This window comes from Pelobates fuscus, chromosome 2, assembly GCF_036172605.1.
Source record: "Pelobates fuscus isolate aPelFus1 chromosome 2, aPelFus1.pri, whole genome shotgun sequence".
Lineage (NCBI taxonomy): Eukaryota > Metazoa > Chordata > Amphibia > Anura > Pelobatidae > Pelobates > Pelobates fuscus.
This window is the reverse complement of record NC_086318.1, coordinates 445855923-445994270: the sequence shown is the minus strand read 5'-3', so window position 1 is coordinate 445994270 and position 138348 is coordinate 445855923. Positions and strand designations below refer to the sequence as shown.

Below are 138348 nucleotides of genomic sequence, written 5' to 3'. Positions count from 1 at the left end.
GGTCTGCTCTGTATTGGAGGGGGTCTGCTCTGTATTGGAGGGGGTCTGCTCTGTATTGGAGGGGGATCGCTCTGTATTGGAGGGGGATCGCTCTGTATTGGAGGGGATCAGCTCTGTATTGGAGGGGTCTGTTCTGTATTGGAGGGGTCTGCTCAGTATTGGACGGGGTCTGCTCAGTATTGGACGGGGTCTGCTCAGTATTGGACGGGGTCTGCTCAGTATTGGACGGGGTCTGCTCAGTATTGGACGGGGTCTGCTCAGTATTGGACGGGGTCTGCTCTGTATTGGACGGGGTCTGCTCTGTATTGGACGGGGTCTGCTCTGTATTGGACGGGGTCTGCTCTGTATTGGACGGGGTCTGCTCTGTATTGGACGGGGTCTGCTCTGTATTGGACGGGGTCTGCTCTGTATTGGACGGGGTCTGCTCTGTATTGGACGGGGTCTGCTCTGTATTGGACGGGGTCTGCTCTGTATTGGACGGGGTCTGCTCTGTATTGCTCTGGTCTGCTCAGTATTGGACGGGGTCTGCTCTGTATTGGACGGGGTCTGCTCTGTATTGGACGGGGTCTGCTCTGTATTGGACGGGGTCTGCTCTGTATTGCTCTGGTCTGCTCAGTATTGGAGGGGGTCTGTTCTGTATTGGAGGGGGTCTGCTCTGTATTGCTCTGGTCTGCTCAGTATTGGAGCGGGTCTGTTCTGTATTGGAGCGGGTCTGTTCTGTATTGGAGGGGGTCTGTTCTGTATTGGAGGGGGTCTGTTCTGTATTGGAGGGGGTCTGTTCTGTATTGGAGGGGGTCTGCTCTGTATTGGAGGGGGTCTGCTCTGTATTGGAGGGGGTCTGCTCTGTATTGGAGGGGGTCTGCTCTGTATTGGAGGGGGTCTGCTCTGTATTGGAGGGGGGTCTGCTCTGTATTGGAGGGGGGTCTGCTCTGTATTGGAGGGGGGTCTGCTCTGTATTGGAGGGGGGTCTGCTCTGTATTGGAGGGGGGTCTGCTCTGTATTGGAGGGGGGTCTGCTCTGTATTGGAGGGGGGTCTGCTCTGTATTGGAGGGGGGTCTGCTCTGTATTGGAGGGGGGTCTGCTCTGTATTGGAGGGGGGTCTGCTCTGTATTGGAGGGGGGTCTGCTCTGTATTGGAGGGGGGTCTGCTCTGTATTGGAGGGGGTCTGCTCTGTATTGGAGGGGGTCTGCTCTGTATTGGAGGGGGGTCTGCTCTGTATTGGAGGGGGTCTGCTCTGTATTGGATGGGGGTCTGCTCTGTATTGGATGGGGGTCTGCTCTGTATTGGATGGGGGTCTGCTCTGTATTGGATGGGGGTCTGCTCTGTATTGGAGGGGGTCTGCTCTGTATTGGAGGGGGTCTGCTCTGTATTGGAGGGGGTCTGCTCTGTATTGGAGGGGGTCTGCTCTGTATTGGAGGGGGTCTGCTCTGTATTGGAGGGGGTCTGCTCTGTATTGGAGGGGGTCTGCTCTGTATTGGAGGGGGTCTGCTCTGTATTGGAGGGGGTCTGCTCTGTATTGGAGGGGGTCTGCTCTGTATTGGAGGGGGTCTGCTCTGTATTGGAGGGGGTCTGCTCTGTATTGGAGGGGATCTGCTCTGTATTGGAGGGGTCTGCTCTGTATTGGAGGGGATCGCTCTGTATTGGAGGGGTCTGCTCTGTATTGGAGGGGGTCTGCTCTGTATTGGAGGGGATCTGCTCTGTATTGGAGGGGGTCTGCTCTGTATTGGAGGGGGTCTGCTCTGTATTGGAGGGGGTCTGCTCAGTATTGGAGGGGGTCTGCTCAGTATTGGAGGGGGTCTGCTCAGTATTGGAGGGGGTCTGCTCAGTATTGGAGGGGGTCTGCTCAGTATTGGAGGGGGTCTGCTCTGTATTGGAGGGGGTCTGCTCAGTATTGGAGGGGGTCTGCTCTGTATTGGAGGGGGTCTGCTCAGTATTGGAGGGGGTCTGCTCAGTATTGGAGGGGGTCTGCTCAGTATTGGAGGGGAATAGCTCTGTTCTGGAGGGGAATAGCTCTGTTCTGGAGGGGTCTGCTCAGTATTGGAGGGGATCGCTCTGTATTGGAGGGGGTCTGCTCTGTATTGGAGGGGGTCTGCTCTGTATTGGAGGGGGTCTGCTCTGTATTGGAGGGGGTCTGCTCAGTATTGGAGGGGGTCTGCTCAGTATTGGAGGGGGTCTACTCAGTATTGGAGGGGTCTGCTCAGTATGGGAGGGGTCTGCTCTGTATTGGAGGGGGATAGCTCTGTTCTGGAGGGGTCTGCTCAGTATTGGAGGGGGTCTGCTCAGTATTGGAGGGGTCTGCTCTGTATTGGAGGGGGTCTGCTCTGTATTGGAGGGGGTCTGCTCTGTATTGGAGGGGGTCTGCTCTGTATTGGAGGGGGTCTGCTTTGTATTGGAGGGGGTCTGCTCAGTATTGGAGGGGTCTGCTCAGTATTGGAGGGGTCTGCTCAGTATTGGAGGAGGTCTGTTCTGTATTGCTCTGGTCTGCTCAGTATTGGAGGGGTCTGCTCTGTATTGGAGGGGTCTGCTCAGTATTGGAGGGGATCGCTCTGTATTGGAGGAGGTCTGCTCTGTATTGGAGGAGGTCTGCTCTGTATTGGAGGGGTCTGCACAGTATTGGAGGGGTCTGCACAGTATTGGAGGGGATTGCTCTGTATTGGAGGGGATTGCTCTGTATTGGAGGGGTCTGCTCTGTATTGGAGGGGTCTGCTCTGTATTGGAGGGGTCTGCTCTGTATTGGAGGGGGACTGCTCTGTATTGGAGGGGTATGCTCTGTATTGGAGGGGTATGCTCTGTATTGGAGGGGGTCTGCTCTGTATTGGAGGGGGTCTGCTCTGTATTGGAGGGGGTCTGCTCAGTATTGGAGGGGGTCTGCTCAGTATTGGAGGGGGTCTGCTCAGTATTGGAGGGGGTCTGCTCAGTATTGGAGGGGGTGTGCTCAGTATTGGAGGGGGTGTGCTCAGTATTGGAGGGGGTCTGCTCAGTATTGGAGGGGGTCTGCTCAGTATTGGAGGGGGTCTGCTCAGTATTGGAGGGGGTCTGCTCAGTATTGGAGGGGGTCTGCTCAGTATTGGAGGGGGTCTGCTCAGTATTGGAGGGGAATAGCTCTGTTCTGGAGGGGTCTGCTCAGTATTGGAGGGGATCGCTCTGTATTGGAGGGGGGTCTGCTCTGTATTGGAGGGGGTCGGATCTGTATTGGAGGGGGTCTGCTCTGTATTGGAGGGGGTCTGCTCTGTATTGGAGGGGGTCTGCTCTGTATTGGAGGGGGTCTGCTCTGTATTGGAGGGGGTCTGCTCTGTATTGGAGGGGGTCTGCTCAGTATTGGAGGGGGTCTGCTCAGTATTGGAGGGGGTCTGCTCAGTATTGGAGGGGGTCTGCTCAGTATTGGAGGGGGTCTGCTCAGTATTGGAGGGGGTCTGCTCAGTATTGGAGGGGGTCTGCTCAGTATTGGAGGGGTCTGCTCAGTATTGGAGGGGTCTGCTCAGTATTGGAGGGGTCTGCTCTGTATTGGAGGGGTCTGCTCTGTATTGGAGGGGTCTGCTCTGTATTGGAGGGGTCTGCTCAGTATTGGAGGGGTCTGATTAGTATTGGAGGGGATCGCTCTGTATTGGAGGTGTCTGCTCTGTATTGGAGGGGATCGCTCTGTATTGGAGGGGTCTGCTCTGTATTGGAGGAGGTCTGCTCTGTATTGGAGGGGTCTGCTCAGTATTGGAGGGGTCTGCTCAGTATTGGAGGGGTCTGCTCAGTATTGGAGGGGTCTGCTCAGTATTGGAGGGGTCTGCTCTGTATTGGAGGGGTCTGCTCTGTATTGGAGGGGTCTGCTCTGTATTGCTCTGGTCTGCTCAGTATTGGAGGGGTCTGATTAGTATTGGAGGGGATCGCTCTGTATTGGAGGTGTCTGCTCTGTATTGGAGGGGATCGCTCTGTATTGGAGGGGTCTGCTCTGTATTGGAGGAGGTCTGCTCTGTATTGGAGGGGTCTGCACAGTATTGGAGGGGATCGCTCTGTATTGGAGGGGGTCTGCTCAGTATTGGAGGGGGTCTGCTCAGTATTGGCGGGGGTCTGCTCAGTATTGGAGGGGATCGCTCTGTATTGGAGGGGATCGCTCTGTATTGGAGGGGGTCTGCTCAGTATTGGAGGGGGTCTGCTCAGTATTGGAGGGGGTCTGCTCAGTATTGGAGGGGAATAGCTCTGTTCTGGAGGGGTCTGCTCAGTATTGGAGGAGATCGCTCTGTATTGGAGGGGGGTCTGCTCTGTATTGGAGGGGGGTCTGCTCTGTATTGGAGGGGGTCTGCTCTGTATTGGAGGGGGTCTGCTCTGTATTGGAGGGGGGTCGTTCTGTATTGGAGGGGGTCTGCTCTGTATTGGAGGGGGGTCGTTCTGTATTGGAGGGGGTCTGCTCTGTATTGGAGGGGTCTGCTCTGTATTGGAGGGGGTCTGCTCTGTATTGGAGGGGGTCTGCTCTGTATTGGAGGGGGTCTGCTCAGTATTGGAGGGGATCGCTCTGTATTGGAGGGTGTCTGCTCTGTATTGGAGGGGTCTGCTCTGTATTGGAGGGGTCTGCTCTGTATTGGAGGGGTCTGCTCAGTATTGGAGGGGTCTGCTCAGTATTGGAGGGGATCGCTCTGTATTGAGGGGGTCTGCTCTGTATTGGAGGGGGTCTGCTCTGTATTGGAGGGGGTCTGCTCAGTATTGGAGGGGGTCTGCTCTGTATTGGAGGGGGTCTGCTCTGTATTGGAGGGGGTCTGCTCTGTATTGGAGGGGGTCTGCTCAGTATTGGAGGGGGTCTGCTCAGTATTGGAGGGGAATAGCTCTGTTCTGGAGGGGTCTGCTCAGTATTGGAGGGGGTCTGCTCAGTATTGGAGGGGAATAGCTCTGTTCTGGAGGGGTCTGCTCAGTATTGGAGGAGATCGCTCTGTATTGGAGGGGGGTCTGCTCTGTATTGGAGGGGGGTCTGCTCTGTATTGGAGGGGGTCTGCTCTGTATTGGAGGCGGTCTGCTCTGTATTGGAGGGGGTCTGCTCAGTATTGGAGGGGGTCTGCTCTGTATTGGAGGGGGTCTGCTCTGTATTGGAGGGGGTCTGCTCTGTATTGGAGGGGTCTGCTCTGTATTGGAGGGGTCTGCTCTGTATTGGAGGGGTCTGCTCTGTATTGGAGGGGTCTGCTCTGTATTGGAGGGGTCTGCTCTGTATTGGAGGGGTCTGCTCTGTATTGGAGGGGATCGCTCTGTATTGGAGGGGATCGCTCTGTATTGGAGGGGTCTGCACAGTATTGGAGGGGATCGCTCTGTATTGGAGGGGTCTGCTCTGTATTGGAGGGGTATGCTCTGTATTGGAGGGGGTCTGCTCAGTATTGGCGGGGGTCTGCTCTGTATTGGAGGGGGTCTGCTCTGTATTGGAGGGGGTCTGCTCTGTATTGGAGGGGGTCTGCTCTGTATTGGAGGGGGGTCTGCTCTGTATTGGATGGGGGTCTGCTCTGTATTGGAGGGGGGGGTCTGCTCTGTATTGGAGGGGGGGGTCTGCTCTGTATTGGAGGGGGGGGTCTGCTCTGTATTGGAGGGGGGGGTCTGCTCTGTATTGGAGGGGGGGGGTCTGCTCTGTATTGGAGGGGGGGGTCTGCTCTGTATTGGAGGGGGGGGTCTGCTCTGTATTGGAGGGGGGGGTCTGCTCTGTATTGGAGGGGGGGGTCTGCTCTGTATTGGAGGGGGGGGGTCTGCTCTGTATTGGAGGGGGGGGTCTGCTCTGTATTGGAGGGGGGGGGTCTGCTCTGTATTGGAGGGGGGGGGTCTGCTCTGTATTGGAGGGGGGGGGTCTGCTCTGTATTGGAGGGGGGGGGTCTGCTCTGTATTGGAGGGGGGGGGTCTGCTCTGTATTGGAGGGGGGGTCTGCTCTGTATTGGAGGGGGGGGTCTGCTCAGTATTGGAGGGGGGGGTCTGCTCAGTATTGGAGGGGATCGCTCTGTATTGGAGGGGTTCTGTGTGGCAGAAGCAGCTGCATTCATTCATGCATGTTCATGTAATCGGTTCCCGAATCAGCAACTCTTAGCCGGTTCGGGAACCGATATAAGTACCGAATGAAAGACCACCCTGTTGGGGTCGTGTGCCTCACCTTAATGGAAGGCAACAATGTTGCAAATGTCCGTAATTGGGTTCGCGGGTGGCCGCCGTTCGCATAACGCCACGTGGCGGCGGCCATCTTAACTCCCGAACAGCGGTGTTTGGTCGTCGAGCGTCTGGAACTAAAATCGGACGCTCGACTACCCAGACACTGCTCAGACCTCCAGGACCACGGAATCGTACGATTCAAACTACCGAATGGCCCGCCGTTCGGTAGGATGAATCCCCCAGACTAGGGGATTCATCCAAACGTAAGATTAGAGACGGATGGCTAAAATGTTCGGTACTTTTTGTTCATTGAAATAGACCGACCACAGGGCCAGAATCCATGGAGCTGTTTTCGGCTACCGAATCCCTGCGGTCGGTCAAATCTTTAACTGTCTTTAACTCCCGAACCCCTGGTCTGATCTGGGTGAATTTTGAGTATGTTGCTCACCCAGAACAGACCTACCAGGGGACCCCTCATTTGTCACCGTACCCCCTGTATTTAGGGGACATCCAGAAACTGGGGAAAACTCTGTTCCCACTAATGAGTTTAATTGCTAATCTAAGGGGAGGAGAGGGAGAGGAGGTGACCACGATGGGATTGGATATTTTAAGTTACCTCCCTTGCATGGGAAAAAGACATAAAAGCAAATGTGTGAATAAAGCTGACAGTTGACCTCCAAGCTATGTGTCGTCTAGTTCTTGGAGGGAAGGGATTGTAACTACGCTACCTGTTTTATACCTGTCTTGGATTGCTGTTCCTGTCTACCAGCGGAGCTACCTTGGATCATACCTCTACTCCGCTACAGTCTGCTCTGTATTGGAGGGGGTCTGCTCAGTATTGGAGGGGTCTGCTCAGTATTGGAGGGGATCGCTCTGTATTGGAGGGGGGTCTGCTCTGTATTGGAGGGGGGTCGTTCTGTATTGGAGGGGATCGCTCTGTATTGGAGGGGGGTCTGCTCTGTATTGGAGGGGGGTCTGCTCTGTATTGGAGGGGGGTCTGCTCTGTATTGGAGGGGGGTCTGCTCTGTATTGGAGGGGGGTCTGTTCTGTATTGGAGGGGGTCTGTTCTGTAGAATGAACTGACCCCAGCGAGGGCTGACTTACTAAAATGTGGATTACTGGGAATTCCATGAATTTCCAACTCGGGGCTAACATCGCAAACTGAAAACACGTCTGACAGAGAGTTTTCTCATTAGGCCGTATTGACCTAAACATTCAGAGTTGCTACAAACTCTGAGTTATAGCAAATTAAGATAGAAATGGTAACATGCTGGCTGCAGTAGCTGATCTGGGACTAGCAATGGAGAATTGTTACACTCAGACATTTCAGTTCGTTACTTTTTCACGCTTGATCTATGAACCAAATGGTGGCAAATGTTATATTATACATAGATATAACTTTTTTACAGGACCACGACCAGCCTGTTTGCGCCCCTCTATTTGTTCCTTGAATTGCGTTTTCCAAATTCTGCCCAGCTGAACGGCCGGAGAGCCTGAATTTGCGGGTCCCAAAAATTGTTTTATATTCAGAAAAAATGTTTGTGCTGTTTGAAATGTTCCTGCTGTCACATTATCCCTTCCTCCACACTGACCCTGTATTACTCTGGGTTATTATTTACCCCATTCCCTGGTATTCGACACATCACAGTGGAATTAAATTAATCACCGCCGTGAGTTTTATATCACCAGAATGTGAGCCTTTTGGAGGGATCACCCGACTGTGAGCCTATTGGAGGGATCTCCCATCATATCACCAGACTGTGAGCCCATTGGAGGTATTTCCCATCATATCACCAGACTGAGCCCATTGGAGGTATCTCCCATCATATCACCAGACTGTGAGCCCATTGGAGGTATCTCCCATCATATCACCAGACTGTGAGCCCATTGGACGGATCTCCCGTCATATCACCAGAATGTGAGCCTATTGGAGGTATCTCCCATCATATCACCAGACTGTGAGCCCATTGGATGGATCTCCCGTCATCTCACCAGACTGTGAGCCCATTGGACGGATCTCCCGTCATCTCACCAGAATGTGAGCCTATTGGAGGGATCTCCCATCATCAGCAGAAGTGGTCTGGGTGCCTGGAGTGTCCCTTTAAATTCCCTGGACTTTCGGCCTGGGTTGTCAGGCAGGTCCCTCAAATTGTAATCAATAAAATTAATTATGTAAAAATATTACATAAATACGCACGTAGACTTCAAATATATGTATACATATTTAGATATTTAAAGTCTACGTGCGTATTTATGTAAATATGTATATGGACATATGTATAGTTCGTATATACAGTATATATAATTTCATGCTAAGTGTATTTTGAGATATATAAATATCAAAATAGTTACAATAAAATTACATATTAAATGTTTTATATCATCTAAAAAAAATAAATGATAGTGTGTAATTTTACTTTGTGTATTTTTAAATTAATAAATAAATACTATGACGTTATGTGTGTGTATATATATATTTCACTTTTTTCTCCAGCAGAAGGACTGCCTGTCCGTTCAAGCAGTCCCCCTGCTGGCAGCAGTATGGACACCTATTGCGGCCATGAGACTGCTCTTTTGGAGCGGTCCTAATTTGCAGAGGGTGGGGGGACTCTCTGGGCTGTCAGACCGTCCCCCCAGTGAAGAAGACCAATCACCGGCAGGAGAACTGTGGCGATCTATTTAATATGTTTATAAATGATCTTGAAATGGGCATTGAAAGCCAAGTTTCAGTGTTTGCAGATGACACAAAACTTTGTAAAGTAATAAAATGTGAGCAGGATATTGCTTTGCTGCAGAGGGATTTGGATAGATTGGGGGACTGGGCACTAAAATGGCAGATGGAATTTAACGTAGAAAAATGCAAAGTTATGCACTTCGGGGTCAAGAATGCACAAGCAACTTACACCCTAAATGGAAGTGAATTAGGGATAACCACACACGAGAAGGATTTGGGAATTGTTATAGACAACAAATAGGCAGCAATATGCAATGTCAATCTGCCATTGCTAAGGCCAGTAAGGTTTTGTCATGTATAAATAGGGGCATGAATTCTCGGGAATTAAATTTTGCCTCTTTATAAATCGCTGGTAAGACCACACCTTGAATATGCTGGGCAACTTTGGGCACCTGTTCTAAAGAAAGATATCACGGCACTAGAAAAAGTGCAGAGACGAGCTACAAAATTTATAAAAGGAATGGAGCATTTTAGTTATGAAGAAAGGTTAAAAAATTTAAATCTCTTTAGTTTGGAAAAACGGCGCCTGAGAGGGGATATGATAACATTATACAAATATATTCGGGGCCAGTACAAACCTTTATCTGTAAATCTATCCATAAACAGGGCTATACATAGGACACGAGGTCACACATTTAGGCTGGAAGAAAGGAGATTTCATCTAAGGCAAAGAACAGGTTATTTTACAGTAAGAGCAATAAGGATATGGAATTCTCTGCCTGAAGAGGTGGTTTTATCAGAGTCCATACAGATGTTTAAACAGCAATTGGATAAATACTTGTAAAAATAACACACAGGGATACAGTTGTTTTTTTTTATTCTTTATTTTTGCATTGACAGACTGCAGTATATCAGCAATATAAGACGTGTGGACAAGCTGCTGCATCAAACATAGCGTTACATGTATGATTTGTAAAGGAAGGCAAACATCTTTAACAACATGTAATACATCAAACATTGGTGACTGGCTTGCTCAGTCTGTCAAAGTTTTTCAATGGCATTATATTTAACGAGGCAAAACGTCCAGTATACTGGGTACCTATTATCGTATCATTATAACTGACTTCTCGGATCGAGATAAGTGATCTTGTTTTCATTGATACCCGCTAGTCTGGACCATATGGTCTCCAAAGTCGGAGGAGTCTCGGTTGATTCTAATACTGGGGTGAACCACTTGTAAAGGCTGCATCCGAAGCGCGTGGATTATTGTTCGTGAATGCTTCGCCTGTGTATTAGGTACTAGTCCCTTACTTGGGTCAGTGTTGCCCGTTAACTGCCTATGTATGCGAAAGTCGCTGGTGTTTGGCTAATAGGTAAGCTGTGAGGAATAGTTTTTAATTAGTGGGGTTATAGCATCTTGATTCAAGGAGATATCAGATTGCCATTATGGGATCAAGAAATGTTTTATTTTCTAGTTTGTTGCAAAATTGGATACTGCTTCAAACTGGATTTTTTGCCTTTGTTCGGATGAACAGCAAAAGCGTATGTAAGAAAGGCTGGACACGATGGATGCATACGAGATCTCCTATTATATCACCAGCCTGTGAGGCTATTGGACGAGATCTCAGATTACTTATTAAGCAGACCCATGGTCTGTTTTCCATTACACATATAGATTGTAAACTCTATCATTTCAGTAGATAGTAAGCTTCTTGGGGTTCATTTCCACTATACCGCAAGCATATTTTAGAGGTCACCAGCTAAACGAAATAGGACAAGATCTAACTTTGTAGGAAATACAGTTTAATCCAAATAGTGTGCTGTCAGTTTGCTGACACGTCTATAACTCGCATAGTGTGGAATTACTTTTTTTAGCATGAATTGTGCAGTTTGGTGCAAAAGTGAATAAATCCCAGAATGAACAATTCTTAGATTTAATATAAGGCAAAGAAAAGGTTATTTTACAGTAACAGCAATAAGGATATGGAATTCTCTGCCTGAAGAGGTGGTTTTATCAGAGTCCATACAGATGTTAATAAATAAAAGATGTTGATAAACTGAAATTGGATACATACTTGCAAAAACAACATACAGGGATATAATTTCTAATTAGTGGGGTAATAGCTGCTTGATCCAAGGAGACATCTGACTGCCATTCTGGGGTCAAGAAGGATTTTTTTCCTAGTTTGTTGCAAAATTGGAAGCGCTTCAGACTGGGTTTTTTGCCTTCTTTTGGATCAACAGCAAAAAACATATGTGAGGAAGGCTGAACTTGATGGACGCAAGTCTCTTTTCAGCTATGTAACTATACCATTGTGTTATATTATTACTAAAACGCAATGCACATAAACCATAAGAAATTATTTACAAATCATTGTCCCGATGCTTCCCATGTGAATTAAACTTGGTGCAATGGTTTACCTGGGACATATTGGCATGTATAGAGAGATCTGATCCATTCGGGATGGGATCCAAGTTATCACGGAGACGCTTGCATTGAGCCAATTCTTACCTCAACAACAAAGCTTCCATCCAAGTCCACATACTCACATAAAACCTCACAAACTCAATGCAGCAAAATCCCTCGTCGCTGCAACTCCAAGAATCCTACACCTTTTTACATTGGTACCAATGGTTGGAGATTTAAAATCATGGAAGAAGTGGTTGCATAGGCAGAAGACATGGACACCAACAAGGGGTTTGGTTGACTTGTTGGAACTTTCACCGGCACGTTCCAGGTTGAATCCCACCCTTCGATTTGGTAATGCTGTTTGTGGTGATCTGGTTCTCTCAATACACAATATTGATCAATTTTAGGTCACCGTCAGTCATGGTTTTTACGGTTTGTATTAATGATAAATTGGATTTCACCTTTTCTAATTCTCTGTTTCCACCCTCTCATTCTTTAAGTTTATTTGTGCTTATTACTGTTGTGAACAGATCCTCAGGTTGCACTTGGAGAACCCCAAAATATTACTTTGTTCCTCCAATTCAGTAACACTCCTTTAGGCGTGTCCAGTTAATGCGAAGTACATATTTATTGCCTATCGATGTAAAGACCTATTTTACCAGGAAATCCAATGTATGTGCACCAGATTGAGACTGCAATGTCCTGCGCCTACGGTCTTACTTTTACCGCATCCTTGAAAATAGTAAGTAGGCCACGTTTTAATGCTGTTGGATAAACTTTCCAAATTATTTTATAGTTCTAGATAAACCTTTAACATGATTCAATATTATAAAAATATTGTAATTTTGTAAGATTTTAAAATCGGATAGTTTTTTTTTTTTATATATACAGGGAGTGCAGAATTATTAGGCAAATGAGTATTTTGACCACATCATCCTCTTTATGCATGTTGTCTTACTCCAAGCTGTATAGGCTCGAAAGCCTACTACCAATTAAGCATATTAGGTGATGTGCATCTCTGTAATGAGAAGGGGTGTGGTCTAATGACATCAACACCCTATATCAGGTGTGCATAATTATTAGGCAACTTCCTTTCCTTTGGCAAAATGGGTCAAAAGAAGGACTTGACAGGCTCAGAAAAGTCAAAAATAGTGAGATATCTTGCAAAGGGATGCAGCACTCTTAAAATTGCAAAGCTTCTGAAGCGTGATCATCGAACAATCAAGTGTTTCATTCAAAATAGTCAACAGGGTCGCAAGAAGCGTGTGGAGAAACCAAGGCGCAAAATAACTGCCCATGAACTGAGAAAAGTCAAGCGTGCAGCTGCCAAGATGCCACTTGCCACCAGTTTGGCCATATTTCAGAGCTGCAACATCACTGGAGTGCCCAAAAGCACAAGGTGTGCAATACTCAGAGACATGGCCAAGGTAAGAAAGGCTGAAAGACGACCACCACTGAACAAGACACACAAGCTGAAACGTCAAGACTGGGCCAAGAAATATCTCAAGACTGATTTTTCTAAGGTTTTATGGACTGATGAAATGAGAGTGAGTCTTGATGGGCCAGATGGATGGGCCCGTGGCTGGATTGGTAAAGGGCAGAGAGCTCCAGTCCGACTCAGACACCAGCAAGGTGGAGGTGGAGTACTGGTTTGGGCTGGTATCATCAAAGATGAGCTTGTGGGGCCTTTTCGGGTTGAGGATGGAGTCAAGCTCAACTCCCAGTCCTACTGCCAGTTTCTGGAAGACACCTTCTTCAAGCAGTGGTACAGGAAGAAGTCTGCATCCTTCAAGAAAAACATGATTTTCATGCAGGACAATGCTCCATCACACGCGTCCAAGTACTCCACAGCGTGCCTGGCAAGAAAGGGTATAAAAGAAGAAAATCTAATGACATGGCCTCCTTGTTCACCTGATCTGAACCCCATTGAGAACCTGTGGTCCATCATCAAATGTGAGATTTACAAGGAGGGAAAACAGTACACCTCTCTGAACAGTGTCTGGGAGGCTGTGGTTGCTGCTGCACGCAATGTTGATGGTGAACAGATCAAAACACTGACAGAATCCATGGATGGCAGGCTTTTGAGTGTCCTTGCAAAGAAAGGTGGCTATATTGGTCACTGATTTGTTTTTGTTTTGTTTTTGAATGTCAGAAATGTATATTTGTGAATGTTGAGATGTTATATTGGTTTCACTGGTAAAAATAAATAATTGAAATGGGTATATATTTGTTTTTTGTTAAGTTGCCTAATAATTATGCACAGTAATAGTCACCTGCACACACAGATATCCCCCTAAAATAGCTATAACTAAAAACAAACTAAAAACTACTTCCAAAAATATTCAGCTTTGATATTAATGAGTTTTTTTAGATTCATTGAGAACATGGTTGTTGTTCAATAATAAAATTAATCCTCAAAAATACAACTTGCCTAATAATTCTGCACTCCCTGTATATATATTTTGATAATTCTGAAAATGTTTATTAAAAGGTTTTCCAAAAATATTGAATCATTTGGAAAGCGTATCCACCAAAATTAAATGAAGGCCTTAGTTTGCAAGATAAGAGAATCGTCACATAACCCTCTGAGGGTTATCACCAGAAGTCATTTCCCCCCACGTTTCCTTTAGTTCATCGTTCCCTTCTATTAACTACAGTGGGAACAATGGGAGGGAGTTCCTTGTATTTGGACTGAATCCATTCAACTGGCCTTTAAAGTGACGGGGAGACAAATACAAACATTTACTTTGACAACTTTAATTAAAGAGGCACTAAATGTTAATTGTATTTACACAAGTAGTGTGATGTGAGAAGTGACCCACAGCAGGAAAAACAATGTGTGTATGTATATATTATAGAGATTGTTACTGCTTGTCCTCTTTATGCCTCCATTGGTTACATCTAACTTGATCTGTGAGGAGGGAGAGTATGGTAAGGAGGATCGAGAGCGTGGTAGGGAGAGCATAGTAAGGCAGAGGGAGAGTATGGTAAGGAGGATCGAGAGTGTGGTAGTGAGAGCGTAGTAAAGTAGAGTATGGTAAGGAGGATCGAGAGCGTGGTAGGGAGAGCATAGTAAGGCAGAGGGAGAGTATGGTAAGGAGGATCGAGAGTGTGGTAGGGAGAGCATAGTAAGGCAGAGGGAGAGTATGGTAAGGAGGATCGAGAGTGTGGTAGGGAGAGCGTAGTAAGGTAGAGGGAGAGTATGGTAAGGAGGATCGAGAGTGTGGTAGGGAGAGCGTGGTAGGGAGAGCGTAGTAAGGTAGAGGGAGAGTATGGTGAGGAGGATCGAGAGTGTGGTAGGGAGAGCATAGTAAGGCAGAGGGAGAGTATGGTAAGGAGGATCGAGAGCGTGGTAGGGAGAGCGTAGTAAGGTAGAGGGAGAGTATGGTAAGGAGGATCGAGAGTGTGGTAGTGAGAGCGTAGTAAAGTAGAGTATGGTAAGGAGGATCGAGAGTGTGGTAGGGAGAGCGTAGTAAGGTAGAGGGAGAGTATGGTAAGGAGGATCGAGAGTGTGGTAGGGAGAGCGTAGTAAGGTAGAGGGAGAGTATGGTAAGGAGGATCGAGAGTGTGGTAGTGAGAGCGTAGTAAGGTAGAGGGAGAGTATGGTGAGGAGGATCGAGAGTGTGGTTGGGAGGGGATGAGGACCACAGATTGCGATCCTGAAGGCATTGCTAGTTATAAACTGGAGAAGTAAGTATAAACTGGATTTGGTCTTGAACGATCTAAGAATTCTTTGTAATAACCTTAAAAAGAAAAAAGATCGAGTTTGCAGTAATTTGGATAAAGCTGAACTAGCAGCTATCACCAGTTTGAAAACTAATAATAACCTCATTATTAAAGGGGCGGACAAGGGAGGGGGGATTGTTTTGTTGGATAGAACTGCTTATCTGAAGGAATCAGAGCGAATACTCGAAAATAGGGATTACTATGAGGTCCTGGGAAGTGATCCCACTTTGCGTTTCAAGGGCGAACTGAGAGACCTCATAGAAGCAGCCTCACTGTGTGGGGCTATCGATAAAAAAGAAAGGAGCTTTTTTCTGTCAGCACAAGGAGAGGTTCCCATTTTTTACCATCTGCCTAAAGTGCACAAGTCCCTTACCAGCCCCCCTGGCCGCCCCATTATATCGGGTATAAATTCATTGATCTCTCCTATCTCCAAATGGGTGGATTTCCATCTGCAAAGATACGTTCCCCATCTGCCATCCTTTGTGAAAGACACAGGACATGTGTTGTCCCTAGTTAAGGAGATTGAATGGTCTGAGCACTATTGTTGGCTGACGATAGACGTAGCAGCCCTCTATTCAAACATTGACCACACTTTGGGCCTAAAAGCCCTCTCCCTTTATCTAGGAGCAGATCCACTCCTCCCAGAGAAACAATCACAATTCATTATTAGTTTTACGGAATTTATGTTGAAACACAATTATTTTTAATTTAATGGAAAGTTCTTTATACAAAAGAAGGGAACTGCGATGGGGGCGAGTTTCGCTCCCTCCTACGCGAACTTGTTTATGGGCCATTGGGAACAAGAAATGATCTTTGCGGAACCATACTGGATGGAGCGGCTCGCCCTATATCGAAGATTTATCGATGATATCTTAATTGTCTGGAGGGGTGATTGGAAAGATATAGACAACTTCATGACCTACATTAACAACAACAGATGGGGTCTTTCCTTCACGCACAAGAAACACAGGTCCACAATTGATTTTTTAGACCTAACTCTTACAGGGCTTGGGAGTAGAATCATCACCAAAACTTTCCAAAAGAGTGTGGATGTAAACGGTTACTTACACGCTAACAGCTGTCATCATCCCACATGGATTCATAACATCCCTCTGGGACAATTCATCAGAATCAAACGGAACTGTTCGTTTCTGTCTGATTATGAAAGAGAATCCTTTGTTCTATGTCAACGTTTCGTTGAAAAGTCCTATCCACCGTATAAGATTTTGAATGCTTATCTGAAGGGGCTTAACTATGGTGATACCCCCACCCTTGGGAATCAAGTTTTGGATCTTCCCAGCTCAAGGCAATCCCCCGCAAGTACATATCACGAGCAGAAACTACACACAGAGGAGCACTATATGATTCTCCAACTTTTGGACAATGTTCAAGTCCCGAAATACAAGACAGCTAAGTTTAACATCAGCACCAAGGAAGTTGGTAAGGGTACTACACCTATCTTTACAACTTCTTTTAGTAAAGCGTACGATGACATCATTGAGATCCTTCATAAGTACTGGCCCATTTTGAGGAAAGATCCTTGGCTATCCTTTTGCATCTCGGATTCACCAAGAGTTACATTCAGGAAAGCACCTAGCTTGAAGAACATTCTAGCACCCTCCAAATTGCCGTGCCACAAAGAGAGGAAAACGACACTGACAAATAAGGGCCTCACAAGTAAACGTTGTGGTCACACCAAATGTTTGACATGTGGCTATATTTGGCATTCTATCTCAAGTTTTAGCCCATTTAATAGCTCTGAATATTTTTTCGTTCAATCAGATATCAGTTGTAACACCTCCTTTGTGGTATATTTGTTAATTTGTCCCTGTGATCGGCAGTATGTGGGCCAAACAATAAGACCCTTGAAATGTAGGTTCCGTGAACACAGAACAGCTATAATTCGTAACAACTGCAAATCTTCAGTAGCTCGACACTTTTCTACTTTTCACGATAATAATCCTTCTGGCATCAGGTTATTGGGCCTAACGCATATTCCCCCATTCCAAGATTTGGCCAAGAGGAAGAGGGAACTTATCAAATGCGAATCCATGTGGATCTTTAGGTTGAATACCATGACACCCAATGGCCTGAATGAGGAGTTAGATTTATTCTAAGGGCTTTATTATTATTGGTTTTTCTCTTTGTATTTCACATTTATTCACATTCATATACCTTTATGCTGGTTCTGTGGTTTTCTTTTGTGGGCCCTGATCAGATGGTTTTGTGCAAATATTAGGGGGTATTTACCATAAGCACCCGCGATTACAGATCGCGCTCCAAACCCATCTGGTTTGTTTGTCTGCTTATATTTGTATTTTTTCTATGTTGGTTTTTGGTTTGGTACAGATATCTTTCTGTGTAAATATCATGAGATATATTACATATTATTAATATTGATGATTCTAGACCACTCTTGAAGCTGACTGTCATTTATGTACACGATCAGCATCTGTCCCCTTAAGTTACAGGGGTTCTATATTATAGATGTTTATTGGTACATTTTGGTCTTTCATGTTTTTAAAATTTATGTATGTACATGGATGTCTCAGGGATTCACCCTTTTCCTCTGTGTGCTTTATGGGTAGCTTTGTTTATTATTTTAGTTGCTATTTCTATTCATCTTTATTCAATTTTTGTTCATTTATTCTGTATTTAATGGCTAATTGGTGGGTGTATTTAAAGTTCGAACTGTGGCTGTTCCTGCATCTTGAGAAAGTCCCGTGGGCGGGACGAAACGCGTCGATGAGCCACAGCTGTTAAACTCGACACCTTGATCAGCCGTTGCAGGAAGAGGTCGGGTGCAGGAATCTCCGTGAGTATTTACTTGAAGCGTGTTCTGCTGCCGGCCGGTCTTCGTACACCGCGGTCTTTTTTGAAGGCACCGACCGTGGTGCAACACGTTCCCTGCTGGAGTGCCCTCTCTACTTACCGCGGTCTTTTTAGAAGATTCCGACCGCGGTTCAGCATTATTCTCCTTACACGTCGGATTTCGTCCTGCTCCCGAGTATTCCTCCGGTTTACACCTCGGTGGGGGCCCCCACCGAGGTTAGGTACTTCTATTGAGCTGTTTTATTTTTATGTTTATAAATTTTTTCATGTCTATATTACTGTATGATTTTTTATATTTCTAGATAGCTATATTCTACTATATACCATATATTATATCAATTTTACTAATTGTAGAGTTATCTGGCTATCTTTTTACTAATCATCTAATAATAAATACATTTATATTGGTATAAACATTTTTGTTTATTTTTTCAATTTATTTAGGTGCGCACATGCATTTTATATCGTGAGCTTACACTCAGATCTAGTCGCTTGTATATGTGTGTTGCAGCCCGTTTTATTTATTTTTTTGATATTTATTACACTGTGTTTTTTGAGTTGTTATTTTCTATAAACTGGAGAAGCAACCGCATCTTCCCCATCTGGAGACAGATTCCAGCCACGAGTACCAATTGATTTCATGTTTTAACTAATCTGCCCGTGTTTTACGGTGGGGGTAATTTGCCGCCTCCAGAAGGCAGGAATGGTGCCTTCATGGTGGGTGAATGAAGGAGCGTCACAGCCATTTGAAACGGTAATCTCGGACCAGTGATTGATCCCATAGTGTAACGTTACTGTCACACTGTGAATCGCACATGGTTTTGCTTTAATCTACTCATTCTAAACGGCAGTCAATATGTATGGTATCGCCTACTTTCCATGAGGTGATGCTGGTGTTTCTATGTTTGATTCTTTAGATTGTAAGCTCTTCTGAACCCTCTTCATCTTCATCTGTCTTGTTAACCTATTGTACAGCGCTGCAGAATACGTTGGTGCTACATTATAATGTTTTTTTTTCCTTTAAGAGAAAGAATGGTAAATCTAGTGACTGGCAGGGTTTCACCATATTACAGATCCTGTGAAACTGTGGAAGAAGCTTACAGATGTTGCCTGCAAAGCTAGGGTCCGGCAAGGTTTAATTAATGTCACCGGGCGGCTGTGTGGGCTCTTTATTCAAATTCTACTACTCTGAGCCAAATCAAACTGGAACAGAAAGCACTCACAAAATCAGAATAACTCAAACAGAAATAAACACACAGATTCAATACTTTTAGGTTAATATTTTATCATTTTTTTTTTTTTTACAAATGTACAGAGTTTTGGGTTTGTGCAGGAGACGCACACAAGTACACAAAACACATTGCTAAGGACAAAGTCTCCAAAATTCGAAGACACAAAGAAGCTTGGGTTCAATGAAAAGGTTAACAGTAGCTCACAGTTTGCAAAAATGGATCATTAACACCTTAAATTGCTCCCAGATTCCCTTTAAAAATATATTTAGAATAGTCAGCAGGCATTATAGTGTTAAATGGGACCAAAAGCCAAATGGTGATGTCCCTTTGTACAAACTACATTTCCCAGCAGTCCTTATTGAATGATCAACAAAAATTCTGCTTGAAATTAGTTTCTACTATAACCACCATGACTTGGTTTTGGCTCCGAAGGTAGAAAGTGGATCAGCCCCTGCCTATTACACCCAGAACTCTAGCCATCCAAGCCCACTGTACGAGGTCTATATTTAATAAAGTGACAAAAATGCAGATGTGGTTCAGATAGCTATATACAAACGAGATCATTTATCAGATGCAATGATTGATTGAGATATATACACACACCGGTGTGTACTATTAAAAGCCAGTTCTATTCAGGATTCAAGCGCACAATTGCCATGGAGATCCTCAACTCACTGGGTTTATTTGATAAACTACGAATTGTTATCTAATTTCATGGTTCAATTCTTTCACAATTTTGCTGATTTTAAAAGGATTTGGCCATAGCCCGGCGGTACCGTCTGTACCTGGCCACCTTCTCCATCCATAATGAAAACAAGATTCTTCGATTTCAGAAGAACTTCATCAAATTCGGCAGAAAGCCTGTTAGTGGTAATCTGCAATGATCCTTGAAATATAAATAGGGGAATCAGAAATGAGTTCTGTTAGGTCTAGCGGTACAGAGACTATATCTTTAAAACTTCCATTACGGCCTCCATTCTATAAGCAGTTTTAGGAACACTCTACTGCCCAGATATAAAAAAAACTAAAACAAACAAAATACGTAAAACATTACTGTTTGTACATAGAACTCCAATGTGTTTACTTATACATTTTTTCATTAGGGGTATAAAATCAGCTTGCAAAAGTCCTCCCCTTCAAATCCCGCCCAGACTTTCTGTGTCTGTCCAATCACAGAGTTCCCAATGCAGCTCAATGAGAAGTCTTTGCAAGGCAGGTGCTCTGGGCAATTGCTGCCTCTTGGGTTTAGTTCTACTGAGCTAACCAAACCAGGAAGTAACAAGAGCGGTTATCTGATTGACAGCCAGGGGGGTGTAACAAGGTTTACAAAAGTGACTATTTCCATTAAAACCTGCACTTATTGTAAAATGAAATTAAATAAATAAAATAAAAAAAAGATGAGGACACACTTCACACAAATAACTTCAGCAAGTTAAAGTGCTTTAGTGGTCTGGAGTGTGATTTTAAATCTATAGGATAGTGTGGGCAAGGAGTGAGGATTAGTTTTACCTAGAATTTAGGAAATGTAAAAAATTCTAAAGAGAAGTGTTGCATGTTTTTATCACACGGAATGGCTTTCTTGTGTAAACAATATAAGTTTAAGGCAGTAAAAATTAGATTTAAAAACAGTTAATCATCACTTTAGTGATACCTGGGATCTCAGATTACTGTGTCCAGGATTTGCTGCAATTACAAGAGATCTTGCAAAGATGCACCGTTTGATCTTTAGGATGGCCAGAAACATACTGATTGACAAAGTGCAGCCAATAAACTACCTCCCAAACACCTCTGATGGACTGCTTAGCCATGCAGCCACCACCTGTCAATTGTCCAGCACAGACGCAACCTTCCAACAACTGCAAAGCACGCACATGACTCAGCACAGGCTGTGTGTTTGTGCATCTTTCTGGGCAATATAATTGGCTCGAGTTCACTAAACCGGCTTTAATCATACATACATGTAGTACTGAAAGCAACCAGGCAGGCGGTGCCCAAAAAACATTCATCTGTCAATAAACACTGTGCCAAATCTGACTTTCATTATAACAAGGAGGCTGTGGGCAGCATCGAGAAAGCTCTACCCTTCATGTGAAGGTTTGTGTGCTCCCTGTATAGATCCGCTATGCCCAGATTGAATGCTTGAAAGTCTGATGGAGTTCATTGCAGACTAGATTAAAGGAAGTGAACATTGAATTTGTAGATTGTTCTCCCGTTACACGGATATCTTCCTAAGACTTCAGAAACATTTTGGGATTAAGGAGTAAATGGTTGTAGGCCATGCCTCTAACCAACCAATGACGGCTGTGATGTGCTCTCCTAGTATTCACAGCTCGTTTTTTTTATTTCTAAATCTATATATATTGTTTTATTTGTGAAGAGTGTTTATCTTCAAAAAGTGCAGATTCGAATAGAAATTGGCAGATTTATGAATGAATCGTGTTACACCCACCAGCTTTCATTTAATTTATGCTTGGTTCCCCCCCCCCCCCCCCCCGTAGCTCGGCCAATTAGTCACACATGGCCAATATGGCTGAACCGGTTGCAATTTGGGCAGTGAATTGTCAGGAATGGTGTACTTGTGTCGGGAGCATCGCATATTGTCACCTGCACGCTGCAGTGTCAGACTATATAAAATCTTATCAGAGGACATTATAAAAATCTTACAGACAAAAAATGGGAAAATCAGCTACAAGTTACCATGAAATGCTCTGATAATTCCACTTGTTTCAACAATGATTGCCTTACTAATAAACGTCTGAGACTTCCAGCCTGCCTCATGTCATCAGGACCTGGTCAGGAGCCAGGACTATTAAATGTATTATCAACTACCCTGCTTTCACACAATCTACATTGCAGGTAATTATAAAGCATAGGTGGAGGGGCACAATTTGCACTCTTTATAAAAAAAAAACAACCACAGTCTTCTAAACTGGTAGTATAAACCTTTTTTAAATGTTTTCCACCCTCCCTCCTTTGATTGTTTGATCAACAATCAAAATGGATCCATAAATGTTTTGCTTGCATGATTGGCCATGCAGGATTTAGTAGCCCATGTAATAGCCTCTCCAGTAACTAACTGCAAACACGTGTGTGTTCCTTTAAGGCTGAACATGCCAGACAGCCGACAGACATTAGTGTAAATCTTGGCACTCCACATTAGTGAGGTTAGTGAAACAGAGGAGAAAGCCAGTTATAAAGACGTCACTTGGCATTACATGGAAACAGCCAATGTATGAGCCCAGACAGTGTAATTCACTCAGTTTCTAACAGCAGCCAAGCGAAATCTGAATTACAAAATAGAGTGAAAATTGTCCAGTACAGAATCGGAGAGAACTGAAAAATGAACTGCAAGATTGGGGATAAAATAGCCAGTAGTGTGACTAAAGTGGAGTGAGACCAAGTTTCCAGGTATTTTAGCTGGAATTTAGTTGTTCGGATTTCAATTCACTACAATTGTGAATTTAGTGTAGTGCAAGCAGACAGCCGGCTGATTTACTGAGCAGGGATAATTATATCACCACTTAGTAAATCTAACCGCAACACATCACGCTGTACTTTCTTCCCATCCCCCACAAGGAGGATCACAATCTCTTAACAAGTCATGAGAACAATTCTAATCTTCAAACCACCGGCCCAGGACTGCGCCTTCCAGGGGAGGTGGTATTAGCCCATCCAATGCTGTTCCAAAGTGTGAAGATTCTCTTTTGCTAAATGTTAATACAAAGTGCTGGCAAGTGAGCCACGGGAAACAAGTCTTCAAATATCCATCCAAGTGCAAATCAGTGGCCGCGGCAATAATCAGTCAATCTGTATGAACGCAAGGAGTTCATAGAACGTTAGAAGTTGGTCTGTATCTTTCTGGAATATCCCTGGCTGTGTTTCCAGCGGCTGCAGTCCCACTTCGTATTCATAGCACAGCCAGGCGGGAGACTTGCACAGAGGAATACAGGCAGGGTTTGTCATGATGCCACTTGCAGTGTCCATTCTGGGGGTGTTTAGCAGGAAAGCGGGAACGAACAAGAAGTATAAGGAGGGAGACTAATGCTATTCTAACATCCACAGCCAAACGTTATAACTACATATCAGAAAGCTACAGCAGAGGCAGTGACACACGTACACACCGACACGGACAGAGGCAGTGCCAGCCTCCCCCTTATACAGCATCAAGCAGCTCTGCTAAGCGGTGTCGTGTACACTTCACAGACAGTGCATACCCTGCCTAAACCATTTAAAGCAAACATGAAGGGCCAGCCTCCCTATCACATACACCCTGCCCCATTTAACGCTAAAGTGCAGCCAGTGAAAGTAGTCAACTACACAGACACAAAACAGCTTATATTTTTAAACACAGCAAAACAAAAAAGCAGTGCTCGTCATGCACTCCCCGCCCGCTCGCCACTCACTCACTCACTCCCCGCTCCTTATGCTCGGCCTACCACCAGGTCACAATCTCACTCACAGCATGGCATTCTATTCCACTCCACTCCACTTTACCATCCAAGTGGCAATGCCGGTCTCACCCACACCACTCTCTCAACACTACATAAATTCTCCCAGTTATCACACGAATACCAGTTTCTTCCTAATTTTAAGACAGCACTGTGGGTCTCTCCATGGGCAGACGTTACAGTGCCAAGCTTCACTCATACATGTCATTTTATCATGAGGGAAAAGGGGCACAGGATTCCACTGTCAGCATAATCACATAACTAGTACAATACAGAAAGCAGGTGTGCAAGGAAGCCTACAACACTGAACATGGGATCTGTATACAATGTGTACGGTGTACACAGAGCAGGCAGAGTCCTGTACATGTCTCTCACACAGTCTGTACAGTGTACACAGAGCAGGCAGCTTCCTGTACATGGCTCTCACACAGTCTGTAGTGTACACAGAGCAGGCAGAGTCCTGTACATGGCTCTCACACAGTCTGTACACTGTACACAGAGCAGGCAGTTTCCTGTACATGGCTCTCACACAGTTTGTACAGTGTACACAGAGCAGGCAGCTTCCTGTACATGGCTCTCACACAGTCAGTATAGTGTACACAGAGCAGGCAGAGTCCTGTACATGGCTCTCACACAGTCTGTATAGTGTACACAGAGCAGGCAGAGTCCTGTACATGGCTCTCACACAGTTTGTACAGTGTACACAGAGCAGGCAGCTTCCTGTACATGGCTCTCACACAGTCTGTAGTGTACACAGAGCAGGCAGAGTCCTGTACATGGCTCTCACACAGTCTGTACACTGTACACAGAGCAGGCAGTTTCCTGTACATGGCTCTCACACAGTTTGTACAGTGTACACAGAGCAGGCAGCTTCCTGTACATGGCTCTCACACAGTCAGTATAGTGTACACAGTGCACTTAGTTTCCTGTACATAGCTCACACACAGTCTGTATAGTGTACACAGAGCAGGCAGAGTCCTGTACATGGCTCTCACACAGTCTGTATAGCGTAGGCAGAACAGGGCGGAGGGGACATCTTCAGAAAATGGCGCACAGCACCCCCAGTGCAGTCTGGTGCTCCCCTTAGCCCATCTGGTTTGTGTCAGTGATGGATCTCATTTTCAATTAGACTATCCTCGCAAGACTGGAACTCTGCATCCTGTGTGCTGTCTGCATTTATCATCTCTTCATCCTGCGAGCCTTGCTCCTCGGTATCCTCGCTGTCTGCAGCAGGCTCGGTATCCGCAGAGGAGTCCTGCAGGACCTGTGCAATGTATTTCTGTAAAAGGAAAGAATCACAATGAAAAAAAACACGCCAAAACTTTACTAATGTCTACAAAACACTGCAAGCGCGCCCCGTGCAGGAGCAGAGAGTGGGCTGTGCAACAGCGAATAGAGAAAGTGCCTCATGCTTCAGCGAACGTGTCCCATCAAGGAATAGAGTTCGCCCTGCCTAACAGCGAATAGAACATTTGTCTCACCTACCATTAGAGTGTGCACCATCGTCTTACTGATAATACACAGTGCGTCTGCCTCGCAGCTAATCGACAGCGCCTTCTGAAATCTGAGTAATGTTTAACACCATGTCTCCCTGCACACATTACTGTCACACTGTACACAGAGCTATGGTAAGGCTTAACACACCTTGTCTCCCTGCACACATTACTGTCACAGTGTACACAGAGCTACGGTCAGGGTTAACACATTGTGTCTCCCTGCACACATCACTATTACAGTGTACACAGAGTTATTGTCAGGGTTAACACACCATGTCTCCCTGTACATATTACTGACACAGTGTACACAGAGCTATGGTAAGGCTTAACACACTGTGTCTCCCTGCAAACATTACTCTCTCAGTGTACGCAGAGCTATTAACACACCGCGTCTCCCTGCACACATTACTGTTACAGTGTACAGAGCTATGGTCAGGGTTAACACACCGTGTCTCCCTGCACACATTACTGTCACACTGTACACAGAGCTATGGTAAGGCTTAACACACCGTGTATCCCTGCACACATTACTGTCACAGTGTAAACAGAGCTATGGTCAGGGTTAACACACCGTGTCACAATGTACACAGAGCTATGGTCAGGGTTAACACACTGTGTCTCCATGCACACATTACTGTCACAGTGTACACAGAGCTATGGTCAGGGTTAACACACCGTGTCACAATGTACACAGAGCTATGGTCAGGGTTAACACACTGTGTCTCCATGCACACATTACTGTCACAGTGTACACAGAGCTATGGTCAGGGTTAACACACCGTGTCACAATGTACACAGAGCTATGGTGAGGGTTAACACACTGTGTCGCCATGCACACATTACTGTCACAGTTTACACAGAGCTATGGTCAGGGTTAACACACCGTGTCACAATGTACACAGAGCTATGGTGAGGGTTAACACACCGGGTCTCCCTGCACACATTACTGTCACAGTGTAAACAGAGCTATGGTCAGGGTTAACACACTGTGTCTCCATGCACACATTACTGTCACACTGTACACAGAGCTATGGTCAGGGTTAACACACTGTGTCTCCATGCACACATTACTGTCACACTGTACACAGAGCTATGGTCAGGGTTAACACACTGTGTCTCCATGCACACATTACTGTCACACTGTACACAGAGCTATGGTCAGGGTTAACACACCGTGTCACAATGTACACAGAGCTATGGTCAGGGTTAACACACCGGGTCTCCCTGCACACATTACTGTTACAGTGTACAGAGCAGTACATGAAATGTGCTGGCTTGCAGGATGTAGAACATATACTGCAGGAAGAAATACATATAGGGTTCTCTGGCCTCCCTGCTGGATATGAATATACTGACAATAAGGATAGCAATGTGGTGGATCTGGTGAGTTTAATACTGAGCTCTGACGATATAAACCAGTTCCATCCTGGCTCACAATCCTAGAATACACATCCTGACTTCTGGTTTCCTCTGAATGTGTATCCCTGGAACCGACACTGAATCCAGAGATTGTAGAGACAAGTATTCCCATCAGCCAAGCTAAACTACATATGTTATTCTAGTTCATGCCATCTCTATTATTCTTACAGCTTGGGCAAATGTACCACCCACATTCCTGCATGATGGCGACTAGGTGACAGTATAACAGCCCATGTGTACCACCCACATTCCTGCATGATGGCGACTAGGTGACAGTATAACAGCCCATGTGTACCACCCACATTCCTGCATGATGGCGACTAGGTGACAGTATAACAGCCCATGTGTACCACCCACATTCCTGCATGATGGCGACTAGGTGACAGTATAACAGCCCATGTGTACCACCCACATTCTTGCATGATGGCGACTAGGTGACAGTATAACAGCCCATGTGTACCACCCACATTCCTGTAGAACACAACAATAAAAAATAGGCAGTTATGACAACTCACTGTGGTTTTGTGAGAGGAGGCATTAGATGATGGTCGGCCATTCTGTGTCCCATCCACAGCATTTACCTCTGTGTGGTCAATCTAACGAGGGCAGGGAATGAAACAAAGTCAAAATTAAAACTGTGATGGACAAAATATTACCAAAAGTGAGAACTAAGGAGACGAGAGCAAAGCATGTGGACAGGAGGATTAAACGATAAAGAAAATTAGTGGGTGGGAAGGTTCTGATAGGAGGAAGGGAGCACTGTGTATAAACAGGAGGATTAAACGATAGAGAGAATGAGAGGGTGGGAAGGTTCTGATAGGAGGAAGGGAGCACTGTGTATAAACAGGAGGATTAAACGATAGAGAGAATGAGAGGGTGGGAAGGTTCTGATAGGAGGAAGGGAGCACGGTGTATAAACAGGAGGATTAAACGATAGAGAGAATGAGAGGGTGGGAAGGTTCTGATAGGAGGAAGGGAGCACTGTGTATAAACAGGAGGATTAAACGATAGAGAGAATGAGAGGGTGGGAAGGTTCTGATAGGACGAAGGGAGCACGGTGTATAAACAGGAGGATTAAACGATAGAGAGAATGAGAGGGTGGGTGGGAAGGTTCTGATAGGAGGAAGGGAGCACTGTGTATAAACAGGAGGATTAAACGATAGAGAGAATGAGAGGGTGGGTGGGAAGGTTCTGATAGGACGAAGGGAGCACTGTGTATAAACACAAGCTCATTAAAATTTCCCAATGAGATGAAGTGTTCTGGGTTACTATAGCCTACCTGTATTTGAGAGGGCTTTAATCGAAGGATAGATTTTATGGCCCCTCTCATGTATATGGACGTAAGCCCCATCCCAAGACCCCATCCTAGAGTCACTGCTAAACCCAAACATGTTCTGTGAATCACATTACGACACCAAAACATTGAATTAATTTAGAGTAATGAAAAATAAAATTGTGGTGAGAGCACTCAAAACATGCAAAAGCAGTATTTTACCAGACTTGGTTCTGATGGGAGTATCTAAAACAGTAAAACATGAAACACAAAAACATAGAGTAATATTGTTATAGAAAGTGTAAAATTATTGCATGTGACTGGTAAAACTCACATATTTCTGAGTCACTTTAACAAGCTGACTCAGACTTAAGGCTTGTATGGAGATGAAAAATCTTCAGCTTTGGACGTCCTGTATCGATAATATTGGGTCTGCACTAGGAAATACTTCTTCCAATTACTCCAGAAGGCAAGATCCAAAATAAAATTTTCTTTATTATAAAATAACTTGGTTAAAATAATTCTTAATCCAATACAGGTAAAAAGTCCTTAAAAGCAGTGTACCACGACGCGTTTCGGCACTCACAGCCTTTCTCAAGTGGATATGTGAGTTTTACCAGTCACATGCAATAATTTTACACTTTCTATAACAATATTACTCTATGTTTTTGTGTTTCATGTTTTACTGTTTTAGATACTCCCATCAGAACCAAGTCTGGTAAAATACTGCTTTTGCATGTTTTGAGTGCTCTCACCACAATTTTATTTTTCACTACATTGATTTCTTGTGTGTTGGAGTGGTTCACACTTGGTGATAGCAGCACCAAATTATATTTTGTATCCCAAATAACTTCTGACTTGTATTTTGTAATTTAGAGTAATATTTATATACTGAAGAAGTGCTGCATTAACCCCTCACCCACTGCGCCGTATAATTATATATTCAGATTTTTTATAAAAGAAATAGATCTCCAAGTGATGATTTGGTTTTACTTGACTTACAATATTGCCAATAATCAGACCCAGGGCTTTTTAGGATCTACCCCCATAGCCATTCTCCTGACGGTAGGCTAGAGAGTTAGGGAGAGAGCAGAAGGGTTACGATGGAGAAAGAAAAGAGCTGTAATGGGAGCCATAAAGGAAAGAGAGAGAGGTTCGGGTTACCATAGAGAGCTTGGTATATCGGGATGGTCGAACATACCCTGTAGTTGTGGGCACTGAGGTATTTAAAGTGCCCAAAGCACACATGGCACAAGCAAATCACAATGGTGATAACCAGGACCACAAACGTGAACATTGACGTTGGAGCCAGGAATCCTGTGAGTTAGAGAAAGCAGTTATCCTGTTATTCTATGAAATCCTCTTTTCCCAGCGTGTAAGGATTGTGGGTAACTGGCGGCACTGGGATAATGCAGTATGTCAGCTTTACAGACAGACTAGAAAACAGCAGACATATAGTCTGAATATAAGCAAGAATTCTACAGACAGTTTAAATGTGTTTCCTCTAAAACACACACTCTAAATGAAAAAAGAAATATACTTACATTTTATGTCAGATGCAGGGCTCGACAAACCCCATGCCGCCATGGCGACTAGAAATTTTGGGATTTGAAGCTCTTTAACTAAAGCTGCAGAATGGGGGAACAACGGAGCCGGACGGCCGTCCTGAGGAGCGTGGAGGCGGCCAGCCCTGGGTGTGGTGGAGGCGGCCAGCCCTGGGTGTGGTGGAGGCGGCCGCCCTGGGTGTGGTGGAGGCCGCCAGCCCTGGGTGTGGTGGAGGCGGCCGCCCTGGGTGTGGTGGAGGCGGCCGCCCTGGGTGTGGTGGAGGCCGCCAGCCCTGGGTGTGGTGGAGGCGGCCGCCCTGGGTGTGGTGGAGGCGGCCGCCCTGGGTGTGGTGGAGGCCGCCAGCCCTGGGTGTGGTGGAGGCGGCCGCCCTGGGTGTGGTGGAGGCGGCCGCCCTGGGTGTGGTGGAGGCGGCCGCCCTGGGTGTGGTGGAGGCCGCCAGCCCTGGGTGTGGTGGAGGCCGCCAGCCCTGGGTGTGGTGGAGGCGGCCGCCCTGGGTGTGGTGGAGGCCGCCAGCCCTGGGTGTGGTGGAGGCCGCCAGCCCTGGGTGTGGTGGAGGCGGCCGCCCTGGGTGTGGTGGAGGCGGCCGCCCTGGGTGTGGTGGAGGCTTCCGCCCTGGGTGTGGTGGAGGCGGCCGCCCTGGGTGTGGTGGAGGCGGCCGCCCTGGGTGTGGTGGAGGGGGCCGCCCTGGGTGTGGTGGAGGCGGCCGCCCTGGGTGTGGTGGAGGCTTCCGCCCTGGGTGTGGTGGAGGCTTCCGCCCTGGGTGTGGTGGAGGCGGCCGCCCTGGGTGTGGTGGAGGCGGCCGCCCTGGGTGTGGTGGAGGGGGCCGCCCTGGGTGTGATGGAGTTGGCCGCCCTGGGTGTGGTGGAGGCGGCCGCCCTGGGTGTGGTGGAGGCCGCCAGCCCTGGGTGTGGTGGAGGCGGCCGCCCTGGGTGTGGTGGAGGCGGCCGCCCTGGGTGTGGTGGAGGGGGCCGCCCTGGGTGTGGTGGAGGCGGCCGCCCTGGGTGTGGTGGAGGCCGCCAGCCCTGGGTGTGGTGGAGGCCGCCAGCCCTGGGTGTGGTGGAGGCCGCCAGCCCTGGGTGTGGTGGAGGCGGCCGCCCTGGGTGTGGTGGAGGCGGCCGCCCTGGGTGTGGTGGAGGCCGCCAGCCCTGGGTGTGGTGGAGGCGGCCGCCCTGGGTGTCTTTCTGTGTCTGGTACCTGCACCCCTCAGATCACGAGAGAGGTGTTTTTACTCACATTCTTTCCCACACCATGCTGGTTTTGCTGTGGCTTGTCCTGCATTCATGGCTGAGATAGGAAAGCATTGGGAGGATACTACGCATGTTCTCTATGGGGAACATTCAGTACCTCCAGAACCACTACAGTTTAATGTATAATGTACAGTTTAATGTATAATGTACAGTTTAATGTATAATGTACAGTTTAATGTATAATGTACAGTTTAATGTATAATGTACAGTTTAATGTATAATGTACAGTTTAATGTATAATGTAGTTGTTCTGGTGCCTAGAGCCTGTCACTGTAGACCATGGGTCCTCAAACTCCGGCCCCCCAGATGTTGCTGAACTACAACTCCCATGATTCTCTGGCTATCTATGTAATTCAAAGAATCATGGGAGTTGTAGTTCAGCAACATCTGGGGGGCCGGAGTTTGAGGACCCATGGTCTACAGTGACAGGCTCTAGGCACCAGAACAACTACATTAAACTGTACATTATACATTAAACTGTACATTATACATTAAACTGTAGTGGTTCTGGTGACTATAGTGTCCCTTTACAAATTGCATATTTCTTGTAAATTAAACTTCTCTAGTTTTTAGCTGGCACCTAGATTCCAAACAAATTTGTCAAGCCGTGGTCAGATGTGTTCATTTTTTTAATAATTAGATCCTGCCTCCTCCCTCCCCAGGAAGCCAGTAAGCTGTATTTCTGCTGCGAGACATACTTCTAGCTGTAGCCCGACCCACCAAGTGAGACCATCAGTCCAGATGACCAGTGGTTCAATCCAATCTTCTCATTACAAACATTAACTGCTCTATTACAGAAATGACAACGTTTAGCTCTGACCGAGAAAAGGAAAAATGGATTTGCACAAAACCATGTCACTGAGATGAAGTGGTTTTGGTGCTTAGGCTGGGGGGATGAGTTGAAGGGACACTGTGTGTATATGTGGGGCTTGTTTCATTTTGCAGTTACTTAAACCTTCAGCTGGTCCCCATCAAGGCTCTGAACAGACCCTCTGCCCTGTACTGGAGCCTATAAGACTCACTGATTACAGTGCCACACTCTAGCAATAGGCAGAAGGAAGGGGAGAAGGAATATTTGGACAAATTGCAAGTCTGAATGGCTGCCTGCTATGTCCTATGTAGTATAGGTGAATGGTTTTAACCTGGCATTTAGCGAAGTGGCTTTCTCAAATATTTCAGAAAACAAATAGCCTGAAACAAGGTATTTACCATTGGTATTTCTATCCCATCTTTGTTAAACACTGTATGTAACATTTCTAGATTTTGCAGAAAACTTTTTTTTTTTTTTTTTTAAATCAAAGGTTTTGTATCTGTCAGCAATCTTACTCGGCCACACATTAATGTATTACACAGGAGAGAAATGAGCGGCTCCAATATTTATAATAAACATGCACACACATCCAATAAGGCGCTCCGATTCTAATGTAAACAAAAGGCTTCCAGTAAACGGATACATACGATACGAAGACCAAGTTACTATTACAAACCATAACATGCTTTTTAATCAAGGTGAACAGGTATAGAAGGTTGGTACAGAACGTATGTTGTAACCCGCTAACTCCAGCTCTTACCAGTTCTCACTGTAGAGAAGAACAGCAGCCAGAACAGGCAGAGAATAGGGGCTGCCACCACCTGGCTGACCGCACCAGAGTGGATTTTCTTGTCCAGCTTGGCCGGCAGGTAGGCGTAGTACAGGTTGTATCTGTCCACCAGGTGTTTCAGCAGCATATACATCAAGCCTGCCGGGAGAGAGGCCAACGAATCACACATGAACCTCATAAAGAAACACCTGCACACATTGCACCCACAGCGGCTCAGGACTAACATGTACTAATGAAAGCGATGTATTTAAAGTCCCAGTGTACTAAAACAGGGGGCTTGTTTAGTGCTGTGGTCTGACAGAATGAGGAGCATGGCTAAGGGTGTGAGGTTATGGTGTACAATTCTGCATTCAAAATATATAAATGAGTTCTAAAAAATAAATACAAATGTATACAAGGCCAAAAGCGATAATACGCAATTGCTGTGTGAGTGTCACTTTAAGCAGAGGTAGGTAGCACACTAGACAGGTCACATTATTTTGCAGGATGATCACTCACCAAATGGCACAATAATCGGACACGTGATACTGTAGGTCATGACAACGGTAAAAATGCACATCATCCAGGCATATGCTGCACCAAACTGGAACTCATAGGCTTGGTGCTTAAATAAACAGAGAGAGATGGGGATTAGCACACACACTGTGTGACAGAGAGAGATTAGCACACACACCGTGTGACAGAGAGAGATTAGCCCACACACACACCGTGTGACAGAGAGATATTAGCCCACACACCGTGTGACAGAGAGATTAGCCCACACACCGTGTGACAGAGAGATTAGCCCACACACCGTGTGACAGAGAGAGATTAGCCCACACACCGTGTGACAGAGAGAGATTAGCACACACACCGTGTGACAGAGAGATTAGCACACACACCGTGTGACAGAGAGATTAGCACACACACCGTGTGACAGAGAGAGATTAGCACACACACCGTGTGACAGAGAGAGATTAGCCCACACACCGTGTGACAGAGAGAGATTAGCACACACACACCGTGTGACAGAGAGAGATTAGCACACACACACACCGTGTGACAGAGAGATTAGCACACACACCGTGTGACAGAGAGAGATTAGCACACACACCGTGTGACAGAGAGAGATTAGCACACACACTGTGTGACAGAGAGAGATTAGCACACACACACCGTGTGACAGAGAGAGATTAGCACACACACCGTGTGACAGAGAGAGATTAGCACACACACCGTGTGACAGAGAGAGATTAGCCCACACACCGTGTGACAGAGAGAGATTAGCACACACACCGTGTGACAGAGAGATTAGCACACACACCGTGTGACAGAGAGAGATTAGCACACACACCGTGTGACAGAGAGAGATTAGCACACACACTGTGTGACAGAGAGAGATTAGCACACACACACACCGTGTGACAGAGAGAGATTAGCACACACACCGTGTGACAGAGAGAGATTAGCACACACACCGTGTGACAGAGAGAGATTAGCCCACACACCGTGTGACAGAGAGAGATTAGCACACACACCGTGTGACAGAGAGAGATTAGCACACACACACCATGTGACAGAGAGAGATTAGCACACACACCGTGTGACAGAGAGAGATTAGCACACACACACCATGTGACAGAGAGAGATTAGCACACACACACCGTGTGACAGAGAGAGATAAATTATATCTTGATATAGTCAGTAAAAGGAATTCTTGACATACTCGTTTTACATTTTTGCGTTCTGCGGCGGAACGCGCCAGACATAGTCGGATCATGTACATCAGCAGACCTGGGATCCGCAGCAGGTCCATGGCATTTCCAATAAAAGCAGAGGCAATTACATAATTAACAAAGAATGCTCCATTATCCGGAAGGAACACGCACCTTTAGAGGAAACAAAACATCTTAGAAAAACATATTCCTCTGCATCACGGCTACGGATACATCATTAACAACGAAACACATGACAGCAACCCCCAGATTTGGAAACTAGAATCTCCTATAAATCAGAATTCTCATAAAAAAGATGTGGATTAAACTTTGAATAAAGACTGGAGGCCGTTTTTAATACACACTGACAGCCAAGAATCAGTGCTATAAATAACCAAATGTTATTAGGCTATTAACGTAATACTCGGAATAACACTATGTCACAAGTCATTTGAGAAAGCGTGGCTGTAGACATCTAAATCTAACCCTTTCCTGACGCTAGAAGGAAATGTCCAGCCATTGCAGTCCTCCCCTTAAGGACGCATGTTGGAAAATGTCCATTATTTACTAAAATGAATCCCAGATTGCAGCAATCGTGAGGTTAATGTTGCTGCAGTCCTTGTTCCTTGGTGTCTGAGGCAGACGGGCAGCAGCAAATCATGCTGTTCCAGCCCCTGTGATCGCTCTGACAGCCAGCGTGCCTCCCTACACCTCCACGTTCAGAGACGGATCAGCGCTTTCTGCTACTTCATGTTGAAAAAAAAAACCAACATAGCAGGTTAATGATGAATAGGAAGAGTAATCTGTCCCTGTACTATAATAGAAGAAGGGTCAATAAAATCCTTTATTAATAAAACTACACAAATGCTTGTACACTTGTCACAACCGCCACTACTGCGGTTTATTATGGCAGTGTGCAAGACAGTGGCTGTTCAGTGCGCGCAGCACAGTATCAATTGGCAGGCTAGATCACTAGACCGGAACATATTCACAAGAGGTGTAGCCAATATTGTTATAAGCAGAGTGTCTAAGCACAAAGGTGCTGTATGAGGGTATATAGAAATGGTACTACGTGCTCTATCAGGAATATATAGAGATTACTAGTAAAATAGCAAAGATATGATAATTGCCAATAGGTAGGAACAGCTATCTTGGTTACTGTCCCAGTAAGATACCACAAAGCGATAAAGCCAATAGAGACTGAGATGCATATAAATCTCCAACGATAGCCACGTCTATAGGCGTATTGTGAAGATTTGCTGACACATCTCGGGAGATAGAAACGGGTAACACGCAATCTCTGCTCCCAATACCTAAAAGACCAAGCTATAGTAACGTGGCAGTGTAAAATCCCTGGTCTGTGTCTTCAAGGGCACCTGTCTCTGGTTAATATATAAAGTTAACTGGCTAGCTGATCTATGGTATAGCTCGATAGACTGACCGTAACAATATAGTCACAGTAATTAGAATCACAACTGCACGAATCTGTGCCTTCACGGGCACCTATCTATGACTGATCAATAGAGCTAAACTGGTTGACTAATCTAATAGAACGGTCCGTGGAGAGGTCCTGTGGTGTCGCAATTGGATAAGGCGTATAGATGCAAGGTAGCAAAAAATATCAGCAATTACACCAGACAGGACCAAGTGTCAGGAGCCCCGACGCGCGTTTCGCTGAACTAAGGCTCAACAGGGGGAACTGTCTCCCCAGAAAAGGTAAGTTTAAATAACCCGCCCATGGTCCTCATTGGACCAGCCGCAAGAGTGATGACATCACATTTCATTGAGGACTACTTAGCAGGATCAACAATATGAAGTAATCATATCATTAGAGTTGACTGTTCTCATACACTCCGTTGCAAAGAGATCATTATAGCCTTCATGATAATGGTAATCTAGTAAATATAAACTAGTAAGGCACATATAAAGCTGTCCCATGAAATGTTGATACGTTAAACAATATTGTATCCCTGCAACATGATTATGCGCAAATGTTTGGGTTACTCGTTCAAAATAGTGACAGGGATAAAACCCAGAGGTCAAAATGAAATATAGAATAAGTATTCATTGTATATAAGTTTCTGACCAACAATCAGCCGTCCAATATTAATATAAATGCAAGGAGTGTAGTTAATTGACAAAATAATATCGTGGCGGTTAATATCTATCCCCTGGGCGGAGAAAAAATGATTAAAGTGAGTTAGTGATTTTATTAATAATTATGTAAAATAATAGAATCATAATATCGCTACAGTGCTGATAAAATGAAAGGGTAAACTGTAATCAAATAAAGGGCCTAAATATTAATGAATAAATGCAGTATAATTAAATTCTTCATTAAGTCCTAATTGGACCAATGTCTTAAAGGAATAGATCCATTTAGATTCCTTTTGCAACAAATTTTATAGAAATAGTCTTCCTATTGCCTGGAATCTTAAATTTTCCAATTTGCCTTCATGAAAATTGTTGGGTTAAAATCACAACCCCCTTTCAAATAAAATTTAACCTCTTCCTTGCTATTTGATCACTGCCTGCAGTGACAAAAATAGAGATCACAGTATTTTTCAATGATCTATGTTTTTTTTTGTTTTTGTTTTTTAAACCCTTGAGGGGATACATTTATTAAACTAGCTATTTAAATATTTTGAAATTATTTATTTATTTAGCTAGGGTGGGTGGAAGCTAGTGGGGAAATTTAGGTATTTACTGTTAGGCTAGTTTGGGGTTAAAAGTAAAAAAAAAAATAAAAAAATACCACCACTACACTTGGTACAACTTAGCAAAAAAAAAAAAAAAAAACATGATCTCACACCAAGTTTCGAAATATACCTTATAAAATACCCTGGGGCGTCTTCTTTAAGAAATGGGATGCCTTTCTGTGGTAGTTGGGATAAGCAACCTTGCTAAAATGCTCCAAAATGGGACATGGACCCAGCATCAATATCCAAGTTTGGGGAAAAAACAAACAAAAAAAACCCTGAAATGGCCGTGTATCAAATGTGCCCCTTCAACCTCCACATATACCTGGCAAAGGGACATATGGGGGTATTGCTGTACTAAGACGACTTAGCTGAGAAACATGCGCAACAAAAAATACTGCCGTTGCAAACATAAGATTTAAACAAAAATATACAATAAACGCTCAGTGTGTGTGTGTCAAAGGCAGAAAAAAATGCTTATTACCACTACACTTAGTACAAGCTAGCAAAAAAATGATCCCATACCAAAGTTCAAAATATGCCTTTTGAAATACCCTGGGGTGTCATCTTTAAGAAATGGTATACCGTTATTGGGTCGTTTGAATAAGCAACCTGCTAAAATGCTACAAAATGGAACACAGAGCCATCAATACCATCTATGAAAATTCACACTTAAAAACCTGAACTTGTCACGTCTCTTTTACAGCAGTGTTATTTCACAGAATGGTATCTAGGTCGACAAATGTAAATCTCTTTAGTTTAGAAAAATGAATATGATAACATTATACAAATATATTCGGGGCCAATACAAACCATTGTGTGGAAATCTAGTCACATAGGACACAAGGTCCTGCGTTTAGACTGGAAGAAGGAAGATTTAGTCTAAGGAAAAGGAAAGGTTTATTTACCGTAAGAACAATAAGGATATGGAATACTGTGCCTGAAGAAGTGGTTTTATCAGAGTCTGAAATGATGTTTAAACAGCAACTAGATGCATACTTTCAAAAACAGAATATTCCAGGATATAATTTTTCAATGTAGGGTAATAACTGCTTGATCCAAGGATTAATCTGACTGCCATTAATCAAGAGGGGTCAAGAGGGAAGTTTTTTCCCGTGGTTTGTTGCAAAACTGGAAGTGCTTCAAACTGGGTTTGTTGTCTTCTTTTGGATCAACAGCAAAAACAAATGTGAGGAAGGCTAAACTTGATGAACGCAAGTCTCTTTTTAGCCTATGTTACTATGTAATACATTGGGCATATTGTTTTACGCAGAAGATGTAACTGAGCATAATTTGGGTGATTTTATGACCATATCAAGTCTAAGAAATACCCAGCAAAAATACATGTATGTCAAGAACGCAATTTTTTCTTTTTCACCACAAAGCTTGACATAAATTGGTGAAAAAATTGCGGCATGTTAAGGCAACATATACACCATATAAAATACTCTGGAATGTCTGCTTTTTCAAATGGAAGCCCTTTGTAGGTTTATTGTAACATTTAAACGGCTATAATACCCCAAAATGAGATACAGGCCCATCAAATCTCTTATATGGCATCGTTGCGTCACAGAATAGTGCCAAAGGCATACAATGGGGGTATCGTCGTACGCAGCAGATGTAGCTTTACGAAATACACGTTAAAATAACTTTGTAATGTTTATGTATGTCAAAAAGACTGAAAAAAGCACAATTTTACTACAATATTTAGAGATTGGCATTGAAATTGCTGCATAAATTTTTTTCGAAATAACCTTAGTTAAATAGCCTGTGATGTCTGCTAAACGTACGAGACAAACAGAACAACTTCCAAAATTGTCTCACATTGAATTTTATTTTAGTCCTTGTAGTTTGTGACCTGTAACTTTTAAAATTAGCTGGAATTCTACACATATTATGTACTCTGTAAATCAAGACACATAAAAAAAAACCCAACATATTTTGAATTACTTTTCCTAAGCTGGACATATAATGCACACATTATTATTGGCAACACTGGCCTTTTTAGGGCCTGTTGAGCAGCACCCTTTCTCCAAGTACCATGCGGGTGATTCCCTGGGTGTGGGGTGTATCTGGGGCTAGAAAACATTTTACAGAGCTCTTTGTTCTGAGTTAGAAGAGTATCTAACCTTTCTACTGAAAATGTGAAAAACCAATGTGTCTGAAAAATGATAAGGAAGAAGATGTGCGACTGTTTCAGTAGATTTCAATTAAAGCTAGGCTGTAATATTATAGTCAGTGCCACTTACTATCATTATAAAGCTATCTGGGTAGTTCTTCACTTCACTAAAATCCAGTTTCATGCCATGGTAGGACTTTATAGGTGTATTTATTTGGGAAGAAAAAAATATATTTCTTAATTTGTTAGATTGTGAGCCCTTGGATTGGCCTGAAACAACAGCCAATCACATGGTATCAGGATAGAATCCTAAAGCAGAAATGTAAAACTGTATTCAGATACGTTCCAGCCTTTTAAGAGGAGAGAGACGTATTAACACATAATGCTGCACACAGAGCTCAGCAAACTGAATGGACTTACTCAAACCGGATGGCGGCTTCTGCCAGAAACTTTTGGTCAAAAAGCCATCTGAAAAACAGATCCAAGCTGCAAGAGACAAAGAAGTGGTCAGTGACATCACATTTTGTGTCCAGTAACATATTGTGTTATTGTGAGGTCAGAGTACACACATTCACAAAGAGCAATGAGGAAAGCAGCACAACTGGTATCTGCAGCCAAAAACATCCCATCACACGCAGACAGTGATGGTTTAAGAATTGTAGAAAGCCAAAGAGCGCCATCCTATATATAATCTTTGTGCGAGGGAGTGTTTATAGCAGACATGGCACAGTTTGTAGAGAGAGATCACCTGCTCAGCCCCAGCGATGGCAGAAGCAGCACCATGAAGATCAGGAAGGTGTAACACTTGTGCATTGTAGTTCGATTCTCTCCAGACCTGCAACCAGAGAGAGAAAGTTATCCAGTTACTAAAAGCAAAGACAGCAAACATTGATACAGTCAATGCACATCGCACAGACAGCAAACACTGACACAGTCAATGCACGTCGCACAGACAGCAAACACTGACACAGCCAATGCACATCGCACAGACAGCAAACACTGACACAGCCAATGCACGTCGCACAGACAGCAAACACTGACACAGTCAATGCACGTCGCACAGACAGCAAACACTGACACAGCCAATGCACATCGCACAGACAGCAAACACTGACACAGCCAATGCACGTCGCACAGACAGCAAACACTGACATAACCACTGCATGACGCATGGACAGCAAACACTGACACAGTCAATGCACGTCGCACAGACAGCAAACACTGACACAGTCAATGCACGTCGCACAGACAGCAAACACTGACATAACCACTGCATGACGCATGGACAGCAAACACTGACACAGTCAATGCACGTCGCACAGACAGCAAACACTGACACAGCCAATGCACATCGCACAGACAGCAAACACTGACACAGCCAATGCACGTCGCACAGACAGCAAACACTGACACAGTCAATGCACGTCGCACAGACAGCAAACACTGACACAGTCAATGCACGTCGCACAGACAGCAAACACTGACACAGTCAATGCACGTCGCACAGACAGCAAACACTGACACAGTCAATGCACGTCGCACAGACAGCAAACACTGACACAGTCAATGCAAGTCGCACAGACAGCAAACACTGACACAGTCACTACACGTCACACAGACATAATCACTGCATAGCGCACAAACAGCAAACGCTTACAGTGACTGAATGACACATTCACAGCAAACACTGACCGTCACTGCATGACGCATTAACAGCAAACACTGACACTGTCACAGCACTGCGCAGAGACAGCAAATGCTGATACAGTCACTGCACGTCACACAGACATCAAACACTGGCATAATCAATACATAGCACACACAGACCACAAACGGTGATACAGCTGGAAACACTCATTCTGACACAGACCCACACATCCGCATAGCTTTACACTTTGCAGACACCTAAATACTTGCAGTGCATGTGTATTGCAGGTTTTGTGATCAGTACCTGGTCCAGTGAGCTTCAAAGAAGGCAGAATAATAGACGATGGTTGGGAGCAGAGCAGAGAAAGCCCACAGCAACAGAGTGGGGAAGAACTGGGTTATAATAGGATTCTGCAGGGAGAAAATATCACAAATTCTATAACCAGCAAGACAAGTGCCACAAGCCACAGAAAAATGCAACACAGTCTAGGTCCCAGTGCTATATATTACATGGTATAGGGCCACTGACCCCTCCTGTCCAAGTCACTGTGCTATATATTACATGGTATAGGGCCACTGACCCCTCCTGTCCAAGTCACTGTGCTATATATTACATGGTATAGGGTCACTGACCCCTCCTGTCCAAGTCACTGTGCTATATATTACAAGGTACAGGGCCACTGACCCCTCCTGTCCAAGTCACAGTGCTATATATTACATGGTACAGGGCCACTGACCCCTCCTGCCCAAGTCACTGTGCTATATATTACATGGTACAGGGCCACTGACCCCTCCTGTCCAAGTCACTGTGCTATATATTACATGGTATAGGGTCACTGACCCCTCCTTTCCAAGTCACTGTGCTATATATTACATGGTACAGGGTCACTGACCCCTCCTGTCCAAGTCACTGTGCTATATATTACATGGTACAGGGCCACTGACCCCTCCTGTCCAAGTCACTGTGCTATATATTACATGGTATAGGGTCACTGACCCCTCCTGTCCAAGTCACTGTGCTATATATTACATGGTATAGGGTCACTGACCCCTCCTGTCCAAGTCACTGTGCTATATATTACATGGTACAGGGTCACTGACCCCTCCTGTCCAAGTCACTGTGCTATATATTACATGGTACAGGGTCACTGACCCCTCCTGTCCAAGTCACTGTGCTATATATTACATGGTATAGGGTCACTGACCCCTCCTGTCCAAGTCACTGTGCTATATATTACATGGTACAGGGCCACTGACCCCTCCTGTCCATGTCACTGTGCTATATATTACATGGTATAGGGTCACTGACCCCTCCTGTCCATGTCACTGTGCTATATATTACATGGTATAGGGCCACTGACCCCTCCTGTCCAAGTCACTGTGCTATATATTACATGGTACAGGGCCACTGACCCCTCCTGTCCAAGTCACTGTGCTATATATTACATGGTACAGGGCCACTGACCCCTCCTGTCCATGTCACTGTGCTATATATTACATGGTACAGGGCCACTGACCCCTCCTGTCCATGTCACTGTGCTATATATTACATGGTATAGGGCCACTGACCCCTCCTGTCCAAGTCACTGTGCTATATATTACATGGTACAGGGCCACTGACCCCTCCTGTCCAAGTCACTGTGCTATATATTACATGGTATAGGGCCACTGACCCCTCCTGTCCAAGTCACTGTGCTATATATTACATGGTATAGGGTCACTGACCCCTCCTGTCCAAGTCACTGTGCTATATATTACATGGTACAGGGCCACTGACCCCTCCTGTCCGAGTCACTGTGCTATATATTACATGGTATAGGGTCACTGACCCCTCCTGTCCAAGTCACTGTGCTATATATTACATGGTACAGGGCCACTGACCCCTCCTGTCCATGTCACTGTGCTATATATTACATGGTACAGGGCCACTGACCCCTCCTGTCCAAGTCACTGTGCAATATATTACATGGTACAGGGCCACTGACCCCTCCTGTCCAAGTCACTGTGCTATATATTACAAGGTACAGGGCCACTGACCCCTCCTGTCCAAGTCACTGTGCTATATATTACATGGTATAGGGTCACTGACCCCTCCTGTCCAAGTCACTGTGCTATATATTACAAGGTACAGGGCCACTGACCCCTCCTGTCCAAGTCACTGTGCTATATATTACATGGTATAGGGTCACTGACCCCTCCTGTCCAAGTCACTGTGCTATATATTACATGGTATAGGGTCACTGACCCCTCCTGTCCAAGTCACTGTGCTATATATTACATGGTACAGGGCCACTGACCCCTCCTGTCCAAGTCACTGTGCTATATATTACATGGTATAGGGCCACTGACCCCTCCTGTCCAAGTCACTGTGCTATATATTACATGGTATAGGGTCACTGACCCCTCCTGTCCAAGTCACTGTGCTATATATTACATGGTATAGGGTCACTGACCCCTCCTGTCCAAGTCACAGTGCTATATATTACATGGTATAGGGTCACTGACCCCTCCTGTCCAAGTCACTGTGCTATATATTACATGGTATAGGGTCACTGACCCCTCCTGTCCAAGTCACAGTGCTATATATTACATGGTATAGGGTCACTGACCCCTCCTGTCCAAGTCACTGTGCTATATATTACATGGTATAGGGTCACTGACCCCTCCTGTCCAAGTCACTGTGCTATATATTACATGGTATAGGGCCACTGACCCCTCCTGTCCAAATCACTGTGCTATATATTACATGGTACAGGGCCACTGACCCCTCCTGTCCATGTCACTGTGCTATATATTACATGGTACAGGGCCACTGACCCCTCCTGTCCAAGTCACTATGCCATATTATTACGTTACAGGGCCACTGACCCCTCCTGTCCAAGTCACTGTGATATATATTACATGGTACAGGGTCACTGACCCCTCCTGTCCAAGTCACTGTGCTATATATTACATGGTACAGGGCCACTGACCCCTCCTGTCCATGTCACTGTGCTATATATTACATGGTACAGGGCCACTGACCCCTCCTGTCCATGTCACTGTGCTATATATTACATGGTACAGGGCCACTGACCCCTCCTGTCCAAGTCACTATGCCATATTATTACATGTTACAGGGCCACTGACCCCTCCTGTCCAAGTCACTGTGCTATATATTACATGGTACAGGGTCACTGACCCCTCCTATCCATGTTCCAGTGCTATATATTACATGGTACAGGGCCACTGACCCCTCCTATCCATGTTCCAGTGATATATATTACATGGTTCCTCCTGTTAATGTGATTGTGCTATATATTAGGCGATACTACAGGGCCATTGATGAGTGCTGTCCTGTGTAACCATGTGGAATTGTGTAGAGCTGGGTCAGTAAGTAACTCACGTTCAGATACTCCACTGGTTTTGTCACGTTGAATTTGTCCATTGTGGTTATGATTATCGCTGGCGTAGTGAGGAAGAATAGAAGGAGGAAGAGTATGACATTTATGATCAGACAACGGATCCACCAGATGAAGCCACGTGTGGAGAGGTGCTCCCTATGGAAGAGGAGAACACACCAATATAAAAAGCAGACACAAATCACATATCTAATTAAACAAAGGATGAATGACAATAAGGTACCAACGTGGCACGACTGTAAATCTAGCCACATGCAAGCAATATCCACATCTCCGAGCTCACAGAAACCTCAAAGTTCATGTATGTCAGGTTAAAAATATCTATTTGTGATGCACAGTGAGCCCAGCAAAAGACAGATCTGTGTGCGTGATGACCATCGACGAGCTAGAGATAGGCGTGAATGATCACTGGTGATTTGGGCAGGTGCTGGGATATGTGTAATTTGGAAGTTAACAATAAAACTGAACATAACTACAGGAACAGATAGCAATGATGTCAAGATCCACTGAGAATGGGGCTATTCTCTAAGCTCTCCAAGACAAAACTGAAGCAAAACAGCAGATTTGGGAATTTAGATATAGGCACAGTTTGGTAAATTTAGTTAAATGTTGCAGTCTGGATACCAATCACTACATTGCAGAGCTCAATGCCCTCTAGACATTCCTCTGGGTTTTGCTGGCACAATATATATTTACGGTTTATGAAATAATCCTGTTAGTGGCGCCAACACCTTTCAATAATGCTCTGTGTTCTCAGGAAATGTCTTTAAACATGTGCACCCGGGCATCCTTCCAATTATGCCATGGGCACGCATGTTAGTACATATACCCTGCATGGCATCATGAAATACCACTGATTTAATCACATGCCAGGTTATGCCTTGGGCACGCATGGCATCATGAAATACCACTGATTTAATCACATGCACAGGGTTATTTAGTAAAGTGAGAATTCAGAGTGAATTTAAAATTCGTTTAGCTGTGTGGAGATAAACTCAAGAGGCAGCACTTGACCAGAACACCTGCCTTCTCACTGAGCTGCATTGGGAAGTATGTGATTGGACAGTCACAGAAAGTGTGGGCGGGGTTAGAAGGGGAGGGCTTGTAAAGGCTGCACACAAGATGTTTTTACATATACACACAAGGAGGATATGCATAATTAAATTAATGTTTTCATTGGAGGTATATCTACTAAATGTTATTTTTCTTTAGGGGGCTTGGGCAGTAGAGTCTTATTACTCCAGTTCACTTTAAATTCTCACTTTAATAAATAACCATATTACTATTTTGCTCTTAACTTTTTTGATTTTTTTTTTTTCATTTTCCATTTAGCTTTGACGCCTCCAAGATTCGATAAATCTCCAACTAAGTATCCACCTCTTTAGCAACTGTATTACAAACAACACTAAACAAACCATGACTGCTCTCACCAGTAGATGTTCTGTGGGTCGGGGGCGTAGCTCACGGTCCAGTTATGGACATGCAGTGACTCACTGCACGAGGACGACTTGGGTTCCCCACGGCAGCTGCAGCCGTGGCACTTACACACATTAAAATCCTTCAGAATCCTGCAGAGCAAAATGATATCTTTAGTGAGCAAAAACGATACAAATCACATGAATAATAAATAACTGAGGTAGGAGAAGATGGCAGAAAGGGCAGAGCAATGGGTGGAGAAAGGAGACATGGTGCACCTCTGGGGAAATAAAAATATCAAGGATTGGGAGTCGTATAAATCATGGCTTCACTAAGTTAGGACTGTGTGTGGACCAAGGGAAGGAAATACCTCGTAAACTTAAATCGTGCAAGTTTTAGGTATAGTAGTCTCAAGATGGAGCTTATTTTATTCATTGTGGGAGAAATGGTGGCTCGTCGTGGCTCACTGAAGTCAGTTGGTGTCTCCGGCTTGTGATGCTGTGACTGAGTCTTGGACAGAGTGTCAGCAAGGGCTTGGCAAGGAAAGAGTTAAACTGACAGCACTCAGCTCAGCATTCTGACAGCTGTCTGTCTACTCATAGCTCAGCCAAGCCGGGCGCTCACCTGAAGGATAATTCACTAAGATGCTATGCGAGTATGTATTTTGAGGTCTTGTATGTTTTATTAGCACCTGACATGCTGACCTTCGTCAGAATGAAGTAAATCCTTCAATCTGCCAGGTACTCTCCTGCCCCAGGGGCCATGTTGTGACAGGTACTCTTCCCCCCAGGGGCCACGTTGTGACAGGTACTCTTCCCCCCAGGGGCCACATTGTGACAGGTACTCTTCCTGTCACATGCCACAGGGGCCATGTTGTGTTGTGTCAAAAAGTGTTACAGTTCGCCCTCTAGTCAGGCAGACACGTCTCTGACCCCCCCCCCCACCACTCCAGCCCAACAGACACGTCTCTCCCCCCCCCCACTCCAGCCCAACAGACACGTCTCCCCCCCCCACTCCAGCCCGACAGACACGTCTCTCCCCCCCCACTCCAGCCCGACAGACATGTCTCCCCCCCCACTCCAGCCCGACAGACACGTCTCCCCCCCCACTCCAGCCTGACAGACACGTCTCCCCCCCCACTCCAGCCTGACAGACACGTCTCTCCCCCCCCACTCCAGCCCGACAGACACGTCTCTCCCCCCCCACTCCAGCCAGCCAGACACGTCTCCCCCCCCCACTCCAGCCCGACAGACGCGTCTCTCCCCCCCCCACTCCAGCCCTACAGACACATCTCTCCCCCCCCCCCACCCGGCAGACACGTCTCTCCCCCTCCCCCCCCCCCCCCCCCCACAATCCAGCCCGGCAGACATGTCTCTCTCTCTCTCCCCCACCTCTCTCCAGCCCAGCAGACCTGTCTCTCCCTCCCCACTCCAGTCCGGCAGATCTATCTCTACTCCTATCATTTCCTGATGTGGAACTCACATGGCTGTGATCGCCTCATTGTGAAATGTGACAAATGCCATTCCTAAGGGTTTCTCATTTACTTTCTCCTTCTCCTTCTTATAATCCTCCTTGAGATTCTGCTCCAGCCGAGTGTAATATTCTATGGCCTCCACCTGCCAAAATAACCATGTTTAATTAATATTATTGGACTAATAGCAATTCTGGCACAGCACCTTCTACCTTCAAATAGCCCACCACCCCACATTCACCCAGTATACCACTTATCTCCCCAGTTTGTGTAGTTACGGAGCCAGATCTCCACCATACTGCATACCTGCTCACACCCTTTGATTACACAGCAGCACAGATGGCCGCAAGGTTTAGGATTGATCAGACTTGTTTGGTCCTCTTTGTTCTTTAGATGGGTAAAGTAAGATTTGCCTCGTTCAGCTTTTTTTCTGAATAGGAGAGAAGACATGGGAAGTAGAGAGTGATGGCATGTAATCCCTGGAGCGGCGCCTTTCAATATAATGTTATAGTGACATGTTAAGCTACATTTAATATAAAAACAAACAAAAAAATGACATGCACTTAGCAGTCTGAAATAAACACAAACAAAATATGAAAACTAGAGGCCTAGGTTGTAGCAGCCATATAATGCAATCATGTTTGTGATACAGTGTTCCAGTTACACAATGCTTGGAGACACTGGATTGGAATGTACAGCAGGGCAGATTTTGAACGCTGTATGAAGCTATTTTTGATCCTTTTTTGAACTTGGGGTGTAATTGGGTTTTATAGTTTTAGGATATCAATTAGTACATTCGATACATGGAAATGTCCACCAGGGGCGCTGCTAAAGTTCCCCCTCTTTTCACCATCACCTGACCTCACCTTTCAGCATCCAAAAACATCAGTCTGGCCACATCATAGCACGGCCTTGCTTCCAGCACCGTACAATTGGTATAGGCCTCTCTGAAACAGAAAAATAAACGTATATATTTATTTTAATCCTGAGCTCGAGCTGGAACTCATAAACAAGCACAATCAAGCACACAGGAAGGGAATCATTGTGTCAATTGAAGTCATATTTATTAGTCCATTGCCAAGCAATGCGTATGGTGCAAAGAACAAGCAATAAAGTAAAAGTGCCGGACTCACTCAAAGTGTTTCTTGATCTTTTCGGGTTCTGCGTATTTAGATATGCCGTTGATAAACAGTGTGCGTTTCACCTGTATATAAGAGAATACATTTATATCCATTATCACTAAAGCAGAGTTACAGGAGAGTAAGGACAATGACCGTGTGAGATCGGAGTGTGTAACGTAGCGGAGGGAGCTGCGCCTGCACGAATAAAGCACTACCCAGATCTCAATGTCATTTTATGGATGATTAAACTGAATGGAGATTACTTGCTGTCTGTAACCACTAACCAGTGCGTGTTCACTAATCTGTGTATAATAGGTATTGATAAACAAGTACAATAAATACCAAATCGTCCTCCTTGTAGCGCATCTTGGATGTGTGTCGGCGCATGCTGTACACCGTGAGCAGCAGGTACAGAAAAGCAAAAGTGGTGTGCAACCACAGCAGGTTATTCCTAAAGGAGAGAGGTTTAAAGAACAAGTGGATGACATAGGAAAAGCCAAAACACTTACTATAACCCTCCAGGAGCCCTGCGTTCTCCCAGACGGTGCCAGCGGCCCCACGCTCCACTAGACGGTGCCAGCTACCCTAATCCCCCAATATTAATCTCTAGTAACAATCCCCCCCCCCCCCCCCCCACGGTACACATCCCTAGTAACAATCCCCCCCGTACACATCCCTAGTAACAATCCCCCCCGTACACATCCCTAGTAACAATCCCCCCCCCGGTACACATCCCTAGTAACAATCCCCCCCCCCCCGTACACATCCCTAGTAACAATCCCCCCCGTACACATCCCTAGTAACAATCCCCCCCGTACACATCCCTAGTAACAATCCCCCCCGTACACATCCCTAGTAACAATCCCCCCCGTACACATCCCTAGTAACAACCCCCCCCCCCCGTACACATCCCTAGTAACAATCCCCCCCCCCCCCGGTACACATCCCTAGTAACAATTCCCCCCCCCCCCGTACACATCTCTAGTAACAATCCCCCCCCCATACACATCTCTAGTAACAATCCCCCCCGTACACATCCCTAGTAACAATCCCCCCGTACACATCCCTAGTAACAATCCCCCCCCCCGTACACATCCCTAGTAACAATCCCCCCCCGTACACATCCCTAGTAACAATCCCCCCGTACACATCCCTAGTAACAATCCCCCCCCCCGTACACATCCCTAGTAACAATCCCCCCCCGTACACATCCCTAGTAACAATCCCCCCGTACACATCCCTAGTAACAATCCCCCCCCCAATACACATCTCTAGTAACAATCCCCCCTCCCCCCCTCATACACATCTCCGGTAACAATCCCCCCATACACATCTCTAGAAACATTTCCCCCTCCCCCCCCCCAATACACATCTCTAGTAACAATCCCCCCTCCCCCCCCAATACACATCTCTAGTAACAATCCCCCCTCCCCCCCCAATACACATCTCTAGTAACATTTCCCCCTCCCCATACACATCTCTAGTAACATTTCCCCCTCCCCATACACATCTCTAGTAACATTTCCCCCTCCCCATACACATCTCTAGTAACATTTCCCCCTCCCCATACACATCTCTAGTAACATTTCCCCCTCCCCATACACATCTCTAGTAACATTTCCCCCATCCCATACACATCTCTAGTAACATTTCCCCCTCCTCTCCCCCCCCCCCCCCCCCATACACATCTCCGGTAACAATCCCCTTACCTTGAGTCCAGGTTGGCGATGGTGGTTCTCCCAAAACTGTATGCGTTGTTTTCTGGTGGAGGAAACACATGGTCAAAGGAAAGCAAACACTGCCCACGTACAGAAAGGACATGGAATGGTTAGCCCGCTGGACACATGATGGGGGTTTCTTACCCAGCAGGTCCCCTGAGAAGTTGACTGGGAGTACGATGCCCACAGAGAGAACTCCAACAGCCACCAGGAGCCCAATGATGTGGCGCTGGAACGAGAGGTAGTGCACCGCATCTGCACCACATTTTGCACGGATCTCGTCATCCCTAAACCAAAAACCAGAGTCAATTTCACTATTACCCAGTAGCCCAATATCAATTACACTATTACCCAGTAGCCCAATATCAATTTCACTATTACCCAGTAGCCCAATATCAATTTCACTATTACCCAGTAGCCCAATATCCTCGGAAGTCTAGATTAACAGTTTCAAGGAACAGTGACATGCGGTGAGAAGATTTTTTTAGATGAAGGTTTTATATTACAACCTTTATTAAAACTCTAAAGCAGAAATCACTGCAAACGCACCGCCCCCCACTACCCTCTCAGTAAAGTAATACTTCCTGATATTATTTTTAAACCTTTGTCCCTCTAATTTAAGACTATGTCCTCTTGTTGTGGTAGTTTTTCTTCTTTAAAAATAGTCAAGTTTCCCCCAAAAAAATCTTTGTCAGTTTGTTTGTCAATTCTCTGCAGTTTCTGTTTTTATTGAAAATGCATTATGCTCATTTTGAAAAAAGCAATTTAACATTTACAGCAACATAAAAAAGTCTTAAAATGGGCCTGCAGGATCCTATTAGGGGAGATCCATCAAATCATCAAGACACATCCAATTTTCAGTTCATTTTTGTTGAAATTAAATAAATGGCTTTTTTCTTTTGCGCCCTGTCATTTTGAATACGTGTAATTTTTTGCCCACTAATTAAATGGCTTTATTTATCCTTTCATCACTTTTTTGGGACAGAAAACCATTCTCTTTCTCCCGGACACTATATTTGACGGTCTTTCGAAATACATTTTTTTTGTGAATACAGACACTTTTTAGATCACTTTAATAAATGCAATAAAAAGAATGACAGAATTAAAGCGTGACTTTTCAGAACAGCTTGAAAAATCTTCCACTTTGCTGCCGAGCGATGGATTAGATGTATGACACACACAGCAGCCAAGTAAAAGAGAGGATTTATAGAGCACACACATTTTTCATGAAATAAGACCCAAGACTAACGGAATGCCCTCTCTTTCATTATTACCATGATAGCATATTAATGGCACTTACTTTATTCTGAATATTGCAGTCAGCCAGGAGCAGAAACCCTGGAAAACACAGAAGAAAGGCAAAGCACTGAGAATGTATTTTAACAGCCCTTTGTCTCGAGATGCCAGCATGCTGCACTAAGAGGAGTCTGGGACAGAAGCAATGCTGGACACTTCCTACCTACATACAGCTTTCTATAGGAATCCATACCCAAGCTTCCCAAGCCATTCCTGAAGCTCACTATCCCCATTGGAAACAAAGTAAGAAAGTATTCAATCCAGGATCATTTGTGTGTCCAGTGTCTGTATTTAATCACCAATCAATTGTGCTCAGACACGGGTGGGATTGATGTTGGCACAGCGGATTGTTAATTGTGGTTACTGTCTAATTTACTGGCAGACAGGAGTCCAAATGTTAATGCAGACACTTATTAAAGACACATCGTAGTGGTCAATCTATTGCTGCCTTGAACAAGTATCTTTCAAGGTGACAAGAGGCACATTGATGAAACCCACAGGTCTGTATACGGTGATAAGAGACTGAGAGGAGAAAGGATTTATGAACATTTCCACCACTGTGATGACCAGCGTATTGGCGGACACGGCATTGTTTAGGCCACATTATCCGGGCCAGTATTGGTATTGGTAAGCAGCATGTTGATGGCTTATTTCCTCCAGTTTCCTGGGAGCCAGGTTGTGATCATCAGATATTAAAGCCACACAAATCAGCTTTCTCTGAACTCAGTAACGAGTTCCATGCACTAAATATGGAATTGTAACAAATCAAACTGCAAAAGTGAGGTTAAAACGCCTAAGCTGACACTTGACTAACTAGATTTACCCAGACTCACATTGTCCCGTTGTTCGAAGTCCACGGAGCTGGACACGGAGGTTAAACGCTCATAGCGGTCATGGCTGTCAGCGTGCATTGCAGACGCCACACTAGAAGATGAGAGAGGACAATGTTTGGAGGAAATCAAGATCTGAATGAATGCTGCTAGTCCACACCCAGTGAGGAGCAGGCGTCTGGCAGAGAAAGGGTTAATCACCGCAAGGATTGTGATCCCAGAAGAGACAATCTCAAGTGTTATATTGGTTTTCAGGGTGTAAACCAGGCTCCCGTCCCAATTACAGAAGGTTCGATAGACGCCATGAGGACACAGAGCTAAAGAATGCAGTATCCCATTCGAAATAGAGAAGTTAATGGGTTAACATGCTACTTGTATCACACACTAGCAACAATGGGCTGCACAGTACTGCAGAGTCTGGCTGGTCAGTCTGTCTTTCCATTCTGCACATGGGACGGGAGTGTCAAAGGTTAAAGGAAACCACCGACAGAGAATCAAAGGTTAGAGGAGAACCAGAGTTGCTGTCTGTTAATAAGACAAGTTTTAGACACAGAAGCACTAAACATACTATTCCCGCTCCTCTTGAAACTGCTGCCGCCGTCGCTGTCTGGATTCAGAGACAGAAAACAGAGGTAAGGACAATGAGAGACACAGGATGTCACAAAACGCGGCAGAACTTCACTAATGTACTTTAAATGATATAGAAACTGAGAGGAGGCAGACCCGGCCATGAAAATAGGGGTGTCAGAAAATGGCTAATTAAAAAAATGTCTTATAATAATTTAAAAAATAATGTCCCTGAATTTCCTCTAATTATTGGTATTAATAAAGAACTGGCATAAGCTATTGTGCTGTACAACAGGAAATGTAATAAGTTAGGCAAACAGGACAAGGATGTGATGAGATCTCAGTACACAAGGAATCAGGGAACTAGCAATATTAGGGTACAGGGGCCATCTGGGGCAGGAACCCCTAAAGACAGATTTTAGCAGCACTAAATCGGGCGAAAAGAGCATTTCATTAATAAATTCTATACAAACAAATCAATAAAATCCACAATAAATACATTAAATACAATCCCAATGAATCTTTAATTCCACAATCCCAGCATTATGTTATGCCAGACAATACTCCCAATGTACAATACCATAAATCCATCAATCCATACAGATAAAATACACATTAATGAATGTTTCATTTAAGAAACGCATGATACATTACAGCTTTGCAGAGTGAGCTGGAGGAAATCAAGCAGACCCTTATAATGTACTCCTGAACCCCTGGCCTCCTGGTGGTTGTCCCCATGCCAGCCACTCGGCATTTCGCACATTGTTTCTGTTCGTGAATTATAATGTTACATTTTGCCGATTATGAAAGTATCCAATCCGATCCGATCCAATAGTAGACTTGGTTTAACCATATCTTCATGGCACTCACAGCAGCCATCACAAAGTACAGCCAGGCTGTAAATGGTTAAAGGGACCCAGAGGCTACTACCTACCTTTATCCTATGTTTTTATACTACAACAATGGTCTATTTCAACACATTCTGTGTGTAATCTATACTTCTTCATTTTCAATAAAATGTCTATAATTTTGTTACGTTCTACCCGTTGTCTAGGTGGAGATTTGTACACTGTAATGCCAAGGTCATGGTGGGTAAAAGTAAAGCCCCTCCTCACCTGTCTGCGTCGGTGACCAGCGCTAATCTCCCATAATCCCATGCCACTTTCCGCAGAATGGAGAAGACAAAGAGCAGGGCCTGCAGGAAAAAGACACAGGGTATGGTCATTACTGGGTCACATTATGAAAAGCATACAAGCAGGTCAGGACCCAAGAGCTTGCAATCCATTACGGGAATTCTCTGAGCTCCGTCCCAAGTAATGATAACAATGATGTCCTATAGCCAGACTGGTTAGATTTCGTGGAACCAATTTCTAAATGTCAAGTAATACTCCGACTACTCACTCCTTTCATACCTTTCCTATATCCAAGAAATCTCGCCTGTTGTAAAGTTCTGCCAAACTGGACTTGGCCCATCTGACAAAATAGTCCCTACTTTGTTATATGAAACCTTTTTATTGGGTTGGAATTTCAATAGGATGTGACCAGAAGGGAAAGTCACCTAATATGATGTCTACAAGGACAGTGACAGCTGTGAATATAAAGCCATGCATACAGATATTGTATTACATACACAAATAAATATAAGAGATACCTACTCCTGAACTTACCTAATCTTCAAGACCAGTAAGTGATTCTTTCATTGGATGGGGTGTGAATAAAACCAGAGATGCAGCAAAGTATGCACGCCATAATTAACATGTGGAGCAGGCCCTGCTCTATGGTCTGAGCCCGGGAATTAGATTTCTATATGAGTACCTTGGCTCAACATTTTCACACACCAATAGCCAATGGGGAGTGAGCCGTGAAGCCTCCAGGTTTGCAGTGGCTACAAAGCATTAAGACCTGGCTAGTAGTGTGGGACTTAGAATGTAAGTCCAGTTGGTATGTTACGGATAGTCAAGGTGATCTCTTTGTTAAAGGGATATGCTAAGCACAAATCCACTTCACCTTAATAAAGTGGTTTTGGTGCATCGAACCTGTTGTATTAGTCCGGCAAAATAAAACATTGGCATTTCAGAGAAAGAATGTTTACATTTTGACAAGAGCACATCTCTCACTGGGACATCCGCTAGAGGCACTTCCTCATTAAAGACTTTCCAATTATTTAATTATTCAATTTCTTTGTTCATGTTACTAAATGCTGTAAAAGAAGCATCTGACTGGCTGAGTGCTACTAAATGCTGTATGAGAAGCATTTGACTGGCTGAGTGCTACTAAATGCTGTATGAGAAGCATCTGACTGGCTGAGTGCTACTTAATGCTGTATGAGAAGCATCTGACTGGCTGAGTGCTAGCGAATGCTGTATGAGAAGCATCTGATTGGCTGAGTGCTAGCGAATGCTGTATGAGAAGCATCTGATTGGCTGAGTGCTAGCGAATGCTGTATGAGAAGCATCTGACTGGCTGAGTGCTAGCGAATGCTGTATGAGAAGCATCTGACTGGCTGAGTGCTACTTAATGCTGTATGAGAAGCATCTGACTGGCTGAGTGATACTTAATGCTGTATGAGAAGCATCTGACTGGCTGAGTGCTACTTAATGCTGTATGAGAAGCATCTGACTGGCTGAGTGCTAGCGAATGCTGTATGAGAAGCATCTGATTGGCTGAGTGCTAGCGAATGCTGTATGAGAAGCATCTGACTGGCTGAGTGCTACTTAATGCTGTATGAGAAGCATCTGACTGGCTGAGTGCTACTTAATGCTGTATGAGAAGCATCTGACTGGCTGAGTGCTAGCGAATGCTGTATGAGAAGCATCTGATTGGCTGAGTGCTAGCGAATGCTGTATGAGAAGCATCTGATTGGCTGAGTGCTAGCGAATGCTGTATGAGAAGCATCTGATTGGCTGAGTGCTAGCGAATGCTGCATGAGAAGCATCTGATTGGCTGAGTGCTAGCTAATGCTGTATGAGAAGCATCTGACTGGCTGAGTGCTAGCGAATGCTGTATGAGAAGCATCTGATTGGCTGAGTGCTAGCTAATGCTGCATGAGAAGCATCTGATTGGCTGAGTGCTAGCGAATGCTGTATGAGAAGCATCTGACTGGCTGAGTGCTAGCGAATGCTGCATGAGAAGCATCTGATTGGCTGAGTGCTAGCGAATGCTGCATGAGAAGCATCTGATTGGCTGAGTGCTACTTAATGCTGTATGAGAAGCATCTGATTGGCTGAGTGCTAGCGAATGCTGTATGAGAAGCATCTGATTGGCTGAGTGCTAGCGAATGCTGCATGAGAAGCATCTGATTGGCTGAGTGCTACTTAATGCTGTATGAGAAGCATCTGATTGGCTGAGTGCTAGCGAATGCTGTATGAGAAGCATCTGATTGGCTGAGTGCTAGCTAATGCTGTATGAGAAGCATCTGACTGGCTGAGTGCTAGCGAATGCTGTATGAGAAGCATCTGATTGGCTGAGTGCTAGCTAATGCTGCATGAGAAGCATCTGATTGGCTGAGTGCTAGCGAATGCTGTATGAGAAGCATCTGATTGGCTGAGTGCTAGCGAATGCTGCATGAGAAGCATCTGATTGGCTGAGTGCTAGCGAATGCTGCATGAGAAGCATCTGATTGGCTGAGTGCTAGCGAATGCTGCATGAGAAGCATTTGACTTTTACACACGCCCAGTAGATCCTTAATTCTTCTCTATAAGGATGAGGATAATAATAATAATAATAAAAGGTGAGTAAAAACTATTTTTACTTTTTTTTTGTTTTACATTTTTGATTTTAGAAGAGGTCTATAATCTAAACGTCCTCAGAAACACTTAACATTAGTTTCTTTAACCATTTACAGGCTAGAGGAATAAGTTACCAATAAACAATATTAGCGTTATTTGGGTTTACTAATAAAGATTTGTGGACCAAGCATACAGTATATAAGGTGTCTGATCTCATACAGCAGTGAGTCCCAGTCCGTTGTTGGTTCTGAAGGTGTTAATGTAGGATTTAGGAGTCTCAGTGTTTTTGGAGTGCAGGATAGATACAATACATCTCACACGTGATTCTCTGTATTGATAAGGGCCAGGAACTCACCAAGAAGCACATGAAATCGAGAGCCAGGACGGTGGGTACCCCTCCAAAGGGCAGGCCCTGCAGCACAGTGCTGCGGATGCGGGCGCTGTAGCAGTAATCCCTGGTGGTGACATTGCTGCAGGACGAGCCTGTGCAGGAGGCAGCTGCCGTGGTGACCATGGATGCCAGGGTGCCCAGAAGCAAGTGTGTCATTGCAAACTTAACATTCTCCAGCCTGCGAGAGAGCAAAGGGCAGAGTGAGTAACACAGAGCCAGAACGTACATATATAATAATACAGATCACTGCCAACCATTCAAACGGGTAGCAGCAGAACACAGACTGGAAATATAAACCAATGCTCTGCCCGGATTAGGGGTGCAAATCGTGGCTACGGTTGATGTTCCCTGCATTTAAATTAAGGTTTTATCTTAAAACAAGACCGCTATAATCATGGGAGGGCGCCATTATACATCAGCAGGGGCCCTTGCACTGCATTGAGTAAAGCTGGGCCCTAAAAAATCAGGGGCCCCTAAATACTGACTAGAAATCTAAATGTCACGGGAGATTTGGGGAAATGCACTGACACAGCAGAGCAAGAGGAAACCATGGCAGAATGATGCGATTAGAGGAAACGAATAACACACCTGTATACTACCCAAAATCGCCACGTCCATTTAAACAGATGGTATTAGTACCACTGCAATGGACATTAAAGTGTAAGCTCATCTGCCGTGTTCATCTCGCTGCTTTCAGCTAAAAGGCAAAATCTCTGATGAGACGGAATGGATATTCTTATTGAAGGTTAGTCTGCAGAAATCCATCAAACAATACTCTGAATACACTGAGTGCAGGATTCTGGCAGGGGAGCTTACAGTGTGACGACCACTGCAGTGGTTCCAATACCCGGTATATTAAAGTGTGGATTTTTGTTTTAGTTGCTGCCAGTAGTGGGGCTAATTTTGGCGACTTTGGTAAATAACAGCTATCTTCGATTGGGAATATTAAAATAACTGTGCCTTGTGTGTGCCCAATGGGTTTAGCTGCCCTTTAGATCTAGAACCAAGGTTTCATGATTGCCTTGTGGTGCCGGCCAATTACTCTTATCGCCATGCCACTGCGCATGTGAAACTGGCATCGTTCTACAATATGGGCACAGTAAGTGCAGAACCCCAATGCGTCCTCTGTACATTGTTCATGGCCTTGTCAGGGCAAAAACGCATAAATAAAACATACTGGCATGCACACACAATAAACCTATTTGTTATTTTTGCATATTGTATAAGGCATTAAATAAATATATGTAGAATCATAAAAAGTATACTTTTAATTAAAAAGAGTTATATCTGCTCACAAATAACGGAACCACAAAATATATTGTTACGTATTCTAGGGTCTGTAACAGTGAATGTTACAGGGGGTGGTCCCAGACAAGCATGATGGATTACCCAGAATGGAGGGTTTAATGATACAAATAATATTCCATACTGTGTGATCCAACCAACCTGAGATCTCATAACACAAGTCAGTGACAGTCTGAAATCACAGCTAACACAGGGTTCTCAAGGAGGAAACCGGAAAATCAGACATTTACAAAAATACTTCAATGTGGCCTTTGGCCATGCTGTAAACCCAATAGCAATATTCCTGGTGTATGGATTGTGCTAGACTGTGTTCGATATTCCCTACCATGTAATAGGATTAGGCATTCTTAGTACATCAATCTGGATGTAATCTTCACCTCACAGTACAGGTTAATTGCAAATTAATGAGCCAGAGTTAACCCCATGTGTGCCAGGCAGGACCCGATCTCTGAACCAAGAACCAAGAAAGCATTACTGGTACAGCCTGCTGCTCGAAGACTAGAAGGACCTTTAAAAAACTTGGTATACAGATATACAACACCTCCCTTCCCCGTTTTATTTCCTGTCATTCTAATCTCAGTTACTTGTAATCCCTCATTAAATGTCTGTTAGTGCATGGGTGGCGCGGCCAGCCTCAGCCAGCAAGTCACCCTTCTGCAGCCAACAGGTATGCTAACAGGAGGGTGACTGCAAATAAACAAAATTGTGTGTGTGTATCTCTGTGTCAGTGTGTGTGTGTGTGTGTCTGTGTGTGTCAGTGACACTGTGTGTATGCGCATCTGTGTGTGTGTGTGTATGTGTGTCTGTATGTATCTGAGAGTGTGCATCAGTGTGTCACTGTGTGTCACTGTGTGTATCTGAGTGTGAGTGTATATCCGTGTGTGTATGTATTTGTCCGTATGTGTGTCACTGTGTATCTGACTGTGTATTTGTGTGTCAGTGCATGTGACATTGCCTATATCTGAGTGTGTTTGTGTATATATATATATCTGTATCCTGATGAAAGTCCACAAGATGGGCTGAAACGTTGATCTGTTTTAGTAATTGGAATAAAAGTTATATTTTAATGGAAATCCGAGAGTCTGAGTGTATATATGTGTCACTGTGTGTATCTGAAGTGGGTTTGTGTGTATCCCTGTGTTTATATTTATATATGTGTGTGTGTGTGTGTGTGTGTGTGTAATTATGTATGTGGAAATGTATGTGCACACATCCTAGCAATCAAACATCAACACAACTTGCAAACACAAACATTACATACAAAACACCCCTGAATTTGAACTCCCAAATTATATACAAACACTCAAATATACCCTTCACACAAACACCAATACTACACACATGCATTAAAAAGCCAATAAGAGATCCAAACACACCCCTACACGCACATTTAAACATTACATACACACACACACCCCTGTATAAAAATGCTAAAATTATATACAAATGCCAACTCTACACACAAAAACACACCTGCTCCTAAGTACTGCAATCTGTTTACTATCTGTAGAAAGTAGTGTATACATACCAAAAAACAACATTACACTCTGCTAACTGAAAGGGTTATGTGGGGGATCCACGATGTTGGTACACGATGTCAAAGGTTCCACGTGAAAAATGAATTGGGAACCCCTGGTCTAGAGCTTTACTTCACAAAAACACACTGCCCAGCCAGCATGCTTTCTCTCCACCAGGTGGCGCACCCAGCTCAGTAGCAAGACAAGCTTCCAGGGACAGGAAGGAATTCAATATCTTAGAAAATATATCACTGGTCCTAGGCTGGGCAGCCGGAGACACAGCTTGGAAAGGGTTAAAGCATGCCAGCTGCTGCCTGCTAATCGTGGCGTGATGGGGAAATCCTGCAAGATGATGACACTGCAAAAGACAGGATGAGCAGGACGGAGATATTATCTGGGCCCAGGCAGAAGCACAGGACCTTATCTGCCACTCACAGAATGGCACTCTCATGTGACCCTTTAAATACCAGCAAATAAAGCATCAATGTATCTCACAGTGACGCACACGGAGTACATAGAACATACAAACAAATAGCAAAATAACCCAGAAATGGCCACAATTAACCCATTTTATTGGAGCAATATTCACTTATCAATCAGAACACAGGTTTATTAAATAAATACTGAACGGCAGCACACGGAAAACCGAACGGAAACATTTAGACAGGAATAGCAGAGTCGGAAAACAGATTCACTTTAACCTCGATTTTACAATTCACGGGTTGGTTTATAAACCCTTCTAGATATCAATCACCGAGCACCTATTTAGATATCAATCACCGAGCACCCATCTAGATATCAATCACCGAGCACCCATCTAGATATCAATCACCGCGCACCCATCTAGATATCAATCACCGAGCACCCATCTAGATATCAATCACCGAGCACCCATCTAGATATCAATCACCGAGCACCCATCTAGATATCAATCACCGAGCACCCATCTAGATATCAATCACCGAGCACCCATCTAGATATCAATCACCGAGCACCCATCTAGATATCAATCACCGAGCACCCATCTAGATATCAATCACCGAGCACCCATCTAGATATCAATCACCGAGCACCCATCTAGATATCAATCACCGCGCACCCATCTAGATATCAATCACCGAGCACCCATCTAGATATCAATCACCGAGCACCCATCTAGATATCAATCACCGCGCACCCATCTAGATATCAATCACCGCGCACCCATCTAGATATCAATCACCGCGCACCCATCTAGATATCAATCACCGAGCACCCATCTAGATATCAATCACCGCGCACCCATCTAGATATCAATCACCGAGCACCAATTTAGATATCAATCACCGAGCACCCATCTAGATATCAATCACCGAGCACCCATCTAGATATCAATCACCGAGCACCCATCTAGATATCAATCACCGAGCACCCATCTAGATATCAATCACCGAGCACCCATCTAGATATCAATCACCGCGCACCCATCTACATATCAATCACCGCGCACCCATCTACATATCAATCACCGAGCACCCATCTACATATCAATCACCGCGCACCCATCTAGATATCAATCACCGCGCACCCATCTAGATATCAATCACCGCGCACCCATCTAGATATCAATCACCGCGCACCCATCTAGATATCAATCACCGCGCACCCATCTAGATATCAATCACCGAGCACCCATCTAGATATCAATCACCGCGCACCCATCTAGATATCAATCACCGCGCACCCATCTACATATCAATCACCGAACACCCATCTAGATATCAATCACCGCGCACCCATCTAGATATCAATCACCGCGCACCCATCTAGATATCAATCACCGCGCACCCATCTAGATATCAATCACCGCGCACCCATCTAGATATCAATCACCGCGCACCCATCTAGATATCAATCACCGCGCACCCATCTAGATATCAATCACCGCGCACCCATCTAGATATCAATCACCGCGCACCCATCTAGATATCAATCACCGCGCACCCATCTAGATATCAATCACCGCGCACCCATCTAGATATCAATCACCGAGCACCCATCTAGATATCAATCACCGCGCACCCATCTAGATATCAATCACCGCGCACCCATCTAGATATCAATCACCGAACACCCATCTAGATATCAATCACCGCGCACCCATCTAGATATCAATCACCGCGCACCCATCTACATATCAATCACCGAACACCCATTTGGATATCAATCACCGAGCACCCATCTAGATATCAATCACCGAGCACCCATCTAGATATCAATCACCGAGCACCCATCTAGATATCAATCACCGAGCACCATCTAGATATCAATCACCGCGCACCCATCTAGATATCAATCACTGCGCACCCATCTAGATATCAATCACCGCGCACCCATCTAGATATCAATCACCGAGCACCCATCTAGATATCAATCACCGAGCACCCATCTAGATATCAATCACCGAGCACCCATCTAGATATCAATCACCGCGCACCCATCTAGATATCAATCACCGCGCACCCATCTAGATATCAATCACCGCGCACCCATCTAGATATCAATCACCGAGCACCCATCTAGATATCAATCACCGAGCACCCATCTAGATATCAATCACCGAGCACCCATCTAGATATCAATCACCGAGCACCCATCTAGATATCAATCACCGCGCACCCATCTAGATATCAATCACCGCGCACCCATCTAGATATCAATCACCGCGCACCCATCTAGATATCAATCACCGAGCACCCATCTAGATATCAATCACCGAGCACCCATCTAGATATCAATCACCGAGCACCCATCTAGATATCAATCACCGAGCACCCATCTAGATATCAATCACCGAGCACCATCTAGATATCAATCACCGAGCACCCATCTAGATATCAATCACCGAGCACCCATTTAGATATCAATCACCGAGCACCCATCTAGATATCAATCACCAAGCACCCATCTAGATATCAATCACCGAGCACCATCTAGAAATACCGAAACCCCAGGGTCAGTAAACCAGAATGCAATAAAGGAAAATGAATTCACATATATCCAAACCGAAAAACAGCTGTAATGGACAATGTCTACAGTTTGGCCTAACTTGACATGAATGCAGTAACAGGAAGCATTAGAAGGTGGACCAAAGAAACCCCAGAATGATAAATTCTCCTGTCTGAATAATGGATGTAAGTAAGCTTCCTCTTGGGGGACAATTTTGGAGAGGTGATGGAGACCACTCTACTTATGGAAGGATTCAACCTTTTTGGTTACATTATTATTGTTACATTATTGTGTAATTATAGGCAGACACATTGAATTTATTACCATGATCCTAAAGTGGAGCATACATTTTGGTTTTATTCATACCCAGATGATAACTCTTATCAGATACGTTTAGCAGATTTATGCCCTCTGGAGGTGATCAGAATACCACTCCCACTAGTCTCAGACAAGCAGTAGTGGAGAGACGAGGATAGCAGTTGGTCTAAGTGCCCCTCTAGACGTCAACCACCGAACGTCCGTACAATACAGTGTCATTCACAGGACTGAAATCCAAAACTTTAGAAAATGTATCTTCACAGCTGTGTGTATAAAAAAAAAAAAAAAAAACTTTTATTAGAGTGACCTCCCCAAGTTTTAATCAATGTACCAGGTTCAATATAGAATTACGGGGCAGCATAACAACCTTCTCTACCACAACCTCCCCCTCCTTTTATCGCTGCTAACAATGTGGGCCCCCAACCCCCCCAATAGCAGCTTTGAATGTGCCACCAAAAGTTAAGATCCCATACACCCAGGGATCATCTAACAAAAGGAGCACAGCAAGCGTGAAGCGAAGGGCTTGTAGTCCAAGCTAATACTGGAGGCCGTGTGTCGACTCTCACGGGCCATGCCAAGCCTTGCAGAAGATGCATTTGTCTGGATTTCACGTTTGTCATGCTTAGCCCTTTTATTAGAAAATACCTGGTTATGGAGAGCCCAGCAGTTAGTACCTGTGTGGGCAGCTATATTCAGCAAGATGCAGAGGTCCTGGGCCAGTAATCAAATATTCTATTAAAAGGAGACTATGGCTAAACAGAGATCAAACACCCTGACAGATAGAAATATATTGCATTTACTTCCCTGGGGAGAGAGAAGAAACCTGCTATAAAGGTATTATTTGTTTTTACAATGATTCCTTTAATTGCCTTGAGATGGAGCAGAAGATGAATTCTCCATATGTATAGTATAGTTACATAGCTGAAAAGAGACTTGTGTCCATCAATTTCAGCCTTCCTCACATATGTTGTTGCCGTTGATCCAAAAGAAGGCAAAAAACCCAGTCTGAAGCGCTTCCAATTTTGCAACAAACTAGGAAAAGATTCCTTCTTGACCCCAAAATAGCAGTCAGATGTCTCCTTGGATCAAGCAGCTATTACCCCACTAATTAGGAATTATATCCCTGTATGTTAATGTTTTTGCAAGTATTTATCCAATTTCAGTTTATCAACATCTGTCATTTATTAACATCTGTATGGACTCTGATAAAACCACCTCTTCAGGCAGAGAATTCCATATCCTTATTGCTCTTACTGTAAAATAACCTTTTCTTTGCCTTAGATGAAATCTCCTTTCTTCCAGCCTAAATGTGTGACCTCGTGTCCTATATATAGCCCTGTTTATGGATAGATTTCCAGATAAAGGTTTGTACTGGCCCCGAATATATTTGTATAATGTTATCATATCCCCTCTCAGGCGCTGTTTTTCCAAACTAAAGAGATTAAACATTTGTAACATTTCTTCATAACTAAAATGCTCTATTCCTTTTATAAATTTTGTAGCTCGTCTCTGCGCTGTTTCTAGTGCCATGATATCTTTCCTTATAACAGCTGCCCAAAGTTGCCCAGCATATTCAAGGTGTGGTCTTACCAGCGATTTATAAAGAGGCAAAATTATATTTTCATCTCGAGAATTTATGCCCCTATTTATACATGACAAATCCTTACTGGCCTTAGCAACGGCAGATTGACATTGCATATTGCTGCCTAATTTGTTGTCTATAACAATTCCCAAATCCATCTCGTGTGTGGTTATCCCTAATTCACTACCATTTAGGGTGTAAGTTGCTTGTGCATTCTTTACCCCAAAGTGCATAACTTTGCATTTTTCTACGTTAAATTTCATCTGCCATTTTAGTGCCCAGTCCCCCAATCTATCCAAATACCTCTGCAGCAAGGCAATATCCTGCTCACATTTTATTACTTTACAAAGTTTTGTGTCATTTGCAAACACTGATACATGGCTTTCAATGCCCATTTCAAGATCATTTATAAATATGTTAAATAGAAGCAGTCCCAAAACAGAACCCTGAGGGACACACCTTGCCACCTCTAATTTACCATTAATGACAACTTGTTGTACTCTATCCTTAAGCCAATGTTCTACCCAAGAACAAGAATATTAATCTAGACCAATTTCTTTTAGTTTGAAGACTAACCTATTGTGAGGAACCGTATCAAATGCCTTGGCAAAATCCAAGTAGATCACATCCACTACAATACCCTGATCTATACTTCTACTTACTTCTTCGTAGCATGCAATTAAGTTATTTTGACATGACCTATGTTTCATAAAACCATGCTGAGTGCTAATATAAAGTTCTTCACAATGAATTCCTGAATATTATCCCTTTAATAGCCCTTCAAATATTTTCAGTCACAGAAGTTATGCTCACAGGTCTTTAATTTCCAGGCAAGGATTTTGAACCCTTTTTAAATATAGGAACAACATCAGCCTTCCTCCAATCATCCGGTACAATACCTGAAACAAAAGAATCTTGAAAAATTAAATACAGAGGTTCACTTATTTCCCCACTTAGCTCCTTAAGTACTCGTGGGTGAATACAGTCAGGCCACAGAGCTTTATTTACATTCATGTTCTTTAATCGCTGTAGCACCTTGTCTTGAGTCATCCAATCACAAGTTATCTGCAAGTTTTTTGCAGCAACCATTTGCATATCTCTTGCCATAGGATCCGCATCAATATATACTGAAGAAAAATAGTTATTTAACATTTCTGCCTTTTCATTAGCTAACAGACCCATCTCTGTTTCCAGTGTACCTACACTTTCATTTTATTGTTTTTTTTTAGAATTGATGTACTTGAAAACATTTTTGGGGTTGGCTTTGCATTCTTTGGCTATCAATTTCTCATTTTCTAGTTTAGCCACTTTAATTGCCTTTTTGCAGACATTATTGGCTTCCTTATATCTTATATAGGATGCCTCTGATTTGTCCGATTTAAATGCTTTAAATGCCCTTTTCTTATTTGTAATCTATTGTTTTACTTCTCTACTAAGCCACATTTGTCTTAATTTGTTTCTTTTATATTTATTACCCAATGGTACAAAGCCAGAATGCCTTGTCACAGGAGCACAGGACAGGCTCCAAACATGTTCTATCATGTCTGATGACTGTACAGCACGGTGGAATATGTTGGTGTTTTTTTTATTTGGCAGGATTCTGGTGTGCTGCCTCCAGCTTATATTTTATCAGTGATTGAGTGTCTTTCAACAAATAACCCAGGGGTAACATGTAGACAGTGATTGGCAAATAAGGGGGCTCTCCCAGCCTGAGCAAGATGTCCGATTTGTAAACCCAGCCTGTTCCAATGCGTCCAGGTCAAAGCTCTAAGCAGTGTGTCAGTGGAGATGACACAGAGCGGCTGCTCCATTCAGCTTTACACAAATCCAACATGGGTGTTTCCCCAAGTGCTATATACAGACAATGTGATTAACTGAAATTTCTGTCTGTAAATTATCATGCTATATTAGATACGGCACAGCTCACTCCAACGCCGCCATTACTCCACTACAACGCGTCTCAATCCAACACGCCATTACTCCACCACAACGCGTCTCAATCCAACACCGCCATTACTCCACCACAACACGCGGCTCAATCCAACACCGCCATTACTCCACCAAAACACGCGGCTCAATCCAACACTGCCATTACTCCACTACAACGCGGCTCAATCCAACACCGCCATTAAACCACTACAACGCGGCTCAATCCAACACCGCGGCTCAATCCACCACAACGCAGCTCAATCCAACACCGCCATTACTCCACCAAAACACGCGGCTCAATCCAACACTGCCATTACTCCACTACAACGCGGCTCAATCCAACACCGCCATTAAACAACTACAACGCGGCTCAATCCAACACCGCGGCTCAATCCACCACAACGCGGCTCAATCCAACACCACCATTACTCCACTACAACGCGTCTCAATCCAACACCGCCATTACTCCACCACAACACGCGGCTCAATCCAACACCGCCATTACTCCACCACAACGCGGCTCAATCCAACACCGCCATTACTCCACCACAACACGCGTCTCAATCCAACACCGCCATTACTCCACCAAAACACGCGGCTCAATCCAACACCGCCATTACTCCACTACAACGCGGCCCAATCCAACACCGCGGCTCAATCCACCACAACACGCGGCTCAATCCAACACTGCCATTACTCCACTACAATGCGGCTCAATCCAACACTGCCATTAAACCACTTCAACGCAGCTCAATCCAACACCGCCATTACTCCACTACAACACCGCCATTAATACACCACAACGCAGCTCAATCCAACACCGCTATTACTCCACCACAACGCGGCTCAATCCAACACCGCTCAATCTAACACCGCCATTACCCCACTACAACTCAGCTCAATCCAACACCGCCATTACTCCATTACAATGCGGCTCAATCCAACACCGCCATTACTCCACCCCAACACGCGGCTCAATCCAACACTGCCAATACTCCACCACAACGCGGCTCAATCCAACACTGCCATTACTCCACCACAACGCGGCTCAATCCAACACCGCCATTAATCCATCACAACGCGGCTCAATCCAACACCGCCATAAATTCACCACAATGCGGCTCAATCCAACACCGCTCTAACACCGCCATTACCCCACTACCACTCAGCTCAATCCAACACCGCCATTACTCCACCACAACGCGGCTCAATCCAACACTGCCATTACTCCACCACAACGCGGCTCAATCCAACACCGCTATTACTCCACCACAACGCGGCTCAATCCAACACCGCCATTAACCACCACAACGCGGCTCAATCCAACACCGCCATTAACCACCACAACTCAGCTCAATCCAACACCGCCATTACTCCACTACAACGAGGCTCAATCCAACACCGCCATTAATCCACCACAACACGCGGCTCAATCCAACACCGCCATTAAACCACTACAACGCGGCTCAATCCAACGCCGCCATTACTCCACTACAAGCCGGCTCAATCCAACACCGCCATTACTCCACTACAACTCAGCTCAATCCAACACCGCCATTAAACCACTACAACGCGGCTCAATCCAACACCGCCATTACTCCACTACAATGCGGCTCAATCCAACACCGCCATTACTCCACTACAATGCGGCTCAATCCAACACCGCCATTACTCCACTACAACGCGGCTCAATCCAACACCACCATTAATCCACTACAACGCGGCTCATAATATTGGTAAAACCGATGTAACGGATCACCTGGCACCCCGACTGGGTACCTCCGTTAATGGATGCTCCTAGCGCTTCCAGAGGACTCCAAGCACTCCACCAGACACCATAAGCACCGCAGGCTGCAGCTATCTCCCTTCAGAACTAAGCAGGAACAAGCTCTTACAAGAGCTCAGTGATTATAGCAAGGGAATATGCCTAGCATAGCAATCCCTTGTAGCAGATTCCCCCAATAAGAGACAGGACTCAAGTTGAGGGTAAAAATAGAACTCTCTGGCTGCTAGCTTGCAGCCCTTTTTATTAGGTGCTCCCATGAAGGGGAGGGACACACACAGTAACGTACATTAACCAATCACACAATAGTTACACCCCACACATAGCCCTCCCCTCTACCTGTAACTAATTATCTGTACACACAGGAAAATACAATTATCATAGGTAGGGAAAATACAGTTTTTACACAACATTCATAACTCCCAAAATATACATCACATTCGCATAAAAATACATATTCACAATCAATCCATTTGGGGGAACAACATACTCAAAAATCATACGAATTGGACCAGGGGTTCAAAAGTTAGTACAAATGTGCATTTGACCTTCTGGAAGCATGGTTTTACAGGGCCCTCTATCCTGGAGACAATGGGGGGAAGTAATCAATTATCCAGGACTAGAGGCAGACTCCATTAACCACATGGTTGCAAAACGACATAAAACACTTTAAAATACATAAAGTCCCATTTTACACATAACACACAGACATTTCACATATCCCCAGATAGCTCAGGTCTGAGTGCACATTATTAGGTGAATGGCACTCAGACCAACCGAATACAGTTTAATCGCCATGGAGCCAAAGTCTTTAATCACACGAATAGGCTCCATGGCATAGCTATCTGGGTTACCACAGCTCACACAGGGCAAGTACCAAATGACCCCACTGTATTTAAAGGGCCAGAATGAGTGACATACACTCTGGTATGGCCGAATACTGTTTTTAAAGGGCCCAATCTCCCAGGGCCATAGTCCAAAGGCAGCAGGCGGGCAGCCAGGCTTCTCCAATGCAATGTGGAGAGATTGCTCTCGTCACAACCGATAATCGGTCGATCCCTACCACAGACTTCAGGTGGAAGGGGTTTTCAATCACAATTTTTCCCCATCATAACCTATCTGGATTTTGCTTCCCAAGCACTACCAAGCCTCAATAAGCAAAACAGTTACCAACCTCATGCTGTACAGGCACCAACTATAAAGAACACTTGTCTGGACCTGGTTCTAACAAACAACATTGATCTTTTGAACAACATTCAAGTAGGTGAGTACTTGGGAAATAGTGATCACAATATAGTGTCCTTTGAAATAAATTCAAAATAGCAAAAGCACATGGGGTATACTCAAACAATTTTTAAAAGGCCAACTTTACAATATATTGACTGGCATAAACTCTTTAGTGAAAAGAACACGAAGGATAAATGGAATATATTCAAATATTAGAAAGTTAAATTTCTCAGTAGCAGAAAAATTGTAATTGGATGACTCAAGACAAGATGCTGCAGCAACTAAAGTAAATATAAACAAAGCTCCAGGGCCTGACGGTATCCATCCACAAGTACTTAAGGAACCAAGTGTGGAAATAAGCGAACCTCTGTTTTTAATCTTTAAAGATTCTTTTCTTTCAGGAATTGTAGGAAGGAAGGACGATGTGGTTCTTATATTCAAAAAGGGTTCAAAATCATTGCCTGGAAATTATAGACCAGTGAGCTTAACCTCTGTAACTGGGAAAGTATTTGAAAGGTTATTAAGGAATAATATTCAAAATTCATGGAGAAGAACGTGGTTATCAGCAAAAATCAGCATGGTTTTATGAAGGTCATGTCAAACTAACCTAATTGTTTTCTACAAAGAAGTAAGTAGAAGTATAGATCAGGGTGTTGCTGTGGATATGATCTATTTGGATTTTGCCACGGCATTTGATACAGTTCCACACAATAGATTAGTGTTCAAACTCAAAGAAATTGGTCTACAATAAAACTCTTGTTCTTGGGTAGAACATTGGCTTAAAAAGAGAGTAAAAAGTTGTCAATTATAAATTTTCAAGCTGGACAGAGGTGGCAAGTGGTGTCCCTCAGGGGTCTGTTCTGGGACCCCTTCTATTTAACATGTTTATAAATGGTCTTGAAGACAGCATTGAAAGTCATTTTTCAGTGTTTGCAGATGACACAAAACTCTGTAAAGTAATACAATGTGAGCAAGATATTGCTTTGCTGTAGAGAGATTTGGATAGACTGGGGGGCTGGACACTAAAATGGCAGGTGAAATTTAATGTTGAAAAATGCAAAGTTATTCACTTCGGCGTAAAGAATGCACAAGCAACATATACCCTTAATGGAAGCGAATTATGGATAACCCCACACAAGAAGGATTTAGAAATTGTCATAGACCACAAATTAGGCAGCAATATGCAATGCCAATTGGCAGTTGCGAACACCAATAAGGTAATGTCCTTTATAAATTGGGGCATAAATTCTCGTGATGAAAAATTAATTTTGCCTCTTTATAAGTCACTGGTAAGACCACACCTTGAATATGCAGTGCAATTTTGGGAACCTGTTCTAAAGAAGGATATCACGGCACTAGAAAAAGTGCAGAGGCAGGCTACAAAATTATTAAAAAGAATGGAACATTTTAGCTATGAAGAAAGGGTAACAATTTACACCTATTTAGTTTAGAAAAACATCGCCTCAGAGGGGATATGATAACAAAAGATCTGGGGCCAATACAAACCATTGTGTGGAAATCTATTCACAAACCGGACTTTACATAGGACACGAAGCCATGCGTTTAGACTGGAAGAAAGAAGATTTCATCTAAGGCAAAGGAAAGGTTTTTTTTTTACTGTAAGAACAATCAGGATGTGGAATTCTCTGCCTGAAGAAGTGGTTTTATCAGAGTCCATACAGATGTTCAAACAGCAACTAGATGCATACTTGCAAAAAGAATATTCAAGGATATAATCTTTCAATGTAGGGTAATAACTGCTTGATCCAAGGACTTATCTAAATGCCATTCAGGGGTCATGAAGGATTTTTTTTTCCTTCTTTTGGATCAACAGCAAATACAAGATGCAAGGAAGGCTGAACTTGATGGACACCTGTCTCTTTTCAGTCTATGTAACTATACATATATACAGTGAGGGAAAAAAGTATTTGATCCCCTGCTGATTTTGAACGTTTGCCACTGACAAATTAATGATCAGTCTATAATTTTAATGGTAGGTGTATTTTAACAGTGAGAGAGAGAACAAAATAAAATAAAAATAAAAAATCTCAGGAGGGATTTTGTCCCACTCCTCTTTGCAGATCCTCTTCAAGTCATTAAGGTTTTACAGCGGACGTTTGGCAAATAGAACCTTTAGCTCCCTCCAGAGATTTTATATGGGATAAGGTCTGGAGACTGGCTAGGCCACTGCAGGACCTTAATGTGCTTCTTCTTGAGCCACTCCTTTGTTGCCTTGGCTGTGTGTTTTGGGTCATTATCATTCTGGACTACCCATCCACGACCCATTTTCAATATCCTGGCTAAGGGAAGTAGGTTCTCATCCACGATTTGACGGTACATGGCTCCGTCCATCGTCCCTTTGATGTGGTGCAGTTGTCCTGTCCCCTTAGCAGATAAACACCCCCAAAGCATAATGTTTCCATCTCCATGTTTGACGGTGGGGATGGTGTTCTTGGGGTCATGGGCAGCATTCCTAGGCAACTACTCACTATAAATGGAGGATTACACCTGAAATCCAGCACCCAGAGACTGTACACCAGCCATAAAGAAGGAGGTCGGGGCCTGATAAATGTGTCAAGGCCATAGTCATGGCTATAACACAAGTAAATCACAACGATGAACTAAGGGAATGCCTAACACTTTAACAGATAGAGGATGCAGAAAAAGAGCAGGCTCCACGGCAACACAAATCTCTCCATGGGGTGTATCACCGGCAGATAGTGGCTCACATGACAAAATCCTACCAGTGGCTGGAAAAGTAAGGACTGAAAGACAGCATGGAGACATTAATCCTAGCAGCACAGGAACAGGCACCAGATCAATAGAAGCAGGTGTCTGCACAGACTGCATTTTGGGTCTTGCCTGGTGTGGTAAAGAGGCCTCTATGACAATTCAGGACATAGTAGGCAGAGGCAAAATGTTAGCAGAAACAGAATACAATGAGAGACACAACCAGGTTGATGGGATTGTGTACTGAAACATCTGCTCAGAATATAAACTGGGCCTGCCCAAGTCCAGATGGAAGATATTACAAAGTGTACTTGAGAATGATTAGGCTAAGGTCATGTGGGACTTCCAGATCCAGACAGACAAGTGCTGGACAACCAACATGACATTGGGGTTGTAGATAAGAAAAGGAGGACTGCAGTCATGGTGGCTGTGGGCAAGTTATAGTCATCCAGTGAATATGAAATCAGGAAGAAGGAACATTAGAAGATGGACAAATATTAAGGGCTGAAAAAAAATTAGAAAAGAGGTGGAAAGTGAAAGCAGTAGTAGTCCCAGTTGTCATAGCAGCCCTTGCAACGGTTACCCCCAAGTTGATGAAGGGACTTTAACATATTCCAGGTGGGAGATCTAAGATCGCTGTCCAGAAGAGTGCAGTTCTAGGAAAAGCTAAGATCCTGGTAGAGGACCCGAGAACGAGGAATAATTAAACCATCCAGTAGGTGTGAGAAAATCAATATACATCTATACAAGGCTTGACAAATCCAAGGCACCAGGTTGCCATAGTGACTAGAAATTTCACCCTGGCACCCTGAATTTCTTAGCCCTTTAGCAAAGGCGTAGCGTTGGAGGCGGCCGGCTGAACGCGAAGGAGCAGTAATCTTTCTGAAGTTCCTCTCTGCTTACACTCTGTTAAGTGATGCCGGGAGCCAGAATTTGACGTCACCCCGATGCCAGCATCACTGCAGAGAGCTTGCAGGAAACCGAGAGGAACAGCAAGAAGATGATCAGAGCAGCCCCGCTGGACCCCAGGGTAAGATCCACTTAGTGCTCCCAAAGGTAGGGAGGCTGTGTGGATTTAAATAAAAATATAAATTTGTGAGTGTGTGTGTTTCTGTGTCGGGTTAATGGCATTTACTGTCCTGACAGGAAAAGTTGTGCCGAGCAGCAATCATGCACATGGAAACCTGGTTATTACTTTTGGGGTCAAAGACCGGTTATGGCCAATCAGATCCACAGGAGGGTTTGTGCTGAGCAGCAATCATGCACATGGAAACCTGGTAATTGCCTTTGGGGTCATAGGCCGGTTACAGCCAATCAGATCCACAGGAGGGTATTTAAACCCAGCTCTCCTCTTGCTCATTGCCCTGTCGTGGTTTCATGCCTATGGTTTGTCGGGAGTGCGTTCCTGATCTTGATTTTCTGGTATTTGACTTTGGCTTTCTGTCTGATTCTGTGTCCCTGACCTCGGCTAGTATGTTGATTATTCTTGGAGACGTTAAGTCCGGCCATTCTAAGGTCCGGTTAAACGTTATACTTAGACCTAGGTGTGACACAGTACTACGTGCTGGATCATTTTGTAATGCTGACAGTCGGTCAGCGAATGTGTGTTTAGGTAACTGCCCTTCTAAAAATTGCATGGGAAAGGTGTTTTTACTCACCTTTTTCCCCATGCTGTGCCGGTTTTACCATGCCTGGCCCAGCCTCCATAATAGAGATCTTCAATCCTGATGATCTCAGCTTATCCAATGAAGGACATTGTGCATGCGCGGCACAACACCACGTTGTGCCAATCAGTATCTCCTCATAAGAGGCAGGGATGGGGGGCCTCCTTACACCATAACCTTATAGCTGCAGTTATAATACACTGTGTGCAGGGAGACAGGGGACCTCCTTACACCATAACCTTATAGCTGTAGTTATAATACACTGTGTGCGGGACCTCCTTACCCCATAACCTTATAGCTGCAGTTTTAATACACTGTGTGCGGGGAGACAGGGGACCTCCTTACGCCATAGCCTTTTAGCTGCAGTTATAATACACAATGTGTGCGGAGACAGGGGACCTCCTTACACCATAACCTTATAGCTGCAGTTATAATACACTGTGTGTGGGGAGACAGGGGACCTCCTTACACCATAACCTTATAGCTGCAGTTATAATACACAATGTGTGGGGAGACAGGGGACCTCTTTACACCATAACCTTATAGCTGCAGTTATCATACACAATGTGTGGGGAGACAGGGGACTTCCGTACACCCTAACCTTATAGCTTCAGTTATAATACACTGTGTGCGGGGAGACAGGGGACCTCCTTACACCATAACCTTATAGCTGCAGTTATAATACACTGTGTGCGGGGAGTTACACCATAACCTTATAGCTGCAGTTATAATACACAATGTGTGGGGAGACAGGGGACCTCCTTACACCATAACCTTATAGCTGCAGTTATAATACACTGTGTGCGGGGAGACAGGGGACCTCCTTACACTAACCTTATAGCTGCAGTTATAATACACTGTGTGCGGGGAGAGAGGGGACCTCCTTACAGCATAACATAGCTGCAGTTATAATACACTGTGTGCGGAGACAGGGGACCTCCTTACACCATAACCTTATAGCTGCAGTTATAATACACTGTGTGCGGGGAGACAGGGGACCTCCTTACACCATAACCTTATAGCTGCAGTTATAATATACCGTGTGCGGAGAGACAGGGGACCTCTTTACACCATAACCTTATAGCTGCAGTTATAATACACCATAACCTTATAGCTGTAATACACCATAACCTTATAGCATGTTGATGATAAACTGTGGACGGTGTATACTTTAGAGTGCCAATTGAATTGCCATTGATTTGGTAACCAGCAAGATGTTTTTATGGATGTGGGAATTGTATATTATATATGGTGACCGTTATTTAAGAAAGACAAATAAAATGAAAGGTGCATTAGTTATTGATATATGTAATATATTGTGATTCTGTAATACTTATACATTCTGTCTACTCCATAATCATAGGCTCTGATCGTGGATTTTGTGCATAGCCTTATTGTATTCTAGAAAATTACTTTTTAGTTTTTTTTAGTTTCTACTTTGGACAAAGGTTTAAAATGCGAGTCTGCTCATCGAACAGTTACAAAATACGTTCACTAATTAAACTGTGAAAAGCACACACTATTCCATATAGTAAAATAACTCTCCAAACAGAGAGGAAAGTCTGTCGTCATACAATCCGCACCAGGTTACAGATACTGCGAGATCTGGCTGATTTACTAAGCTGTCATCCAGCACTTAGCACGGAAACCTTTTACATGTTAGTCATTTCTAAAGCTTTGGTAACCAGGTAAACACAGATACAGAAATGAGAGGAATGTGACTTAAACACACAGCATGTCACCTTGAGGATCCCCGAGGCAATAACGCTCAATTACAACAAGACTGCACCCAGTGAGACAGTCCGTACACACAGTCACTGCATGAGTACAGCAAATTCATCTTCACCCCTTAACTAACAATCCCAGGAGCGAGCGTGTACACACAGTCACTGCATGAGTACAGCAAATTCGTCTTCACCCCTTAACTAACAATCCCAGGAGCGAGCGTGTACACACAGTCACTGCATGAGTACAGCAAATTCGTCTTCACCCCTTAACTAACAATCCCAGGAGCGAGCGTGTACACACAGTCACTGCATGAGTACAGCAAATTCGTCTTCACCCCTTAACTAACAATCCCAGGAGCGAGCGTGTACACACAGTCACTGCATGAGTACAGCAAATTCATCTTCACCCCTTAACTAACAATCCCAGGAGCGAGCGTGTACACACAGTCACTGCATGAGTACAGCAAATTCGTCTTCACCCCTTAACTAACAATCCCAGGAGCGAGCGTGTACACACAGTCACTGCATGAGTACAGCAAATTCGTCTTCACCCCTTAACTAACAATCCCAGGAGCGAGCGTGTACACACAGTCACTGCATGAGTACAGCAAATTCGTCTTCACCCCATAACTAACAATCCCAGGAGCGAGCGTGTACACACAGTCACTGCACGAGTACAGCAAATTCGTCTTCACCCCTTAACCAACAATCCCAGGAGCGAGCGTGTACACACAGTCACTGCATGAGTACAGCAAATTCATCTTCACCCCTTAACTAACAATCCCAGGAGCGAGCGTGTACACACAGTCACTGCATGAGTACAGCAAATTCATCTTCACCCCTTAACTAACAATCCCAGGAGCGAGCGTGTACACACAGTCACTGTATGAGTACAGCAAATTCGTCTTCACCCCTTAACTAACAATCCCAGGAGCGAGCGTGTACACACAGTCACTGCATGAGTACAGCAAATTCATCTTCACCCCTTAACTAACAATCCCAGGAGCGAGCGTGTACACACAGTCACTGCATGAGTACAGCAAATTCATCTTCACCCCTTAACTAACAATCCCAGGAGCGAGCGTGTACACACAGTCACTGCATGAGTACAGCAAATTCTGCTTCACCCCTTAACTAACAATCCCAGGAGCGAGCGTGTACACACAGTCACTGCACGAGTACAGCAAATTCGTCTTCACCCCTTAACTAACAATCCCAGGAGCGAGCGTGTACACACAGTCACTGCATGAGTACAGCAAATTCGTCTTCACCCCTTAACTAACAATCCCAGGAGCGAGCGTGTACACACAGTCACTGCATGAGTACAGCAAATTCGTCTTCACCCCATAAGTAACAATCCCAGGAGCGAGCGTGTACACACAGTCACTGCATGAGTACAGCAAATTCGTCTTCACCCCTTAACTAACAATCCCAGGAGCGAGCGTGTACACACAGTCACTGCATGAGTACAGCAAATTCGTCTTCACCCCTTAACTAACAATCCCAGGAGCGAGCGTGTACACACAGTCACTGAATGAGTACAGCAAATTCGTCTTCACCCCTTAACTAACAATCCCAGGAGCGAGCGTGTACACACAGTCACTGCATGAGTACAGCAAATTCGTCTTCACCCCATAACTAACAATCCCAGGAGCGAGCGTGTACACACAGTCACTGCATGAGTACAGCAAATTCGTCTTCACCCCTTAACTAACAATCCCAGGAGCGAGCGTGTACACACAGTCACTGCATGAGTACAGCAAATTCGTCTTCACCCCATAACTAACAATCCCAGGAGCGAGCGTGTACACACAGTCACTGCATGAGTACAGCAAATTCGTCTTCACCCCTTAACTAACAATCCCAGGAGCGAGCGTGTACACACAGTCACTGCATGAGTACAGCAAATTCGTCTTCACCCCTTAACTAACAATCCCAGGAGCGAGCGTGTACACACAGTCACTGCATGAGTACAGCAAATTTGTCTTCACCCCTTAACTAACAATCCCAGGAGCGAGCGTGTACACACAGTCACTGCATGAATACAGCAAATTCTGCTTCACCCCTTAACTAACAATCCCAGGAGCGAGCGTGTACACACAATCACTGCATGAGTACAGCAAATTCGTCTTCACCCCTTGTAGCGGAGTAGAGGTACGATCCAAGGTAGCTCCGCTGGTAGACAGGAACAGCACTCCAATATAGGTATCAAACGGGTAGCGTGGTTACAATCCCTTCCCTCCAAGAACTAGACGACACATAGCTTGGAGGTCAACTGTCAGCTTTATTCACACAATTTCTTTTATGGCTTTTTCCCATGCAAGGGAGGCAACTCAAAACAACCAATCACCTCACAATCACCTCCCCTCCCTCTCCTCCCCTTAGATTAGCAGGTAAATTAATTAGAGGGAACCGAGTTTTCTCCAGTTTCTGAAGTACCCCTAAATACGGGGGGTACAAGGATAAACGAGGGGTCCCCTGGTAGGTCTGCTCTGGGTGAGTAACATATTCAAATTTCACCCAGATCAGACCAGGGGTTCGGGAGTTACAGGTATTTAAAGATTTGACCGACTGCAGGGACACAGTAGCCGAAAACGGCTCCATAGATTCTGGCCCTGTAGTCGGTCTACTTCACTGCATGGAAAGTGCCGAACTGCTCAGCCATCCGACCCCAATCTTTGGTTCGGATGAATCCCCTAGACTGGGGAATGCAAACTACCGAACGGCGGGCCGTTCGGCAGTTTGGATCATACACTTTGGGGATCCTGGAGGTCTGAGCGGTGTCTGGGTAGTCGAGCGTCCGATTTTAGTTCCAGACGCTCGACGACCAAACACCGCTGTTCGGCAGTTAAGATGGCCGCCGCCACGTGGAGATTAGGCGAACGGCGGCCACCCACGGACCCAATAACGGTATGTGCACATTTTCTTCCTTAACACGCTGGTACAGTATACAGGATGCATGGACATATAGGGTAGGGACAAATAACAAGGTAAATACGAGTTTCTGGTGGCTGCTTCTGCCACAATGCTCCCCCAGAACCAAGCCAGCATACACAGTCTGATCCCAACGGATCGGCTTGGGGATGTCTGGAGGAGTACCCACAGATCACTTGTCTAGTTCCGTTTGTCGGGATAACCCGTCAGCATTTCCATTGAGCTTCCCCGGGCGATATTGGATATTGAAATCAAAGGGCTGAAGCGCTAAGCTCCAGCGCAGCAGTCTGGCATTGTCTCCTGACACCCGGTTCAGCCAGACCAACGGGTTGTGATCTGTGAGCAGGGAAAATGTTTGTCCATACAAATAGGGCTGTAGTTTCTTGAGTGCCCACACCACGGCAAGGCATTCCTTTTCGATGGCGGCGTAGCTTACTTCTCTGGGTAAAAGTTTTCGGCTGAGGTAAGCTACTGGGTGTTCACCGCCATCGGCTCCGATCTGGCTCAGTACTGCTCCCAATCCGAACATTGAAGCGTCTGTATGGACGAGAAAGCGTTTAGTCGGATCGGGAGCAGCCAACACAGGGGCATTAACAAGGGCATTTTTTAGGAGTTGGAAGGCCTGTTCACACTCTGGGGCCCATACTACTAATTTGGGAAGGTTCTTTCGGGTCAAGTCGGTAAGGGGCTTGGCTAGGGCGCTGTAGTTAGGTACAAACTTTCGGTAATATCCTGCCGTCCCCAAAAAGGCTAGTACCTGGGTTTTAGTGCGGGGGGTTGGCCATTTAGCTACGGCCTCTATTTTGGCTGGTTCGGGTTTTTGGAGGCCGCTGCCTACTCGGTGTCCGAGGTATTGGACCTCGGCCATCCCTATATGACATTTACTGGGCTTGAGGGTCAGTCCGGCTTCCCGGATGCGGTCTAGTACTGCTCCGATATGGTCTAGATGATCGGCCCAGGAGTAACTAAAGATGGCTATGTCGTCTAGATAGGCGCAAGCATACTCCTGAAACCCGTCCAATAGTCGGTTCACCATCCTCTGGAAGGTGGCCGGGGCGTTCTTCATCCCAAATGGCATGACCCGGAATTGGTACAGGCCAAATGGGGTGACGAAGGCCGACTTGGGGATGGCGTCCTCGGCTAGGGGAATTTGCCAATACCCTTTACACAGATCAATGGTGGTTAAGTATTTCCCCCAAGCCATTTTGTCTAATAGCTCGTCTATCCGGGGCATGGGATAGGCATCGGATATGGTTTTATCATTGAGCCTCCGGTAATCTACACAGAAGCGGGTAGTTCCATCCCGCTTCGGCACGAGTACTGCGGGGGATGCCCAGGGGCTATCTGAATGCTCAATTACCCCTAACTGCAACATTTCCTTCAATTCCTTGTACATGTTCCCCCTCACTGCTTCGGGAATGCGGTAGGGCGGTTGACGGAGAGGGACCGGATCTAGGGTTTCTACCCGATGGGTAGCTAACGGGGTATATCCCGGGAGGTTGGAAAAAGTGGCTCCTTTTTCCCTAATTAAACTTTGGGCCTGAGCTTTTTCCTGGGGATTCAAGCGGTCTCCTAGCTGTACGGCTGCGAGATCCTCTTGTAGCGTTTCTCGGGCCAGCATGTCAGGGAGGGGTAGGTTATCTGTGTCCTCTGCAGCCGAGGCGCAGATGGCGGATACTTCCTCTGTGCGCTCGTGGTAGGGCTTCAGCATGTTCACATGGAACATGCGTCGGTCCCCGGTCCCGGCGCAGGGGCCGATTATATAGGTGGTATCGCAGACCTGCTCTACCACCTTGAATGGGCCCCGCCAGGAAGCCTGCAGCTTGTCAGTAGGGACGGGGCGTAAGACTAGTACTTTCTGGCCGACCTGAAAGCTGCGGTCCCTAGCTCCCTTATCATACCAGTGGCGCTGGCGTGTCTGGGCCGCCTGGAGGTTGTTGCGCACAGCTCGGGTCAATTCCTCCAGGCGGTTCCGAAACTCCAACACATAGGGTACGATAGGGGTGCCGTCAATGGTCGTCCCCCCCTCCCAGTGTTCCCTTATTAGGTCTAGGGGTCCCCTTACCCTCCTTCCGAACAACAGTTCGAAGGGAGAGAACCCAGTGGACTCTTGGGGCACCTCTCGGTAGGCGAACAGGAGATGGGGTAAGAACCGCTCCCAGTTCTTCTGAGTGGCTACGAACGTGCGGATCATTTGTTTTAAGGACCCATTAAACCGTTCGCAGAGGCCATTGGACTGGGGGTGGTATGGGGAATTAAGGATAGGTCGGACCCCGCATACTTTCCAAAGCTGTTGCGTGACCTCGGCCGTGAATTGGGTACCCTGATCTGAAATGATCTCCCGGGGGATCCCCATACGGGTAAAGATACGCATGAGGGCGTCTACTATGGTCTCTGCGTGTACATTCGTTAGGGCTACTGCTTCGGGGTATCTAGTGGCATAATCTACCACGGTCAATATGTATTTCTTACCAGACGGGCTTTTTTGTCTCAGTGGTCCGATAATGTCTACCGCTACTCGGCTAAAGGGTTCTTCAATAATGGGCAGGGTGTGTAGTTTGGCCTTGTATCGGTCCCCCCGCTTTCCCACTCTCTGACAGGTATCGCAAGTATTACAGTATTGCTTAATATCCTGGGATATCCCTGGCCAGAAGAAGTTCTGTAGCAGCCGATGTTTGGTTCGGCTGATCCCTAGGTGTCCAGACAGGGGAATGTCGTGGGCGATTCGCATTAACTCTTGTCGATACTTTCGAGGCACAATTAACTGTTTAATGGGTACAGGAATTGACCCGGCTACTACTTTTTCTGCATACCGGTATAATAACCCCTTATCCCAAGCATATCTCTCCCCCTCTCTGCCAGTCTGGTCTTTATCTATCCTGTCCTTGTAAACCTGTAGGGACGGGTCCAGGGCGACCTCGCTACCAAATTCTAATGGGGCAGCCCAGGGTAATACAGTGTGATCAGGGGGGTTTGTGCTTACCTGAGCCTCAGAGTCAAGGTGGGGTGCCGTGGTGCGAGCCTGTTGGCGGGTGACGACCGGGTAAGCTTCCTGTGGAGGAGGCCGGGTAACAAACGCGGAAGTTAGCTCCCCCAAATCGTTCCCCAAAATCACATCGGCAGGTAGGTCCTGCATCATCCCCACTTCAATTTGTCCTGCCCCCGCTCCCCAGTCCAAATGTAGTTTAGCAGTGGGTACCTTGTATATAGCTCCCCCTGCCACTCGAACTGCAATGCACTCCCCAGTGAGATGGTTCGGGGCCACTAAATGGTTCCGTACCAGAGTGATGGTGGCCCCAGAATCTCTTAACCCCTCCAGCCGCTTGCCCTCCACATGGACCACTTGTCGGTGGCCCTGGCGGTTGTCTGAGGCCGCCTGGACCGGGTTTACCTCATGGAGGGTGCCCAAGGGTTCTGCTATTTGGGTAGAGGTGAAAGGTTGAGCCCAGGGCCTGCCCTGATAGCAGTGTACCGCGGCTCGGGGGGTGGTTGGTGGTCGTTGAGGGGTCCAGGCTGGTCTGGCCCGGTTTTGGGGACAGTCTCGTTGCATGTGACCCAGCTGGTTACATGCATGGCACCGGACAGATGCCCGGTTGTTGTACCGGGGGGTTTGAGGCTGGTAGGTCCCCCCTGGTCGGGGCGGATTTACTGGGGTAAGCTGGGGAACAGCTGGCGTAGATTGCACTCTACTGGAGACATGCTGTTCCCGTCGGGAGTCCTGATGCTCATCTGCTAGTTGAGCGGCCTCATGCAGAGTACGGGGCTTACGTTCTCTTACCCAGATCTGTAACTGTGGAGACAAACGTCGGTAGAACTGCTCCAGCATCATCAATTGCTTGATCTCTTGGGCCGTGACGGCTTTGGCTGCCTCAAGCCACCCGTCAGCTGCCCGTTGTAGGCGGTGTGCAAATTCTGCATGTGAGTCTTTTTCTGATTTGGGTAATTCCCGGAACTGTGTTCGGTATGCTTCAGGTGTAAGGGCATACCGTGCGAGCAAGGTTTGTTTTACCTTTTGATAGTCCCTGATATCCTCTGCCGGTATAGCTCGGTAGGCATCTGCTGCGCGGCCGGATAGGTTACCCGCTAGCACTCGTACTTGTTCTTCAGTGCTAATGGCATGTAGCTGGCACAAAAGTTCAAAGTTCTGTAAATAGCCATCAATGTCCCCCTCGGTATCATTAAATGCTTTGAATACCTGGTACGGTATTTTAGCTTTCGCTGGCGGGGTGGGGGCCGCTGTTGCGCTTCCCTGCGCTGATCGCTGCATAAAGAGAGCCTGTACATCGTTGTACACCTGGTCTGCTTTCTGTGCTGCCATGGCTGGTGAGAATAGAGCCATCCTGGCCCTATATTCTCTGGTAAACTCAGTTTCTTCCCCCTCCCTTGGAGGTGCTGCAGCAGCTGCGACTCTGTCTCCTTCCATGAGTTCTGCGATTAGGATAGCCTTTGTTTTGTTGCTTGCTATCCTCCCTCTCGCTTCCAGTAACTCTTTTAGCGTGTCCCGTTTCAAGAGGGTATAATCTGTTTCCATTCAGTCCTTTTTAATTCCTGCTGAATGCCTCTTGCTGTGTAGTACGATCCCGTCGCTTGCCACCAATTGTAGCGGAGTAGAGGTACGATCCAAGGTAGCTCCGCTGGTAGACAGGAACAGCACTCCAATATAGGTATCAAACGGGTAGCGTGGTTACAATCCCTTCCCTCCAAGAACTAGACGACACATAGCTTGGAGGTCAACTGTCAGCTTTATTCACACAATTTCTTTTATGGCTTTTTCCCATGCAAGGGAGGCAACTCAAAACAACCAATCACCTCACAATCACCTCCCCTCCCTCTCCTCCCCTTAGATTAGCAGGTAAATTAATTAGAGGGAACCGAGTTTTCCCCAGTTTCTGAAGTACCCCTAAATACGGGGGGTACAAGGATAAACGAGGGGTCCCCTGGTAGGTCTGCTCTGGGTGAGTAACATATTCAAATTTCACCCAGATCAGACCAGGGGTTCGGGAGTTACAGGTATTTAAAGATTTGACCGACTGCAGGGACACAGTAGCCGAAAACGGCTCCATAGATTCTGGCCCTGTAGTCGGTCTACTTCACTGCATGGAAAGTGCCGAACTGCTCAGCCATCCGACCCCAATCTTTGGTTCGGATGAATCCCCTAGACTGGGGAATGCAAACTACCGAACGGCGGGCCGTTCGGCAGTTTGGATCATACACTTTGGGGATCCTGGAGGTCTGAGCGGTGTCTGGGTAGTCGAGCGTCCGATTTTAGTTCCAGACGCTCGACGACCAAACACCGCTGTTCGGCAGTTAAGATGGCCGCCGCCACGTGGAGATTAGGCGAACGGCGGCCACCCACGGACCCAATAACGGTATGTGCACATTTTCTTCCTTAACACGCTGGTACAGTATACAGGATGCATGGACATATAGGGTAGGGACAAATAACAAGGTAAATACGAGTTTCTGGTGGCTGCTTCTGCCACACCCCTTAACTAACAATCCCAGGAGCGAGCGTGTACACACAATCACTGCATGAGTACAGCAAATTCGTCTTCACCCCTTAACTAACAATCCCAGGAGCGAGCGTGTACACACAGTCACTGCATGAGTACAGCAAATTCGTCTTCACCCCTTAACTAAGAATCCCAGGAGCGAGCGTGTACACACAGTCACTGCATGAGTACAGCAAATTCTGCTTCACCCCTTAACTAACAATCCCAGGAGCGAGCGTGTACACACAGTCACTGCATGAGTACAGCAAATTCGTCTTCACCCCTTAACCAACAATCCCAGGAGCGAGCGTGTACACACAGTCACTGCATGAGTACAGCAAATTCATCTTCACCCCTTAACAAACAATCCCAGGAGCGAGCGTGTACACACAGTCACTGCATGAGTACAGCAAATTCATCTTCACCCCTTAACTAACAATCCCAGGAGCGAGCGTGTACACACAGTCACTGTATGAGTACAGCAAATTCGTCTTCACCCCTTAACCAACAATCCCAGGAGCGAGCGTGTACACACAGTCACTGCATGAGTACAGCAAATTCTGCTTTACCCCTTAACTAACAATCCCAGGAGCGAGCGTGTACACACAGTCACTGCACGAGTACAGCAAATTCGTCTTCACCCCTTAACTAACAATCCCAGGAGCGAGCGTGTACACACAGTCACTGCATGAGTACAGCAAATTCGTCTTCACCGCTTAACTAACAATCCCAGGAGCGAGCGTGTACACACAGTCACTGCATGAGTACAGCAAATTCGTCTTCACCCCATAACTAACAATCCCAGGAGCGAGCGTGTACACACAGTCACTGCATGAGTACAGCAAATTCGTCTTCACCCCTTAACAAACAATCCCAGGAGCGAGCGTGTACACACAGTCACTGCATGAGTACAGCAAATTCATCTTCACCCCTTAACTAACAATCCCAGGAGCGAGCGTGTACACACAGTCACTGCATGAGTACAGCAAATTCTGCTTCACCCCTTAACTAACAATCCCAGGAGCGAGCGTGTACACACAGTCACTGCACGAGTACAGCAAATTCGTCTTCACCCCTTAACTAACAATCCCAGGAGCGAGCGTGTACACACAGTCACTGCATGAGTACAGCAAATTCGTCTTCACCCCTTAACTAACAATCCCAGGAGCGAGCGTGTACACACAGTCACTGAATGAGTACAGCAAATTCGTCTTCACCCCATAACTAACAATCCCAGGAGCGAGCGTGTACACACAGTCACTGCATGAGTACAGCAAATTCGTCTTCACCCCATAACTAACAATCCCAGGAGCGAGCGTGTACACACAGTCACTGCATGAGTACAGCAAATTCGTCTTCACCCCTTAACTAACAATCCCAGGAGCGAGCGTGTACACACAGTCACTGCATGAGTACAGCAAATTCGTCTTCACCCCTTAACTAACAATCCCAGGAGCGAGCGTGTACACACAGTCACTGCATGAGTACAGTAAATTTGTCTTCACCCCTTAACTAACAATCCCAGGAGCGAGCGTGTACACACAGTCACTGCATGAATACAGCAAATTCTGCTTCACCCCTTAACTAACAATCCCAGGAGCGAGCGTGTACACACAATCACTGCATGAGTACAGCAAATTCGTCTTCACCCCTTAACTAACAATCCCAGGAGCGAGCGTGTACACACAATCACTGCATGAGTACAGCAAATTCGTCTTCACCCCTTAACTAACAATCCCAGGAGCGAGCGTGTACACAGTCACTGCATGAGTACAGCAAATTCGTCTTCACCCCTTAACTAAGAATCCCAGGAGCGAGCGTGTACACACAGTCACTGCATGAGTACAGCAAATTCTGCTTCACCCCTTAACTAACAATCCCAGGAGCGAGCGTGTACACACAGTCACTGCATGAGTACAGCAAATTCGTCTTCACCCCTTAACTAACAATCCCAGGAGCGAGCGTGTACACACAGTCACTGTATGAGTACAGCAAATTCGTCTTCACCCCTTAACTAACAATCCCAGGAGCGAGCGTGTACACACAGTCACTGCATGAGTACAGCAAATTCGTCTTCACCCCTTAACTAACAATCCCAGGAGCGAGCGTGTACACACAGTCACTGTATGAGTACAGCAAATTCGTCTTCACCCCTTAACTAACAATCCCAGGAGCGAGCGTGTACACACAGTCACTGCACGAGTACAGCAAATTCGTCTTCACCCCATAACTAACAATCCCAGGAGCGAGCGTGTACACACAATCACTGCATGAGTACAGCAAATTCTGCTTCATGCTTTAACTAACAGTTCCGGGTCAAGCATGTACACACATATCTATACATATATCATTTTATTTATCGAATTGTGTGCTAAGCACTGGCCCTATACATATAAATCTCATACCTGTAAGAGGACAGGCACCTTTATATATAGATAAAAACGTTATGAAATACTCATAGCGACTCAGTTGGAATTTCACTGAAGAGATATACAGAGACAAAAAACAGTCCTTACTTTTTCTCTGTCATCTTCATATACCTGACACTTCTAGACACACGGAGGAGCCGTCGCTGACTAGAAGCGTCAATACCGCTAGCCGTCGCTGACTAGAAGCGTCAATACCGCTAGCCGTCGCTGACTAGAAGCGTCAATACCGCTAGCCGTCGCTGACTAGAAGCGTCAATACCGCTAGCCGTCGCTGACTAGAAGCGTCAATACCGCTAGCCGTCGCTGACTAGAAGCGTCAATACCGCTAGCCGTCGCTGACTAGAAGCGTCAATACCGCTAGCCGTCGCTGACTAGAAGCGTCAATACCGCTAGCCGTCGCTGACTAGAAGCGTCAATACCGCTAGCCGTCGCTGACTAGAAGCGTCAATACCGCTAGCCGTCGCTGACTAGAAGCGTCAATACCGCTAGCCGTCGCTGACTAGAAGCGTCAATACCGCTAGCCGTCGCTGACTAGAAGCGTCAATACCGCTAGCCGTCGCTGACTAGAAGCGCCATTACCGCTAGCCGTCGCTGACTAGAAGCGCCAATACCGCTAGCCGTCGCTGACTAGAAGCGTCAATACCGCTAGCCGTCGCTGACTAGAAGCGTCAATACCGCTAGCCGTCGCTGACTAGAAGCGTCAATACCGCTAGCCGTCGCTGACTAGAAGCGTCAATACCGCTAGCCGTCGCTGTCTAGAAGCGTCAATACCGCTAGCCGTCGCTGACTAGAAGCGTCAATACCGCTAGCCGTCGCTGACTAGAAGCGTCAATACCGCTAGCCGTCGCTGACTAGAAGCGTCAATACCGCTAGCCGTCGCTGACTAGAAGCGTCAATACCGCTAGCCGTCGCTGACTAGAAGCGTCAATACCGCTAGCCGTCGCTGACTAGAAGCGTCAATACCGCTAGCCGTCGCTGACTAGAAGCGCCATTACCGCTAGCCGTCGCTGACTAGAAGCGCCAATACCGCTAGCCGTCGCTGACTAGAAGCGTCAATACCGCTAGCCGTCGCTGACTAGAAGCGTCAATACCGCTAGCCGTCGCTGACTAGAAGCGTCAATACCGCTAGCCGTCGCTGACTAGAAGCGTCAATACCGCTAGCCGTCGCTGACTAGAAGCGTCAATACCGCTAGCCGTCGCTGACTAGAAGCGTCAATACCGCTAGCCGTCGCTGTCTAGAAGCGTCAATACCGCTAGCCGTCGCTGTCTAGAAGCGTCAATACCGCTAGCCGTCGCTGTCTAGAAGCGTCAATACCGCTAGCCGTCGCTGTCTAGAAGCGTCAATACCGCTAGCCGTCGCTGTCTAGAAGCGTCAATACCGCTAGCCGTCGCTGTCTAGAAGCGTCAATACCGCTAGCCGTCGCTGTCTAGAAGCGTCAATACCGCTAGCCGTCGCTGTCTAGAAGCGTCAATACCGCTAGCCGTCGCTGTCTAGAAGCGTCAATACCGCTAGCCGTCGCTGTCTAGAAGCGTCAATACCGCTAGCCGTCGCTGTCTAGAAGCGTCAATACCGCTAGCCGTCGCTGTCTAGAAGCGTCAATACCGCTAGCCGTCGCTGTCTAGAAGCGTCAATACCGCTAGCCGTCGCTGTCTAGAAGCGTCAATACCGCTAGCCGTCGCTGTCTAGAAGCGTCAATACCGCTAGCCGTCGCTGTCTAGAAGCGTCAATACCGCTAGCCGTCGCTGTCTAGAAGCGTCAATACCGCTAGCCGTCGCTGTCTAGAAGCGTCAATACAGCTAGCCGTCGCTGTCTAGAAGCGTCAATACAGCTAGCCGTCGCTGTCTAGAAGCGTCAATACCCCCAGATGGCTGCAGGGAATTGGCTTTATCTATAGAAGATCACGCCGTCTCGTGAGATGCTCCAGAGACCTCAATGCTGTAATCGTGCGCTTGTATGAGAGGTCAGAAGTAACTCTGATCCCTGGCGCTTCAGTTGAAGAGGACCTACCCGGTGAAGAAGCTGGCAACAGGCTCAGGTAAGTAAAGTTCTACCTGCCTCCTTCTGGCCACAGGACCCCCAGTGACGATGTCACCGTTGGGGGTGTTTGGAAATTCTGCAGACGTGACAGTGCCGCTTTAAGGCCAAAACAGCCAAACTGCAAACAGTCTCCAAGTCAGCTGTGCTTCTAAATTGGCTACTTTGATCTTGAATGTGAAATTCACTTGTGTAGAGACTGGGTGAGCGTAGGGGAGGGAATTCCACAGGAATGGTGCAGCCCTCGAGAAGTCTTGAATGCGAGCATCAGAGGTGGGAGTGCGAACAGAGAATAGAAGCAGGTCTTCGGCAGAGCGTAAGGGCCTAGACGGGACATCCTTGTCTATTAGGGAGAACAGATAGATGGGAGCAGCATTATGTAGAGATTTGAAAGCAAGAACCAGAATTTTAAATTGAGTCCTATATTTTACCGGAAGCCAATGCATGGACTGACAGAAAGGTGAGGCGTGGGAGGTGCGGGCGGACAGGAAGATGAGCTTCACCGCCGCGTTCATTATACCAATGGGGCAAGTTGGGAACGCGTAAGACCATGAGAAGCAGAGTGCAGTAGTCAAGGCGAGAGAGGACAGTGGCATGGACCAGCACCACAGTAAAACCTTTATATTATACTCAAACTGACTGCCTAGAAATGTCATTAAAAGAGATGGGCTATGCCGATGTTGACAATACGTGGTCTGGTGGCATTGACCATACATCTTAATGTAGCACACGTGAGACTCTTACCAGATGATGTCTATTTGCTGAAGATCACTTCAGATTTTTCCATTTTGCTTTACCTCTGGGACTGTGCATTAACAATATGCTAAAACCCTACAAACTAACTGAGATGCTTTAAAATGCAGTATTTTTTGCAGGTTGTAATCATTATATGCCATGTCTCCCCGCTGTAAACCTAAATTCCCTATCAGCGTATGTATACAGCTTACTGACAGCACTGCCTTAGCTGAACAGCAGGAAGCCAAAGACAGGCACCCAGGCAGACAGTCCCTGGCTCCCTCATTCCTGCAAACTGTATTGAAATCTTTACTGGGGTAATTATAATGCAGAAAGGGAAGCACATTAAAAAAAAAAGAATGAAATTATAACAAGCACTAAGAATAGCTCACTTTAGTTCCATGATTGTGCAGAGTGTAAGAGATTGCACCAGCGGATCCTAGTGATGCTACTATTTGTCCTGCTCACCGCCTGGAACTGTTTTGGGTCAGAACTTTACACATGCTGCGTTTGGGGAATTCCCCATGGATCTGGGTGCCTTATTTTTACAGAATGGGCGCTGGGATCAGACCTATCTGGGGATATGCAATATGTGGAGGTTTGAGGATATTTTCTTGGGTTTTTTCAGGCTGTTCTCTATTGCGCTCGCTGTATCTGGGAGATAATTAGTTTAAGGGCTAACTCAATGTCCTCCCAGACACAGAAGCGCCTTACTGTACAGTCAATGGAGACCCCATGCTAGGGGTCTGGGTATATAATCCTGTGCTTTCTCAATGAATGTTGTAGTTTTTACCCTTCATCAAGTCTTAACTGATGTTTTGGTAAGAGAGCTATAAACACTATTCTCCTTGTGGGACTTGGGAGACTTTCCACAGAGGTACCACCCGTGGTACAAGAACTCCGTTACAATATCTTTGTGTAAAGTTTTGTTAACACACTTTTTGTGACAATGCATCAGATGAATGATAAGAGGCAATGTGTTCTTCAACCTGGTGTGTCTCGCTGCTGATTGGTTCGCAAGCCAGTTTGCTACCACCATTGCAGAATTCTAGTGGGACAGATCCTAACAACACCTGGACCTTAAGGACTGATTTGAAAACATCCGATCTACATTATTTGCACAGGCCTCCACAAGGGAAGTATTGTGATATACCTAGTACGACTGATGTAGTAAATCTAACAAGTCACATGATTGAGAACAGACTGAAAAGTGTGCTAAAGGGAAATGCTCACAATGTGTTGTAGGGAAACGTTGTAACCTCAGCTCTGTGTGGAAGATGAGACAGCACTCATCTAGAAGTAATTAACTGCAATGTCTAAAGCAGCCAGCAGTTTGTAATGCAAATAGGAGCAACTGCCTAGGATTAGAAAATGTTTTTTGAAATGCTAGGGAGACTTAACAAAAACAATTAAATAAATAGTGCACTCTGGGGCTGGACTGTCCCTCATCATATAAACAATACTGTAGTTACTCTTCTCTGAGCATAATTACCCATAATTTGAAAATCAGCATCCAAGAGTCCGTAAGGGTTTTCTTACTGTCAAAATTACTCACACTACGGCTCCTTCTACTGCCAGGCTCTCTCCCGGCTCCTTCTACTGCCAGGCTCTCTCCCGGCTCCTTCTACTGCCAGGCTCTCTCCCGGCTCCTTCTACTGCCAGGCTCTCTCCCGGCTCCTTCTACTGCCAGGCTATCTCCCGGCTCCTTCTACTGCCAGGCTATCTCCCGGCTCCTTCTACTGCCAGGCTATCTCCCGGCTCCTTCTACTGCCAGGCTATCTCCCGGCTCCTTCTACTGCCAGGCTATCTCCCGGCTCCTTCTACTGCCAGGCTATCTCCCGGCTCCTTCTACTGCCAGGCTATCTCCCGGCTCCTTCTACTGCCAGGCTATCTCCCGGCTCCTTCTACTGCCAGGCTATCTCCCGGCTCCTTCTACTGCCAGGCTATCTCCCGGCTCCTTCTACTGCCAGGCTATCTCCCGGCTCCTTCTACTGCCAGGCTATCTCCCGGCTCCTTCTACTGCCAGGCTATCTCCCGGCTCCTTCTACTGCCAGGCTATCTCCCGGCTCCTTCTACTGCCAGGCTATCTCCCGGCTCCTTCTACTGCCAGGCTATCTCCCGGCTCCTTCTACTGTCAGGCTATCTCCCGGCTCCTTCTACTGTCAGGCTATCTCCCGGCTCCTTCTACTGTCAGGCTATCTCCCGGCTCCTTCTACTGTCAGGCTATCTCCCGGCTCCTTCTACTGTCAGGCTATCTCCCGGCTCCTTCTACTGTCAGGCTATCTCCCGGCTCCTTCTACTGTCAGGCTATCTCCCGGCTCCTTCTACTGTCAGGCTATCTCCCGGCTCCTTCTACTGTCAGGCTATCTCCCGGCTCCTTCTACTGTCAGGCTATCTCCCGGCTCCTTCTACTGCCAGGCTATCTCACGGCTCCTTCTACTGCCAGGCTAACTCACGGCTCCTTCTACTGCCAGGCTAACTCACGGCTCCTTCTACTGCCAGGCTAACTCACGGCTCCTTCTACTGCCAGGCTAACTCACGGCTCCTTCTACTGCCAGGCTAACTCACGGCTCCTTCTACTGCCAGGCTAACTCACGGCTCCTTCTACTGCCAGGCTAACTCACGGCTCCTTCTACTGCCAGGCTAACTCACGGCTCCTTCTACTGCCAGGCTAACTCACGGCTCCTTCTACTGCCAGGCTAACTCACGGCTCCTTCTACTGCCAGGCTAACTCACGGCTCCTTCTACTGCCAGGCTAACTCACGGCTCCTTCTACTGCCAGGCTAACTCACGGCTCCTTCTACTGCCAGGCTAACTCACGGCTCCTTCTACTGCCAGGCTAACTCACGGCTCCTTCTACTGCCAGGCTAACTCACGGCTCCTTCTACTGCCAGGCTAACTCACGGCTCCTTCTACTGCCAGGCTAACTCACGGCTCCTTCTACTGCCAGGCTAACTCACGGCTCCTTCTACTGCCAGGCTAACTCACGGCTCCTTCTACTGCCAGGCTAACTCACGGCTCCTTCTACTGCCAGGCTAACTCACGGCTCCTTCTACTGCCAGGCTAACTCACGGCTCCTTCTACTGCCAGGCTAACTCACGGCTCCTTCTACTGCCAGGCTAACTCACGGCTCCTTCTACTGCCAGGCTAACTCACGGCTCCTTCTACTGCCAGGCTAACTCACGGCTCCTTCTACTGCCAGGCTAACTCACGGCTCCTTCTACTGCCAGGCTAACTCACGGCTCCTTCTACTGCCAGGCTAACTCACGGCTCCTTCTACTGCCAGGCTAACTCACGGCTCCTTCTACTGCCAGGCTAACTCACGGCTCCTTCTACTGCCAGGCTAACTCACGGCTCCTTCTACTGCCAGGCTAACTCACGGCTCCTTCTACTGCCAGGCTAACTCACGGCTCCTTCTACTGCCAGGCTAACTCACGGCTCCTTCTACTGCCAGGCTAACTCACGGCTCCTTCTACTGCCAGGCTAACTCACGGCTCCTTCTACTGCCAGGCTAACTCACGGCTCCTTCTACTGCCAGGCTAACTCACGGCTCCTTCTACTGCCAGGCTAACTCACGGCTCCTTCTACTGCCAGGCTAACTCACGGCTCCTTCTACTGCCAGGCTAACTCACGGCTCCTTCTACTGCCAGGCTAACTCACGGCTCCTTCTACTGCCAGGCTAACTCACGGCTCCTTCTACTGCCAGGCTAACTCACGGTTCCTTCTACTGCCAGGCTAACTCACGGTTCCTTCTACGGTCAGGCTAACTCACGGCTCCTTCTACTGCCAGGCTAACTCACGGCTCCTTCTACTGCCAGGCTAACTCACGGTTCCTTCTACTGTCAGGCTAACTCACGGTTCCTTCTACTGTCAGGCTAACTCACGGTTCCTTCTACTGTCAGGCTAACTCACGGTTCCGTTACGGTTCTTTCTACTGTCAGGCTAACTCACGTTTCCGTTACGAGAACCATCCGGCCCATCTAGTCTGCCCAATTTTGTAAATACTTTCATTAGTCCCTGGCCTTATCTTATAGTTAGGATAGCCTTATGCCTATCCCACGCATGCTTAAACTCCTTTACTGTGTTAACCTCTACCACTTCAGCTGGAAGGCTATTCCATGCATCCACTACCCTCTCAGTAAAGTAATACTTCCTGATATTATTTTTAAACCTTTGTCCCTCTAATTTAAGACTGTCCTCTTGTTGTGTTGTGTTTTTCTTAAATAATAATACATAAATAATGTAGATACAGTGAGGTAAAAAAGTATTTGATCCCCTGCTGATTTTGAACGTTTGTCCACTGACAAACAAATTATCAGTCTATAATTTTAATGGTTGGTGTATTTTAACAGTGAGAGACAGAACAACAAAAATTAAATCCAGAAAAACGAATGTCAAAAAAGTAATACATTGATTTGCATGTCAATGAGTAAAATAAGTATTTGATCCCCTATCAATCAGCAAGATTTCTGGCTCCCAGGTGTCTTTTATACAAGCAACGATCTGAGATTAGGAGTACTCTCTTAAAGTGAGTGCTCCTAATCTCAGCTCGTTACCTGTATAAAAGACACCTGTCCATAGAAGCAATCAATCAGATTACAAACTCTTCTTCATTTTTGCCAAGACCAAAGAGCTGTCCAAAGATGTCAGGGACAAGATTACAGACCTACACAAGGCTGGAATGGGCTACAAGACCATCGTCAAGCAGCTTGGTGTAATTATTCTCAAATGGAAGAACCACAAAATAACTTTCGGTCTCCCTCGGTTTGGTGCTCCATGCAAGATCTCGCCTCATGGAGTTTCAAGGATCATGAAAACGGTGAGGAACCAGCCCAGAACTACACGATCTCAAGGCAGCTGGGACCATAGTCACGAAAAAATTAGTAACACACTACGCCGTGAAGGACTGAATTCCTGCAGCACCCGCAAGGTCCCCCCCGCTCAAGAAAGCACATATACAAGCCAGTCTGAAGTTTGCCAATGAACATCTGAATGATTCAGAGTAGAACTGGGTGAAAGTGTTGTAATTAGATGAGACCAAAATCCAGCTCTTTGGCATCAACTCAATTCGCCGTGCTTGGGGGAGGAGGAATGCTGCCCATGACCCCAAGAACACCATCCCCACCGTCAAACATGGAGGTGGAAACATTATGCTTTGGGGTGTTTTTTCTGCTAAGGGGACAGGACAACTACACCGCAAAGGGACGATGGATGGGGCCATGTATCATCAAATCTTGGGTGAGAACCTCTTTCCCTCAGCCAGGGCATTGAAAATTGGTCGTGGATGGGTATTCCAGCATGACAATGACCCAAAACACACAGCCAAGGCAACAAAGGAGTGGCTCAAGAAGAAGCACATTAAGATCCTGGAGTGGCCTAGCTAGACTCCAGACCTTAATCCCATAGAAAATCTGTGGAGGAAGCTAAAGGTTCGAGTTGCCAAACGTCAGCTTCGAAACCTTAATGACTTGGAGAGGGTCTGCAAAGAGGAGTGGGACAAAATCCCTATTGAGATGTGTGCACATCTGGTGGCCAACTACAAGAAACGTCTGACCTCTGATTGCTAACGTTGAAGGGATCAAATACTTTTTTCACTCATTGACATGCAAATCAATTTATAACTTTTTTGACATGCGTTTTTCTCGATTTTTTTGTTTGTTTTGTTACTCTGTCTCATTGTTAAAATACACCTACCATTAAAATTATAGACCGATCATTTCTTTGTCAGTGGGTAAACGTTTAAAATCAGCAGGGGATCAAATACTTTCCCCCCTCACGGTAGATAGATAGATAGATAGATAGGGGGATAAGGTGCTGGATAGATTACATTTTACACCCAACTGATGAATGGCTTCAATGTCCCTTTAAATAATCCCTTTCTGTTTACCTTTAACGCATGTGAAATATCTGCTTATCACTGTCAGTATGCAATGGTTCCAGGTTTTGGCACATTATTTCTATATTATACACAGATAAATTTAGTGAAATAATGCAATCTCCATGAGGTGCAAAGTTTATCTGATTAATGAAGCAGGGTGGACGGTACCAGGGTACATTAAACAGAGACTTGTGGTGAATTGAGAACTGAGCGTCAAACACAGCCTCTGTCACTGTGATCCATAATGTCGAGGCATGAGTTATAAAAAATACAATGTTTGGGAACTCTGAAACAAGACAAATTCTAACTTGCACTGTAATCACGCAGCACCTTTCCATTGCTGTGTTTTTCCCTATCCAGCGTCCAGGCTTGGCAGATAGTACATATCACATATCCATTATATATTCAACAGCAGACATAGGAATCAGGGACAGAGATACCTGATCTGGGAGCAGCTGGGTACCAGTTTGTAAGATTATTATCCCACCTAGGACACGTTTCATAGCCAGTTAGGGAAGGGGTACAGCCACTCGCTGCTATGTCATATATTCCCAAAGCTGGTAACCCGTTGAGCCATGCGTTATCAGTAAGAATGATGTAAATAAGCTCTTCCCAATTCAGGGACAGTGGGATTACATTTTCCCCATATAAAGCAGGGCAGATGGAAAAAGCCAGGAAAGCAGGTGGCTCTGCCTAGGAGATCCCCCAGTCCCCGGATCCCACACTGTGATGCTGGAGGGTCTGATTTATTATTTATATATGGTTATTTATAGGACAATAATACACATGGCAATCAGCATACTGTATGGTTATGGACACAGCTCCAAGAAAGCGAGGTCCAGTGGGAGGAAACGACTGATAGCAAAGTACAGGCCTGCAGGCCCATTCAAGGCAAGGTTCTGTGGCCTGCTATTACAGGGGCATTTACTAATTAGATGTCAAGGAGGGGAACTGCTAACTACAATCAATGCAATCTATACCAGGGTACTCCAAACTCTGGCACTCCAGATGTTGTTGAACTACAACTCCCATGATTCTCTGGCTATCTTCTTAATTCAAAGAATCAAGGGAGTTGTAGTTCAGCAATATGTGGAGAGCCAGAGTTTGGAGAACTCTAATCTATACATCTGTTTGAGCAGCTCACCCCAAACTAACAGACTGGAGAAAAAATGCCCCACAGAGCTGACAATCTACCTCAAGCAGAACACAATATCGTAAAGTGCTGCGGAATTAGTTGGCGCTATATAAATACCAAGAATAATAATGCTGCCATCAGGAAAAGACACCACAAAACAGCATAGTTATAAAGGAGAAGGACAAAAAGGGGAAATAGAAAAAGTGAATAGATAAATAATGTTATTGAAAAAGTAAGACACGAAAGATTGTTTTATCACAATTTTGGAGTTAAACTTTACATAAGCTACCAAGCAGTAAAAGGTTACTTTCCACCATAACCCAATGAGTGCAGAGGGATAATATTGTACACATATAATAGAGCCAGATAAGAGATGGGTGCAGACAGCTCATACAGCGGTAGTTTGACAGGAGATACAGAAAGAGGGGTACAGACCGGTAATACAGGGGTTCTGGTGGGCAGATTATAGAGGGGAGCAGGTTGATGGAGGAGTAAAGCCAGCCAATGGAAGGGTTTAGGTTGACAGTGAAGGTATAGCCAGCCAGTAGAGGATGCAGTGGGGGTGCAGCCCATTATTAGAGGGGTTCAGGGTGACAGTGGGGGTGCAGCCCATTATTAGAGGGGTTCAGGGTGACAGTGGGGGTGCAGCCCATTATTAGAGGGGTTCAGGGTGACAGTGGGGGTGCAGCCCATTATTAGAGGGGTTCAGGGTGACAGTGGGGGTGCAGCCCATTATTAGAGGGGTTCAGGGTGACAGTGGGGGTGCAGCCCATTATTAGAGGGGTTCAGGGTGACAGTGGGGGTGCAGCCCATTATTAGAGGGGTTCAGGGTGACAGTGGGGGTGCAGCCCATTATTAGAGGGGTTCAGGGTGACAGTGGGGGTGCAGCCCATTATTAGAGGGGTTCAGGGTGACAGTGGGGGTGCAGCCCATTATTAGAGGGGTTCAGGGTGACAGTGGGGGTGCAGCCCATTATTAGAGGGGTTCAGGGTGACAGTGGGGGTGCAGACTATTATTAGAGGGGTTCAGGGTGACAGTGGGGGTGCAGACTATTATTAGAGGGGTTCAGGGAGACAGTGGGGGTGCAGCCCATTATTAGAGGGGTGCAGCCCATTATTAGAGGGGTTCAGGGTGACAGTGGGGGTGCAGCCCATTATTAGAGGGGTTCAGGGTGACAGTGGGGGTGCAGACCATTATTAGAGGGGTTCAGGGAGACAGTGGGGGTGCAGTCCATTATTAGAGGGTTCAGGGTGACAGTGGGGGTGCAGCCCATTATTAGAGGGGTTCAGGGTGACAGTGGGGGTGCAGCCCATTATTAGAGGGGTTCAGGGTGACAGTGGGGGTGCAGCCCATTATTAGAGGGGTTCAGGGTGACAGTGGGGGTGCAGTCCATTATTAGAGGGTTCAGGGTGACAGTGGGGGTGCAGCCCATTATTAGAGGGGTTCAGGGTGACAGTGGGGGTGCAGCCCATTATTAGAGGGGTTCAGGGTGACAGTGGGGGTGCAGCCCATTATTAGAGGGGTTCAGGGTGACAGTGGGGGTGCAGCCCATTATTAGAGGGGTTCAGGGTGACAGTGGGGGTGCAGCCCATTATTAGAGGGGTTCAGGGTGACAGTGGGGGTGCAGACTATTATTAGAGGGGTTCAGGGTGACAGTGGGGGTGCAGACTATTATTAGAGGGGTTCAGGGAGACAGTGGGGGTGCAGCCCATTATTAGAGGGGTGCAGCCCATTATTAGAGGGGTTCAGGGTGACAGTGGGGGTGCAGCCCATTATTAGAGGGGTTCAGGGTGACAGTGGGGGTGCAGCCCATTATTAGAGGGGTTCAGGGAGACAGTGGGGGTGCAGTCCATTATTAGAGGGTTCAGGGTGACAGTGGGGGTGCAGCCCATTATTAGAGGGGTTCAGGGTGACAGTGGGGGTGCAGCCCATTATTAGAGGGGTTCAGGGTGACAGTGGGGGTGCAGCCTATTATTAGAGGGGTTCAGGGAGACAGTGGGGGTGCAGTCCATTATTAGAGGGGTTCAGGGTGACAGTGGGGGTGCAGCCCATTATTAGAGGGGTTCAGGGTGACAGTGGGGGTGCAGCCTATTATTAGAGGGGTTCAGGGTGACAGTGGGGGTGCAGCCCATTATTAGAGGGGTTCAGGGAGACAGTGGGGGTGCAGCCCATTATTAGAGGGGTTCAGGGTGACAGTGGGGGTGCAGCCCATTATTAGAGGGGTTCAGGGTGACAGTGGGGGTGCAGCCCATTATTAGAGGGGTTCAGGGTGACAGTGGGGGTGCAGCCCATTATTAGAGGGGTTCAGGGTGACAGTATTAGGGGTGCAGCCCATTATTAGAGGGGTTCAGGGTGACAGTGGGGGTGCAGCCCATTATTAGAGGGGTTCAGGGTGACAGTGGGGGTGCAGCCCATTATTAGAGGGGTTCAGGGTGACAGTGGGGGTGCAGCCCATTATTAGAGGGGTTCAGGGTGACAGTGGGGGTGCAGCCCATTATTAGAGGGGTTCAGGGTGACAGTATTAGGGGTGCAGCCCATTATTAGAGGGGTTCAGGGTGACAGTATTAGGGGTGCAGCCCATTATTAGAGGGGTTCAGGGTGACAGTATTGGGGGTGTCAGTATTAGGGGGGTGACTCACTGTGAGTGTCCGCTGATAGGGCCCGTACTCCGCTCCCCGGTGTCGCAGCTCCCGGTGTCACTGGACCCGGAGTGTCCCCAACCCGGTCGGCGCACAGCACAATGCAGGTGGGAGGCGCAGCCTGTGACGTCAGCCGAACGCCACGCCCATAGCCTCTGCAGCCCGCACGCTGGGAGGATCCAAAGGGCGACGTTACGTCAGAAGCTGCTTCGTGCGCGCTCCCGCGACTGCCAGGCATAAACATTCAATAACTTTATCGACAGCATAACAAACAACACAGGAAATGAATAACTTTATCAATAACATTTCAAATAACACAGGAACACATTCTCCTCAACATTCTGTATCACTTCCACAGCATCTCCGAACACCCCACCTGTAACCCCAAACCCAACCAGGAGCATCCCAGAGCTCCCCAGCATTATCACAGAGCTCCCCACAGTATCCCAGAGCTCCCCAGCATTATCACAGAGCTCCCCACAGCATCCCAGAGCTCCCCAGCATTATCACAGAGCTCCCCACAGTATCCCAGAGCTCCCCAGCATTATCGCAGAGCTCCCCACAGTATCCCAGAGCTCCCCAGCATTATCACAGAGCTCCCCATAGTATCCCAGAGCTCCCCAGCATTATCACAGAGCTCCCCACAGCATCCCAGAGCTCCCCAGCATTATCACAGAGCTCCCCACAGTATCCCAGAGCTCCCCAGCATTATCACAGAGCTCCCCACAGTATCCCAGAGCTCCCCAGCATTATCACAGAGCTCCCCACAGCATCCCAGAGCTCCCCAGCATTATCACAGAGCTCCCCACAGTATCCCAGAGCTCCCCAGCATTATCACAGAGCTCCCCACAGCATCCCAGAGCTCCCCAGCATTATCACAGAGCTCCCCACAGTATCCCAGAGCTCCCCAGCATTATCACAGAGCTCCCCACAGTATCCCAGAGCTCCCCAGCATTATCACATAGCTCCTCACAGTATCCCAGAGCTCCCCAGCATTATCACATAGCTCCTCATCAACACAGCTCCCCAGCATTATCCCAGAGCTCGCCAGCATTATCACAGAGCTCCCCACAGTATCCCAGAGCTCCTCATCAACACAGCTCCCCAGCATTATCCCAGAGCTCCCCACAGTATCCCAGAGCTCCCCAGCATTATCACAGAGCTCCTCATCAACACAGCTCCCCAGCATTATCACAGAGCTCCCCACAGTATCCCAGAGCTCCTCATCAACACAGCTCCCCAGCATTATCCCAGAGCTCGCCAGCATTATCCCAGAGCTCCCCACAGTATCCCAGAGCTCCCCACAGTATCCCAGATCTCCCCAGCATTATCCAAGAGCTCCCCGCAGTATCCTAGATCTCCCCAGCATTATCCCAGAGCTCCCCACAGTATCCCAGATCTCCCCAGCATTATCCCAAGGCTCCCCACAGTATCCCAGAGCTCCCCACAGTATGCCAGAGCTCACCAGGAGCCTCCCAGAGCTCCCAGTATTATCACAGAGCTCCCCAGGAGCATCCCAGAGCTCCCCAGCATTATCCCAGAGCTCCCCAGCCCCAACACAGAGCTCCTCAGCATTATCACAGAGCTCCCCAGCATTATCCCAGAGCTCTCCAGGAGCATCCCAGAGCTCCCCATCAACACAGCTCCCAGCATTATCACAGATCTCCCCAGCCCCAACACAGAGCTCCCCAGGAGTATCCCAGAGCTCCCCATCAACACAGCTCCCCAGCATTATCACAGAGCTCCCATCAGTATCCCAGAGCTCCACAGCCCCAACACAGAGCTCCCAGCATTATCCCAGAGCTCCCCAGGAGCATCCCAGAGCTCCCCACAGAAATTCTGGCCGGGGTTTGAAGGGGAGGGCTTGCAAAGGCTGCAGACAAGAGATCTCTAGCTTTTACAAACTGTTTGTAGATAAAGCCCTATTGAAAAATTGCATCATTAAATGCCTGCAAGTTTTCATTGGGAATATATGTACTGCATAGTGATGTGTTAATTTGAGCAGTTGAGTGTCCCTTTAAATATGTGACTTGTTGTAGTGACAAGTACGGAGTTGTAATACCGACACAATAATGTGATTTTTACCGTGATAATGACAGAGACAATCATACCGTGTACACATACATTGTCAGAAGTTCACTAAAGAGTCAATTCAAAGTGAATTTCAGATTTTCGGATTCTATTCAGATAATCTCTGTACTGGAAAAAAGTCTTCAGATCAGCTTATTGTCAGTTTGTCTTATTCTGTAATCTAATTCTAACTAAAACATAAAACAATATAGGGACGTTGTATATTTCCTATGCAGACATTTCTAGACACTGGGCGGAGCTCCCCCAGCTCCTGGCGCTTCTGAAGAGGACCGGCTGGAAGACGATGGCGGCCCCCCGGTATCTCACTGATTATATTACTCCATTGCCACTTGCCCTTATTTATATTTAGTATATTTTCTTCCTTGTGATCTCAATGTCTGGTTGCAGCCATTTTGTTCTCTGCCGTGATGTCTGCTGTTTGTATTGGCCGAGACTGATTTCACTGATGGATTGTGGGTAAATGTGATTGGTAACTGAACAGAACCTTGCTTTAAGCTCCGCCCTGTGCCAGGTTTTGTCCCTGTGATTCTGGGTTTCCTGATACATTGTATGAAAACCAGATTCAGACACCAGGAGCGAAAGAGAAGGAGATTAGATCATCTTTACTTATGGTGATAGACGCTTTAATTAGCTTCAAGTAAGATTTTAGTGAATTAGTTTTACATGAGTGTCACTCGCACACTGTATCACTCACACACTGTATCATCACTCACACACTGTATCACCACTCACACACTGAGCACCACTCGCACACTGTATCACTCACACACTGAGCACCACTCACACACTGTATCACCACTCGCACACTGTATCACTCACACACTGAGCACCACTCACACACTGTATCACCACTCACACACTGTATCACCACTCACATACTGAGCACCACTCACACACTGAGCACCACTCACACACTGTATCACTCACACACTGAGCACCACTCACACACTGTATCACCACTCACACACTGTATCACCACTCACACACTGTATCACTCACACACTGTATCACTCACACACTGTATCACCACTCACACACTAAGCACCACTCACACACTGTATCACTCACACACTGAGCACCACTCACACACTGTATCACTCACACACTGTATCACCACTCACACACTGAGCACCACTCACACACTGAGCACCACTCACACACTGAGCACCACTCACACACTGTATCACTCACACACTGAGCACCACTCACACACTGTATCACCACTCACACACTGAGCACCACTCGCACACTGTATCACTCACACACTGAGCACCACTCACACACTGTATCACCACTCACACACTGAGCACCACTCACATACTGAGCACCACTCGCACACTGTATCACTCACACACTGAGCACCACTCACACACTGTATCACTCACACACTGTATCACCACTCACACACTGTATCACCACTCACATACTGAGCACCACTCACACACTGAGCACCACTCACACACTGTATCACTCACACACTGAGCACCACTCACACACTGTATCACCACTCACATACTGAGCATCACTCACACACTGTATCACCACTCACACACTGTATCACCACTCACACACTGTATCACTCACACACTGAGCACCACTCACACACTGTATCACTCACACACTGTATCACTCACACACTGTATCACTCACACACTGTATCACTCACACACTGAGCACCACTCACACACTGAGCACCACTCACACACTGTATCACCACTCACACACTGAGCACCACTCACGCACTGTATCACTCACACACTGAGCACCACTCACACACTGAGCACCACTCACACACTGTATCACTCACACACTGAGCACCACTCACACACTGTATCACTCACACACTGAGCACCACTCGCACACTGTATCACTCACACACTGAGCACCAATCAAACACTTTATCACTCGCACACTGTATCACCACTCACACACTGAGCACCACTCGCACACTGTATCACCACTCACACACTGAGCACCACTCGCACACTGTATCACTCACACACTGAGCACCACTAGCACACTGTATCACTCACACACTGAGCACCACTCACACACTGTATCACTCACACACTGAGCACCACTCACACACTGTATCACTCACACACTGAGCACCACTCACACACTGTATCACTCACACACTGAGCATCACTCACACACTGAGCACCAATCAAACACTTTATCACTCGCACACTGTATCACCACTCACACACTGTATCACTCACACACTGAGCACCACTCGCACACTGTATCACTCACACACTGAGCACCACTCACACACTGAGCACCACTCGCACACTGAGCACCACTCGCACACTGTATCACTCACACACTGAGCACCACTCACACACTGTATCACTCACACACTGAGCACCACTCACACACTGTATCACTCACACACTGAGCACCACTCACACACTGTATCACTCACACACTGAATCACTCACACACTGAATCACTCACACACTGAATCACTCACACACTGAGCACCACTCACACACTGAGCACCACTCACACACTATATCACTCACACACTGAGCACCACTCGCACACTGTATCACTCACACACTGAGCACCAATCAAACACTTTATCACTCGCACACTGTATCACCACTCACACACTGTATCACTCACACACTGAGCACCACTCGCACACTGTATCACTCACACACTGAGCACCACTCACACACTGAGCACCACTCGCACACTGAGCACCACTCGCACACTGAGCACCACTCGCACACTGTATCACTCGCACACTGAGCACCACTCACACACTGTATCACTCACACACTGAGCACCACTCACACACTGTATCACTCACACACTGAGCACCACTCACACACTGAGCACCACTCACACACTGTATCACTCACACACTGAGCACCACTCACACACTGAGCACCACTCACACACTGAGCACCACTCGCACACTGTATCACTCACACACTGAGCACCAATCAAACACTTTATCACTCGCACACTGTATCACTCACACACTGAGCACCACTCGCACACTGTATCACTCACACACTGAGCACCACTCACACACTGAGCACCACTCGCACACTGTATCACTCACACACACTGTATCACTCACACACTGAGCACCACTCACACACTGTATCACTCACACACTGAGCACCACTCACACACTGAGCACCACTCACACACTGAGCACCACTCACACACTGTATCACTCACACACTGAGCACCACTCGCACACTGTATCACTCACACACTGAGCACCACTCGCACACTGTATCACTCACACACTGAGCACCAATCAAACACTTTATCACTCGCACACTGTATCACCACTCACACACTGTATCACTCACACACTGAGCACCACTCGCACACTGTATCACTCACATACTGAGCACCACTCACACACTGTATCACTCACACACTGTATCACCACTCACACACTGAGCACCACTCACACACTGTATCACTCACACACTGTATCACCACTCACACACTGAGCACCACTCACACACTGTATCACTCACACACTGTATCACTCACACACTGAGCACCACTCGCACACTGTATCACTCACACACTGAGCACCACTCACACACTGTATCACTCACACACTGAGCACCAATCAAACACTTTATCACTCGCACACTGTATCACCACTCACACACTGTATCACCACTCACACACTGAGCACCACTCACACACTGAGCACCACTCACACACTGTATCACCACTCAAACACTTTATAACCACTCACACACTGTATCATTCGCACACTGTATCACCACTCACACACTGAGTACCACTCACACACTGAGTACCACTCACACACTGTATCACTCACACACTGAGTACCACTCACACACTGTATCACTCACACACTGTATCACTCACACACTGAGCACCACTCGCACACTGTATCACTCACACACTGAGCACCACTCACACACTGTATCACCACTCACACACTGTATCACCACTCACACACTGAGCACCACTCACACACTGAGTACCACTCACACACACTGAGCACCACTCACACACTGTATCACCACTCACACACTGAATCACTCACACACTGTATCACTCACACACTGAGCACCACTCACACACTGTATCACTCACACACTGAGCACCACTCACACACTGTATCACTCACACACTGAGCACCACTCACACACTGTATCACTCACACACTGAGCACCACTCATACACTGTATCACTCACACACTGTACCACTCACACACTGTATCACCACTAAAACACTTTATAACCACTCACACACTGAGCACCACTCACACACTGTATCACCACTCAAACACTTTATAACCACTCACACACTGTATCACTCGCACACTGTATCATCACTCACACACTGAGTACTACTCACACACTGAGTACCACTCACACACTGTATCACTCACAAACTGAGTACCACTCACACACTGTATCACTCACACACTGAGCATCACTCACACACTGTATCACTCACACACTGAGCACCACTCACACACTGTATCACCACTCACACACTGTATCACCACTCACACACTGAGCACCACTCACACACTGAGTACCACTCACACACACTGAGCACCACTCACACACTGAATCACTCACACACTGTATCACTCACACACTGAGCACCACTCACACACTGTATCACTCACACACTGAGCACCACTCACACACTGTATCACTCACACACTGAGCACCACTCACACACTGAGCACCACTCACACACTGTATCATTCACACACTGAGCACCACTCATACATTGTGACAATCAGAACATTCTCATTCTCACTCACTGAGTACACACTCAGTCCATGCACGCGCTTTATTCCGCCTGTGGCCCAGACGGGAGCGCGCACTATCAGTGTATCGGGAGCGCGCACTATCAGTGTATCTGGAGCGCGCACGTACAGCAAGGAGGAGGCTGTCCGGTGAGGGTGAGTGGGGACTGGAGGGCAATCACATGGAGACAGGGTCACTCCAATACTGAGTATCACTCACCTACAGACTGTGTCTATCATACTGAGTATCACTCACCTACAGACTGTGTCTATCATACTGAGTATCACTCTCCTACAGACTGTGTCTATCATACTGAGTATCACTCACCTACAGACTGTGTCTATCATACTGAGTATCACTCACCTATAGACTATCATACTGAGTATCACTCACCTACAGACTATCATACTGAGTATCACTCACCTACAGACTGTGCCTATCATACTGAGTATCACTCACCTATAGACTGTGCCTATCATACTGAGTATCACTCACCTACAGACTATCATACTGAGTATCACTCACCTATAGACTATCATACTGAGTATCACTCACCTACAGACTATCATACTGAGTATCACTCACCTACAGACTGTGTCTATCATACTGAGTATCACTCACCTATAGACTATCATACTGAGTATCACTCACCTACAGACTGTCATACTGAGTATCACTCACCTACAGACTGACTATCATACTGAGTATCACTCACCTATAGACTATCATACTGAGTATCACTCACCTATAGACTATCATACTGAGTATCACTCACCTACAGACTATCATACTGAGTATCACTCACCTACAGACTGTGTCTATCATACTGAGTATCACTCACCTACAGACTATCATACTGAGTATCACTCACCTACAGACTGTGCCTATCATACTGAGTATCACTCACCTACAGACTGTGTCTATCATACTGAGTATCACTCACCTACAGACTGTGTCTATCATACTGAGTATCACTCACCTACAGACTGTGCCTATCATACTGAGTATCACTCACCTACAGACTGTGCCTATCATACTGAGTATCACTCGCCTACAGACTGTGCCTATCATACTGAGTATCACTCGCCTACAGACTGTGCCTATCATACTGAGTATCACTCACCTACCGACTGTGCCTATCATACTGAGTATCACTCACCTACAGACTGTGTCTATCATACTGAGTATCACTCACCTACAGACTGTGTCTATCATACTGAGTATCACTCACCTACAGACTGTGCCTATCATACTGAGTATCACTCACCTACAGACTGTGCCTATCATACTGAGTATCACTCACCTACAGACTGTGCCTATCATACTGAGTATCACTCACCTACAGACTGTGCCTATCATACTGAGTATCACTCACCTACAGACTGTGCCTATCATACTGAGTATCACTCACCTACAGACTGTGCCTATCATACTGAGTATCACTCACCTACAGACTGTGCCTATCATACTGAGTATCACTCACCTACAGACTGTGCCTATCATACCGTGTATCACTCACCTATAAACTATCATACTGAGTATCACTCACCTATAGACTATCATACTGAGTATCACTCACCTATAGACTATCATACTGAGTATCACTCACCTATAGACTATCATACTGAGTATCACTCACCTACAGACTATCATACTGAGTATCACTCACTTACAGACTGTGCCTATCATACTGAGTATCACTCACCTACAGACTGTGCCTATCATACTGAGTATCACTCACCTACAGACTGTGCCTATCATACTGAGTATCACTCACCTACAGACTGTGCCTATCATACTGAGTATCACTCACCTACAGACTGTGCCTATCATACTGAGTATCACTCGCCTACAGACTGTGCCTATCATACTGAGTATCACTCGCCTACAGACTGTGCCTATCATACTGAGTATCACTCACCTACCGACTGTGCCTATCATACTGAGTATCACTCACCTACAGACTGTGTCTATCATACTGAGTATCACTCACCTACAGACTGTGTCTATCATACTGAGTATCACTCACCTACAGACTGTGCCTATCATACTGAGTATCACTCACCTACAGACTGTGCCTATCATACTGAGTATCACTCACCTACAGACTGTGCCTATCATACTGAGTATCACTCACCTACAGACTGTGCCTATCATACTGAGTATCACTCACCTACAGACTGTGCCTATCATACTGAGTATCACTCACCTACAGACTGTGCCTATCATACTGAGTATCACTCACCTACAGACTGTGCCTATCATACTGAGTATCACTCACCTACAGACTGTGCCTATCATACCGTGTATCACTCACCTATAAACTATCATACTGAGTATCACTCACCTATAGACTATCATACTGAGTATCACTCACCTATAGACTATCATACTGAGTATCACTCACCTATAGACTATCATACTGAGTATCACTCACCTACAGACTATCATACTGAGTATCACTCACTTACAGACTGTGCCTATCATACTGAGTATCACTCACCTACAGACTGTGCCTATCATACTGAGTATCACTCACCTACAGACTGTGCCTATCATACTGAGTATCACTCACCTACAGACTGTGTCTATCATACTGAGTATCACTCACCTACAGACTGTGCCTATCATACTGAGTATCACTCACCTACAGACTGTGCCTATCATACTGAGTATCACTCACACACTGAGCACCACTCACACACTGTATCACCACTCACACACTGAGCACCACTCACATACTGAGCACCACTCACACACTGTACCACTCACACACTGAGCACCACTCACACACTGTATCACTCACACACTGAGCACCACTCACACACTGTATCACTCACACACTGAGCACCACTCACACACTGTATCACTCACACACTGAGCACCACTCACACACTGAGCACCACTCACACACTGAGCACCACTCACACACTGTATCACTCACACACTGAGCACCACTCGCACACTGTATCACTCACACACTGAGCACCAATCAAACACTTTATCACTCGCACACTGTATCACCACTCACACACTGTATCACTCACACACTGAGCACCACTCGCACACTGTATCACTCACACACTGAGCACCACTCACACACTGAGCACCACTCGCACACTGAGCACCACTCGCACACTGTATCACTCACACACTGAGCACCACTCACACACTGTATCACTCACACACTGAGCACCACTCACACACTGTATCACTCACACACTGAGCACCACTCACACACTGTATCACTCACACACTGAATCACTCACACACTGAATCACTCACACACTGAATCACTCACACACTGAGCACCACTCACACACTGAGCACCACTCACACACTATATCACTCACACACTGAGCACCACTCGCACACTGTATCACTCGCACACTGTATCACCACTCACACACTGTATCACTCACACACTGAGCACCACTCGCACACTGTATCACTCACACACTGAGCACCACTCACACACTGAGCACCACTCGCACACTGAGCACCACTCGCACACTGAGCACCACTCGCACACTGAGCACCACTCGCACACTGTATCACTCGCACACTGAGCACCACTCACACACTGTATCACTCACACACTGAGCACCACTCACACACTGTATCACTCACACACTGAGCACCACTCACACACTGAGCACCACTCACACACTGTATCACTCACACACTGAGCACCACTCACACACTGAGCACCACTCACACACTGAGCACCACTCGCACACTGTATCACTCACACACTGAGCACCAATCAAACACTTTATCACTCGCACACTGTATCACTCACACACTGAGCACCACTCGCACACTGTATCACTCACACACTGAGCACCACTCACACACTGAGCACCACTCGCACACTGTATCACTCACACACACTGTATCACTCACACACTGAGCACCACTCACACACTGTATCACTCACACACTGAGCACCACTCACACACTGAGCACCACTCACACACTGAGCACCACTCACACACTGTATCACTCACACACTGAGCACCACTCGCACACTGTATCACTCACACACTGAGCACCACTCGCACACTGTATCACTCACACACTGAGCACCAATCAAACACTTTATCACTCGCACACTGTATCACCACTCACACACTGTATCACTCACACACTGAGCACCACTCGCACACTGTATCACTCACATACTGAGCACCACTCACACACTGTATCACTCACACACTGTATCACCACTCACACACTGAGCACCACTCACACACTGTATCACTCACACACTGTATCACCACTCACACACTGAGCACCACTCACACACTGTATCACTCACACACTGTATCACTCACACACTGAGCACCACTCGCACACTGTATCACTCACACACTGAGCACCACTCACACACTGTATCACTCACACACTGAGCACCAATCAAACACTTTATCACTCGCACACTGTATCACCACTCACACACTGTATCACCACTCACACACTGAGCACCACTCACACACTGAGCACCACTCACACACTGTATCACCACTCAAACACTTTATAACCACTCACACACTGTATCATTCGCACACTGTATCACCACTCACACACTGAGTACCACTCACACACTGAGTACCACTCACACACTGTATCACTCACACACTGAGTACCACTCACACACTGTATCACTCACACACTGTATCACTCACACACTGAGCACCACTCGCACACTGTATCACTCACACACTGAGCACCACTCACACACTGTATCACCACTCACACACTGTATCACCACTCACACACTGAGCACCACTCACACACTGAGTACCACTCACACACACTGAGCACCACTCACACACTGTATCACCACTCACACACTGAATCACTCACACACTGTATCACTCACACACTGAGCACCACTCACACACTGTATCACTCACACACTGAGCACCACTCACACACTGTATCACTCACACACTGAGCACCACTCACACACTGTATCACTCACACACTGAGCACCACTCATACACTGTATCACTCACACACTGTACCACTCACACACTGTATCACCACTAAAACACTTTATAACCACTCACACACTGAGCACCACTCACACACTGTATCACCACTCAAACACTTTATAACCACTCACACACTGTATCACTCGCACACTGTATCATCACTCACACACTGAGTACTACTCACACACTGAGTACCACTCACACACTGTATCACTCACAAACTGAGTACCACTCACACACTGTATCACTCACACACTGAGCATCACTCACACACTGTATCACTCACACACTGAGCACCACTCACACACTGAGCACCACTCACACACTGTATCACCACTCACACACTGTATCACCACTCACACACTGAGCACCACTCACACACTGAGTACCACTCACACACACTGAGCACCACTCACACACTGTATCACCACTCACACACTGAATCACTCACACACTGTATCACTCACACACTGAGCACCACTCACACACTGTATCACTCACACACTGAGCACCACTCACACACTGTATCACTCACACACTGAGCACCACTCACACACTGAGCACCACTCACACACTGTATCATTCACACACTGAGCACCACTCATACATTGTGACAATCAGAACATTCTCATTCTCACTCACTGAGTACACACTCAGTCCATGCACGCGCTTTATTCCGCCTGTGGCCCAGACGGGAGCGCGCACTATCAGTGTATCGGGAGCGCGCACTATCAGTGTATCTGGAGCGCGCACGTACAGCAAGGAGGAGGCTGTCCGGTGAGGGTGAGTGGGGACTGGAGGGCAATCACATGGAGACAGGGTCACTCCAATACTGAGTATCACTCACCTACAGACTGTGTCTATCATACTGAGTATCACTCACCTACAGACTGTGTCTATCATACTGAGTATCACTCTCCTACAGACTGTGTCTATCATACTGAGTATCACTCACCTACAGACTGTGTCTATCATACTGAGTATCACTCACCTATAGACTATCATACTGAGTATCACTCACCTACAGACTATCATACTGAGTATCACTCACCTATAGACTATCATACTGAGTATCACTCACCTACAGACTATCATACTGAGTATCACTCACCTACAGACTGTGTCTATCATACTGAGTATCACTCACCTATAGACTATCATACTGAGTATCACTCACCTACAGACTGTCATACTGAGTATCACTCACCTACAGACTGACTATCATACTGAGTATCACTCACCTATAGACTATCATACTGAGTATCACTCACCTATAGACTATCATACTGAGTATCACTCACCTACAGACTATCATACTGAGTATCACTCACCTACAGACTGTGTCTATCATACTGAGTATCACTCACCTACAGACTATCATACTGAGTATCACTCACCTACAGACTGTGCCTATCATACTGAGTATCACTCACCTACAGACTGTGTCTATCATACTGAGTATCACTCACCTACAGACTGTGTCTATCATACTGAGTATCACTCACCTACAGACTGTGCCTATCATACTGAGTATCACTCACCTACAGACTGTGCCTATCATACTGAGTATCACTCACCTACAGACTGTGCCTATCATACTGAGTATCACTCGCCTACAGACTGTGCCTATCATACTGAGTATCACTCGCCTACAGACTGTGCCTATCATACTGAGTATCACTCACCTACCGACTGTGCCTATCATACTGAGTATCACTCACCTACAGACTGTGTCTATCATACTGAGTATCACTCACCTACAGACTGTGTCTATCATACTGAGTATCACTCACCTACAGACTGTGCCTATCATACTGAGTATCACTCACCTACAGACTGTGCCTATCATACTGAGTATCACTCACCTACAGACTGTGCCTATCATACTGAGTATCACTCACCTACAGACTGTGCCTATCATACTGAGTATCACTCACCTACAGACTGTGCCTATCATACTGAGTATCACTCACCTACAGACTGTGCCTATCATACTGAGTATCACTCACCTACAGACTGTGCCTATCATACTGAGTATCACTCACCTACAGACTGTGCCTATCATACCGTGTATCACTCACCTATAAACTATCATACTGAGTATCACTCACCTATAGACTATCATACTGAGTATCACTCACCTATAGACTATCATACTGAGTATCACTCACCTATAGACTATCATACTGAGTATCACTCACCTACAGACTATCATACTGAGTATCACTCACTTACAGACTGTGCCTATCATACTGAGTATCACTCACCTACAGACTGTGCCTATCATACTGAGTATCACTCACCTACAGACTGTGCCTATCATACTGAGTATCACTCACCTACAGACTGTGTCTATCATACTGAGTATCACTCACCTACAGACTGTGCCTATCATACTGAGTATCACTCACCTACAGACTGTGCCTATCATACTGAGTATCACTCACCTACAGACTGTGCCTATCATACTGAGTATCACTCACCTACAGACTGTGCCTATCATACTGAGTATCACTCACCTACAGACTGTGCCTATCATACTGAGTATCACTCACCTACAGACTGTGCCTATCATACTGAGTATCACTCACCTACAGACTGTCATACTGAGTATCACTCACCTACAGACTGTCATACTGAGTATCACTCACCTACAGACTGTCTATCATACTGAGTATCACTCACCTACAGACTGTCTATACCTAAAAAACCGACTGCACTCTGCCCAGCTGCCAGCTCTTCTGCTTGGGCAGCCTGTAGGACATCAGGCTCTGGATCAGGGACAAAGGTAGGGCAGAGGCCGACTGCACTCTGTCCAGCTGCCAGCTCTTCTGCTGGGGTAGCCTGCAGGACATCAGGCTCTGGATCAGGGACAAAGGTAGGGCAGAGGACAACTGCACTCTGCCCAGCTGCCAGCTCTTCTACTGGGGTGCTGGTAACGTAGTCTGGCTCAGTAGCCAGGGAAACATAGGAGTCAGTGAAGGTTAATGCCGCCTCTGTTAACCCTGGTGCCACGCTAGGAGTTAGCTGGGGAGGGGAATTAGCTGGGGAGGGGAATTCCTGTTGTCCCGGTGAGGGTAGTTGGGGATCTGGACAGGCTGTCCAGCATCCCTGTAGGTCAGGCACAGAGACCACGGTCCCATCTGCGCCGTCCGGGAGATTGGTGTCTCCCCTTGTTAGGGTAAGCTGCCGCTGGGGAGAGGGGGTGCTGTGCTCCTCTCCCTGAAACACAGGCTGCCGCTGGAGAGGGAGACCGCCTGTCTCCACTCCCGTAACATTGTCCTGCTGCTGGAGAGAGGGACCAACTGTCTCTGCTCTCTGTAGGACACACTGCTGCTGGGGGGGAAGGACGACACCTTCGGCCCCCTGTAACTCACACTGCCGCTGGGGAGGAAGGCCGACACCTTCAGCTCCCTGGGGTTCACACTGCCGCTGGGGGGGGAAGGACGACACCTTCTCCCCCCTGGGGTACACACTGCCGCTGGGGAGGAAGGACGGCACCTTCTGCTCCCTGGGGTACACACTGCCGCTGGGGAGGAAGGACGGCACCTTCTGCTCCCTGGGGTACACACTGCCGCTGGGGAGGAAGGACGACACCTTCAGCTCCCTGGGGTACACACTGCCGCTGGGGGGGAAGGACGACACCTTCGGCCCCCTGGGGTTCACACTGCCGCTGGGGGGGAGGGACGACACCTTTAGCTTGCTGTAACACATACTGCTTGAGCCTGGGTGTCCGTATCCTCAACTCCCACAGTAGTCGCTCAAATGCCATTGCCGCACGGTTCTCAGCACTCAACTGGCGCATTACTTTGGAGACCACCTCGTTTGTAAGGTCTGGGCCATAGCAGACCAACCGCCTCTTCACCTCCTCAATGTAATCGTCACCCTCGTAGCAACGTACCATTTTGAGGTGTTCTTCGCAGGGCTCTATCCATGCCTGCTCCATGCTGCCGCAGATAGGGACGCTGCGCAATGGCTAGCGTTGCCCTCAATTGTAACTCCAAACGTTACCAGTGTCTCTGAGCTGCTTCTCCTCGCACTAGGACGCCATCCCACCGCTGCCACCACTGTAACGGAGCTCCGTGTACTCCGACCGAGTACCCTCCGTTGATGGATGCTCCTAGCGCTCTCAGAGGTCTCCAAGCACTGCAGACGACACCACAACCACCGCAGGCTCCACAACCGCCGTAGCTTAACTGGAGCCGCGCCGTCTTCCTTCCACCCTGGATCGGCTTCTGTCCTCCAGGACCGTGTGGGGGAAGACCTCTCCTCCAGGAGAGCGTATCCGGAACAAGCTCTTAAAAGAGCTAAGTGATTAAGCTCAGGGGAATATGCAGAGCATAGCAATCCCCAGTGTGATACAACAATTCCCTCCAATAACGAGACGAGGCTACGTTTTGAAGGGTCAAGAAGAACTGAGGACTGGAACACCCAGCCTGCTTTTTATTAGAAAAAGGTACACACAGGACACTCCCAGGGGGAGGATGAAATTAACCAATCATATGCATGGTAACACCCCCACGTCTCCTCCCCTCAGATAACCAGTTAACATAATTAACACGTACATTATTTTACCCAAGTTCTGGATGTACCCCCAAAACAGGGGGTACAGCTTTAAATCTGGTATCCCCAGATAGCCCTTGTTCAGGGGACTAACATACCTAAAAATCAGTCAATTCGGATGAATGGTTCGGGAGATACAGAGTTCCAAAGTTTTGACCGACCGCACAGACCAACTAGCCGAAAATAGTTCCATGAGTTTTGGCCTTGCGGTCGGTCTCCGTTCGCACGGTGAAAAGACACGAAAATCTTGCCATCCATTCGAATCTTGGTGTTCGCTGAAATCCCCATAGACGATTAAGTATAACTACCGAACGGTGGGACGTTCGGTAGTTTCAGTACGAATTTATGGAGGTCTGGAGGACTCAGCGGTGTTCGCCTGTTTGCGTATCCGTTTTTAGTTCCATGCGGTTACAGGCAAACACCGCTGTTCGTGCGCAAGATGGCCGCGAACACGTGTAAAGTCCCGAAATGGCGGCCACCTATTCAGAGCACAAAGAATTCTTATGAAATCATGCGAACGGCTGCATTCTCCAGTAATGGTATTTCCATGCAATATATATTCGTATAAATCCCCCGGCTGTTCGGTTATATTAGCAGTCCAGACCTACAGCATAGTTAAAGGGCTAGAGTCAGCCTAATACAAATCCATATGCCCAAATAAAGTGTTTAAAGTGCAATACAGTCCAGGACCATAGTCGCAGGGGAGGAGGCAGGCAAGCAGGCCTCTCCAGGACAAAGTGGCGAAGGGCACTTCGTCACACTGAGTATCACTCACCTACAGACTGTCATACTGAGTATCACTCACCTACAGACTGTGCCTATCATACGGAGTATCACTCACCTACAGACCGTGTCTATCATACTGAGTATCACTCACCTACAGACTGTGCCTATCATACTGAGTATCACTCACCTACAGACCGTGTCTATCATACTGAGTATCACTCACCTACAGACTGTCATACTGAGTATCACTCACCTACAGACTGTCATACTGAGTATCACTCACCTACAGACTGTCATACTGAGTATCACTCACCTACAGACTGTCATACTGAGTATCACTCACCTACAGACTGTCATACTGAGTATCACTCACCTACAGACTGTCATACTGAGTATCACTCACCTACAGACTGTCATACTGAGTATCACTCACCTACAGACTGTCATACTGAGTATCACTCACCTACAGACTGTCATACTGAGTATCACTCACCTACAGACTGTCATACTGAGTATCACTCACCTACAGACTGTCATACTGAGTATCACTCACCTACAGACTGTCATACTGAGTATCACTCACCTACAGACTGTCATACTGAGTATCACTCACCTACAGACTGTCATACTGAGTATCACTCACCTACAGACTGTCATACTGAGTATCACTCACCTACAGACTATCATACTGAGTATCACTCACCTACAGACTGTCATACTGAGTATCACTCACCTACAGACTGTCTATCATACTGAGTATCACTCACCTACACACACCGTGGAGAGCGCGCTTTCAACGCACCGTGTATTCGTGGTGTGTTAAAGGCACTCTCTCCCTGCTGCGTTCAAGGCGCGCTCCCAATACTACTGTCAAGGTGCATGGTGCGTTTAAGGAACGCTCTCCGTGGTGTGTTCAAGGCGTTCTCTCCCTGGTGCGTTCAAGGTGCGCTCTCCCTGGTGCGTTCAAGGTGCGCTCTCCCTGGTGCGTTCACGTTTCTCTTTCCGTGGTGCGTTCACGTTTCTCTTTCCGTGGTGCGTTCACGTTTCTCTTTCCGTGGTGCGTTCACGTTTCTCTTTCCGTGGTGCGTTCACGTTTCTCTTTCCGTGGTGAGTTCACGTTTCTCTTTCCGTGGTGCGTTCACGTTTCTCTTTCCGTGGTGCGTTTAAGGCACGTTCTCCGTGGTGCGTTCAAAATCGTTCTCCCTGGTGCGTTCAAGGAGCGTTCTCCGTGTTGCGTTCAAGGGGCTCTCTCCCTGGTGTGTTCAAGGCGCTCTCTCCCTGGTGTGTTCAAGGCGCTCTCTCCCTGGTGTGTTCAAGGCGCTCTCTCCCTGGTGTGTTCAAGGCGCTCTCTCCCTGGTGTGTTCAAGGCGCTCTCTCCCTGGTGTGTTCAAGGCGCTCTCTCCCTGGTGTGTTCAAGGCGCTCTCTCCCTGGTGTGTTCAAGGCGCTCTCTCCCTGGTGTGTTCAAGGCGCTCTCTCCCTGGTGTGTTCAAGGCGCTCTCTCCCTGGTGTGTTCAAGGCGCTCTTTCCCTGGTGTGTTCAAGGCGCTCTCTCCCTGGTGTGTTCAAGGCGCTCTCTCCCTGGTGTGTTCAAGGCTCTCTCTCCCTGGTGTGTTCAAGGCTCTCTCTCCCTGGTGTGTTCAAGGCGCTCTCTCTCTGGTGTGTTCAAGGCGCTCTCTCCCTGGTGTGTTCAAGGCGCTCTCTCCCTGGTGTGTTCAAGGCTCTCTCTCCCTGGTGTGTTCAAGGCTCTCTCTCCCTGGTGTGTTCAAGGCTCTCTCTCCCTGGTGTGTTCAAGGCTCTCTCTCCCTGGTGTGTTCAAGGCTCTCTCTCCCTGGTGTGTTCAAGGCTCTCTCTCCCTGGTGTGTTCAAGGCTCTCTCTCCCTGGTGTGTTCAAGGCGCCCTCTCCCTGGTGTGTTCAAGGCGCTCTCTCCCTGGTGTGTTCAAGGCGCTCTCTCCCTGGTGTGTTCAAGGCGCTCTCTCCCTGGTGTGTTCAAGGCGCTCTCTCCCTGGTGTGTTCAAGGCGCTCTCTCCCTGGTGTGTTCAAGGCGCTCTCTCCCTGGTGTGTTCAAGGCGCTCTCTCCCTGGTGTGTTCAAGGCGCTCTCTCCCTGGTGTGTTCAAGGCGCTCTCTCCCTGGTGTGTTCAAGGCGCTCTCTCCCTGGTGTGTTCAAGGCGCTCTCTCCCTGGTGTGTTCAAGGCGCTCTCTCCCTGGTGTGTTCAAGGCGCTCTCTCCCTGGTGTGTTCAAGGCGCTCTCTCCCTGGTGTGTTCAAGGCGCTCTCTCCCTGGTGTGTTCAAGGCGCTCTCTCCCTGGTGTGTTCAAGGCGCTCTCTCCCTGGTGTGTTCAAGGCGCTCTCTCCCTGGTGTGTTCAAGGCGCTCTCTCCCTGGTGTGTTCAAGGCGCTCTCTCCCTGGTGTGTTCAAGGCGCTCTCTCCCTGGTGTGTTCAAGGCGCTCTCTCCCTGGTGTGTTCAAGGCGCTCTCTCCCTGGTGTGTTCAAGGCGCTCTCTCCCTGGTGTGTTCAAGGCGCTCTCTCCCTGGTGTGTTCAAGGCCCTCTCTCCCTGGTGTGTTCAAGGCCCTCTCTCCCTGGTGTGTTCAAGGCCCTCTCTCCCTGGTGTGTTCAAGGCGCTCTCTCCCTGGTGTGTTCAAGGCGCTCTCTCCCTGGTGTGTTCAAGGCGCTCTCTCCCTGGTGTGTTCAAGGCGCTCTCTCCCTGGTGTGTTCAAGGCGCTCTCTCCCTGGTGTGTTCAAGGCGCTCTCTCCCTGGTGTGTTCAAGGCGCTCTCTCCCTGGTGTGTTCAAGGCGCTCTCTCCCTGGTGTGTTCAAGGCGCTCTCTCCCTGGTGTGTTCAAGGCGCTCTCTCCCTGGTGTGTTCAAGGCGCTCTCTCCCTGGTGTGTTCAAGGCGCTCTCTCCCTAGTGCGTTCAAGGCGCGCTCCCAATGCTGCTGTCAAGGTGCATGGTGCGTTTAAGGCGCTCTCTCCGTGGTGTGTTTAAGGCGCTCTCTCCGTGGTGCGTTTAAGATGCGCTCTCCGTGGTGCGTTTAAGATGCGCTCTCCGTGGTGCGTTCAAGGCACGCGCTCCGTGGTGCGTTCAAGGCGCGCTCTCCGTGGTGCGTTCAAGGCGCGCTCTCCGTGGTGCGTTCAAGGCGCGCTCTCCGTGGTGCGTTCAAGGCGCGCTCTCCGTGGTGCGTTCAAGGCGCGCTCTCCCTGGTGTGTTCAAGGCGCTCTCTCCCTAGTGCGTTCAAGGCGCGCTCCCAATGCTGCTGTCAAGGTGCATGGTGCATTTAAGGCGCTCTCTCCGTGGTGTGTTTAAGGCGCTCTCTCCGTGGTGCGTTTAAGATGCGCTCTCCGTGGTGCGTTCACGTTGCTCTTTCCGTGGTGCGTTCAAGGTACGCGCACCGTGGTGCGTTCAAGGCGCGCTCTCCGTGGTGCGTTCAAGGCGCGCTCTCCGTGGTGCGTTCAAGGCGCGCTCTCCGTGGTGCGTTCAAGGCGCGCTCTCCGTGGTGCGTTCAAGGCGCGCTCTCCATGGTGCGTTCAAGGCGCGCTCTCTGTGGTGCGTTCAAGGCGCGCTCTCCGTGGTGCGTTCAAGGCGCGCTCTCCGTGGTGCGTTCAAGGCGCGCTCTCCGTGGTGCGTTCAAGGCGCGCTTTCCGTGGTGCGTTCAAGGTGCGCTCTCCGTGGTGCGTTCACGTTGCTCTTTCCGTGGTGCGATCAAGGTACGCTCTTTCCGTGGTGCGTTCACGGCGCTCTCTCTGTGGTGCGTTCATGGCGCGCTCTCCGTGGTGCGTTCAAGGCGCGCTCTCCGTGGTGCGTTCAAGGCGCGCTCTTCGTGGTGCGTTCAATGCGCGCTCTTCGTGGTGCGTTCAAGGCGCGCTCTCCGTGGTGCGTTCACGGCGCGCTCTTCGTGGTGCGTTCAAGGCGCGCTCTTCGTGGTGCGTTCAAGGCGCGCTCTCCGTGGTGCGTTCAAGGCGCGCTCTCCGTGGTGCGTTCACGGCGCGCTCTCCGTGGTGCGTTCAAGGTGCGCTGTCCGTGGTGCGTTCAAGGTGCGCTGTCCGTGGTGCGTTCAAGGTACGCTCTCCGTGGTGCGTTCAAGGTACGCTCTCCGTGGTGCGTTCAAGGTACGCTCTCCGTGGTGCGTTCAAGGTACGCTCTCCGTGGTGCGTTCAAGGTACGCTCTCCGTGGTGCGTTCAAGTCGCGCTCTCCGTGGTGCGTTCAAGGTACGCTCTCCGTGGTGCGTTCAAGGTACGCTCTCCGTGGTGCGTTCAAGGTACGCTCTCCGTGGTGCGTTCAAGTCGCGCTCTCCGTGGTGCGTTCAAGTCGCGCTCTCCGTGGTGCGTTCAAGTCGCGCTCTCCGTGGTGCGTTCAAGTCGCGCTCTCCGTGGTGCGTTCAAGTCGCGCTCTCCGTGGTGCGTTCAAGTCGCGCTCTCCGTGGTGCGATCAAGGCGCGCTCTCCGTGGTGCGTTCAAGGTACGCTCTCCGTGGTGCGATCAAGGCGCGCTCTCCGTGGTGCGTTCAAGGTACGCTCTCCGTGGTGCGATCAAGGCGCGCTCTCCGTGGTGCGATCAAGGCGCGCTCTCCGTGGTGCGTTCAAGGCGCGCTCTCCGTGGTGCGTTCAAGGTACGCTCTCCGTGGTGCGATCTAGGCGCGCGTTGCTGGAAGACTCTCAGACACATATATGTTGACAAACTGGGTGTGTTTCACTTGTGGTAGAAAATATTGCAGGGATCTAAAAAATTATTTCAAACAGTTGAAGAATCCTCTTCATTTCCAAACTGTTTGCTTAAATGAAGTGTAAGTAGCTGTTCCCTGCCCCCCCGTCTCTATACAGCAAGTCTGTCTGTCAGCCAGGAGTGTACTCCATGAAAAGGTTAATATTTGCACGAGCTGAGTGTTCATGCTTTCTCTGGGTTAACCCTCTCACTGCCAGAGTCAGTCATTATATAAAGTGTTCTAGCATCTTCACCAATCTTTCATCTCCTCCCACCTCTATCAATACACAAGGAAACATAGATTAAATTAGCAAACACTATTTTATGTATCACTTGTTTCCTATACGACTTCCCTTGGAAGGCCATTCCAGGTATGTACTACCCATACTATAGCACTTAGACTTTAACTCTCATACTGGAATGCCATTCCAGGTATCTACTACCCTTTCTATATCACTGTTACTGCTCTCACTGAGAGTTAGCTTGATATGGTTTGGGGATTCCCATGGACACGAATCCAGCAGTCTGACTATAAATGGACACAGAATATGGGTGCCATGGATGAGAGCAGTGGAGATGGGAATCCTGGGGGGATTAACATGACCCCAAGTTACCAATGTAACCATTGGTACAAAAACGCTGAACCCACTGCGGAGTGTGAATAATCGTAACCACTGTTACATGGCGAGCTTGACTGCACATAGAGAATTAGGGCTTGTCCTGGCTCTTACTGTGTTGTAGCATAAACTGATTATCAGCTCTGCTGGTTCAATGCATCTGTTGTCTGTAAAGTGGATCAATACATTTCATTCCACACCCTGAATTTGGCGATTGCTTTTTCCTGTCTTTAGGAGCAACTGACGCAGCATGGATAGAGGGCTAAGACTCCTGACTACCCAGACATGGCAGATCGTAAACCGTCAGTCTTTCAGGTAAGTTAACTGCAATCACTTTCTTTATATACAGTTCCCATACTTCTCAACACCTTATATACAGTATCCATACTTCCCATCTCCTTATGTACAGTTCCCATACTTCTCATCACCTTATATACAGTATCCATACTTCTCATCACCTTATATACAGTATCCATACTTCCCATCTCCTTATGTACAGTACCCATACTTCCCATCTCCTTATATGCAGTTCCCATACTTCCTATCTCCTTATATACAGTATCCATATTTCTCATCTCCTTATATACAGTATCAATACTTCGCATCTCCTTATACAGTTCCCATACTTCTCATCTCCTTATATACAGTATCAGTACTTCCCATCTCCTTATATACAGTTCCCATACTTCCCATCTCCTTATATACAGTACCCATTCTTCTCATCTCCTTATATACAGTATCAGTACTTCCTATCTCCTTATATACAGTTCCCACACTTCTCATCTCCTTATATACAGTATTTGTACTTCTCATCTCCTTATATACAGTACCCTTACTTCTCATCTCCTTATATACAGTACCCATACTTCCCATCTCCTTATATACAGTATCCGCACTTCCCATCTCCTTATATACAGTACCCATACTTCCCATCTCCTTATATACAGTACCCTTACTTCTCATCTCCTTATATACAGTTCCCATTCTTCTCATCTCCTTATATACAGTATCAGTACTTCCTATCTCCTTATATACAGTTCCCATATTTCCCATCTCCTTATATACAGTACCCATTCTTCCCATCTCCTTATATACAGTACCCATACTTCTCATCTCCTTATATACAGTACCCATACTTCCCATCTCCTTATATACAGTATCCGCACTTCCCATCTCCTTATATACAGTACCCATACTTCCCATCTCCTTATATACAGTACCCTTACTTCTCATCTCCTTATATACAGTTCCCATTCTTCTCATCTCCTTATATACAGTATCAGTACTTCCTATCTCCTTATATACAGTTCCCATTCTTCTCATCTCCTTATATACAGTATCAGTACTTCCTATCTCCTTATATACAGTTCCCACACTTCTCATCTCCTTATATACAGTACCCATACTTCCCATCTCCTTATATACAGTACCCATACTTCCCATCTCCTTATATACAGTATCAGTACTTCCCATCTCCTTATATACAGTTCCCATACTTCTCATCTCCTGATATACAGTTCCCATACTTCCCATCTCCTTATATACAGTATCCGCACTTCCCATCTCCTTATATACAGTACCCATTCTTCCCATCTCCTTATATACAGTACCCATACTTCTCATCTCCTTATATACAGTACCCATACTTCCCATCTCCTTATATACAGTATCCGCACTTCCCATCTCCTTATATACAGTACCCATACTTCCCATCTCCTTATATACAGTACCCTTACTTCTCATCTCCTTATATACAGTTCCCACACTTCTCATCTCCTTATATACAGTACCCATACTTCCCATCTCCTTATATACAGTACCCATACTTCCCATCTCCTTATATACAGTATCAGTACTTCCCATCTCCTTATATACAGTTCCCATACTTCCCATCTCCTTATATACAGTACCCTTACTTCTCATCTCCTTATATACAGTACCCATACTTCCCATCTCCTTATATACAGTATCCTTATATACAGTATCAGTACTTCCTATCTCCTTATATACAGTTCCCACATTTCCCATCTCCTTATATACAGTACCCATTCTTCCCATCTCCTTATATACAGTACCCATTCTTCCCATCTCCTTATATACAGTACCCATACTTCCCATCTCCTTATATACAGTATCCGTACTTCCCATCTCCTTATATACAGTTCCCATACTTCCCATCTCCTTATATACAGTACCCATAATTTTGTATTTGTCAGTTCTGGCTGTCAGATACTCAGTGACAGACGAGTGTACATAAAATATAAGAATTTCAATGGGGAAAGTCTTGTGTTGATCTTTTTTTCTCCCTCCCTCTATGCCTACACAGTATATTTTCACATTGAACTGGCACTATACCAATAGGAGTTCTCTGAAGAGACCCCTATTGTCGACATAGGGTTATTACACCTCCCCTTCTTGGTCTTAGCTGCCATTTGAAATGTTTTCTTCAGAAGTTACAAAAGAGTAGCAGCGACCTCTGCTGGTTGAGAATTAGTACTACACCATGGGAAAGTAGAGCTATCCTAAGAAACGTAATAGTTGTATCGCTATAGATTTTGATAATTAACTAAGAACTCATGGAACCATCTAACTATTATTGGTTTAGACATTAAGTGATCACTCCCTGTAAAATCATGGTCTGCTGAGGCCACTTTCATTATTTGTGCTTTTCAATTTAAGGGCTAAAACCCCCCATTCTAGACATATCTGGGCTCTATTCACCCAGTAGCTTCATAGTAACAATCCATTTTAAGGACTGCATTGTTCCTATTCCACTCATTGAGTCAGTGAGTTCCTGGCAGTATTTGCAGTGTGTTGTGGCACATCTCTTGAGAATCACAGCTCCAATACACGTACATAGATTGCCCTTCTTCTTCTTCCACATAAATTGTCCTTCTTCTTCTTCCACATAAATTGTCCTTCTTCTTCTTCCACACAAATTGTCCTTCTTCTTCTTCTTCTTCCACATAAATTGTCCTTCTTCCACATAAATTGTCCTTCTTCTTCTTCTTCCACATAAATTGTCCTTCTTCTTCTTCCACATAAATTGTCCTTCTTCTTCCACATAAATTGCTGCTTTTTTCTCTGAAATTCAGCCCTTTAATTTATAGCAATGAAATGTGGCTGCTTATATTTCAGTATCTCCGTATCCTGTTTGGCTATCCAGAAGATGACCAGGGTTCGAGTGGTTGATAACAGCACAATGGGTAACACTCCGTACCACCGTCCACCTCGCTGCATCCATGTCTACAACAAGTCTGGGGTGGGAAAAGTGGGAGACAAGATTCTACTCGCCATTAAGGGCCAGAAAAAGAAAGCGCTCATCGTTGGCCATAAAATGCCCGGGCCTACCATGACTCCACGATTCGACTCTAACAACGTAGTGCTTATCGAGGACAACGGGAACCCTGTGGGGACCCGAATAAAGAGCCCAATTCCCACTAGCTTGAGGAAGCTTGACGGGGAGTATTCCAAGCTCCTGGCCATAGCACAGACTTTTGTCTGATCTCAGGAACGGAGATCACTTTATTCCGTGTGTCCATATCTGACTAATTCCGGTTGAAGTGAACTAAGAAAGACAATCTACACCGTGAACTTCACTAAAACCTCAAACAAATGCCACTTTGTTTATGTGTAATGTGTAAAGAATTTTGTACAATATTTTCCTGATGGTGCCATTTTAGGTCTTTAGGATAACAGAAATAAAATAACGGAATTCATCCAGCAAAACTCAAAAATAATTCACATGGTGTAGTTATTGGAAACCAAACAAGTCACGGCACAGTTATGCTCGACACTTCGTTTATAAATTCAAAGAAATATTTAATTTTATTATTGGCGTCTTTCCTCTTCGTCCTTAGAAGATACATTCTAATAAAAACAAGGACAGAAAGGGCCTGTTTTTAAAAATGATAAGCTTAGAGTCATGTCTACAAATGCTCGCAGTTTAGGGAATAAGATCCATGAACTTGTGGCAATAATGGCAACTGATAGTGTAGATTTAGTCGCTGTTACTGAGACATGGTATAATGAGAAAAATGACTGGGACATAGCAATACCAGGGTACTCTTTATATAGAAAAGACAGGGAAGGCAGGAAAGGGGAGGGGTGGCCCTGTATGTACGTTAGTGAGGCAAACATAGATATCCCCCATTCCTCTAAACTTCCCCACTTATATCCCCCATTCCTTTAAACTTCCCCACTGATATCCCCCATTCCTCTAAATTCCCCACTGATATCCCCCATTCCTCTAAATTCCCCACTGATATCCCCCATTCCTCTAAATTCCCCACTGATATCCCCCATTCCTCTAAATTCCCCACTGATATCCCCCATTCCTCTAAATTCCCCACTGATATCCCCCATTCCTCTAAATTCCCCACTGATATCCCCCATTCCTCTAAATTCCCCACTGATATCCCCCATTCCTCTAAATTCCCCACTGATATCCCCCATTCCTCTAAATTCCCCACTGATATCCCCCATTCCTCTAAATTCCCCACTGATATCCCCCATTCCTCTAAATTCCCCACTGATATCCCCCATTCCTCTAAATTCCCTACTGATATCCCCCATTCCTCTAAACTTCCTCACTGATATCCCCCATTCCTCTATAATCCCCACTAATATCCCCTATTCCTCTAAACATCCCTGGTGATATCCCCTATTCCTTTACATTTCCCCACTGACATCCCTCATTCCCCTAAATTCCCTACTGATATCCCCCATTCCTCTAAACTTCCCCACGAATATCCCCCATTTCTCTAAAATTCCCCACTGATATCCCACATTCCTCTAAATTCCCCCACTAATATCCCACATTCCTCTAAATTTCCCCCCTGATATTCCCCACTAATATCCCCCATTCCTCTAAAATTCCCCACTAATATCCCCATTCCTCTAAATTCCCCCCTGGTATTCCCATTCCTCTAAACTTCCTCAATTGATATCCCCCATTCCTCTAAATTCCCCACTAATATCCCCATTCCTCTAAATTCCCCCCTGGTATTCCAATTCCTCTAAATTCCCCACTTATATCCCCCATTCCTCTAAACTTCCTCAATTGATATCCCCCATTCCTCTAAATTCCCCACTAATATCCCTATTCCTCTAGATTCCCCACTAATATCCCCATTCCTCTAAATTCCCCCCTGGTATTCCCATTCCTCTAAATTCCCCACTTATATCCCCCATTCCTCTAAATTCCCTGCTGATATCGACCATTCCTTTATATTTCCCCACTAATATCCCCCATTCCTCTAAATTATCTGCTGATATCCCCCATTCCGCTAAACTTCCCCACTCCTCTAAAATTCCCACTGATACCCCCATTCCTCTAAAATTCCCCGCTGATATCCCCCATTCCTCTTGTAGTGGAGAGCAATGGTAGCAGGGCTTATTCTCTGCTGGTCACTCCAATAGCTATTCAGGAACAAACAAAACATCATACGAAGCACAGCATAAGTAGTAATAAATTCACGAATCTCCCATCACCCTTCCCAATAACTGGACGACACTCCGTATCAGGAGCAAAACTGATTTTTTTTTTCTTTTCTTAATTCTTTATTTTGAAGGTGCATTAAGAAATATCACAAGTTACATTGACATATGAAAAGGTGCATCACATAATAGTACAAGGGTAGTCAAATCTCAATACTTGTCAAGTTGAACTGCACTTAATTTTTCCTTTTTTTTTATCCATGTCACATTAAGAGACAGTAGTGCAATAGCTTGCTCCTAGGCTTATGGCCCCTTGTGGAATAGTAAGTAAGGAGTTGGGGCTCCTCCGCATTAATGCTGTTCTCAGGCGGCCTGTGGTGCAATGATCTCTGCCAGTGTAGCGTGGCCCTAGTTAAATCCTGGAAGAAGAGTAGTTGGGAGCTTTCAAATGTTAGGGGGGGTCCTTCCTCTCACGCTGTCATTATGGCTGCTTTATTTCGAGATGTGGCACATCGCAGGATGATGTCCCGAGCCTCCGTGGAAGGTGAGTTGGGCGCTGCCGGTAGGCGATATATGCCCTCCAGAGCTATTTTCCGGGCAGTTGATGGAGGCAGGATGGTGACCATAAATCTCCTAATATAATGTGGCAGTTCTTCTGAGGTGATCACTGTCGGTACTCCCCTGAGTCTGATGTGATTGCGGCGCAGGCGGTCCTCTTGGGAGGACACCTGTACTGCTAGCACTTGGTGGGCTGTTTGCATTGATTGCAGTGTATCCATAAGGTGTGATACTCCGCTATTTAGTGCTAGAATGTCCTCCATAGCGCTCACCCGCTCAGTAGTTTGGCGCACATCTGCTTTCAGGGTGCTCATATCCGCGGCCAGCAAATTCTGGAGCTCCTGCATCCATTGCTGGAGGTCCTGTTTCGTGGCAAAGGTATCGTCCCCTGATTCTTTAAAGACTGGGAGTGTGGTGTTTTGCTTGCCACACCCATAAATCATATATCACCTGATAGCCCTGATCTGGGTGAGCAACATACTGAAAAATCATCCAGATCGGTTCAGGGGTTCGTGAATTTCCTGGAGGTCTTGGTTTTACCGACCACACATGAGATGTAAGCCGAAGATGGTTCCATGTGTTTTGGCCTTGCGGTCGGTCTCCGTTCGTGAGGTGAAAAGCACAAAAATGTTTAATGCGTTCTGCCTGCGTTCGTAGGAGTCCCCTCGTTCGTGTGATTATTTTCACCGAACGCCGTTCTGTTCTCTTGTTTTCCCATGAACGGGTGGGAGTATGGAGGTCTCTGCGGTGTTCGCGAGGTCGAGTGTCCGATTTGGGTTCCAGACACTTGACGACCAAACACCGCTATTGCGTTCGTATGAAAAGATGGCTGCCGCCACGTGTTCGTATGCCGAACAGCAGCAAACCAGGGAATACTCTGCGTTCGTGTGATTGTCAATTAAGGTAGTGTGAATAACGATAGGGGGTCAATTAGTGCTATGCTCCTCTCTGGGGTGGCCTGGTTGTTCTGTATTTTGTTCGTTTGTCGAATGGTACAACTTCACATGGTTGAAAGTAGAATTTTACCGAACAACCAGATGAATGATATAACAGATAGCTTGTTACTTGTTTCTTCTATGTAATGAACCGTGGCAAAAGGGAATGACATACTGCAACAATTAAGGGTAGGGACAGCCAACAATAAAAAATGATGGGTAACAAAACACAGTCCGCTACACCTCTAAAATTACCCACTGATATCCCCCATTCCTCTAAATTCCCCACTAATATCCCCCATTCCTCTAAAATTACCCACTGATATCCCCCATTCCTCTAAATTCCCCACTAATATCCCCATTCCTCTAAAATTCCCCACTAATATCCCCCATTCCTCTAAAATTTCCAGCTGGTATCCCCCATTCCTCTGATTTCTACATTAATACTTCTGTACTCTGCCCTCCTCGCTGATATCCCCCCCATATTCTGCCCTCCTTATTGATATTAAATAAATTGCAATGTCATACACTACCAAACACCCAGTGTTATAAATTAGAAGGTAAAATATACAATAAAATATACCGGTACTTCACAATGGATATCCACTGGAGGAAAATAGTACATCTCTTGGTATCTACAACAAATAAATACAACCACACATAGTGTAATCCATGTAATAACGAAAGAAAGTGAGTAATGGTAAAGGTTACACTCAGAAGCCGACTCTGATATGTGCCAGGCTCTATATTAGAAGCATTAGGGTCCCAATATTGGCTTTGGTGATATCCACACAGGCGGACTCAGGATATATGTAATGACATTGATTTGGTTGTATTTATTTATTGTAGATCCCAAGAGATGTACTATTTTCCTCCAGTGGATATCCATTGTGAAGTATATTTTAGTGTATATTTTACCTTTTAATTTATAACACTGGGTGTTGTATATGTTTGGTAGTGTATGACATTACAATTTTTTTATTGTTTGTACGAAGGTGATTGGGGAAACACCTAAAACTTTTTATACGCACCCAATATCACTAAGTTTGAAGCGCCCAGACACCTACTGACTTTTCAGTATCATTTGCTGTGTTTTTACTCCTTATTGATATCCCCATACTCTGTCCTCCTTATTGATAACGTACTCTTCTCTCTTTATTGATATCCCCCCGTACTCTGCTCTCCTTATTGATATCCTCCATACTCTTCTCTACTTACTGATATCCTCCGTACTCTGCCCCCTTATTGATATCCTCCTACTCCGCTCTCCTTATTGATATCCCCCCATACTCTGCTCTCCTTATTGATATCCCCCCTGTACTCTGCCCCCTTATTGATATCCTCCTACTCCGCTCTCCTTATTGATATCCCCCATACTTTGCTCTCCTTATTGATATCCCCCCCGTACTCTGCCCTCCTTATTGATATCCTCCATACTCTGCTCTCCTTATTGATATCCCCCCATACTCTGCTCTCCTTATTGATATCCTCCATACTCTGCCCTCCTTATTGATATCCTCCATACTCTGCTCTCCTTATTGATATCCCCCCATACTCTGCTCTCCTTATTGATATCCCCCCGTACTCTGCTCTCCTTATTGATATCCTCCATACTCTGCCCTCCTTATTGATATCCTCCATACTCTGCTCTCCTTATTGATATCCCCCCATACTCCGCTCTCCTTATTGATATCCCCCCATACTCTGCCCTCCTTATTGATATCCTCCATACTCTGCCCTCCTTATTGATATCCCCCCATACTCTGCCCTCCTTATTGATATCCTCCTACTCCGCTCTCCTTATTGATATCCTCCATACTCTGCCCTCCTTATTGATATCCTCCATACTCTGCCCTCCTTATTGATATCCCCCCATACTCCGCTCTCCTTATTGATATCCCCCCCATACTCTGCCCTCCTTATTGATATCCTCCATACTCTGCTCTCCTTATTGATATCCCCCCATACTCCGCTCTCCTTATTGATATCCCCCCATACTCTGCCCTCCTTATTGATATCCTCCATACTCTGCCCTCCTTATTGATATCCCCCCATACTCTGCCCTCCTTATTGATATCCTCCTACTCCGCTCTCCTTATTGATATCCTCCATACTCTGCCCTCCTTATTGATATCCCCCATACTCTGCTCTCCTTATTGATATCCCCCCATACACCGCTCTCCTTATTGATATCCTCCTACTCCGCTCTCCTTATTGATATCCCCCCCGTACTCTGCCCTCCTTATTGATATCCCCCCCGTACTCTGCCCTCCTTATTGATATCCTCCATACTCTGCTCTCCTTATTGATATCCCCCCATACTCTGCTCTCCTTATTGATATCCTCCATACTCTGCCCTCCTTATTGATATCCTCCATACTCTGCTCTCCTTATTGATATCCCCCCATACTCTGCTCTCCTTATTGATATCCCCCCGTACTCTGCTCTCCTTATTGATATCCCCCCGTACTCTGTCCTCCTTATTGATATCCCCCCGTACTCTGTCCTCCTTATTGATATCCCCCATACTCTGCCCTCCTTATTGATATCCCCCCATACTCTGCTCTCCTTATTGATATCCCCCCGTACTCTGTCCTCCTTATTGATATCCCCCATACTCTGCCCTCCTTATTGATATCCCCCCATACTCTGCCCTCCTTATTGATATCCCCCCGTACTCTGCCCTCCTTATTGATATCCCCCCGTACTCTGTCCTCCTTATTGATATCCTCCATACTCTGCTCTCCTTATTGATATCCCCCATACTTTGCTCTCCTTATTGATATCCCCCATACTCTGCTCTCCTTATTGATATCCTCCATACTCTGCCCTCCTTATTGATATCCCCCCATACTCTGCTCTCCTTATTGATATCCCCCCATACTCTGCCCTCCTTATTGATATCCTCCATACTCTGCCCCCTTATTGATATCCTCCTACTCCGCTCTCCTTATTGATATCCCCCATACTTTGCTCTCCTTATTGATATCCTCCATACTCTGCTCTCCTTATTGATATCCTCCATACTCTGCCCCCTTATTGATATCCTCCTACTCCGCTCTCCTTATTGATATCCCCCATACTTTGCTCTCCTTATTGATATCCTCCATACTCTGCTCTCCTTATTGATATCCCCCCTGTACTCTGCCCCCTTATTGATATCCTCCTACTCCGCTCTCCTTATTGATATCCCCCCATACTCTGCTCTCCTTATTGATATCCCCCCATACTCTGCTCTCCTTATTGATATCCTCCATACTCTGCTCTCCTTATTGATATCCTCCATACTCTGCCCTCCTTATTGATATCCCCCATACTCTGCCCCCTTATTGATGTCCCCCCATACTCTGCCCTCCTTATGGATATCCTCCATACTCTGCCCTCCTTATTGATATCCTCCATACTCTGCCCTCCTTATTGATATCCTCCATACTCTGCTCTCCTTATTGATATCCCCCGTACTCTGTCCTCCTTATTGATATCCCCCATACTCTGCCCTCCTTATTGATATCCTCCATACTCTGCCCTCCTTATTGATATCCTCCATACTCTGCTCTCCTTATTGATATCCCCCGTACTCTGTCCTCCTTATTGATATCCCCCATACTCTGCCCTCCTTATTGATATCCTCCATACTCTGCCCTCCTTATTGATATCCTCCATACTCTGCCCTCCTTATTGATATCCTCCATACTCTGCCCTCCTTATTGATATCCTCCATACTCTGCTCTCCTTATTGATATCCCCCGTACTCTGTCCTCCTTATTGATATCCCCCATACTCTGCCCTCCTTATTGATATCCTCCATACTCTGCTCTCCTTATTGATATCCCCCCATACTCCGCTCTCCTTATTGATATCCCCCCATACTCTGCCCTCCTTATTGATATCCTCCATACTCTGCCCTCCTTATTGATATCCCCCCATACTCTGCCCTCCTTATTGATATCCTCCTACTCCGCTCTCCTTATTGATATCCTCCATACTCTGCCCTCCTTATTGATATCCCCCCATACTCCGCTCTCCTTATTGATATCCTCCTACTCCGCTCTCCTTATTGATATCCCCCCATACTCTGCTCTCCTTATTGATATCCCCCCTGTACTCTGCCCCCTTATTGATATCCTCCTACTCCGCTCTCCTTATTGATATCCCCCCATACTCTGCTCTCCTTATTGATATCCCCCCATACTCTGCTCTCCTTATTGATATCCCCCCATACTCTGCTCTCCTTATTGATATCCTCCATACTCTGCCCTCCTTATTGATATCCCCCATACTCTGCCCCCTTATTGATGTCCCCCCATACTCTGCCCTCCTTATTGATATCCTCCATACTCTGCCCTCCTTATTGATATCCTCCATACTCTGCCCTCCTTATTGATATCCCCCCATACTCTGCCCTCCTTATTGATATCCTCCATACTCTGCTCTCCTTATTGATATCCCCCCATACTCCGCTCTCCTTATTGATATCCCCCCATACTCTGCCCTCCTTATTGATATCCTCCATACTCTGCCCTCCTTATTGATATCCCCCCATACTCTGCCCTCCTTATTGATATCCTCCTACTCCGCTCTCCTTATTGATATCCTCCATACTCTGCCCTCCTTATTGATATCCCCCATACTCTGCTCTCCTTATTGATATCCCCCCATACTCCGCTCTCCTTATTGATATCCTCCTACTCTGCTCTCCTTATTGATGTCCCCCCATACTCTGCCCTCCTTATTGATACCCCCCCGTACTCTGCTCTCCTTATTAATATCCCCCGTACTTTGCCCTCCTTATTGATATCCCCCGTACTCCGCTCTCCTTATTGATATCCTCCATACTCTGCTCTCCTTATTGATATCCCCCCCGTACTCTGTCCTCCTTATTGATATCCCCCCGTACTCTGCTCTCCTTATTGATATCCCCCCGTACTCTGTCCTCCTTATTGATATCCCCCCGTACTCTGCTCTCCTTATTGATATCCCCCCGTACTCTGCTCTCCTTATTGATATCCCCCCGTACTCTGCTCTCCTTATTGATACCCCCCCGTACTCCGCTCTCCTTATTGATATCCCCCCGTACTCTGCTCTCCTTATTGATATCCCCCCCGTACTCTGTCCTCCTTATTGATATCCCCCCGTACTCTGCTCTCCTTATTGATATCCCCCCGTACTCTGCTCTCCTTATTGATATCCCCCCGTACTCTGCTCTCCTTATTGATATCCCCCCGTACTCTGCTCTCCTTATTGATATCCCCCATACTCTGCCCTCCTTATTGATATCCCCCCGTACTCTTCTCTACTTACTGATATCCTCCGTACTATGCCCTCCTTATTGATATCCTCCATACTCTGTGTAACGGAGCTCCGTGTACCCCGACCGAGTACCCTCCGTTGATGGATGCTCCTAGCGCTCTCAGAGGACTCCAAGCACTGCAGACGACACCACAACCACCGCAGACTCCACAACCGCCGTAGCTTAACTGGAGCCGCGCCGTCTTCCTTCCACCCTGGATCGGCTTCTGTCCTCCAGGACCGTGTGGGGAAGACCTCTCCTCCAGGAGAGCGTATCTGGAACAAGCTCTTAAAAGAGCTAAGTGATTAAGAGCTTAGGGGAATATGCAGAGCATAGCAATCCCCAGTGTGATATAGCAGTTCCCTCCAATAACGAGACACGGCTACGTATTGAGGGTCAGAAGAGGTCTGAGGACTGGAACACCCAGCCTGCTTTTTATTAGGATCAGGTACATACAGGACACTCCCAGGGGGAGGATGAAATTGACCAATCACATGCATGGTAACACCCCCACGTCTCCTCCCCTCAGATAAGCACATAACCCAATTAAAACATACATTATTTTACCCAGTTTCTGGATGTACCCCAAAAACAGGGGGTACAGCTTTAAATCTGGTATCCCCAAATAGCCCTTGTTCAGGGGAACAGTCTGTCCAAAAATCAGCCCATTCGGATGGATGGTTCGGGAGATACAGGGCTCCAAAGTTTTGACCGACCGCACAGACCAACTAGCCGAAAATAGTTCCATGAGTTTTGGCCTTGCGGTCGGTCTCCGTTCGCACGGTAAAATAGACGAAATTCTTGCCATCCATTCGCATCTTTGTGGTCGCTAGAATCCCCATACTAAGTTAAGTATAACTACCGAACGGCCGGTCGTTCGGTAGTTTCCGTGCGAAGTTCTGGATGTCTGGAGGTCTTAGCGGTATTCGCCTGTTTGCGCTGCCGATTTCAGTTCCATGCGTTCACAGGCAAACACCGCTGTTCGCACGCAAGATGGCCGCGAACACGTGGAAAAGTCCCGAAATGGCGGCCACCTATTCAGAGCACAAAGAATTCGCATGAAATCATGCGAACGGCTGTATTCTCCAGTAATGTGATTCTTATGCAATATATTCGCCTAAATCTCCTGGCTGTTAGGTTATTTTAGTAGTCCAAACCTACAGCATAGATAAAGGGAAAAAGACAGTCTAATACAAGTCCATATGCCTGAATACAGGGTTTACAGTGCAATATAGTCCAGGACCATAGTCGCAGGGGAGGAGGCAGGCAAGCAGGCCTCTCCAGGACAAAGTGGCGAAGGGCACTTCGTCACACATCTCCCCTTTGGGGGGAAGACTAACCAGGCACCTGACCTTCTGTCGGTCAGTGCCTCCGTTAGTCGATCCACCAACCCACAATAAACAAATGCCAGAGTAGCCCACCCACAACAAACAGGTACAAGGGTGACCCACCCACAAGACACAATTACTGCACCTGGGTATTTTGCTGTGGTAATGAGGCCACATGCCGAGGGTACTTGAAGGGCAGAGGCCAACTGCACTCTGCCCAGATGCCAGCTCTTCTGCTGGGGTAGCCTGCAGGACATCAGGCTCTGGACCAGGGACAAAGGTAGGGCAGAGGCCGACTGCACTCTGCCCAGCTGCCAGCTCTTCTGCTGGGGTACTGAGACCATAATCCGGCTCAGTAGTTAAGGGAACCTGGACGTCAGGAGGGGTTAGCATCGCCTCCGTTAACCCTGGTGCCACGCTAGGAGTTAGCTGGGGAGGGGAATTTGTACTTACCCCCTCCTCTGGGTGTCCCGGTGAGGGTAGTTGGGGATCTGGAAAGGCTGTCCAGCATCCCTGTAGGTCAGGCACAGAGACCACGGTCCCATCTGCGCCGTCTGGAGGATTGGTGTCTCCCCTTGTTGGGGAAAGCTGCCGCTGGGGAGAGGGGGGGCTGTGCTCCTTTCCTGGAAACACAGGCTGCCGCTGGAGAGGGAGACCGCCTGTCTCCACTCCCTTACCATGGTCCTGTTGCTGTAGAGAGGGACCAACTGTCTCTGCTCTCTGTAGGACACACGGCTGCTGGGGGGGAAGGACGGCACCTTCGGCCCCCTGGGGTACACACTGCCGCTGGAGAGGGAGACCGCCTGTCTCCACTCCCTTACCATGGTCCTGTTGCTGTAGAGAGGGACCAACTGTCTCTGCTCTCTGTAGGACACACTGCTGCTGGGGGGGAAGGACGGCACCTTCGGCCCCCTGTAACTCACGCTGTTGTTGGGGCGCAGGGACGGAATACTTTGCCCTCACTGCCCGATATTCTGCTTCCATCTGCAGATACTCCGCCAGTTCTCTCCTCACTATCGGTACAACTTCCTCTGTTAGGAGGGGCCCGTAGATAGCCAACCGCCGCTTCAGCATAGCGTCAAACTGTACGTGACTATACCAATAGTCCAGTTTTGCTTGGTGTTCCCAGGATGCTGTTCCTCGCACTAGGGAAGCCATCCTGTTGTAGCCAGGGGCGCTGCCCAATGGCTAGCGTTGCCCTCAATTGTAACTCCAAACGTTACCCGTGTCTCTGAGCTGCTTCTCCTCGCACTAGGACGCCATCCCACCGCTGCCACCACTGTAACGGAGCTCCGTGTACCCCGACCGAGTACCCTCCGTTGATGGATGCTCCTAGCGCTCTCAGAGGACTCCAAGCACTGCAGACGACACCACAACCACCGCAGACTCCACAACCGCCGTAGCTTAACTGGAGCCGCGCCGTCTTCCTTCCACCCTGGATCGGCTTCTGTCCTCCAGGACCGTGTGGGGAAGACCTCTCCTCCAGGAGAGCGTATCTGGAACAAGCTCTTAAAAGAGCTAAGTGATTAAGAGCTTAGGGGAATATGCAGAGCATAGCAATCCCCAGTGTGATATAGCAGTTCCCTCCAATAACGAGACACGGCTACGTATTGAGGGTCAGAAGAGGTCTGAGGACTGGAACACCCAGCCTGCTTTTTATTAGGATCAGGTACATACAGGACACTCCCAGGGGGAGGATGAAATTGACCAATCACATGCATGGTAACACCCCCACGTCTCCTCCCCTCAGATAAGCACATAACCCAATTAAAACATACATTATTTTACCCAGTTTCTGGATGTACCCCAAAAACAGGGGGTACAGCTTTAAATCTGGTATCCCCAAATAGCCCTTGTTCAGGGGAACAGTCTGTCCAAAAATCAGCCCATTCGGATGGATGGTTCGGGAGATACAGGGCTCCAAAGTTTTGACCGACCGCACAGACCAACTAGCCGAAAATAGTTCCATGAGTTTTGGCCTTGCGGTCGGTCTCCGTTCGCACGGTAAAATAGACGAAATTCTTGCCATCCATTCGCATCTTTGTGGTCGCTAGAATCCCCATACTAAGTTAAGTATAACTACCGAACGGCCGGTCGTTCGGTAGTTTCCGTGCGAAGTTCTGGATGTCTGGAGGTCTTAGCGGTATTCGCCTGTTTGCGCTGCCGATTTCAGTTCCATGCGTTCACAGGCAAACACCGCTGTTCGCACGCAAGATGGCCGCGAACACGTGGAAAAGTCCCGAAATGGCGGCCACCTATTCAGAGCACAAAGAATTCGCATGAAATCATGCGAACGGCTGTATTCTCCAGTAATGTGATTCTTATGCAATATATTCGCCTAAATCTCCTGGCTGTTAGGTTATTTTAGTAGTCCAAACCTACAGCATAGATAAAGGGAAAAAGACAGTCTAATACAAGTCCATATGCCTGAATACAGGGTTTACAGTGCAATATAGTCCAGGACCATAGTCGCAGGGGAGGAGGCAGGCAAGCAGGCCTCTCCAGGACAAAGTGGCGAAGGGCACTTCGTCACACTCTGCTCTCCTTATTGATATCCCACCTGTACTCTGCCCTCCTTATTGATATCCCCCCGTACTTTGCCCTTCTTATTGATTATTATTATTTTATTATTTATATAGCACCAGCAAATTCCGTAGCGTTGATATCCCCCCCAATCTCTGTCCTACTTATTGATACCCTCCCCCCCACATACTCTGCCTTCCTTATTGATATCCCCCCATACTCGGTCCTACTTATTGATATCCCCCCGTACTCTGCCCACCTTATTGATATCCCCCCTGTACTTTGCCCTCCTTATTGATTCCCCCCCTGTACTCTGCCCTCCTTATTGATATTCCTCATACTCTGCTCTTCTTATTGTGGCATTCCTGTGGGTCTGTATTATGTTTTTGGGGTGTTTTTGTGTTAGGCACTTTGTATCCAGGAAATAATTTGTTTTGCGAGCAGACACTCAATTATCTTCCGGACACAGATTTGCCGGGGTGGGCGCTGTATGTATTAAATGGAGACCCCATGCTGGGGTCTGTACATAAAAGGCTGCATTTGGCTCAATAAAAACAATTGTACTCCTAGAACTATGTGTCTTCTTGGTACTGGGGGGAATAGAGCTATTCACTAAAGAGCACTTCTTCCAGCTTCGACGATATTCAGCGGAGACACCTAGTCCAGGTATTGGATCTCCACTACAATGAATATGAGCCCAAATATTCATAGGGCATTTTCCTAGACGAGTCTCTAGATTACAGGTGGGAACTCTCCAGTGAGCCTGATCCCTTGGACCCCAGTGGTTGGCAGTCACACACCAATGGGCCGAGCAATGCATGATTTGGCTGTGTGAATAGCCTTTATTGTGTAAGCCTCAGTCCCCTGTGTCTTGTCATCTGAGAGCCACGACCTCCTCATCAGACTGTAAATAGTTATAAGTTCATATGTTGCAGAGGGCGCCCTGTGGCATGCCACGACTGTCTGAAATCCTGTGGTCTGTGACTCTCCCGTGAGCCGCGCTCTCAGCAGGGAGAGGCCTTTATACTGTCTGGATAGCAACAACATCAGTTTAACTGCTTCAGGTTTAAATCTCTACAAGACATGGCATTAGTAGCAGCAGGCCACTAAACGTGAGCCAGGGGGAGCGAGTAAACAAACCACTTTTCGCTCTCCTTTTATAGCATTTACTTATACTCACACTTTGTGGATGGTTTGTGTCAGGATTACTAGTAGATCCAGCACACAGAATTATATCACACCTAGGACTAAAGGTAACGTCTTAACGGGCCTTAGAATGGCCAGACTTAACGTATCCAAAAATAGTCAGAATACTTGCCGAGGTCAGGGACACAGAAGGAGACACAACGATGAGGGAAAGCCAAAAGTCAAGGATACAGAATACAGGGAAGTCAAAATGAAGCCAAAGTCAGTAACCAGAAACAAACGCTCAGGAACACACACTCGGATAACCTACTAAGGGAAACCACTACAGGGCAATGAGCAGAAGTAAAAATGTGTTTAAATAAGCCTCCTACAGATCCGATTGGCCGTAACCTGCCTTTGACCCCAGAACACGCATGTGTGTCTTTTGTGTGACGTCACACGCACGTTGACGTCGTCATTGCCGTGGGCGGACGTGGAGCTATAAT

At 46.6% G+C, this 138348-nt stretch overlaps 2 protein-coding genes across 5 annotated transcripts; one reads left to right on the top strand and one right to left on the bottom strand.

Annotated features, from left to right (window-relative positions):
- Positions 1–21462: 21462 nt before the first annotated feature.
- On the bottom strand, positions 21463–98315 carry TMEM63B (transmembrane protein 63B). Of its 4 annotated transcripts, none has more exons than XM_063444144.1 (25): positions 98169–98315; positions 62279–62512; positions 56086–56299; positions 53118–53197; positions 52004–52042; positions 51439–51529; positions 50610–50647; positions 49454–49596; positions 49301–49352; positions 47934–48042; positions 47604–47674; positions 47337–47417; positions 46777–46900; positions 46482–46615; positions 45014–45151; positions 43568–43721; positions 40487–40593; positions 39284–39370; positions 38956–39021; positions 33729–33891; positions 32522–32627; positions 31994–32161; positions 28811–28926; positions 26852–26932; positions 21463–24700 (listed from the first exon to the last, which is right to left on the bottom strand). In XM_063444144.1, the coding sequence occupies exons 2-25, from the start codon at positions 62293–62295 to the stop codon at positions 24524–24526; spliced, it is 2556 nt and encodes an 851-aa protein (XP_063300214.1). In that variant the 5' UTR covers positions 62296–62512; positions 98169–98315; the 3' UTR covers positions 21463–24523. The 4 variants fall into 4 exon arrangements, with proteins under 4 accessions (XP_063300214.1, XP_063300217.1, XP_063300218.1 ...); XM_063444147.1 differs by having other exon boundaries at positions 62298–62512; XM_063444148.1 differs by lacking the exon at positions 52004–52042.
- Positions 98316–110765: 12450 nt separating this feature from the next.
- Positions 110766–124559, top strand: MRPL14 (mitochondrial ribosomal protein L14). Its single transcript, XM_063441563.1, has 3 exons — positions 110766–110824; positions 120879–120959; positions 123783–124559. Exons 2-3 carry the CDS (start codon positions 120895–120897, stop codon positions 124147–124149), a joined length of 432 nt encoding a protein of 143 aa, XP_063297633.1. The 5' UTR covers positions 110766–110824; positions 120879–120894; the 3' UTR covers positions 124150–124559.
- Positions 124560–138348: the final 13789 nt, after the last annotated feature.

Bases quoted from the DNA above. Each gene is read 5' to 3' on its own strand.
- MRPL14 (XM_063441563.1), top strand. From the start codon at position 120,895: ATGGATAGAGGGCTAAGACTCCTGACTACCCAGACATGGCAGATCGTA. The intron at 120,960-123,782 runs GTAAGTTAACTG...CTTATATTTCAG, and splicing joins GTAAACCGTCAGTCTTTCAG to TATCTCCGTATCCTGTTTGG.
- TMEM63B (XM_063444144.1), bottom strand. The intron at 48,043-49,300 runs GTAAGGGGATTG...TCTCTCCTTTAG, and splicing joins ATCGCCAACCTGGACTCAAG to GAATAACCTGCTGTGGTTGC. The intron at 43,722-45,013 runs GTGAGAGCAGTC...CCTCTTCCATAG, and splicing joins GACCCACAGAACATCTACTG to GGAGCACCTCTCCACACGTG.